The sequence below is a fragment of the Lonchura striata genome, chromosome 4 (assembly GCF_050655825.1).
Source record: "Lonchura striata isolate lonStrDom1 chromosome 4, ASM5065582v1, whole genome shotgun sequence".
NCBI classification, from domain to species: Eukaryota; Metazoa; Chordata; class Aves; order Passeriformes; family Estrildidae; genus Lonchura; species Lonchura striata.
Window position 1 is genome coordinate 35156539 of NC_140706.1, and position 139082 is coordinate 35295620.

Below are 139082 nucleotides of genomic sequence, written 5' to 3' on the forward strand. Positions count from 1 at the left end.
AATAAGACTGCCTGCTCAGGGGAGGAGCGTTCTAAACATGTATTTTTCAAAGCTATTTTGCCCCTCCTGCATAGAGCTGTCAGTGTAGTGCTTCATGATTTTGATTGCAAATGGAAACCCAGGCTACTTGAACTCCTGTCTCCAGAACCTCATTTAAAAAATACTATCTGAAATATATCTTTAGCGTTTTCAGTTCAGCCTCTTCCCATGAAGTAAATCACTTGCCAGGGAATACCTTGTTTGTACATATTTCTCCATAAACCATCAGTATTTAGGCAGCAATGCAGCTAAGAGAACACTCAGCCGCCAGCTATACTAGTACCTGACGTGTGAGACAAGAGCAAGTAAATGCCATTAGGTTCCACAAAAGCACATTCTTTTTGAAAATGATTTGAGAATTGTCACAACAAAATACAGTAGCCATTTGACTTTTGGAAAGGCTTTTTACTTTTAATAGACATCAGTTGAGGAATTTGCCTCCTTAAACTCTGAACCAACACCCTGTCTCAGTGGCTCAGGAACAAAAGCCAAGCTATTACAGAATCAAGTACTCATCTGTGCCGGCCTTTTCCTCAGATAAAAAAAAGGTCTTCAAGAATTTGAACTCTGTGGTAGCTTCTTCTTCATCCCACTAAAATTCTTACCTCAAACATAATTTCTCTTCACAGGGAAAGGCTAGTAAAGCATCAAACATTACACTTGAAAGCTACTGTTTCAATGTCTTGAAATTCTGCTACTGTCTGCTGGGAGGATTATACCATTTTTTAGGACAGAAAGTAGCTTTCGCCCTGATGCTCTTTGACAGTGGATCCTTGTCTTTGCAGTTAAAGCTTCTCTTTAATAGGCAGACATTATATTCATTGGAAGAGTACAGCCAAAGGAATGCAGGGAAGTGGCTGAATGCCAGGCCACAAGAAATGCTTCAGTAAACAATTCAAGAATATAATTTATGAAAAACCAACCACTTATTCGGCAATTACTAAAACAAATCCACAACTTTGCCCAATTATCTCTAAAAATATTTTGGTTTCCTTCTCTATGACAGTTTTAAGTTCTATGTAACAGTTTTTAGAGCCATATATAGAATTTTTATGAAAGCACAGAAAAAATAGTGCATGTTTCAATGTGCTGATTATACTACACTGTGGAAAACAGCACAAGTTCAGAGAACGGAAATTCATGCAAATATGCTGGATACAAATGACAAATGCTCCTACAACATTCATGTAAAAAAAAAGATTAGTTTTTGCACTTAAAATTTTGTTTGCACAGACAAAGCACCTTTTGGGAATTATTTTCAAGACCTTTTTGATTAATACACCAACACAAACAATGTATTAAATAGTCACTTAGGGATAATTTACAAATATTAAAGACCCCTTTTTAAAAGCAAGTTAGTTCCCTCAAAATCAATCAGGGAACTAGGTGAAGTCAAAACAAAGGAGGATACTCTGCTCCACTATTCTGCCTGTTTTCTTTTGTAAGGGTTTTCATAATGCAGTTCTCACCATATTTCCTATTACCTTTTTTCTGATTTACAGTATTAAAACCTGAGTTTTAGTTTCCTCTTTTTCCAAGTACCCAGTACATCCAGGCCATTCCCTGTCTGGCAATGAATTCCCTTGTCATGCTTTGTTTGAAGATACACATGTAAATTAGGGACTGTGCCAGGAAGGCGTTAACAGCACATGTTCCTGGGTATCTCCTGGGTATCTCCTGGATGGCCTGAATGCACAGTCAATCACTACAAACCATTGTATTGCCTCGAGGTGATCCTGGTACCCTGCTCATTCCCTCCTCCCAACCCCAACAGCAGTCCCAGCTGTAGCTGAGGGAAGGAGCACACACAGGGCGATGTGCAGCCACAGAGAGGCAGCTTTTTCCACAGAGATGCCACCTGAAGCTGCTGCATGCTCCCTTCATGGTCCTTCTTGGATCATGCACTCAGCAAGCCTTGCAGGTAGACTCACTGACACTCAAGTTGGTAAATCTGCCTCAATTACTCTACCTTACCATGGGGAAATCCTCTGTTATGGGAAGGTTTACCCACACTGTTTAGGCAACATCTATCCTATTCCTTGCTGTGGAAGGTCCCCTCTGGTATCAGTTGTCTCAGCCCCTTCGAACAAGAACGTTCATTCTTCCTGATGAACAGATCCCAATAAAAAAACAGATTCCATTTCAGAAAGCCTTTCTTTACCTAAAGCTTTTACTTTCTTTACTGACTTAACCTTATGTCTTATGCTTAAAAAATAAGACTCATAGTGATTAGATTTCTTTTTATTCTTCCAGTTTGCTGCATTGCAAGCAGTTATTAAAATGATTTGTAATACAGAACTGAATGTGGGCTATATCAGTGGCACTCAAGATTTGAGGCTGACTGACAGATAATGAACTATCAGTTTTCCAAGTAGCTGCTGGCAGTCCTAGAAAGGACCAAGCTTAGCCTACTGTAACATACTGCACATGGATTTAAAAAAATACCCTAAAATGGAACAGCTGTTTCCTTCACACTTCCAGAAACCAACTCCAGAAGATATATATGAGTTCTACATAAAATAAATAACTATCACAGTACTTAGAAAGTCCAAACACAGGAAGACTATCTTCTGGTTTAAAAATATTTATTTAAAAGAAAAGGAGATCTATACTTAAATGGCCAGGAAAAAAAATCCTCAGTTTCCCCCTCAAAACCATTACTCTGCAAAATTTACCTTTCCCTTAAGTTTCAGCTTCAATGTTTTACTTAAAAAAAAAAAAAACCAAAACCAATAAAACCCTAACAACTGAATTTTCATTTCCTTTTCCTATGCTACTATCCTGAGGAAATTAAGTTCCATTCAGTGAAAAGTTGCACAGGATGCAAGAAGAAACTGCCATAAAATGTATCCACAATATACAAGTATAAAAATATTTTGCTTATGATTCAGTATTATAATTTAATAACTTTTTGTTGTTTCATAGGTATCTGGGAAAGGTACAGACACATGTCCTGATCCTGTTACAAGAGGTAGAATGCCAGCATTTGGTACAACATTCCAGGAGAGAGTCAAGGTGATATTCCTGTTTCCCCTGCAAAAGCAACAAAGACTATCAGGACAAACACTCAAGCAATTTAATTAACAGTTACTAGTATTAAATACATTAGGTTACAGATTGTTTATCTGGTCCAGAAACAAAAAGCTGTTTAATTTTAGGTAGTTACTGCCTACTTTTTGTGTACTTGACTCCTTTGGAGTTGAGTGCATCACAGAACCAATTTTAGACAGGCTGAAGGCAGAAACCCAGAAACATGTTGCTCATAATAGCAGTGCAACTTCCAGTCTAGAGAATACATATATCTTATCCCAAGGCCATCTTCTAACAGAGTATCTGACAGAATATAGGTACCTTACCACACCAATGAACACATGTATTAAATGCAAAGAATATAAGTAAATCAAGATACCATAAATACCAGTAATGAAACAAATATTTACTTACTTGAGACCATTTCCATCATCAAAGAAAAAGTACTTTGACTTCATGTCTTTTAAGGACAGCCTTGGGTTATCTCCTCTCAACATGATCTTGTCCCAGAGGACCACCTGATTTAGGGCCTAAAATCACAATTGTAATTAAGTCAGCAAGGTACCTTACCAGATCACATTCAGACACTGGGCCTTCATTGCACCATTCATCTAAAACCCCTGAAGTACATGCTTGCAATACATACCTAATTTAACAAAATAATGCTTCATAATGGGGTAATGTAACACTACTACAAAGTGAACTGTGGCACAGAATAAATGGAAACAACAAGGAACATCTTAAAACACAAGAAAGACATTTAAAAAAAAAGTCATATGCTTTAGAAGAATTACAAAGCATAAAGGTGTTTCCTTTTGAACTGCAAAGGTAATAGTTTTAAAGCAGTATTTAGACTTTGTGTCAAATAAACTGAGTTATCATGACTCTGCTTACGTCCTTACCATTTTTCCAACTTTAATGGAAATCCCTACGTGAATTGCAAGCATAACCCCCCAAAAAATTATTAACAGTTGAAAAAGTTAGATCCCAAGTTCTTACGTTACTGGAATTTACACTTTAAAGTGTAAAGTTCTTTTAAGTAGATGCTAAACAATCTTAGTAATTTATAGAACAATTTAGAAAAATACTGCTCAGTATTTGTAAGAAGTGTTGATTTACGTGGAAGAAAAATCTAAAATATGGAACAATATAATAGAAACACTGCAACTCTAAAAACTATTCTAGTACAAACACAATATCCACCATCTTGTTTAATATAACTAAAGTACTTAAAAAAAAGCAAGTTAAAAAAGAAAGAACAGTTTTGTACAGCAAGTTAAGAAAACCCCCAAGCTTTCACCATATCCTTGCAATGTGACCACAGAAGCTTTAACTAGACTTCAGTGGTACCATGGCAGCATGGTGTTGCATTAATTTTTTTAAAGGCTGTGCCACATAGCTTTTATCAGATCAGTAAAAAGATTTTTCAGCTATCCCAAAGGGAAGGTTCAATCGCAACCACTTTAAAACAGCAAGGCAACTTATTTGAGAAGTATAACAAGGTAATGTAAATGAATTATGGGGCTACAGTAACTGGTAGGGTCAACTGTGATCTATGAACAAAACACACACCACATCAGGCCAGCCCAGAAGCCACTCTCTCTTGTTTCTAACAGTGGTCAACTGCAGAAATTTAGAAAAAAAAAGGAAAACGGATAGAAAAGGTAAAAAAACTCATTTACACTACACTATTGTAAGTATACTGGAACACAAAGCATGTTATTTTTCTCCCACTTATATCGGGCATATATCAAGTTAGGTTTTATGCAGGTGAACTTCCCAGCCTACAGTTGAACTGTCAAAAAACAATCATGAAGGCCAGTAAAACCAGTGCAGGCTAGTAGGAAATGCGGGTGTCTTTAACTCTTCTCAGCAGAACTACAGAATGTTTAAAAATAGCTGCAATACTAAAAATGGGTAATTGCTTCAAACCTCTTTTTAATACTTACATTGTTTTTCGTTGAATATTCTGCAGACAAATATAGAAACAACTGTTTAACATTCCAATCAAATATACTCTGCAGATGTATGCAAGTTAAGAAAAATACCATACTGTACTTACATATCCTTGTTTTATTTTTACTAGATCTAAGTGGTCTATGCTCATTACAGTGAGCTCTTACCTTTTGACATACCTCATCTTACTCATAAATCAGAGCACTGCCAGCAGCTTGAACACATACTTAAATCATAATAAAGTGAAAGATTCTTAGGTAGGTATTTATTTTTACTATTTATGAAATTTAGCTGCTATTTCTCTTCCAATAATTTAAGAGTTCTTTGTTTGACACTGTAAACTAGTAACCAGAATTCTCTGCTAGACAATCTATAATAAAACCTTTAAGAAAAAAATCAGAACAGAATTCTACCCTAAATATCCTCAAGGCAATTTTTTATACTGTAAGAGAACCTTTGTATCCAAATGCAATAATGTTAAACAATATATAAATACAAAATTGGTGAAGTGTAGGATATTCAAAGAGCCTATATGGGAAATATTCCATATTGGAAGGGACTCAAAAAATTAGCAAATTTGATTGCCTGCTAAAAACAACAAAAGCTCATTAGACTTGAACAAAACTCTGCTCAGATTTTTGATCAACAATAAAGAAGTGGTGACTGCCATTTGAGACAGTATCATAATGCTGGGATTCTAAACAATTGTCTGTTTATTTAACAGTAACATGTGACTGCTAAGGAAAAAATTTTTTAATTCTATTCTCACAATAGAGATTAGCTGTAATCTTTTATTTCCTAGTCCTCTTTTGTATTCTATTTGGCATTATCTCAAAGAATAATTCCCTAACCAGCCTCAAAATCTCTTTTTTCTTCTTCCACTCATCCCAAGACAAATATGTTTTTAAGCTACTAATTCAAAGAGCAAGAAAGGAAAGACTGAAATATTTAACTGCTGTCACTGCAAGAATTGTTACAAAAATTTTACTTGAACATTTTTTGTCATCTGGCTCAAAATATCAAACAAGATTCTGAAGCTTTCCTTGATAGGATTCCTTACCACTTGCAAAAGTTAGCAATTAATTAAAGAAGCTTAAAGGAGTTTGTGAAAACTGTATGCTTCCCTTTCCTTTGCCTAGTTTCTTTTTCTGTCATTTTATTTAACTTCTCTCAGGACTAAAAACTTCTTTCTGGTAGTCAAGACAGTCCACATACCTGTATCACTTCACAAATTTTGAACAAAAAACCCTACCAGACTTTTGCAGCTCTAAATATTGCACGCTTTATTTATGCCAGGCATGAGAGATTGTCAGAATCATTAAACAAATAAACAAAACAAAAAAAAAAAAGGCTGTTACTAGTACAAGTCATTCAAATGTGGAATCTTTATGCCCACATATTGCAGACTAATCCTTGGGTAAGAACATTTGTTTTAGAGGTCCTGTCCTGCCTTGCTCTGCTTCTCTCTATATATAATGTGTACAGGTTTATGCATCTATTTTATAATTTCAGTCTCCGATTTTAATACGTATAAGCATTTCAGAAGTAAAACTAAGACTTAAGAGCTTACTTCTCCTGCTGCCAGTTGATATAAAAAATCCTCTTATTCCCATGCAGACTTGCAAAAATATGATTAGCTGTTTATCCAACATTTGTATCACGAGTTGTATTTTGTGTGGTCTGTTCACACAACACAGTTCTTCAAAAGAGTGAAACCAAGACACAGAAGTGATCAGTGTCTTGCCTAACAGTGATAAAAACCAGCAGACAGGGAAAAATCCCAGGATTCTCAGACCAGCTGCAAAACATGGTTTAGTGTAATCACCTGAACATGCCACCTATTATTTGGTACTGACTTCTGCAGAAAAATTCTTTCAAGAGCCCAAATCCAGACTAGCAGGGAAGCAAAGAAATACAAAAGAAAAACTGCGAAACTGCAACAGCAATTGAGAAAGCGGCCAAAAACCAGTGTGATACATCTTTTGTATGCTTCCCAAAGAATTTCATACTAGTCAATACTAAAGGTTAGAGTGTTTAACATCTAAGCAAGTAAAGGATTACAATACCTTTTTTAATTTTAGAAACTGACAGGTACTTATATGCAACTATTATATAGTCAGGACTCTGAAAGCCTCACAAGAAAGTGAGTTTGAAAGGTGCAGTTCCTTAGATTAGGTATGACATTCAAAACAGTATGCTATATAAACCCTACCATTAATTCACTCCTCAAACCACTGATACAAACTTTGTTTAGAAGTAGTAATGTCTAGATGTTAAACTGCACTCCCCATTATTAGATACAGTGCACTTCACAATAGAGCCTGATTTTAACAACAGGCATTAAACAACCTGTAATCTACTGGAGACCAAACAGCTGGGTTAAGTTCTATTTCACTGCCACAGCTATGCAAAATACTATTTTTAGCTGCTTTAAAATTTTATTTTAAGACAAATAGCTAGTTTTCCCCAAGTCCTGAATATCTGAAGATTATAAAGTAACAAAAATAGCATCAAAGTGTTCTTATACCAAAACGTTTGCAAACCATTTTTTCCATTAAGGATATCTGCCGTAATATCAAATGTGACGAATCCCAGATCACTTCTTTCTCTAGGTCCAGTGAAATCTTCTACATTTTTTCTAAGAGAAAACAAAACACAACACAATATTATCCTTTCTCATTATTTGTATCTTACACACTACATAAATTATGGTTCTTATTAGATATATTCCTTATTTGCTTTATATACTTCTGGCTAAAACGTAATCAACGTTACAAACTAATACCTACCTTCCAGGAATTATGGTGCCCCGGTTTTAAGTGTGGGGCCTAGCCACCACAGTGTCTAAGACATTTAAGTAGCCTATTGACTTTTTCCTTTTAACAAAAATCTGTATCTAAACTGGACTATATTTCATTTTAGTAAAATATGTTTTAGCATCCCCATATATGTAAAATTGGTTGGGACACCATCAGCATAGCAGTCTGCTGGCAACCATGTTTAATATTATTTCTTAACTGTCCTTGAAAAAACAAAGCCTCTTGTGCTCCAACTATTCCAATACAACAGTTTACATGCACAGTTCACACAAATTTCAAGATTTATTCCTGTGATGTATTTAAATAACAGCATGAAGAAAATAGTTATTTGCCTCTACATTCTGGAAAATTGTATCATTTTAGAAGGCTTTATTATAAACCTACATTTGGAACAGTATCTCACATTGTCACACTAAACCACAACAGAAAGAGCAACTGAAAAATAACAGACATACAGCAGATATTTCCATATGTATTCATAAAGTTTATCAATTTACCAAAGTTACTATCTACAAAGAGAGATACCATAAGCAATTAGCTTGGCCATCAACTATGAACCTTAACTCCTCATTGAACAAATTTTAAAATTAATTATGAACTTCATAGTTATATTTATTCCATATAATTATTTGGAAATTATTCAATTAAAACATTATTTCATTAAAACCAAGTTTAGTAATCTCAAAGAAAAAAAAAATTACATGTGAAGAAAACACTTTTGGAAATAGTAGTAAAGAAAAACACCACAAAATCTTCACAATTTAAGCTTTGATATAAATTTCCATCTCTTTGCATATTTTTAAGTAGTAAACCTTATCAAGCACTTGACTTCACCTTTTAACCACTGTCAGTCAGAGGGAGTAGTAGGCCTTAAGCCTGGGGTCTCCATAACTTCTCAGACATTCCAGAGAAGCAGATTAGGTACAGCATCTCCCAAAAACACCAGATCTGTGCATCACAGAAGGGACTGGCAATACAGATTTCACCCAAATCAGGCATTAGTATGCTGCCCTATATATGCTGAGCTCACCCTAACACTCAAAGACTTGCTTTAATGCCAAGTTTATGCTTTTGCAATCCTCAGTGTAGCATGAATACATGTTTTGTTTTTTTTTTTTTTGGTATGGTATTAAACCAGTCTGAAAGGTGATGGCACTCCCTTTATTTGCATTCATGTCTCCTTTCAAGTCCTGCTATTAGGCATCCACTGGTGCCACTTACTTTGGGGTGGTTCCAAAACTCCACAGACTCATCACCAAGTCACAGAACGGCCTGGACCGGAAGGGACCTTAAAGATCAAGTTCCAACCTCCCTGACATGGTCAGGGACACCTTTCACTAGATCAAGTTGTGCAGAGCTCCATCCAACCTGGCACTAAACACTTCCAAAAGTGTGCTGCTTTAGCTCGCTAATCTGAGCCAAAACTAACCGAAAAAAAAAAAAAAAAAAAAAAAAAACCCAAAACAACCATGAGCTGAGGTAAAGCAGCTCAGTGCAGTGTCCTACGAGCCAGATTCTCCCGTGGAGCTCTGGTAAAGAACCACGTGGCAGAAACGGGAGCAAAGACCTCCAGGCACAGGTGGCTGTAACAGCTGCTCAAATGCTTGTGAAACTACTGCCCTCCACATCACACATGGGGAAGTTCTCTGAGAGGAAGTCTCCTTTCAGAGAAAAAACCCCACCCCCAATCAACACCAAAACTGGGGAAAAAGGTCCCCCCAGCACAAGTTTGCATCAGCCCATTTTATCTGTGTAGGCAATACGTTTTGATGTGGTATTGTGTCCTACACCTGGGGCATTTCGCAGAGAGGAAGCCATCCCACTTTGGGGCCGTAGGACAGAAAGTATGCTAGGCTATCAATAGAGAACCCAAAGAGAACTGCTAATTAAAAGGACAATGTACTACGATCGCATGGATGTCCGTAGGATGAACTCCTCGTTCCTGTAGGTGCCTGTCTCGGCACAGCTGCGGGCAGCCGCCGGCTCGACTCCGCCCGGCCGCGCCGTCGTGGGGCTCCGGCATTGGCCCGCCCGCAGCGCAGGAGGCCGGGCCCGAGCCCGCGCGGAGCCCGCCCGCCGCCCCGGCCCGCCGCCCCGGCCCCTCCGCGGCCCGGCCCGCACCCTGCGCTGCCCCAGCGGCCCGGCCCCGCCATTCCCTCCCCTCTGCCCGCCGCACTCACAGCGTGACCCGGGAGACGGCGATGCGGACGGGCACGCTGCGCTCCTTGAAGGCGGTGGTGATGAAGCAGCCAAAGGTGAGCGCCGCCATCACGCTCAGCGAGAAGGCGAAGAGCGAGTTGGCCCGGGACAGCACGGTGTTCATCTCCCCGCTGGGCCCGGCCGGGGCTGCGGCCGCTGCTCGGGCGGGGCGGGCGCGGCAGGAAGCGGGCGGGGGGGCGCGCGACCGCCGCGGGGGCGTGGCCGGGCCCGGCTGGGCGGGCTGGCGCGAGGCCACGCCCCTCCCGCCCTCCCGCCCCGCCCTCAGCGCGCCGGGGTTGTCCTTCTGCTGGATTTTTGCATTCGCGTAGTAAAGCGCAAATAAGGTTTAGGCGGCGGCTTGTATTTTCCCTTGGTGTCTGAGTCGTGCTTTCGCTGGTGGTGTTATTTGCCAGTCCCTCCCTTGTTTCCTTTAGGAGGTTCCTCTTCACGTGCTCATTATGTCAACCTCCTTGCCTGGAAATTTCCTTTAACAGCTGGGCTTGTTCCTGGAATCCTTTTCTTTGGTGTGCTGATCTCACACCGTTGGCTCACACTTTCACCTTACCCCACCAATTTGGTTGTAATTTCAATTTAAATTGGTACCAGCAAAGATCAGTTTATGTAGTGAGGTGATTCCTAACTCCTCCTGGGGCTCCTCTTTGGTGCCCATTCCTGCTTCCCGGTTGTGAAAAATGCGTATTTTATGACTGCCTCTTCACACTTAGTTTATGTATTATGGAGGGTTATTTTGTAATACTGTATTAATCCTTTTTAAGTAGCGTGTTAAATAGAGTTTTAGGTTACAACATCACGTTAAAATGTGATGTACGATGTTTTTTACTAGCTCAAGAAAGGGATAAGATGATCAAGAAAGTCTTTGCACAGAGATAACAGCAACAGGAAATCTAAAGTTACTGCCTCCTTATCAGAAAAGGCAAGCATTCTTCCACCTTCTCTCCATCTTTATGGAACCACTAGGATTAAGGGGAAGAAGTTGACACAAACCAGAAAAATTCTTAATTTGCAAGGAATTTATGTATCATGTATGAGATATATGAATATGCAACAGGCTATTGCTTTTAAGGGTTATTCCTTTGTTCACAAGGCATGTTTTTGGTAGCTTAGTGCCCAGAAACATCCGGACATCCATAATTCTCTGCTTTTTATTGTCTCGTAGTGTCCTAATCCTCATTGTCTAAATTTTTACTATTCTAATTTTATTGCTATTTTTATAACTGTTTTATTATTAATAAACTTTTAAAATTTTCAAAAACAAGTGATTGGCGTTTTTCCACGCCGGACCTGCAGCATTATCCATGTGAGAACCCAGGGGACTGAGAGCTTTTACAATGCTTTGGGGCGGATCTTTTTTGGTGTTCCCAACCGCTGTATTTGTCTGCATTAACTATACCAGGCTCGATTAAGGGGGATTTGTCGGGGCTGCCAACAGATGTCAGCAGTGTTATGTTTAATTTTCTCTTCCCAGCTCTAAGATTCCAGTGCTGCAAATACTGGGAGTAGGAGCAGGAGCTCAGCTGCAGGAGTCTGAAAGGGTGGAAAGCCTCATGGTGACTGAAGGGATAGGCAGGAGAAGATGGGGAATGTCAGGCCATTCTGTGTTCTGTAATGATGGTACTCTTTCCTTTCCCCCCTGTAGCCAAGAGCCAGGTCTATGAGTCAGGGAAGAAAAGTCTTTGCAGATAAAGGTAGGAAATGGAAAAGGAGAAGGATCATAATGAGGTTTTTTGTTTGCCCCCAGACTGAGTACCTGCAGCACATGTCTGTTTAGCCTGTAGGATGTGATGCTGAAGACATTCCTTTGGGAACCTGTGTTTCACTGTGCAGTTGGTTTCTGTGTGCCTGTGCATTTGCCACATTGAAATCAGTCACACACCCAAAGAGGGTAGGCTGTTTTCTAGTTTGCATTTCCTAATTCTTGGCCTTTCTGCTATTTCATAAGAGTTTCAGCAGCACAGACTTTCTTGTGTAAAGATTTTTGTTGGCTTGTTATTATATTATGCTATTCCAAATATTAATTATTGTCATGTTTATGGTCTGGAACTTGTTACTGAAACCTAGGATTATTTTTACTGAAAAGTGGGTACTTTTCCCCAAAATAGTTGAAGACTTAGAAGCATTAATGGAACTTTTACTGTAAGCTGGGGAACCAAATAATTTCAGAAGTTATGTCTGCTGCTTTCAAAAGGATAGTTCAAATGTGAACACTGTCTTTTCTCATATCTACCAAAAAAAAAAGGCTTAGTTGCCTTTGTTCTTGCTTTTTGTTCATGGAGTTGCTATTTAGAATTTTTCATACTAAACAACTGTTTAATAAAAAAAAATGGTTCTTGAGCAGAACTTACAGTAATTAAGTAGTGAAATTTTCAAAGCAGTAGTTAGGCACCAGCAAAAGACCAAAATCAAATGGCTTCACCAAATTAATGTTTTTTTAAGACATTGAATAAATATGGCTATTGCTTGTGGAGGTTTGGCTTTATTTTAGTAGAAACCTTAAATGAATGTCACATAAAAGCACAGTAAACAGGGGAAGATAGATGGTATAATTTATTCAGGGACTGATCTATTACTGTTTCAGAATAAAGAAACCTATAGCTTTTTAATGACTGAAATCTTGCAAAATCAAAATACGAAAATATCTTGAAATCAGGCAGTTGTGTTAGAAGAAAGGGAGACAATTATTCACAATAGCTGTTTGCTCATAAGTTCTAGATTGTTCTTTGAAAGATATAAAATCTGATATTTCGTGAAGAATAGTGACATAATATTAATGTCAAAAGTCGCTGACAGCTAAATAAGTTGTGTTACTGGGAATTGAGCAAATAGTATAATTATGGAAACAAATTTAAAGGAACTTGGGGAAGCTGAAAGGTTTGGGAGACCATTTCCGAGATGCAGTGGAATGGTATTCATTACACCCAAGCAGCATCCTTAAGCCCAGACCAGACCAGGCATGTCAGTGTTCAGTCTGGCTATTACTTCAAGAAATGTAATATTTTTCATTACAAACTCGTTGAAAAAAATGCAGAGATAGGCTTGGCAGCAGGCCTGAAATGTAGAATTTGCCATCCTTCTCCAGTCCTCACCCTAAAATTATCTGACTTTGAAAGTGAGTTTTTGTGCACTCTTTGATCTATTAAATATGTGTTCTTTTTTTTTATAGTGACGGCACTTCAACAGGATTGATCCTTGTCAACAGCTGCTGATTAGTAGTCTTTTGAGAGAGAGTAGCTTGCTTTCTTTGGTTGATGTGTTTCTACTCTGATCTTCAAGTTACCGAGCGATTCCTTTCATCATCTGTAAACAAAATAGCAAGTGTTGACACTGACCATCAGCAGAGATTGCTATGAGTTCTTTGTTTCCCACTGAAGTAGTATTGGTTCTAACATGGAACACACAGAAGGAAGCTTTGAGGTGTATGTTGTGACTTTCAAGTGAAAGGGAGGTGTTAACTTCAGCCCAGCACCTTTAGCCTTCTTGGGGCTTAATTTTCCCACTAATTTTACAGGTGAAAGTTTAGGTGCCTGTGGCATCTTTGGCACCTGAACAGATGAGGACCTGCTTTTTTATTTTTGATCTAGGGACATGTATGTACTTCCTTATTTTTTTTTTTTTTTACCATGAATTCTATTTGTCCTTTATTAATTGTTGAAAAGTTAATTATTTAAGACACCATAGTAGCACACAGCCTCTTAGGCAGCTCTGGGTAGGAAGATAAAGATTAAAATAAATGTGGCCATGATCAGCTGTCTCTTGCAACAGCCCCCTTTCAGTTCACACCTCTTCTGGATGGCTCATTTTTACAGCTGGTGTGGAAAGGCTGTGACTAAGAGAAGAGGCTTTTTGGACTGCATTTGATTCTAATGTTCTCCTCACCTCCATTTTTTATACTTTGGATCTACACTGTATGCAAAATAAGAAGATAAGCAAGAAGAAATTTTCACTTGTCTTTGTAGTATTATTGTGAATCCTTTAGCAAGAAAATCTCAGGGAATTTTTAATTTCTGATTTCAGAATTAAGTTGATATTATACAACATTGTCTCATTTAGTGGCATAATATATAGCAAAATTAAAGCTGCATCACAAAGAGAACCAAATATTCTTGGCTCCAAAGTCAGTATGTCTTGGAGCCTAACATAAATTAATTTTTGGCTTCTGTGAGGTTTGCCCATTTCATGGCCTATAAAGCCAGGTTAGGTAAATTCATTCAAACGTTTCTGATTTAGCTTAGCCTTTCTCACTTCATTGTGCTTTCCATTCTGGGCTAGAAGCCTGAGTGCTACTGCTCCACCTCAGCTGGGTTTTAACCTCATTCACTCAGCCAGTTGCAAGTCTTCATCACAAGGTATTTTTATGTCTCTTGTAAAAGCACCCAGCAGACCCTTGTCGTGCCTCAGCTTGAAGAAAAAGATATTTTACTAGCTCTGTCATGGTGATATCATTTAGCTGATACCAATTTTAGTGGATGGAAAAAGCCTTTCTGTTATGAGCACTAGCCATGGGAGTCAGCATATAATGACATAAGCTTACAGAATAAACTTTAAACTCTCATCCCTACTATTGATTGTGTAATTTCCTTTTATTAACAACATTCTAAGGTACCAAAATATGCTTTACACGGAAAGAAGAAAAATTAAACCACTTGACCACTTCTACTTAGTCAAGAAGAAAACCTGACAACGTTTGAAGAAAGGGGGAATAAAAGTAAATGGATGACTTCACTGTTTTGAGAAACAAAAATTATTTTTCGAAAAAAAAAGTTAAACAGCTAAAGAAAAATTTAAAGACAGCCTGTAATGTAGAATAAAATTAACAATTTTAAAAGGAATTCAAATTGATGACAAAAGAGTCACAGCTCAAATACTGTTTTTATTTAGAGGCATGTATTTAATAAGAACCTGTGACATTTTTGCTGTTAGTTGAAGAAAAGATTAGCTATTAAAAACTGCAAAAATAGCAGGTTTAGTTACACGAATTTAGGTTAATAAGGTGGTTGCACTGCCTACTAGAGAAAGAGCAAAGTTAGTTTGTCAAGCTAGTTGAAATACCAAAAGCATTGGTTCTGTGGTACCACAATTGGAAGAGGTTGAGTTAATCGCCACAGAGTTCTGTAGACATGGTTAGCAATGAAAGAAGTCACTTGGACCCAAGAAAGGAAGTATACAAAGGGAAAGAGGTGCGAAATTAGGAGATTCTTCCCAAGATCCACTGATACACCTGTATCAGTACTTAAGGCCATCAAAAATTCTGCCTAGGTAGCCTTACAAAGGGGCAGCCAGTATGTGCTTTTCAACATTGCTCTCCCCTCATAGTTTGCTACGACTTTTTCCAGGGGGTCATTTGCCTTGTTCCAGAATGGGTTATAGGGGATGGGTGTGAATGTTATTTTCAATGTAAAATCCAACAGGTTGGTTTTAACTTATCAACAGTTGAAATTGCCAGATTTTGAACTGAGGAGTGTACCAATACACACATTCCTTCCTGTTGATTTTTAGCAAGCGAGAGAGAGGGGCAGGAACCTTTAGCTGAAGAATGGAATGGGCAGCTGGAGGTGGTAGCTTTTTAAGCTTCTGGGGGGCAAGATGTGCTAGAGTTCATCTGTCAGCAGGCTGTGTGTGCCTGAGGTCTGACACGTTTCTGGGTTTAGTAATGCCTCTAAGTACACACATGACTTATTTTGGAATCTTCTGTAATACTCTTAATAGTTGAGTTATGTTAGATATCCAAAGAGGACTGCAACAAATACTGTAAATAAACTTACTATGTTTCTAGCAAAACTCAGATTGAATTCGGTTGTAAACTTGTTGGTCATACCTACTTCCCTTCTGGGCAGAACTTTGCTGTCAGTGATTAGATGGAGTTGTTAAGCAGAACAAGCATGTTCATGTGATAATGTGACAGCAGAACTGGCTGATACCAGACTTGTAGCTGAAGGGGAATCTATCCCCATTATGAGAAGCAGCTATCCAGTGGTGCATAACAAAGGGGTACAGATTTAACATTACTGGTTTTTTTTCAAGAACTGAGAAAGAAAACTAGAATTTCATAATCACTTAAGTAGCTGAATTACTTTTGATGCTTTTAAATACTGTTATATGGAGAATGTCTGTTATGTGCAGAGGTACTGATTGATATTTAATCCCTGACCAGTAATTCCATTCTCTGGAAATCCAGACATACAAGTCTGTATGCTAGAACTATTTTCTAAGATAGGAGTAGTATTTTCAACTACTAGAAAAGGCAAAACACCTTGATGAAACAATTTTGAACTCATTAAGAATTGGTAGAATAAACAATCTTTTAATGTACTCAAATAATTTTGTTTGTATAGAGCCTAAACTGTGTCAGACCAACCATTTTAGTACATTGTATGAAAAAAGTGCCACCATACCACCCAAAGGCATACATTTGAACTTTCTAGAGCAGCTCAAGAACTATGGAAATAATGTGCTACACCAAAATGTAGAGAGAAAGTATATGTGTAACAAAACCTTTATAAATTTAGTGCATTAAAGCTCTTTTAAAGGAACTGTTGTGCTTCATTATTAGAGAAGGCAAATGGTGTCTAAATATGCAACTGTTAAGTAGAATGGGTGTCAAAAGCCAGAGCTCAACTATGAAGAGAAGCATTTCATTTTTCCCTTTTGTGCCACTAAAGATGTCATTGCACTGCATTTTGAAACAGACTTTTGATTCAAGTCTTTAGTTCGGCTATCAGACTATTAGCAGGGATTATGAGAACTGCAGAAATCAGAATGAAACATAACTTTGGTTGTGAGTTGTAGCTTCATGTTGTATGGTTTGTGTAGATCCTGGGTAGACATGGCATTCAGGAAGAAATCTGTAAAAAGGAGATATGAGCCTTTCATTTCTGTGGTTTAGAGTGTTGTATCTGTTGTAATTGGCAACAGAGCTCTCAGGTTTTTGTGCTGATAGAATGGCTTTGTCATGATGCTTCAAGTACTTCTGTAGAATTCTTAAGGATAGCAATGGGATGCAGTGAAAAAGCAATTCAGATCTAAACCAGGTTTCTTCTTTTCTGGATTAAAAAGTTTGTGTTCTCTCATTTTTTGTCTTTTCATTCCCCCAAAACAGTTTGTACTTCAGCTGCCTCTTCTCTTCATATTTTATGAAGAGTAGTATTTGGGTTGTACTATTGGGCTTGAGTTTCTGTTTGGAAAAGGACACAGCAGCTGCTTGATGTTTCCAGTCACTCCAGCTTCTGAACTTCTTGTAACTCTCAGGTAAATATGACTTGTTTGGGTTTATTTTCTGTGCCTAAGTATAAATGCATAATATCCTTAACTTAAGAATAATATTAATGAGAAGAACATTTAAGACTTTTTGAAGATTGTTTCATGGTATGTATGCCTTTTTTTTCTCCAATCCAATGATAAGGTAACATTTTGAATAATGACAAAATAAATTTTAAAATACTTTATTTGAGTCTAGATTTCTCCAGTTCAAACGCTTTGATTGTAAAATAGTAGAAAAAATGCTGAACATAGATTAAGGAGGAAATGACATAACATTCAGTAGCTTTAGATAGGTAGGTAAAACTTTGAGGGTTAGCATCTCATACACTCATTAAAATACAAGTCAGCTGGTTACTAAGCAGGGAATTTTTCATGCTGAGTTAGACGTTTCCTTTTCAGTAGCTCATGCTTCTCTTCTTTTGAGTCCTTTATGAAGCATTTTATGCTTACATCAGAAAGTCAGTACTAAAACATGACTTCTTACTGGTATTTTATTTTAAAATCTTTGTTTCAAGGGCATTACTTTACAAATTTCTCCTGGTAGGCTTCCTGTAATGTATAAAATAATCAATTCTTCAAAGTACCTAAAAGTTCCTGTTTCTCTGCTTGTTATCTTAAAATCTTCTGTTATACCTGTTATTGGACAGAAGTTTTAGAACCAGGATGACTATCAACTCCTTGCTTATATTGAGCTGTCTCTTACATGTAGAGGAAGACATGCTGGTGAAGTGTCATGCAAATAATTCCTTGTACTGTATTTCATGTATTTCATGTTTATCTCATTTTTAAAATAAACATTTTGACTTTCAGAGTTTTATATGCATCGCCAATATACAGGAGAAAACTGTTAAGACTAACTGTAATAGAATTTGTGCTGTGAATATAATTACACTTTTACATCTTGTATCATTTAGTTTAAATATATTACTTTAAAAATATAGTTAGAAGGAAGTGTGATTTCCAAACGTAACAACACAGGACATGGTACAAAGAAATCATATTTCTAAGGGTTTTATAATCTTTGGTGCTAAAAAAATGCCTTCAAAGACCAAATATTCTTTCAGTTGTGTTAATTTTACTATGTATCTTACTTACTGAAAATAAAACACACCAGTCTTCTAAAGCATAGATGAAAAATTGGCAGAATAAAGTAGTTTATGAATGTGGTTGTGCAATTAATCATAGAGAATAGGGCATAAATTTTGTGGGGTTTTTTTTGTCTTTTTTTCTGTTGTTTTTTCCCTTTTTTTTGTTTTGTTTTGTTTTTGTTTTTGTTTTGTTTTTTATTTTGTTTTGTTTTCCCAAAAATTTCTTTGTTTGGTTGAGGGTAAATTGTACACTAGATTTTGGACATTTTGAATTAGCACAAACAGGTGCCACTGCTAAATACTTTCTTTCTGCACTTGGCTGCTACACAGTAAAGCATTAAAGGCCAGGCTACTTTGTCTGAGCTCTGGAGTTGGGAATGAACCACTTTATAGTCATTAGAAAAAGCAGTATTTCTATCTTGATTATACAGGTTATGTTCTTGAGAAATGATAGCTGACTAAGCTACATTAAAAGGGAACTCTAAGACCATAAATTCCAGCATTTGAAGTTTCTTATGTGGTTTTAAAATTAAAATAGTTAATTGTTAGAAGTGGGGAAGCATACCAGAGGAAACATTACATTTGTTCTTGTTTTGTTTGCTGGAAATGTACTAGTTTGTCAAGGTGAGGGTATCCTTGTCTGGCACAGTATTACTATCTTCTTAAACAAAATAAAAATACAAATATTGTTAATGTGCAATGTAGGTTGTTGCCATTTTCTTGTGTGCTATGATAAAACTCTAAATGTTAAAATAGTTTTACAGCCCGTCTCTTCTGTTGACATTAAGTAAATGAACAGTCAAGATTTCATTTTATTTAGTTTTTTAATCTGAATTTTGTATTAAAATACAAATTATTAAATAATTGGTTATTCTTTTCACCAGGATATCTGAATATTTTTTTAACAGCAATGAAGTTGTCTTCAGAATACTCTCCATTTTACTAGTGAGGAAATACGGCCAAGAAATTTCTTTCCCAAAAGTCAAAACTACATGGGAAGTGCAAATATCCAGATTAAGCCACTGCTCTTGTCAAGTGTTTTGATATTGTTATAGTGTTGTACATTTATTACGTATGGTGCATTTCCATTTGGAAGCTCACATTATTCTGAAGTGCTGCGAGATCTGACTTCAGTTAATTCACACTGCCATGCAGTAGAAAATGTGGGACACTTACATCCCACTTTTTTACAGTCTTTAATGTCATCACGTTGACTGCCAGATCCTTCATTTGTTTACCTATACTTCTGTTTTCTGATTTCCATTACAACAGCTGTGGCTTTCTTTTTCTGGTTGTTCCAGTCTGCTTGGGCTTCCTCTCAGCTATTCCGTGTTCAGATCTCAGCATGCACATTGTTGGTTCTCCCAAAATGCCCTGTGGGCGTTAACGTCTAAGCAGTTGCTCAGTTTTCATGACTGGCTGCCTCATAGCATGGCTTTGCCAGCAAGCTATAATGGTAATTTCTGTAGCACTTTAGAACCCTTGGATTAGGATAGACTTGGTTCTGTGCAGTTGAGAGCGTTTCCAGCTAAGCTGGAACATGAGAGTTACAGAGCTCTAAAAAAAGAGGAAATATTATAAGACTAATTTTGCCAGCTTATGATGAGTATGTGTGAGCTGGAATTCTCAAAACTCATGATTTCATGTAGTAGTTCATCCTTATGTAGTTTATTACTGATAAGGGAAATTTTTGAAAGGACACAAGGCACACTTTGATACAGGAGTAACCTTCCTGTTCAATTTTCATTTTGTTCCTAAATTCAGCTTTACAAATTCGTGAGGTTATTTGAAACATCATTTACAAGATACGAAATGCATATTAGCCTTATTATTGTAGCTTTTAATTTAATTTTTTGAACCTAAGCAGAAAATATTAACTTGAAGAAAACTATCTATCAGTTGGGAAATTTATTTTTTGATTTATCTACTGCAGTTATAGGAAGTAGCAGAAACAGTATTGTAAGGATAAGATGAATTCTGAGCACTGTCAACTCCTGCCATTATTTACAGTAATTGCTATTTGGAGTTTTGCCTCTACAAAGAATGATTATTTTGTTCGTTTACAAAATGTGGGAGAAGTCCAGATGAGAAAGCAGGTACTAGATGGAACAATATAAAAAAAGGGAAAAAAGGTCAGGTAAAACACTGTAAGGAAGAAAAAGCTTTCTGTAACATAATTATGGCTTTTCTTCTTGGTAAACTTGTGAAACAGGTCCACCAGATGTCTGGGGAATTCTGTGGATTGGTCAAGTTAAGCTTAGTAATACTAGTACAAATATGGAAGAAGTAAGGAATTCCAATACTGGGTGTGTTACTAAGGAAAATGTGTGTTACCATTTCTATTAATGATTGAAACAGAACCTGGCAGTGGTAGCTCAGAACATAATGCCTTTTATACTTGTGGAAAACATGACACCTCAATTCAGTGTCAGATAACAATGTGCCAAATATAAAAAGGGATTTTCATCTGGCATTTTAAGTACTTATTCCAGCTTCTAAGAATGGTATGAGGAAAGCAGTTCCTATTCTGGCTGGATGAGAAAATGTCTATAAATGAAATTCAGTAAAAAATTGCATTTTTTTTACCAACTTATATTGTTTGCAGTGTAAACTAGTTTTTAATTGCCATTTCTGGCTATGGTTGACTTTTAAATGGATTAAATTTTTTCAAAGAAAAATACCTGATTCCTGTTTCTCTCAAGATAAGCACAATTCACTTCCTGTCTCTTAAAAATCTTGATATTTATTTCCAAGAACATTTCCATTTATCATTGGCTTTTCTTAATTTATATAGGCTTGTTTGAATTTAGTTTCCAGAAAACATTATAAACTTCTTACTCCAATAAATTACTCTGAGAGTCAGATCATAAGAGGTGCCTTATGGTTTCCACTTTCCTTTCAGAAATGGTTTTGTATTATAGTGCTTAATGTCTGCTATTCTGTTTATTGAAGTCAGGGTGATCTGTGGACTCAGTGACATTTGGATCATACCCTTTTATCCTGAACGACAGCAGCCAACATTCTAAAATGTTTTTGGTTTTTTTTCCTAATCACCAAACAAGAGACTCCAGGGTAGAATAGGAAGGTTTAGGATTACTTTGAGTAGAGCATTTAAAGTTATAATTCAAGACACTGTTTTTTAATTCAGAAGAAAGTATAAAAGTTTAGATCAGGACCCTTCTGCTGCCATGATTCTTTAGGATTATAGTTCACTTAGAAATCTGGTTCTGTCATGTAGCTCCTCAGTTTGTATCATGTTGCAACTCAGCAATTTACTGAGCAATTACTCACACTAATGGAACAACTTGTGAGTGACTGCTGATGACTGTGAGTAATAGGTTTGTGGTCTAAAAGCAAATTACTTCTTAAAAATTGGAGGAATTTAGATTCCACTCTTTAAAACTTGCCAACAAATAAAGCTGGCCATGTCATAGGTTTAAAATAATATGATGCAGCACAATGAAATGCATATCATAACTATTAAAAATTTTCTGTATTGAAATTTACCATTTCATTTGAATTAATTAAATTTTAGCTCCTTCAGGTCTTATGCATAAAAATATCCAAATGTTTGATTCATATCACCTGCTCTGAATACTCTCCTTTTGTATACTGCTAAAGTCTTTGTATACTGAGTACTTTCATTCAGCCTGAGCAAAATAATGAAAGACTGTCAAAGCTGGTATATATTAAATCTCTGTTTATTTATTAATGTGTACTTTAATTATTTACTGATATTATTCTAGTTTTTAAATAAAAGAATATTAATCTGACATAAAATGAAATATCAGAAAAGAGCAATTGTACTTAAGCAGCAGGAGAACATATATTAGCAAAAACAGATTATCTGAGTTATATGGTTTAGTACATGCAACAGACCTTTTAAATGGAACAAGTACAATCCAGGATCTTGGAACCTGCTGCCCCACATGAATATCACCGGGCTAGCAAGAGTGGTAGTGAACTCAGTACTATGTACAGTATAAATAATCGTCATATTTTGAGCAGCAGGCATCATGACCAGCTGATATTTTCTTTCCTCGGGACCAGTTGTTCCCAGGAGTGCATGGCTGGAGCCATATGATATTATCAACACATTTGAGAGCCTGACCCAAACACTGACAGAGATTTTGCTGCAGCAATGACTGTCATAGAAGAAAGTCGCCCGTTTGCACAGCAGTTATCCAATGTCTACTTTACTATACTTTCACTTTTTTGTTTTAAACTTTTTGTGAAGATCAGCCTTGCTATTCTTAGTCATTTCTACATTGTGAAAGGAAACCGTAAGGAAGCAGCAAGGATAGCTGCTGAATTTTATGGAGTTCCTCAAGGACAAGGTATATTTGTACATACTCTGTTATCACTACTGTTTGGGGATTTTGTTTTTCAGGTAATTATTTATCTGCTAGCCTCATTTATATTCAGTTTTTCAAATGAGATATGTGAGTGAGGGTTTTTTTCTGTATTTGCTGCTGTGTTTTTAATAATAAAAATTGTCTGTAGGAGTGTTGTTAGATTATGTGAGCTTTTTTTGGGTTTTTTTAAAATTAATATTAAGTTCAGAATAAAACTGAAATATCACAGCCAGTTTTCTGTTAGGAGAGAAGCCTATATTTAGAGAGGCTGTGTATAAATAAGGTTGCCGAATACTCCCAATCTGGGACTATTTTCCTAATTGCTCCTAATTCCCCAGACTGCCATGCATAGTTGAAATTTTCCATGTTTGGCATATGATTATTTTGCACCACTCTAGTGAAACTAGTCCAAATATTTCTGAAAATTATGTCTTCATTGAGGTAAAATTTTCATATAGTAATGTTTTTGAGAAGATACAGTCTTCATGTACTTTGAATAAGACGTCTCTTGGCACATAGCAGGAACCTTAGTAACACTTTGTTGGGGCCAACTTTTGGGCATGTGTGTGGAGACCCTTCAAATTTTACTGGGTTGAAATCTTCTGTTCACACAAGTAGAACTTCAGCAGAACTGTTGTCCCAAGCTCATTTGTAGTGAGGTACCATTTTCATTCAATTCTAGTTTTTCATTACAGAACACTCTTCTAAATTGTGGCATGTTGGTACATGACTGAGCCCTGATTTTGCTCAGCTTGGGATCTCTGCTATCACGCTTGTCTTTATGGTTGTTCCTTGTATTCTGGGATGGCATCAAGCTGAATTAGGCAATGGAACAGGAAGACTTGTCTTGCCTCTTACTGCCTTTACCACACATCCCTAGGTACCACAAATGTGAAGACATAGCCCAAGTTGAATGTAAACAGAGAAACTATAGAAATGAGACAGAAACAGTTTCAAACTCAAAAGATTTTTCAGTCTTCAGTGTTGGGACTAAAGCTAGACATTTTGTGTAGGGGTGTTAAAATTTGCAATCCAGAAAGAAAGGCTTAAATCCTAAAGTAGGAATTAGCTTATTTGCAGAAGATTTACTTCAGATTGATTTGTTTCATGTATTTTCTGCACAAGCTCTGAAACTCAGGCTTTTTACATCTGAGCCTGTTAATGACACCACTTGAACTTCTATGCATGTGTGTGTTTATGTGCAGGCATGAATGTGTGGGAGGGTGTGGGTATGTGTGTATATATTCACTACAGTAGGATAGGAAGAGCACAGACAGGAGTACTTGCAGAGAATGGGGAAGGTCTTACTTGAAATCAGGAATTTTTTGCCAGAAGCTGCTTGCTAGCTCTAAGGCAGCTCTTTATGGGGAGACTGACACATGAGCTGGGCACAGAAGGAAAGATACTTGGGAGGAGCTGGAGGGAAAGGAATAACATGCATCAGGTTGGAGAGTAAAATACTGGTTATGGTGTTACCTGCTGCTGAACCCAGGAATCTGTAATTCAATCATTTGTCCAAAGTCTCATCTCATACCTAAAGAAATGTATTGTTAAGCATTCTAGTAGATGGCCAAAGCAAAAGATAAAAATCTACTACTCTTGCGGGTTACTGTTTCGGTCAGGTAGCAGAGGTTTTTATTGATTTAAAGGATCAAACATTGGTATATTTTCTAGTTTTCTGCTTGTTTTATTAAAAGAAAATGGCTAATGCAACTATTTTGTGCTTAAGTTGTACTTTTTACAGTCCAACATCAGTGTGCCTTCATTTTTCTCTGTCCAGCTTGCAGTTGTTGGTTCTGGATTTGTAACAGTTGTAAGCACATGTTCAGCTAGTGTTACAGAATCTACTATTAATCCATTTGTTGTGACTAACAGCAGCATCCTTGCTCTTTGGGATGCAAATAATTCTCCTCAGAATCATTATTTTATCTTATCTTTTCTATACTTTAGTTCTATGTCTGTGGAAAGAGGCATGCTAGTGTCTGAACTTGTGGGATTTGATTTTTTTTGTGTTGGTCAAACGCAGGGATGCCTCAGAAGAGTTCATGTAATACATGTAACAAAATATCCTGTTAAAAGTGATATCTAAAATAATGTACAATAAGGAACATGAAGCATGAAACTGCTTGAAACATTACATTGTATAATTAAATACTGAGTATCCTCCTAATTAATGATCCATTCTGTGTTTTTTCTCAAGTAGAAGAGAAATCTTGGCAGAAAAAAAACATCACAAAGAACCACCAAGATAGATAATTAGCTTAGCATCTATCATTAGCTAAATGAAGTTATAGTGTTTCAATAAGTAATTCAAATTAGAGGAAATGTTTCTTTTTTATTTTCTAGTTTTAACCTGATTACATACTCTCAAAATTCTGTTAGGAATGGTATTTTTGGTTTGCTTTTAATAACAAAACATTACTTATGCTGTTATAATGGCTTGGCTAGGACAGAGTGCTATAATTTTGAAGAAAAAAGAATCTTTGGAAATAATGTGCTACTAGGCACAGGCATTATTTCATACTTTCTAAATTGACCCCTTGAGTTAAAATAAATCTTCCTTTTATGAAGTCTGTGTAATTAAGGGTGTTTCAGGTACAGAGGTAGTTTTTAGTGGAACTCCTTTTGTCAAACTGAAGGTATAGAAGTCAGTTCGGGAGTTGAGACTCAGGGATCATGTATTCAAAGGCTGACTTGCTTTATTTTGTCACTTTTTCTTTATTGAATACCAGGAGACAGCTTCGCCTGTGCCATCTGCTTTGTGTGGTCTTGTTGCTAAATGTTAGTGGTGAAACGGGTCATACTTTGTTCCTTAATATTTCAGGAATATTTTCAGTTTCAATAGCAATTGAATAGCAATTTAGGCAATTCAATAGCAATTTACACTCCATTTATCCTTTGGATCTCAAGTGTATATGAACAGCTGGATAATGTCACAATCATTAATTGGAAATTATTATACTGTTTATGTGACATTGAAATACAGGAACTAGATCAGTGTTCAGCATCAGCTAAGACCAAAAAAAGTGCATATAAAAGCTCTACTAATTATAAAACACATTCATTTGTTTAAGGAAATAAAACATCTGGGTAAAACTTTTCTGATGTATAGCTCAAAGATACCTTCAGAGGTAAATCGAATGCTCTAGGATCATCATACATGAGTTATCTGGGAAATGTTTGGCTAACCTGTTTTTTAAATGCTTAGTGAGTTCTGCAGCATCCTTATGCAACCAATTGCAGGTTTTCTGTTCTCATCACTAAATTGCTTCCCACTTCCCCCAAGGCTGACCTAAATCTTTATTTCTGCAAAATAAATACTTGAAAAATTATTGTTTCTCTCTGTGTATGAGAAGTAATCAATTTAAGAAGTATTATAATGCATTTTCCTACTTCTGCTGTTTTTTTATTTTCTCTAATAAAGTAAAAAGGATATAACTTAGTCTGTCCTCGTAATTCTGATGTCCTAGCACCTGGAGTTACTGCAGTTGCTCTCCCTTGGACTTGTGCCAGTTCATATATAGTTTACAGACATCTTTACTGATGTCTAATTTCCTGTGTTAAACAGAGGGCTCCAGCTGAGACTATGAGTGTAACTGGGGGAACTATTAGTTGTATACAAGTGGAACATTTATGTCATGTGCCATGTATATGGCACCCTATGTAATACCTCCTGGAATGATGCTGCCCCCTCAGCAGTAAAATATTATAGATAGAGTCTGTAGCCTGTAAACCGCATGTTAAAACAAAGTCACTGTATTGTGCATTTGCTTTTTCCTCTCTAAGTATAGTACTTTGTACTGGCCTTCAGCTAATTTAATGCTGTCTTGGTATCAGACAATTTGTCTTTTTTACGTGTCTGTTTTGAATTGCTTCCCTCTGAGCAGTTGTAGTATCTACAGTTTAGCGTCATCTACTGCCTGCATAAAAATAAATACATTATTCTACCATTCACAGTATTAAAAGCCTGAATAGCACCAAATGCGGGACAGAACTTTGCAGTCTTTTATATTTGCTTAAAGTGAATTGAAAACCTGTGTCCTAATGCGCTATTAGAGTTGAATTATTTTTTTTCAGTGAAGTCAGTGGTATTACTACCATAAAAAAATTAAATGAAAAAGGGATCCATTCTATTATAAAGGTGCCATGTGTTGAGTTATTTTTAACTTTGGCACTAATTTTGTAAACACGTACTCATATACACTTGCCCCATTGACTTGAAAGGGACTGATAAGTTGTTTGGAGCCCAGTCCTGTCCAATCAGGGACTAGACCTGTGCTGGAAATAGGTTGTGGTGCCTAGTGTTTCTTTATTTATTGTGTTGAAATGAACATTTACATATTCATTGCATTTGAAACTTTGCACAAGTCAACATTTTATTAATTTCTTTCTTAATGGGTAAAGACGTAGCAAGTATATGCTTGCTCCATTTTAAAATTCTGTGCCCTACAAATTGATACACAAGAATAAACTAACTTGAGAATTAACTTTGGGTATATTTAGCTCCTTAGCAAACTATGTGTAATGACAGTGATCTGCACAGTAACATTTCTTCTCTCATGATATTTCTAGATCTGTGAAGAGTTAATAACTCAGCCTTTTGTACAGCTGTTGCTGGATGAAGACTGGAGGATCAAAAGCAGCTTTTTGACTCTTCCTACTATACCAACTAACTAGTCATATAATGGAAGTGCTCTGTGTATAGGAGCACTGGCTTGGAGCTTCAGATGAGTTTTGCAGTTTAGTTGCTTTATGATGAGGTAGTAGTGCTGTGGTATGAGGTGATTTCAAAGTTTGTGGATCAAATCTAAAAAATTAATCAATTATCAGATGTTTTGGGTCTGTAAGATATAAACTCTACAAATACTGGTAAGAAGTTTGTTTGTGTGAAAGAGCCTATTATAAGGCAGAAGGTCTATTTTATCAAAAGCAAACCTGATACTCACTAATTGTCAAAATTAGCCTCAGCAGAAAGTGATAGAGAGGAACCTTATGAAAAAAATAAATTTGTGGAGGTTAATGTAGCATAAACAACAAACTAGTCATGTACATGTACAGATACCTGGGTCTGATAGACAAGCTAAGTACTTCTGAGAATGGAAAATTATTTGTCTTAAAGATCATATTTTTAAATGATGTCACCTCTCTTCACAAAAATTTGTATGAAATTTGTATGAACTTTATCTATACGTGCATAAGTTAAAGTTACTGGAAAGCAGAAATTATGTTTATAGGATGCTTCTTAAGATACATACTGGTTTTGCAGATCAGGTGAGGTGAATATGCCCTGGTTTCTTCTAAGCTTAAGAAAGGCTACTCTTGGATAACCGTAGCAAATTCTAAGCTACCCATTTTTGCTGTATCTGCCTTGGTCAGGCATGGTAGGAAAGCTCAGTACACTAGTTAGGCTAAATTAAACCATTTACAGGATTGTGGTAGCTCAATCTACTGGAGTCTCCATCTTCTTCCAGAGACTGGTAAACACTATGAAGTTTTCTCTTCCCTTTTTTCCTTATACAGTGAGAACTTCTTTAGTCCCGAGAAACTGGTCCTTAAAATACAGCTTGTAAATAGGCAATAATGCCATGTTTCACTGCCAGAGATCTACTGTTTGGAAGGCTTGTAGTGAATGATTAGAGCAAAGTTTTCATATTTATTTTTTCCTAACAAGTTGCAATTGATAATGCCACTCAGCAACAGTTGTTAGGTAGGGAAGATAGGCATGAGGCATTTTCTCAACTTGCATTCCACAGAGATCACAGTTCTATTAATAAAAGCTATACAAGACCTCTCTTAGCTTCCTGGATACAATGGAGATTCATTTAGCAATGATAGGAATATTGTATGGCATACCTATTCACCATACCACTTGGTGTAAGGCACCACTTTTAGCACTTGTTTTTCACTTGCAGCACATAAGCTAATGGTGTAAAAATGTTTAAGATAGTGTGAATATTCTTTTTTGAAAGTTTAGAGGGGGGAGCTTTTCTGATGGACTCATCACTTTCTCTTGTATGCCAAATAGCTTTCCCTACTATGACAAATGACTGCAATTAAATTGGCATGGCCAGAGCCCTGACCTATTTGCAGCAAAAAAAAGCAAGAAAATCTGTTAGCAAGCATGTTATTTTTAATTCAATTTTTTTCATTTTTTACATCCCTCATCTTAAAGAAAATTTCTGAGACCACAAAAACATCTAGTGAATATGTATGGAGCCTCTCTGCATGCTTGCCTCCCTAAAAGAAACTAACATATCCTGTCATGTGGATTTGTTTGTGGGTTTTTTTACTCTTCTATGTATGTCAGGACCTCCTTGAGGTCCACCAGGTGCATTTTTTGGTTGGTTTAATTCAGGTATGCCTCCTTGAAATGTATTTTTTTCTGAATATGGACCTTAACTTGTTACCAACCTATGTCCCATTTGCTTGCTTGGAGTGTACACTCAAACTCACATGGAAGTGCCCTTCATCAATTTGCTTCTGTATTCTTCTATGTGAAATTAATAATAAGCTTATGAAATAATATAAGTACAAAATTAACATTATGAACTCTGATGTATCTTAAAACCTGGGGTTTTAAAGATGCATAGCAATAAGCCTGAAAGGCAATCCTAAAGCAATCTGTCTGCAAGGCTTTGAGAAGAACTGGTGTTAAAGGAGAATATCCAGAAAATGGCAGTATTGGCTTGGGGCAAGCTCAGTTGTACCATTTGCACTGGTCTTTCTTACATTGGTGGGGCATAAGGCAAGAGGGGAAGACCAAAATAGCATAGCTCCCTGAAGGTGATGTTCCTTCCTTCAGCCACTGGATTTTTATGGCCAGGGTTTTGCTATTCACATTCCGCTCTTGTAGGGGATGTTCTCAAACATTTGCAATGCAGGCAAACAGCGAGTGAACTTCTGCCAGTTAGGGAATGATGGCTTGGGGGGAATTGCATAGCATGCCTAAGTACTGAGCTCTGCTCATGACTGCAGCAATGCTGGCTGGCGGGCCATAAATCCTTTGTGGCATGCTGCATCTGTTGCACCAGTGGATGTTATTCTCTGCCATGTCTGGAGTCTTTCTGGCAATAGATATTCTCTGTCTCTTTATGGCTGTCCTTTCACTGTAATTGACTCAAGATTCTCTCTGGGCTGTCTTTATCACTATGCTGACTACTGGTTTCATGCCTATGTCTGTCTTTCTGTCAATATCTCAACCTCAAGCCTGCTTGGTAACTGATTTGGTTAGGTTCTGCCCCATTACTTATGTGATTTAGTTTAGTTTGCATTTTAGCAAGTATTCTATGTTACTGCATGAAGAGTCTGACAGGTACTCACTGCAAACAAGCCAATAAATGTAATAAATGTGTCATTTTTCTGTATTTGACTTCTGCGAGGCCTGAGACAAAGTCTTTGTCATATTAGAAGTTTAAATCTTTCTTCAACCTTCAATTATGATTCCCAGCAACCAAGAACATGAGGTGTAACAATTGTAGAAATCTCAGAAGAGGTAGGGAAATTGCTAGCCAGGCAGCCATGCTGTTGCTAGCATCATCATCATCATCATCATCATCATCATCATCATCATCATCATCATCGTCTTCTTCTTCTTCTTCTTCTTCTTCTTCTTCTTCTACTACTACTACTACTACTACTAGTACTGATTTGGATTTCCAGTTAAGAGACAGTGATGAGATTGTATTAAGAGTTTGTAATAGACTTTCTTAGTGCTTATAAAGATATAATGAAATGTCACTTTTATGCTTAAGTAACTAGTGACCATTAAAGCATTATGTACCTATCTGCTGGTATGTCTCAAGGGGACTGGTTGGTGACCTGGATAATGCCTAAGCTTCTGGTTGCCTGCTAATGATTTATACTTGCTGTGAAGTATGGCTTGATGCAAGAATCTATTTAACAAAAAAATAAAAATTTGTTCCAGGCCTTCCCCTGTTCTGCTCCTAGAGCTTTATCCCTGTACTTTTTGCATTTATGTTCCTTGGCATTGAGCTGGCACTGTAGAATGTAACAGTGACCACCACTGTGGCCTTGTAGGATGCTGTTTTTGTCAGAAACCACAGTTCCTAAGTCCTTCCTAAAAGTTGCTTCATCTTGGTATCTCCTACAGGGAGGACTATTCAAGATTTCTTCTGGTTTGTTTTTGGCAATGTCAAATATCAGTCCACTGCTGGGGTTTTGGCAGTGAGCCACAGGGAGCCCGTCTTTCATTTCAGCTTCATGGGTGCAGGTGCGGATCACATGAGCAGGAAGAATCAGTTTCTAGTCCTGTTCCAGAATTTAGTGTGGCACGTTCCATGCAGTCACTGTGACCCCATAATAATCCTGGTCATGAAAATGGAGTAACCTGAAAGTACAGAACAGTTTGGGAAGCAAGGTGGGTCATCAGTTTGCTGTTTTGAGATGGTTGCACACAAAATACTGATCTGTGACTTTTGAGAATGGTGCAATTTTGTGCAATTTTTCCCAAGATAAATTATTGTTACAGGAGTTTGGACTGTGTTGCATTGGACTGCATCATGTGTTGAGAGGTCAAGGGGGTTTGGGGTATTGTTGGTTTTTTTAACACATTTTTTGTGTATTACCACAATTGCATCTCTGCTGCCTTAAAAATAATCCTGAAAATAGAATGAGTTCCCTGCTGAAAGGGAGGAACAAAAATTTACTTCTATTTTCATTCCCAGCTGTTAAGAACTGTTGCCTCTTTAAACTCAGAGCTATGTGCTGACATGGAATGTTGAAACTTTACTCATATTGCCTTTTACAAATATCTGGAATCAAAAGATTTTGAGAGTTTCCTTCAGCACTTCTACCTCTGGGTTATAAATTTGAACAGAACTATTTATTAATGAAATTTAACATACTTCTTTATTTAAAGTTTGTATACTAATTTAGACCAGAATTCCAAACCCATCAGTAAAGTCCTCTGGTTTCCTTACTCTCAGACTCTAGCATCTGCCCCTTCCCCTGGCTACTTTTTTGAAGGTAACTGCATTGCTTCCATGAGTAATTGTAATCTAAATGCTATCCCAAATTGCTTTTTTGCCAAGTCAGGAAAAATAATGGTCAACTGTATTTTTTACATGCTTGGACATCTACTTAGACTTCTGTTAAAGGTTTTCTGTCAGAGTTTGGAAGTGTTTGAATGTCTTCTATAGAGAAAAATCTGAAGAACATAATCTCAGGACTAATCCTAAGTGGTTTTGTATGTTTTGAATGTTAATAGTTTTATTATCTAAAGAAGTTGAAGGATACTAATTTTTATTTTGTAGCTAGTGTAGTTCAGGGCATAGATGTTTGATGTGAGAAAGATCATATAGCAATTCCATGCCAGAGGTGTAAGTGAAATAGCATGGTCTTCAGCCTTACTCCATGGTTTTAACCATGTTCATTCCCTCATCTCAAGTATGAGCCATGTTCATTCCCTCATCTCAAGTATTTTTTTAAATATCATTTCAGATGACTTTTGATGCTGGTTTAGCTGCTTTTTTTTTTTTTTTTTTTTTAATCTTGTATTGGCGAACTGTTTAATAAGACTTTTTAATGTTTTTTGCCTGGAGGTTGAATGGTTTGGCTTAGCAGAATTTAGTGAAAAGTTCCTTCTAGAGTCCTGAACCAGTCCTTATCCAGTTCAGGATAAGCTTTACCTTCTTTAAGGTACAAAAATGCATATTTTTTAATGTCTTCTAGAGTATTCAAAGTAATTCAATGAGTGGGAAGTATCTATGGAACATAACTGTATAATAGAGCTACTTTTCCTATAAGCCATGCTTTGGAGGTGGAGGGTTTTGGGGGTGCATGGGGAGCTCCTTGCTTCCTGTGCAGGTGTCTGCACAAGAGAGCAGGTGATGCTGGCTCCTGTGGGGCTCTGCCTCTTTGAAGCCATGGCAGCTGTCTGTACCTGCTGGTTTCCTTGCTCCTGCCAGCCACACCTCATAGACAAGAGAGAAGAGAGGCTGGAATCCATGTGGGAAGCTTTTGTATGAACTCCTTCCAGGTTTGTACCACTCCTGTAGAAAGATGCAGATTCATTCTCAGCTGACAACCTCACCCACAAAACTCCCACAAAAAAATGTAGATTTTTTCCTTGCCAGACCACTGCCAATTCCTGCTCTGTAGTCCCAGATGCTTTGCTTGATCCTGATCCTCATCACCTTCTCCTGAGAGCCATGGAATTCCATTCCAAATGGAAATTTAAAATTGAGATGAGCCTCAGAGCCATGGCAAGCACAAAATCTGTCAGGAGAATAATGCTGGTATCTTCCTGCACAGGCACATGTGTAGACATCCCTACTATGCTCTCCTGTTAATTCATCTTCAAATATCTATTTACTTGGAAGAATCCATAATTCTAGTATTAAAGGGATATATTTATAATCACTTTAATGATTATAAATGTCCCATTTATAATGAGCCCTTTTGTGAAAGCTCTGTTTCAGACTTACATGCAGAGATTGAATATGTTGAAGTGTTTATTTCAGGCTGGGAGATATTCTGATTTGTTCAGCTAGATAAAACCCAAGGAAAACAGTTGTCTGAAAGCAGCCTAATGTCTGTGAGAGTGCTGTTTTGTTCTATCTTGTGAGAAGAGCAGTAGCCCACCTGCTACTGTTCTGTAAAGGCTGTAGCACTATTCTAAGTAAAACAGCTCTTATGTGCTATAATTTCAAGGTGAAATTTGCAGCTGCTTCTTCTTCTCCTCACCCTATCTACCTATAATCTTCCCTCTATTTTTCTCCTAAAGAAAATCGAGGGATATAGAAAGTTTAATTAAATATCTGAACATTATTTCAGAATTTTAGGGATTAAGTTTTGTCAGGTACCTGAGAAGAGTAGTATTAGTGAAACTCACTAATGTGGATTTACTCATTAAAATTTACAAGTGGCTAGTTTATATATCTGTAGAATCTGTATGAGAATGTATGTAGAAGAATATATATAGAATATATGAAGAATATATGTAGAATCTGTAGAAGATCATAATGAGGAAATACTACAAGGAAATGCCAAGGAGGTTAAGGCGACATTTTAACATGTTATTATTATAGAGAAATCACTGTCTTTTACTATGATGCAATTTTATCATGGATTGCTTCTCTCTGCAGATTTCTGTTATAAGTATCAGCCTGATACATAGTAATGAACACAAAATTCTAACACTCTTTGGTTGATTATTATTTTAAAAAAATATTGATCTGTGCTTCTTCTGGCAAGACTACAACCTTTCATAATGGGATCAGACTTTCAAAATAATTATTTTTTTTAGTCAAAAAATGCTTTTATTCAGAACTTAGTTTCTGTGGACATTTATAGGAAAACTTGCCCCCATTAAAAAAAAAACAAAAAAAAAAAAAAAAAAAAAACCAAAAAAAAAAAAAAAAAAAAAAACCAAGAAACATACCATAGAAAACCAGGAGTGGTTAATAGTTTCATGGATTCTCCTAAATTCTAAAATCACTCTTTACTGCACATTAGATATGAGTAAAACCTGATACAGTAATAATTGTTGTTGCTATTATTGAAAGAATTCCATTCTGATAAAATAATTTTTGTTTTCTGTTTTAGACTGCTTGGTATTCAAGTAGCAAAACATTCGAATACTTATGCTTTAAGAATCTGTTTATTTTTTGTGTTAAATGATTAAAAAATTAACACCTTCTTTCCTTTTAAATCATGTAAATAGTTAAGACTCATGCTGTAGCTAAGCTGATTCTTTCTCTGTTTTAAAAATAGAAAATGCTGGAGCAGTCCTTCCCTTCCCCCACTCTGTAGTCACTAGTCCAAGCTAGCAAATGTTACTGAATGGATTTCAGTGTTGTAGCCATTCTACAGTAAGTACAGCAAGAGCCTTTGTGAAAAAGCGAAAGGAGGCAAAAAGGTAGCGGAGATCATTTGTGGATGTTCGTCAGAGCAGAGTACCTGCACCCATGACAGACAGGCTTTCCTCGAGAACCAGATCATGGCAACAAACACTGCTGTGCACAGGAGCCAGGATCTCCCCAAAAGACGCCTAGAAAGTGTAGGGGAGTGCCCTGCAAAACGGAAAGCTAGCTGGGGTATTCTGACCAGCCAAGGTTAGTATAGCAGCCATTTCAGAGACCGGCTACTGAAATATGCTAAGCTGACCCAATTTATGATGGTCTAGCTATAAAACTGATTTCTTTTTAATTTTTAATTTTTTTTCCCTAGCTGTAATGTAAATGCATGCTTTTGTTAGTGGAACTTTATTGTCTTGCATGGGTTAACACAAGGGTACTGAGGCTATTTTCGTTCTTTCTGCTCTCTTATCAGCTGATCTAAAATACCATTTCTTGTTTATCTGCCCTATTTGTTTTATGCAAGTGTTTGAGGCTTGACTTACCCTGACTTTTGCTGTCCTTTCACGAGGTAACTGGATACTAAAGGTTAATTGTTTACTATGGGGAACCAGAGAATGAAAGGAGGGGGAGGAGTAAACTTGACATATAACTTTATGCATAAGGAGTCTTTGAGAGCTGAAATAGGAGGCAATAGAGGAACACGTCTGTATATCAGACAGAATTATTGTCCTGTACTAATACACTAAAGACAAGGTATAATTGCAAGGCTTTGCATGGAGAAGTACCTAGGAGGTATTTAAATTGCTGAACATTGACATTTTCAACAATGAGGAATAAACTCTGTTAGAAGTGTTTAGGACTCCTATTGCCTGTGCCATATTTTCTTGTAATTTTTTTTTCCATAGTCCAAATGTGTAAAAGGGAGCTTTGAATAATTTCAAGAGTCTTAACAGGAATTTTTTGAACGAGTGATCATAATACCATTTAATATTGATGATAACATAAGGTTTAGAGTGAAACAAAAAAGAAATTAAGGAAGTCAAGCTTGAAATTCATGATAATATGATATAAAATAAAAAAATGTAAATGTTAAAATACTCAATGGAAGTAGTAAGTGACAGGAGTGAGTTCATATGTTGTACATAAAGGAACTGTGAATTTTTCATGCAAAATATAGCTATATGTTAGCTATATTCTTAAAATATATTTTTATTCTTAAAATACCTTCGATGATTTCCAGTACTGACAGTTTTATAACTCAGCAATATTCAAGAATTTAAGCACCAGTTGCCTTATCTTCCAAGTAACCATTTGAATGCAATGATACTGTATGATTGCATTTATTCATCAGCTTTAATACACAGAGCATCTTTTATCCTCATGTTTTTCACTGTTTTGCCCAAGATTACATGACCTAAAGAAACTTTTATTTATGGTCATTTCAGCTCTTTAAGTCAGTATTTTCCAAAAAAACTTGGACTATATCCATCAGCTGAAAATAAATTTCACAAGAGTTTATCAGTGTTGGTACTAGCCACTCCATTATATGATTGAAGGTTAGGCTCTCCTGCTACTCTTGCAAAGAAATGGCCACAATTATTCTACTTTTGAAATTCTCAGAATCTGAGTAAAATATGGGAACTAAAATTTTCTGTAGAATCCATCTTAACAGGGTCTAGCTACTTAAACCTCTTTGTGATTGCTGTGCTGGGAATATACATTTATTGATAGACATCCTGAAGTACTGAGAGACTTCCGTTGCATTTGAGCCTTCTGATTGTTGCAGTGCACTTGAATAACAAGTATATCTTTTATCAAGTCCGAAGGATGCTTTTTTTCTTTCCTCTCTATTTCATCTGTGCAGGTATCCAAACCTTGGCTCTACAGGCACCTTTGCAGAGCAAAGGGAGAGAAAGTCATACTGCAGTGCAGTCTGTAATTAAATGGGCAGATTGGAAAATGGACTGAAAGTGATGCAGAGGGTGGTATATATTGTAAGATTGGATGAAAGGGTGAAAGGATAGAGTCAAAATGGGAAAAGGCCTTTAGCCTACTGGCTTGAGGGGCTACAACCCCAAAATCTTGTGGATGTGACAGAAATTACACACTGGGCCCAGATTTGCTGTACAATTGCTCACTGTTTACAAGGTTTAGGATTTAACCCTGTGCTGCATTCACTCTCAGACAGGCTGGGAAAATACAGAGGATTCTCAGCACAGTTTGGGAAAAATTGTTTGTACTCTGGATTAAGGCTGAGACTGTGTTTGAGGAGCAAAATGATTCCAGACTTTAATCTTTAGAATCTGAACTCAGCTCAGAATGTCCATATGCCTTTTCTGTCACCTTCTAGTTGGGAAGGGGACAGAAAAACCCTTACTTTGTTTCAGTGACATGTCCAAGGAAATAATAACAGCCGAATAATATTACCAACTGCTCTTCCTACTCCAGGCATATCTGATGAGGATCTAATAGATTACTGAATTTGGAGACTTATGTGATGTTACATATTGGCATTCTAGGTAGGGCACACAGATTTTGCAAGCTACTTTAGGTTAGAAAAATATCCAGACAGTTGTTGATGCTTCAAGAAGATGGAAAAAACAACCTGTGCCTGAGCAATGGCCATGGAGCTGTGGCTGTGCTTTCAGGTGACACGAGAAGGGGCCTGGCACTCTCCTTCCCACATGTGCAAGGCTGAGTGCAGAGCCAGCAGCGATCGCTGCTGCTCCCACCATTGCCATTGCCAGCATCTTCACACAGCATAATGTTCCTTCTGCTGGGAACCAAGCAAGCTGTGTATGGAATTGAAATTCTAGGCTTTTTTATTGAGTTCAGTGGCTCGTGTTTCTGTGGGAAAAGTATGCAAAAGTGCATTGCCAAACTCACAAAATGTTATCTGTGCCACACTGATTTGACCACTCAGTGCATTATACCCCAGTATTTGACAGCACAGCCACATGCTGTGCTCTTCCACAAAGCCCCAGCCTCTTTAGATGTGCAACAAGAATGATGATCTGAGAATGCATTAGTTTTATACTCAGGAAAAAACATACCCTATGTTCTACTGTTCTATGCAAAGGTTAGAAGGCATGTTATGAATGGTAGGGAGAAAGGGTTAATGTTTGAATGCCCCTAAAAGTAAATTCCATTCTTGTCTTTGCTTTGGAACCTTTGTGTTTTAAGACCAATCATCTGATGTAAAAGTTTTTTGGCTGATCATGGTTATTATTATCTAAAGCTGAAATTTCAGAAGCTTAGAGCTCTCACAACCATAATTAAACTGTGCTTTTAGTTTGAGAACTCAGTAAAAAAACAAGCTGTTAGAATGATTTTATAATTCAAGCATCAAAACTCTGTCTTTAAGTTCCTCAGTCATAAAATAGTACAAATGGATGATGTTCTGATATAGATTCAGCAGGGGAGTTGAAGTATTCTTTTATTATTGGCACAATACTGTCAAAAAGGCAGTAGAAAATTAACAATGTTACAGTGAGTTTATAGTTTGGATGACATGTCTTAAAGAGATCCTGCTAGATATGGAGATAAAAATATTTTTGAATACTAACTAACTCACTGAATACAACACTGGAATGGCAGAACTAATGTGCAGTCATGTGGTGCAGGTGCATTAGAGACAGAACTGTGTGGGAAAGTAAATTTGCTTTGTATGGTTTTTAGGAGTAGGAAATTGTTACAATTTACACTTGAAGCCCCCAAATTGTGAAAGTCTACATTATGATAAACATTGGAAAGTATAATGGTATGAACCAAGCAAGTTTTCCTTGTTTGTATGCATATATATATACATACACACATTTAGTTATATAGTTATAGAATTTTCAGATTATTTGAAATATTGAAATGAGAAATGTAAATGCCACTTGAATGACATCTTCTCTTTAGACATATTTTAATAATCTCTAGACTAAGTTTTGATTCTCTTGGGGTTCTTCAGTGTTGACTGTTTAAACTTAATTTATTACAAAAATAGTGGCTTCAGTTTTTCTGGCCATATCTAATCATGATAGTTAAGCATCATAGATACATTTCTTAAAGTTTAAATCCTTCGTTGAAGATTTTTTTCAATAGTTTTCCACATCAATATCAATCAAGTAGTTGACATGCTTCTTTATCCTACAAGGGATTTAGACAAATGATTATAGTGACACAAAAAAAAATCCATTAGAACCAAATTAGATATACAAAATATCAGTCACTGTCAGCAACTGTAGTGGAGTGATTCTGTTGATCTTGGGACTCTGGTGTTGCAGGGTTTTTCTCTTTAGTTATTGATCCTGTCTGTTGCTTCAGTTGCCAGAAGCTGAAGCACTCAGAATGCGTCTTAAGAAATAAAAAGTAGCAGTGCTTGTCTTAATACATAGCTTTTTTTGGTTTTTAGAAATAAATATTATATACAGTGGTTTCCAAATACTCTGTTTCTCATCTCCCACCAATGAGCTGTGTCAGGCTTCTGTATTCAGTTCCTCTCTGATGATAGTGCTTCTTCTGACGACTGGGACTCAATTAGCCATGGAGCAGTCATTTTTTGAAGTGCTGAGCCCTGGTATAAATACTCTCCCAATGAAGTCAGTGAGAAGAACTTTGTTCATGACAGTCCTTATTTTGAAAATCTAACCTTTAATGTACTTTTTATACTGAGTTGAGGGTTGTTGTTTTATTGGCTTTTTAGGGTTTCTTTTGAGACTTCACATATTTTTAGAAATAAATACAAAAGGAAAGACATGACTGGAGGTAAAGTCTGTTGTGAAAATATTTTTACTTAGTATTTTACTACTATGATTATAATTGCAGGAATGACTTATAGATAATTGCAGGTAGCTGTAAAGGAGTGAAGTCTGTAGGAAAAGAACATTAATGAATTAGAAATGAATTAAAGTCAGAATTGAAAATCCCTATTTTTGGATGTTTTCACTGCTGAGAATAGCTATCAATGCCCCAATTCAACAACCAAAGAATATTTTAGAACATAATTGAAGGAATAATGAACTAGTAAGAGAAAAACACAGTTCAGGTACAACTCAAACAGCATTTGAAACATGATCAGAATATCTTTGCTTTACTTTTCTAGATGTATTTTGAGTAAGTATTAAAATAACATAAGGACATTTGGCAGTGCTTCCCTTAAAATCTATGTACTGATACCAATTTTTGAGGACACAAAACTGTAAGTCTCTGCACAAGGTTAAAAAAGAATGAGTTTTTCTTGCCATTCATTCATGTCAAGGTTTTCTTGATTTCACTGTGAGTTTCTCTTGTGTTGAAATTCCAATTAATCTGTCTTGGAAAGCCAATGCACAGATAGTAGCACTTTGAGAAGCTGTTATGTTAAAGGAAGAAATGTGAAAAACAGACAAAAAAGGACAGCAGTCCTTTACCTTAAGAAACAGACAACTTGTATACACTCATATATTCAAAGCTGTGTTTACTGAAGGCTGAAAGTTCGTATTACAGGGAGCTGCTGATCTTCCAAACATATCCAGAGTGTTTTAGGAACAGGTCCAACTAGCAAGAGCAGGTTTTTTTTATTATTATTATTATTATTATTTTAATTTTTTTTATTTTCCAGATTGAAAGAAATGAGTAGGATTTATAATTGCAATTGGCTGGAAGTGCCATGGGGAGATGGAGATTTAGGTACTGTATAATAATTTGTAAATTTTTTTTTAACTTCACCCGTTAATGCAGTGAATATATTTATTCTTTCTTGTTAATGCCTACAAAGCAATGATGCTTTGGAATAGTTTGCCCTTCGGGTAAACTATACATCAGAGAACTTGGAACTAATGTGGTTTCTGTTTATAGTTAGTTATACTTTATATTCAGCATTGTCAGAGACAGCAGGGAATTAATGCATTATCAATTTTGGAATCGACTATTTTTGCTAATACTGCTATTACAAACAAAATGGATGAAAGTGTTTATATTTTTGCTAATGACTTCTAAGTGAGAGACTTGTAGTATTGTAATTTGTAGATTAGCAGAAGGCAGTAATCTAGGCAAAGAATTTATGAACACCTTTGATGTTTCTTTATGGTAAATATTCATGTTGAACATATTCTTGTCGCTGCAGTATTTAATGATGAATTATTATGTATAACAAAAAATCAGTTGGAATGTGAATTTTCTTTTTTCCAGAGCTTGGTCAGCTCAAAATAGTTCTGCAGCGTTTTGCTTGTAGATTTTATTTGTAGTAAAGATGATACAAGCTTTTTGCATTTTATGGATTTATCGAAAACAGCTGGCTGCTGAATGTCTCTGCCTGAAGATAGGGATATGAGGTGGGTCTAGGTGCAAACCAGAGCTTATAACAGGATCTGGCATAATTTGATTATCAAATGTCACTGGAGTAATTAATAGATATTTGTCTGATCAATCCAAGATGGAAGGAGGTAAAGGAAATAAAGGTGGAAAATTGTTGCTTTCAGATCCTACCTGCATCTTTGTTGTGTTTATACATGGCTACAAAAATGTCTGAAATGTAAATGTATTGAATGAGTATGAAAACTTCATAACTCTTTTATTTTTATAAGATGTTTTTCCATATAATCAGTTCTTTTTTTTTTTTTCTTTCCATTGAGTAGGATAAACGGTAGAGAAAGATATGTTCTCATCTATAGAGACAGAGGGACAAAATTACCAAAAGCAACCTCTAAATACAGATTTTAAATTTGAGGATTTTTTTGCAGCAGCCAGCGGGAGAACTTAATGGATCTAATTCATTTGAATTAGAACAACTTGAGTGCTCATTCAGGTACTACTGCAGAAGAAGTAAAACATTGATTGAAATACTCATAGTGATTACCCACATCCAAACCACAGTACCATGTCTATCTGAGCTTATTGGTATGACAAAGAAAATACTGATGATTTTTCAAAATTTAGTCACTTGAAGGTTTCTGAGCTCAAGGTTTTTTAATGTATAATAGCCTTATAATCCACATCACTTTGTGTGTGGGGTTTTAAAAGTTTTTTGTTTGTTTGTTTGTTTTGTGTGATTTTGTTTGTTTTTTGTGGGTTTTTTATTTGTGTTTTTTTAATTGGGTTTGGTTTGGTTTTTTCTTTTTTTTTAACTCAGACTATCAATAAGACTTTCAAAACATTACATTAAATAAACCTGCAGTAAAAAGTAAAGGGAATATTGTGTGTGCATGTGAAACTGGATCTTGCCAATAGCCCATCTACTGCCATAGATGAAAGAGTTCAAGAAGCTTCACACATACAGGATACTCTGACATGGTAGAAAATTTACTGCATTTTTAAAATCAGGTTTATAAAACCTTACTGTCATATGTTTAAACTTCTGTGATCAGCTTTATGTAGTCTTATGACAATTTAAATAGTCATCCGTGCTTTTATTTTGCTAAGTATTTGATCTCAGTAATATTCAGTAGTGCTGAGTCACAAAGTGCAGTGTGTTCTCCAAGATGCTGTGATACGTCTGTGTAAGTTTAGTCTCATTCACTAACACCAGTAGGAAAATGTAGGTTTTATTTACATTTTCCTATTGTGCACTATTTCATGGGTTTTTAACTAGGCCCTGATTTCAGATTGAATAGCCTTAATCTTGTCATCATTCTTGATGTGATTTGAGAGGGTTGTTTATAGTAAACAAAAGTGTACTTTCTGAAACAGGCTAGTGGACAGAAGGAGTCCAATAGGAAAGAGAAACAGGGTCTATTTCTGGGGTGTAGTTATCTTAGAGCTTAGCCTGATGACTGCCAGCGATTGAGCAACAGCCTTTGCATTTCAGACTCACTGCCTGGCCAGGGAATGCAGTGGCTGGCTCTGCAGGCACTCCCTGTCCATGGCAGAGTCAAACCTGCACGCCTGAAGAATCATCTGCCAATGTTTCCTAGTCATCATGCCAGGCTAATTCTCTCTACGTGTCATCAGGAATTTTGGGCAGCTTGATGTAACTCACACAAGGGATTGTATCAGTAGTTTACAGTTCTAGTGATTTTGTTCTTAAAGGAATAAATACTGATAATTCATAATACATTTTGAAAATGTTTTTTCCTTGCACAGCCTCTCAAAACTGCATTTTCAAAATTCCTGCCATAAATTGGTATCAGTTCTGCCTGCAGCCACGGCTGGCTAGAAGGGACCTGTCAGTGTGCAGTCTTGTACAGGAAGGGGCAGGTCCTTCAGCAAGAGCTTCAGGATGTCTCTGGAAGCTGGGCTGGGAGTTAGGGAGGCTTATGTGTGTGAACACAGGGTTGATGTTGAATAATTTTTTTTTCACCTGTCTCTTTTGGGGAAGATAAATGAAAATAAAGGCCAAACCTTTACAGTAAACATATCAAATTATTTTGAAGCCTAATATTTTATAGGATGAGAACTTAGGCTTTATATCTTCTTTATACTATAGAAATGTTTTTTACTGTGATTCTCACTGTATTTTTCTCCTTGCACTTGTGTAGTAGCTTCAAATTAATCTCACCATACATAGATTCCCACATTGCTTTTCATATACACCAGCTCCTTTGTGACTTCTTCAGGCAGCTTTACATCTGGTTTAAATTCAAATGATGACTATATTCCAGCTACAAAGCTTTATTATGTGTATTAAAAATAAACAATGCAAAAATATAAATGGAATATGACCATTGATTAATATATTAAATCACATTATTGATATAAATATCTCAATATTTTGTTCTGTGGACCACAATTATTTATTAGAGATGTTTACAATTAATAATAGAGCACTTTTTTACTGTTTAGGAACTGATCATTTACGTTTCTAAAGACGAGAAATTAATTTCATAGGATACTTGACTTCATTCTGTTCATCAGATTTTCTGCTTTGCTCTGTGCATTCCAAACCCTTTCTAATTCATATGGCTTATTCAATAAATGTTGTTCTTATATAGGTTCTTGGGCAGATCGCTCACCTCTGCATGAGGCAGCCAGTCAAGGACGTCTTCTTTCTCTGAAGACTTTATTGTCACAGGTGAAGCCTCTGTTTTTACATTTGCTTTCATTTTTAATGTTAGTTAATTTCTCAGCAGAGATTATCAATGCAGATTTAGTATGCTTTGTTTTGCTTTTTTCACTTGAATTTTTCAAAGCAATACATATTTAGGAATTTTTCATATTATAAGATACAAGCTAGTATTTAAAATATTTCAATATTTCCTCTGCATGTTTTAACTCCTGTTTTCCCCCTAGGAAAAAAACCAAAACAATCAAACCAAAATTGTTTCTAAATTTATGTCAGTCTTCCCCTCTTGCATGATATAATTAAATATAAAGCAGTTTCACTGCTTTAAGCCTTGGGTAAATAGAACTAGTCAGGAAGATACTAGTTAACAGGAAGAATCACTGAAAGATTCTGGGTTTTGCACTGTTGTCATTTAAAAAAAATTTGCTAATATCAAAGGGAGAGACTGTAAATGCTAAATTTTAATATTACAATATTGTCCTATTAGCTATTTCAATATTGAAAAATTATACTACAGAATACATTTGATGAAAGCAGGTAGATACAATTGTTAGTTCTTAAGAATCATACAACATCTACTGCAAAACATTTAGAGGGCATGGTGATTTTATCAATCTAGTAAATGTTTTCTTTGCTAAAATTCATAGCTTTGGGTATTTCAGACCTTAACTCACAGGTTGGTAGAATCATAGAAGAGTTTAGACTCAGGTATTTGTGGGGTTTTAAAGATTACCAAGATTGGAGATGCACCACCCTTTCTCTCATCTGTTTCAGGGTTTCACTGTCCCCCAGTTAATTTTCTTTCCACATAGCTACTTGTAATTTGCCATGTTCTGACTTGGATCTGTTGCCTTTTGCCCTGTCACTGTGCATTTAAACAGTCTGCATATTTTATGCCTATTTCTAATGAAAAAAAAAAAAAACCCTCACTGAGAATTAATTTATTGCAAGTTGAGTTCTAAGCCTATTTAGAGTATTGTAAACTATTCATTTGAACAGTAGTGTGAGGAAATTACTCTTTATAGGTTTTGGATGATCTTTAAATACCATTCATATCTATTTTAGGGGTACAATGTAGACACACTAACAATTGACCAAGTAACTCCACTCCATGAAGCTTGCCTGGGAGACCATGTAGGATGTGCAAGAATCCTCCTTGAAGCAGGAGCAAATGTAAGGCTTTTGTTTTCTTTTATTTTATATGAACTCCAATTCTAACCTTGGCTTAACTGAGAAGGATATATTCCTTGATTTTAATGTAATTTGTCTCTACTTACCCTATTGGCTGTGCTCATCTCATGTAATTACAGCTGCCATCGGAATGATATCCAATGAGAGTGATGGGCAGCCACTGAGACAGTAATGAGTTGGTGGGAATCTGTTAGCAGTATTCATTCTGATATTTCTCTTCAAAAGTATGGAATGCATTCCTCTGTTTTACTGGGTTCCTTTTGCTTTGAGTGGCTTTCAGGAGACTGTTCTTTTAATCTTCAGAATGTCTGTTGTCACACTGCACCTGCGTGCTCTTAAAATTCTTTGGTATGAGTAGAAAAAAGCACAGTCTCTTTTCTGTGCCACTGACAGAGGCTGTCTTATCTTTTATCCCAAAAAGAAAATGGGACTTTACAGACCACTTCTAGTGCAATGTCTGCTGACATCAGAGTTCAAGTGTATAGCTTCCCAGGTCTCTGATCTTTGTAATGGAAATATTTATTGTTCTTAAATTCAGTTTTCAGAACCACGTGGAATACGTCTGTGTTATTACAGAAAAAGAAAAAAAAGATACATAGATATTTCCAAAGCAAATTTCTCCCTACTTCAACTAGCACAAGGATTCTAAAGATACAAAACTATAGTAAAAAAAATTAATTTTCCCTCCTGGTTTATTTTTAGTATTTTTAATTGTTTTGGTGGGTTTGGATCATGCATGGAAGAAGATGGGCCAGAGTCCTGGAAGGAGCCTTCTCCTCATACCTGTGTTCCTTCCTTTAGCATTATTAGTCCTCACAAAGTTGCCTGCTTTGTCTCCTTACTCTATCGCACTGGAAATATTCAGCTGAAGCATGAGGTGGTGAGGTTGGTATTAAAACAGTGAGCCTATGCTATTAGCTTTGTCTCCATCCTGTGAAACATCACTTGAACCTGGAGACTAAAACTGCAGAAGAAAATGGCAAATAATGCCAGAGCTGTGGAGAGAAGATCCCTTTATCTTGTTAGTACACAAAGCGTAAATTTTCTCTATCAGTGAAACAAGCTCAGTGCAATGACTTTTGAAAATTATTTACTGCCTAGATGTCAATATATGCTCTTTAGTATTCCAGGTGTATTTATCCAACACAGTTTAACAAGAATAATAGTAAACTAATTCCAAATGAGAAGCATGGTAACAGGAAGAGTTTCACTCGGACTGGTCAGTTAACTTATTTTAACTAATACTTTGGTTTTTTTTTTTGTATTTTATGCAATTTCTAACTATTTCCTGTTTAAAAATCTACCTTTTTTTTTTTTTTCAATTATTTTTGTAAATAGATTTTATATATTCTAGGTAAATGCTACAACAATTGATGGAGTGACACCTTTATTTAATGCCTGTTCGAGAGGCAGTGCAGCATGTGCTGAGCTCCTGTTACAGTATGGTGCCAAAGCTCAGTGGGAGTCTTGTCTGCCATCACCAACACATGAAGCAGCCAGCAGAGGTAAGAAATTAGCTCCTCAATAAACATGGAGCAGTTGAGCAATGTCTGAGTAAGAGGGTTACAAAATATGTGTGGTTTTGTCCATGAGACATCCTACTGAAGTTGAGCAAACTGTCATGCTTTGTACTGACAGGTCACAGTGAATGTCTGGAGGTACTGATATCCTGGGGTATAGATGTTGACCAAGATCTTCCTCATTTAGGAACACCTCTGTATGTAGCTTGTGTTTCACAGCAGATCCATTGCATTCGAAAGCTTCTTTATGCAGGTATGTCATGATTTAAATAAAAATATTACTGGTTGGTAAAAGCATATTGTATTCACCTTTGAAGTCAGCTGGAACCCTTGCTTGCAGGGTTCTACTTCAAAGTTTACGCTGATTCATATTTTCTTATAACTTACTATTTTTTCATTTTTTGGTGCCATAGTAAACAGAAGAGGAAAAAGAAGCAAGACCAGTAAGAATGAATGTTCAAAATTTTCAGCACATAGTGCAGCCTTGTACATATTAATTTTCTGTAGGAAAAACAAGGATAGAAAATGAACTTTGAGAAATTTCAAATAGTAATCATTGAGATTTCAGTTGAACTATTTTAGCAATGAAGTCCCACTTGCTTTCGTTTTTCAGCAAGTTCTGATCTTTGTACAAAGCATAGAGGCTGAGTTGCAGAGGGAAGGGGTAAGGTAAAAGGCATCTGATCCTAAATTTCATATTATTTATTTAATCAATGGGTAAGAGATGTTGAAGGCTGGGTCTGTTTCAGCACAAGTCCAGGGACACAATTGGCATAGCTGAAAGACAATTTGCTATTTTTCAGGTATTTAAATACAGGGCTTTTGCATCCTGCAGAACAAGGAATTTAAATGTATATATGAATAATTCAGCCTTGCTATCATTGCATCAGAATAGATTTTCTAGTTGATTGCATGCTATATTTAGAACAGGTAGTTAAAGTATTTCTCCTTGAGTCCATTTCCTCGAATGATTAATTATCCTATGTCATGATTTTTTATGGTTAAGAACAGCAAAAGTATAATTAGCATATTTTGGGATTCAAATACTACCATACAGTAAAAAACAGTAACAGAAATGCATATTCTACATTTGTTGGTGCCCTGAAGTAGAAAGGGGTGTATAAATTGAGAATATAAGTAACTACTTATGTAATTTTTTTTTTTCATGTTTTATCAGTCTGTAAGAATGTATTAGAAGTTGAAAAGCAGATAGACAATGAAATAAGCAAGAGAATGCAGAAGAACACTCCAATTGTTAAAATTAAGAACAGGGAATTATTCAGATTTCGGATGCAATTGCTATATACCTGTGACATTATTATTTTATTCAAATGTACATTTAAAATGCAAAAAGTTTTGATTAAGGGAGTAAAGTTGGTACAGAAGGCAATTTTTGGTCTCACAAGGTCAGTAGAAGTCTGAAGAAGGCTGGGTTTTAGATGAACCAACACCCTCCCTGTGTAAGGGAGATTATTTTATACTAGCTAGTTTAGTGTAACTCTTGTAAAGATTTTTTTTCTTGAATATGAATGGATTATTGCAAATTAATTTAGTTAATTTTAATTTAAAACATGTTAAAAATTACCTATGGATACAAAAGTATACTAATTAGAACCCATGGATTGGGAGAATTAATGGTTTGGTTTTTTTTTTTTTCCCTGTTAGCTTTCTTGACTGTGTATCTCACCTTAATTAAAATTAAAACTAAATTATAGATTAATAAATAAAGGTTGTATGGGATAGGAGCTTTGCCAGCTTCGACATGTGAAAAATTATAATGCATTGAAGATTACTTTTTGAGTTGGTGTACTCACAAAAATATACATACAAAACTTCAGTTTAGTGATATTTTTTTAAGACTTAAATAAGGAAAGTATATTTTCTATGTAGTGCAAATTTTCTTCAATGTGTACAAAAAGTGTTTTTTATGATTAGGCAACAGTGATGGTTACCTGATATCTTTTTGTCTGGTTGTACTTAGATAATAAAACCTAGGATAAAAAAACAAAACCCAAACAAAACACTGATGTGATTAGTTATAGTTCTATGCAATAAAGTAATAATAAAGCGGCTAAATGCACTGTGGCATTCTAGGGCAGTGGTGGTTTTTCTTTGTTTTGTAGCCTCATCTTTCTTACTCAATGACAAATTTAATTAATCTCTCCTTATGTCTCTTTATGTGCATCCACCCACCAGGTGCCAATGTGCAGAAGGGAAAGCATTTGCAAACTCCACTCCATGCTGCTGCCCAGCATTCTAGTACAGAGATTGTAAATTTACTACTTGAATTTGGGGCAGACATAAATGCCAAAAATTCAGATTTTGAGAGGCCTGTTGATTTAGCTGCCCCAAGCAGTTTAGTAGAAAGACTGCTGCTCTTCCACGAAGGTAAGTTTTAGATGTTTATATTTGAAACTGCAACTTGTATTATTAAAAAAACCAAACCTGCCTAGAAAAACCCCCAACTTAACAGTCCAAACAACCCATATTATAGAAGGCAACACTGTGCTGCTATATGAAATGAATATATGAGCATTCAAGTAATTTCCTTTCTAAGGAATATTTAGCCTCAGCAATACTCAGCAATATTTAGCCTCAGGCCAGAACCCATTGACCAAGCAGCATCAGAATTTATATAGGCTGAAAAATTATCATCATATGTTCATTGGGCATTTACTAAAGTAGACATTAAAGCTACATTTTTATTGTTTTTTACAGACCTTGTTAAAAGAAACAGAGTATTTAAATTTCAGGTTAAATATATATTTAATTTTGGTCAGATGTCATGATATTTTTAAATATGTATTTTATGTGGATATAAAGCAAATTATTATGATTGTGGGCAAAAAGCATAAGAAGTTTAATTTTCTAAATTTTCTTTACCAAGTTTTAAAAACCTGAGAAACACGAGATTAAAGAGGCTATAGTTCCTCAAACTTCTTAAAGGTCTATCTGCTTTGGAGAGAGAGAATATTCCAAAGGGAACTGGACTTATTCAGACTGAACTATGTATAATGTAAAAATAAGCCACAAGAGGATGAAACTATTTCAATAACCATGGGCATCTCTTTAGAGGTGAACTGACAACACTGATTCATTTTTTCCTCCAAAAAAACACCCTGTAGTCTGAATGCTACTAACAAAATCCCACTAAAACCACTATGTTTTCATAAATTTACCAAGACTAGTAGTGTTTTTAAGTTAGAGCAAAGAAAAAAAAAAAATACATGCATGAAAAAGATACAGGTTTATTGTCCAAAGAAAATAGCATTTTGAAGGAGTGGGGGGGCAGAGTGACAAAGATTATGATTGCAGTGATGCATTGGTAGTGCAGCTGGCAGTGCTGTAGCAGGTATGTAACTTGTGCTGTGAATAAACCCAAAACAACAAGTCCCCAATTTTAAAGTTATTGATATCAGATATTTTCTGGAAGCTGGTTCTTAATTTAAAAAACTGATCTTGTCTTGTTTTCTTTAGTATTTCCTTAATTATTATTAAGGTTTAAGCAGCCCCAGTCTTTATCTTTGAGAGCAGAAAGGCAATGAAGGAAAGGGAATGAAGAAAAAGGTCAATTTTGCAAAATGTGAACTTTTTTCCCTTTTTTTTTTTTTAGAAATCACATTTTTATACAAGACTGTTGTAAAACAAAGTGCTGGCTTTAATAATTGTACAATTAAACTCCTTTCTTTATTGTTTGCAGCCACACCATCTTCTCTTTGTCAGCTCTGCCGACTACGTATCCGAAATTACATAGGAAGAGCAAGACTGCATCTTGTTCCACAACTCCAGTTGCCAACAATACTTAAGAATTTCTTACAGTACAGATAACATAGTAATTAATTGTTAAAAACTCAAATATAGTGAGTACATTTTTTTTCCCTCTGTTTATTGTATGTTTTATCTAAAGAACTGCTGGGCGGAAAAAAAAAGCCTTTTGCATATTGCTTAAAAAAATTGTATCTTTGACACCTGGTGTTGGTAATGTAATAGTAATTGAGAGCCATTCAGCAACTAGTGCCAAGGTGCTAATCCAGCTGAATTGAATAAGTGTGCTGATACTCTGGGACATGATTGTATAACTTTATCTTAACCCTTTATAGCTTTAGTGCTGTTAACTTTAATTTTGTTTATGTTTTTAAAATCTGTTTGACACATCTGAACCACAAAGACTTTCTTTATTATTTGTTAAGTTTGTCCATTTGGAGTCAATATTTTATGTATTTTCAAATTTCTGTTGTTCATGTACCTAAAAATACTTGGTAATGGGTGCACTATATGCATTGATAAAAATAAAACAATTAGACATCAATTCTTTTTCTTTTTCATTATATAGAAAATTCATTAATCACAGTGAGAAACTTACTTTACTTTTCCTCACTGCCTGTGCTGTGAATTGTAATTAAACTGATGTGAACTTAACCTCAGTTTTTTATAGCATTCTGTTTACTGGTACAATTAGTAACTTATTTCTCAAAAAGCCTTAATGCGGAGATACTTTTGATATCCTCTTATAAAACAGAATTATATAGGCATTTACCTTATCTTTTCACAACAGTGCTGTATCACAAGCATGAAATGGGCATATTAAATAATTTTTTGCCTCAGAGAAAGGCAAGTTTTAATGTGTAGTGTCTGTGAGGTTTCGGAAAGCATATAGTGGAGATGTGGATACTGAATCTTCAAACTGAGTTCAGCAGCTGAATACAAGGTTTCAAAAATGTCTGTTTTCTGTATCAAGATGGGTACAGCTCATGAAAAGACATTACTTCACTTACTACCTGTTTTGTAAACATTTACCCACTTCAAAAATCCTATTGTAAATTCCCAGAATACTCCAGCAAGCATTTCTGTGAAAAGCTATTGTTCAACTCTAGCCAGAGATAGAATGGTGACACCCCTAAGAGGCATTAGAAAATCCTAAGGCTTTGCTTATGCCCTTGAATTTTTGATGATTGTGATCTGAATAGATTAAAATGCAGCACTCCTCCTTTTGCTGTTCTCATTTGCTGTTCCTTTGAAAACAGATTACTTTCTCAGTGACTGATACTCAGTTCCTGCAAACCAAAGCATGAAAACTTGCCATTTGTCCTTGGTGATTCACCCTTTTCCATTCCTTTTCAGTGACTCCTTTCAGTATTTATGTTTCTACTGGAAAGATGATAAGTGAGGAACTAACTATAGAGGAAGATTTCACAAAGAGGAATGCTTACCCAGTTGCTAAATAATATGCTCCTAATAAAAAATGTAGCTGTCTTGACACTGTTAAATAACCTTACTTTGTTCTGTTCCCTGCAAAAACTCTAGTTAGGGACCTTTTCTGGAGTCCTTGTAAAGAAAAGTCAAATGCAAATATGAGGTGCTGCTTAAGAGTTCATTATATTCTGAATCTGTACTGGAGTGAGTGTAGTGGTTATTTTCATCCAGAAAGTAGCAATTTGTGGTCTTAGGTACAACACCATTGCTGTCTATTACTCTGATAAACAAGCCAAATTTGAACTGCCAAGCCAACCACAGCACTGTAGAACTTCTCCACATAGAATGAGCTCATTTAGAACCTTACCTTCAGGTGTACACATGACTTTTCAAGTTTGATTCAGACAAAGTGGCATATCAGTTTGGAGCAAACATGGCTATTCTGCAAAACACCTGTTCAGAACACAACTAAATAAAGTTAAAAATTCTGCTGAGAGTCACACCAGAATCCAAGCCACCTCATTGCAAATAGGTGTGTTCATGCTCTTGTGGCATTTGCAATATCCATTCCTACCATTCTCCCTGATCCCTGCCACCATCTAAAGAGAAAACAAGACCATCTTTGTAGTTTACAGGTATTTGCTACTTTTTTTTTTTTTTTTTTTTTTTTGGTATACTTATACAGAATAGGAGACGAGTCAGAAGAAACTGGCTTGTGGTAATACCATTACATTGATCTCAGGCAAGAGGTACTTTTCAAAACAAACTTCCATTTTTTGCTAACAGATAATTGTGTGAAAATTGAGTTTATTTTGGCAAGGTGAGCCGAGTTAGTGGTGTTAGTGCTTGGTAAAATCCCTTACAAAAATGATCCCTTGTTTAGCCAGACATGACAGATTTGTTACTGTTCTCATGCTGTCAGGGCCCTATTCCTGTGGCTTTGATGGGTTGAATTCTTAGTATGAAATAAATGTTATATGTTGAAATATTAGGAACCAGAATCTGAAGCAAACAGTGACCCAGGTCAAAGCACTGTTTAATTGCCCTATTATAATAAAGATTTTACTAAATGAACTGTTATACCAATTAAAAAGTGTTCTAAGGCATTTTCAGGAAAAAAAAAATAGTAGTGTAATATGTCAATTCTGGAAAGAAATCCAACAGTGAAATCCTGTAGGCTTGCTGAAAGTATTCCAGAGATCCCCAGGAGGTACTCCACTGGCAGGTGAGAAAGCACGTGGAGTACAAGGTTCTCCCTGTGCTCCTCCTGGGCCTGTCCTGGCCCTGTGGGGATGCTCGGCTCTGGCCATGGCCAGTGCAGAATTACTGACCCAGCCTGGCTGGAGCCCTGCACAGGGTGGAACCAACAGGGCATCATTCCAGCCCACAACATGGGTTTAAAGTGCCAAATCTCCTACCTCAGACTGCAGCTGCCAGTGAAGCTGTCTCTGAGGCTTATAAACATGTCAGTACTGTTGGACAGATTATTCCCATAGAACAATGGATTTGGTTTTGCAGGGATGTTGAAAGCACTAGCTGTGTAGCTTCATGTGTTTTTTCATTTAAATGAAAATATGACTTTTACAGAGGAGTCAAACAGTCTTTTGAAGACAAAGTATTCTTTAATATTAAGGGGGAGATACCTGTATTTGACTTGCTGTACTAGACAACAAAGCTACATATTAGCAAACTGAAATTAAAAATGATGAACCAGTGTACAGTTGCAACCACAGCTGTAACAGCAGACACAATCACAACCTTTTCTGCATATTCCTCTTACTCCCCACTGTACAAACAACTTCAAGGAAAATGCAACTCGTTATTCACAATGACTGTTACCTGATGGATCCCAAATATGAAAAATGCCCTTTGACTTAATTTTTGTATTTTAGTAAGGAAAGAATTCTTAATCCTGTAATTTAGAGGGAATAGATTTTCCCGAAATTCCATGTTAAGGCACAATTTATGTGCAACACATTGATGCAGTTATACTACATATTTAAGATATTTTAACTGTGAAATATTAGTAAAAATCATTATGATACAACAAAAAATTTTAAGTACAGTAGAATGGTAGTTGAGTCAATGCTTCAGATCTCAATCCTCAGTCACAGGGCTGCACGTTCAGTTCTCATGTTTGCTCTCCACCTCTGTATCAACAACTTTTACATACGAGGTTGTACAATTTATGGGCTAAAAGACAGATAGTCTTTCATTTGACAGAAGCAAGATCAGACACTGACTGATGGAAAATTCTATCAAAAACTAAGAATTTTAACTTCTGAAACGAAATGCTTCTCCAAACTCCATGGAGTAAACAAAGGAAAAACATTTTCAAAGAATACCTGCAGGAAGTAAAAGATTCTGTTCAGCACCCAAATACATACAAAAATGGGGTTTTTAGGGTACAAAACAGTTGTGTTCCCTCTACCCAATATATTTTTACACCAGAAGCCCTGTAATAATACTCTAGAATATTTCCAGAGGGAAATTTTACTATTTTGAAGAGGGAGGGGAAAAAAACCAACCCAGGATTTTATTTTATTTCTAATTTCCATCCCACCTTTCCAGCATGGTGGCATTGTTGTTTCTATAGTTAAATAAGGGCAAGGTTTACCTATACATTGAGGCTTTTTCTGATAGGATCTGCTAGAGACCTGACACAATTTCCAGTTTTACAACAGTTGCTATAGAAATAATTCTACGAATTTTTAAATGCAACCTCTTTATATTTAATGTAACTATCAGGAAACTAAATAAATTTTAAAATTTATTTTAAAGCAACAGCAAAAAATGTAAGAACAGATAAAGTAGCTTTCTGCTTATGTGCTGTCAGTTAAGCTAATAAATAGTATTGTAACCATTGCATCTTTTCTACAGATGAGCAATTCTGATTATAAGAATAATTAATAAGAATAATAAGTATAATATTTTACTTATAATTAAATTCCATATTATACACAGCTTTAAATTTTAAATATTTTTAGTATTCTATTGCCATATTTTCCATATAAGCGCGGATTTAGTAAATAAAAATATATATGCACAAGTACTTACTTCTGGTCTGTCATATTATATGCATGTTTAGAACTAATACAAAATGTAAAGAGAAAAAAAGCTTTTAAAATGTGCATAGCATATTTAAATTACTTCAATAAATATGCTGTTTATTCTATACAAAGCCTTTGTTAAAAAAGCAGAAAAATTTATAAAGAGTTTTAGTCTCTGGTGAAAGTATAATGGGGAATGTTGTCAAATATGATCCTATTAGAAAATATAATTTTGTAATCTGGATAATCTAAATAAATAAATGTTTAAAAATATAATCTAAACAAAACATAGTCTAAATAAAACATAAGTAACCTTCTATTTGAACTGCTATTAAAACACAATTACAAGTGGATGGAAAAAAACACCTACTCTTTAAATTTTACTTTTGGTATAGAACCCTGTGTGTAAAAATTAGTTCAAATCAAAAAGGGGGACAGTGTGATACAGCCAAAATATTCCAGTCATTCTAAAAAAAGGTTGGAGTTGCTGTCAATAAAGTCATTTTATGATTATATATTTGGAAGAAGGCTTATGGGTTTCACAGTTTGCCATCAATATTTTGTCCTATGTAGACAGTTGCTTACTTTACAAAGCATCTATTCACAAAGAGCTGACAAAAAAAATTGTCTGATGACAATATTATTACTAAAAAAAATTACATGGCTATATATTAAATTAGGACTTTTTCTTTGGATTATCAAATAACTTTTTTCTTTGGATTCTCAACAAACATTTGTATAGAAATCCTTTTGTTCTCATTTTAAAATTTTCAAAGTTCAAGTAATTGACTTTCAGGAGGAATCAACTACTGCCTCTCTGTCCTTTGACAATCAAGGTTAAATCAGCATTAACTCCCAGAGTGTTATTTTAAGCACTATAAAGTACAGAGGAAACACCTAATCAAAATGGGTTAAGTCGTATTCCTGTTCCTAATGGTGAAAAAGGATTCACTTTGGCCCACATCAAAGCATCATTCAGTGAAATTGCAGATTTTCCATCTTCAAGGAAGAACACAGGACCCTGTAAAGTAAAAAAGTTTGGGAAGGGAGAGAAAAGGAAATTATACATGGATTGTGTAAAGGCCACAACAAATAGTACATTTTATCTCAGAAGAACATAAAAATCTTGTTTAGATCTATCCACTATATTTTTTCCCACTCACTTAAAACTCTGATAACAGCTACATATTATGAATTGAGGGCACTTATGTTCCCAAACCTCTCAGCCCAAATTTTCATAATATTTTTATTTTTAGTTTGATGTGTTTTATTATTTTATATATGCTTGTCAATAACTCCAGAGTTAAATTTAGTTTGAATTAGAAACTGAGCTGCCAGGCATCTTTCTTCGGAATACTGTCCATATTTCATCATAGCTGTCATTATTTCTGCTGATCGTGCCTTTTCCTATCTACAAAAAAAACCCCTCGATATAATGTCTCCATGAATTACTTGAAAACAAAGAATCTACATACAGTCTACAGAATTATTTAAAATATTCACTATGAAAAGGACAAAGTACTCGTTCATGTGATGGAAAAAGAGCTATTTGCTAATTTATTATTTTGACAAAATCTGCTCTCAAAGCTGCAGTTCAATTTCAGTGCTTTCTTAAAAATTTATGCTCTCCAAACTTGCTATGTAAAACTTGTAAACCCACACAAGTAGGCTTCCCTGCTTTAGTATTAACTGATTTTGGTTGTTGAGCTGATCTGCATGCCTAAAGCCATGACTCCTAATGTATGCTAATCCAGAAATAAGGATCCTGCAGATGACAAGCTGGTGACACCATATTCGCTATTCTTGTTGAATGCACTGTAACATTGGCAGCTTTACATGGCTGTTAGCAAATGTTGAGAGTACAACCACAGACAGAGACCACTGATCTAATCTGGAAGTGTTGAGAGCAAGTTTTTTTAGATTGATGGTGAGCAGTTGAGAATTTTGTTTACCTCAAAAATCTCACTAGCATTTTGTAAACTCCATTTTTTTTCAGAAACTATCCATCTTTCTTAGTCCCTAAACCATCCTGATACTCTTTGGGCTGACATCTTACTCTGGACAGCATCACCTAGGAAAGTAAATTCACACTGAAGTGTTGTCTGGAGTCAGGAGTAGTGTTTTCAGAATCTTTCCATTTTCTCTTTATTAAAATAACAAGATATGCTAAAGAGGAGTTATGAGGACTAATGAGTATTAGTCATAAAACTCAATGTAAATGATGAATACATATATTTGAATATTTTGTCCTCCAATATCTGGATTTAATTAGCCATGAATTCCACGTTTTATAATATGCATTTCCGTAGAGATAAAAATCAAAATCAGAAGAATATTAGTACGTGGTTGAAGACAAATAATTTCCTGACTTATTCAAGCTGTGGTGAGGGAGTAGCCAATAAGATGCATGCACTTTAGACACAACATTTGGCAAAGGAAACCTTTCACATGTAAATTAAAACATTTTGGATTTGGGAAATGACAACTATTTGACATACAACAATTCTTTATAGACCCTTTCTTATATAGCAGATGTCACTGCCTGTCACCTTTAACTCTGCTCCTGTGATAACAGGGAAAACCTTTTTCCAGCCAAATGGTGGGAGGGACCTTTGATTTATGGCAACCTCACAAGTAGTCAGTGCTATCAGCAAGAAAGAACACTTCAGCTCTCTGAAACCATACCTGGATCTTTAGCCCTGTCAAACAAGAGGTATGAACATCTGAATGACTAGGAAGATTTGATCCAGTGACACAGTCTGGCCCAACCATTCCTTTCAGAGGCTCCCCCTGAATTCGCGAGACAAGTACTGAATACAGCGCTCTCTGTGATTCAGAGGGCGGGGTGCATGGCAACTCATCCATAGGCCTAGGAACATAAAAAATATTTGGTTTTCAGCTTGGCTTCCTAATTTGTGTTAGAACTTAAGACCTGCAAAGCAGTGACATTCAGACTTTACAAAGGGAATAAATTTACAACTAAACAGTTAAATACTGCTAGTCTTACTCATGGTAATTTTATATTTTTCCACCTACTTGTTTGATTGTGTGCAAGCTCTCCATGCATCTAATTCCTCAGAAAGCTGTTCAATTTTCAAAGGTACAGATACTTCCCGTCTTTTTAAAAGCTGACTGAAAAGGAATGCAAGTAATTAAAGTCCTAATTAATCCTAATAATGACTATTTTCTTAGAAGCAAAACATGATAGACAGTAGTAAAATAAAATTATTTCCGATTGGATATGAAATAACTATGGAAATAAATTCATCCTTCACAATATACACTATATTAAATGTAAGTAATACTCATACAAGTTACAGAAGTATAGCTTTAGATTTAAATTTTATTTTAATTATCCCTATTTACACCTTATTTAATTTGCTGTATTTTTTTTAACTTGAGGCCACTTTATTATGTGTTTTTATTTCTTACTATTGCCAGCTTTACTAAAATTAAGGATCCATTTTGCCTGCATGTACCACATATGGTAAAAATGCAATTAGAGAAACATGGTTCAACACATACATTGGGTGGTCAGCCTTGTTTCACTTGCAGAAAGTAGTTTCAAAGCTTTGCAGTGGAAGCATTTTTTATTTTTCAAAATATAATATAGGGGGCAGTTACTACCTGACCTAATTCTGCCATCTTTCATTTGTGTTGGTATATCTTAAAAATGTCCTTCTTAAGCATGTAAATTGTTCACCTTAAGCAGGTGTCCAGTTTAAGATGGGCCAGAAACTAAAAATCTGTGATTCTTGAAGATATTGGGCAATCAAAGAATGAAACTTTGAGCGGTATTGTTCTGTGGTTCTTTACATAATAAGTAATTGAAAATCTTACAGCCAAAAGTATCACAGAGTCACAAAGACTGCTTGTTACTAGTCTAATAATAACCATATCAGAATTGCCCTTCTGTAAAAGCTGTATTTAATCTTGTTATTTCATTAGTTCAGAAAAGGAAAAAACAAACCAACAACAAACAAATGCTCCTTTTCCCTTTTCCCAATCCTCTCACCAAGTTTCAGACATGAGGATAGCTACGAGGAAAGACATGTTTTAATGATGGGATGTGAAGAAGTGGGCTCAATGTATGGCATATGTCACAATAAGGATTGAGACTACTCAGAGTTAATGAAAACACAGTATTACCTTGTATACTCATACAGTGCAGGTACAATGCTATTGTACTGTCTTCTGATAGCAAGTAAAGCACCAATGTAACCACACAAAATCAGCAACTCATTCCGAAATCTAAAAATGAACAAGTATCAATCGTGAAAAACAGCAAGCATTGGAAAAACATTAAACAAGCTCATATTCATGCTATAATTTTAAAACCTAATTTATCCATCCACCTTTGTGTAAATTTTTTTGCTAATTTGCTAAGCATAATTGCTAATTATGCTTACTTTCTGTGTCACAGACTTGTTAAAACAGACTCCATCTGCTTCATATTGATCTCTATTATTAAATTTTATATGGCATATACAACACAATTTTTAAGCACAATCAAATAGAGTTACACAAACAACATCACTCAGATGTTTTAATGTGCATGGAACTTTAAATGTAAATAAAACTGCCCCAAGTATTAGTGTAGATTTCAGTTTCACCAAGTTTCCCCAACTTTTTTCTCCTTTTTGTTCTTCACACATATAATTGTGTAGGCACCTAGGCCTAGCTGCAAACATCCATCATAAAGGTGAACCAGAGCTATCCAACTATTTTAGAGTTAATTCTGAGAGTGGCAGCCCAATGTTCCTTAATACTTTGACATAAAAGCCCACATGATTTGTGATACCACTTCAGCAAACTGAAACCAGAGCTGATCAAAGTGAAGTCTTCACATAAGACCAATATTGATTCACACATTGTAAATACTCCACAGAGAATATTTTTTTTTTTCTTGCTAAACTTTCGTAGTTTTGGAGAGTCCACATTCTATTCTCCAGACTGGACCAAGCATGCTCACTGGATTTTTTTTTGTGTCCCTCTTCTGTTAAACAAAAAAAAATTACACTAACAGTGTGCACCTATATATATATACAATTGGAAAGATTCCTTTAAGAAAAGTCCCACTTTTCTAAGTCAGGAAAATATACTCACTCACTACACTTAGGCAACATTAACTGTTCAGTCCGTATGTAACTTAAAAGATCAAGATATGGAAAGACTGAATCTAAACTCCAATCTGAGCCACACAGTTGTTCTGTTGAAAAATAAACAGAAAAATATCTCATGTGGAAAGTTATACAGATGACTTTTGCTTTAAAATTGTTCTTCATCCAACCACCTACCTTTCACATACTGAATGCCAACAGGGAGAGCCTTTTCAGGTTCTGTGCTTAACAGATAGTACTTTATTGTTTCAAATACATCCCCATCTGCCTGCATTGTCTCTGCCACTCGCATACATTCTTCCACATCAGGAAGATTACACTAGAAAACAAATATTTTGCCAGAAAAATTACGGAAATGTTCAAACACTTCTCTAAGATGCTGAGAAATACTGATGTTTGCACTCAACAATAAGAAAAAATTCCCTCTGAAGTAGTCCTTGAAAGACATACCTGCATATAATGCACATTAATAAAGTAATCTAGACCAGAGCACCAGTGGAAAAGGCTCTGTAACTTTAATTTAAACAGTGGCAATTTTCATTACTAATGTTTTTGTGACATTTTTACTACTGTTTAATAAATGTGCAGTCTGAGTTGCACCCTAAGGGAGTAAAATCAAAGCAGACCCTTCTGCTGCAGAAGAGGAAAGGGGGCATTTATGGACATTACAGGAATAGGACATAAAACAATTCAGACTACAGAAAGCTGATCTGCCAAAACATGATTAGGCTGCACATCTAGTAGGTTATAAATCATACTGACAGGTAATTATGAAGATCATAAGCTACTTCAGAAAGTACCATGTGTCAGGGAAAGAGTGCACCAAGGACAGAAATGAAGAACCAAATTTATTGTACAATACTGAAAATAAAGTCAACAAAGACTAATAGAGGAGAAAAGAATACATTACATATAAGACAGTAGAGACAATTTCATCCTAGGGTTTTATATTTCCTTATGTTTTTTTGAAATTAGTAAATACATCAATACAAAACCTTATTAGATTCAGGTAAATTCTTTCACATTGTACCTTTTCATGCAGGTCATTTATTTCTGCTATGCATCCAGGATAAAAAGCACATAGTTTTACTAACTGCAGTTTATTATCAGGGATCATCATAAGAAGATCAACTGCTAAATCCCTGCGCAAACAAAAGATTACATATTGTTACTCTTGATGGTTTGTAATAGAATGAAACACTTTTACACTCTTTATAAAAGAAGAGTTTACTGAAAAAATACTTGCAGAAGCAAGCTCAGTCTCTAAAATATTTTTGTTCAATAAATGAGGCTTAATTATTCACCTTATTGGGAAAGTCATTCACTACTTTTCTACTGCTTTCATTGGTTGAATTAAACAGCTGTGCAATTCTTAAGCCTCAAAGCCATCTCAAAGTGAAACGGAAGAATATGTGAGCAGGGATGGGAAAGGAAAGTAGGAACCCTCCAACTTGAGAAAAGAAAAGATGATAATGTAGTTCTGTGTCATGAAACCATCCTCAAAATTCCAGGCGTCTAAGCTTCATGACATCAATATAGGACGTTTCTTGGTCATCCAGAATGGCTTGGTGCTCATGTGACATTGAAATAGAGAGATTATATGGGAAAAAAAATGTGATACCTATTTTCATCCTTCTCAAAGGAAAACTATTTTAACAAACTGACATTTCTCACATTTTCCTAAACTTTTTACCATTTGTTACCCTATCCTTCATACAAGAAACAACTGAAGGCAATGCATAATATTAGGAAATTATTTGGATATTGTTCTATTTAAGTTTTCATGACTGGTTATTCTGTGACTTCTCTATTCATGCAGACATCATTTCTCCTGTGAACCTCAAAACAGACTTGCCCCTCTGTAAGGCAAAAAATCCTACTGATTTCCTCTGGATTTTCAGAATGTGGGCCTTTGCTTAAAAATGTTCAAGTAAGCTATTATCCAGTATTTACAACTGCTTTCTATCTCACTTTCAAGTATTAATCACAATGAAAATTTAGGACACTTAGAGAAATTTGAAAAGCTTGTGACTTTATTAAGGGAAAAATAAGCTTAAACATTCTCCAAAAAAGCAAAATACCTGTATCCAAGTGATGGGAAGCTAAAAGGAAGACATTGAAACAGTATTGAATAAAATTTTGTATTATTTTACAAAGAAAATATCTGATAGAAAATAATTAAACTACAGCAGCAAATCTAAGGGTCAGGCAACTGACTTCAACAGCAACAACAAAAGACAGCTTTCTCTTTTATGCCTTTTGACAAGATAAAGAATCTCATGCCCAAAGGTCTTTAGAAAATCTGTGATATTATTAATGTGCAATAGCCACTTCTCCAAGTTACAGAAGCATTCTTTCAGAATCTAGGATATTTCACAAGTTCTTAAGCTATTTTCAAGATCAGTCACTCATATGTCCTAAACTTCATAAACAATTTAAACATTTTTAAGTGATGAGAAATTGTCTTGTCAAAAAACTGAAATCCTATGTTCATTTGAAAAAAAGTAATTCAAATAAGATAATGGCCTACAAATTGTGCTAGCTTAAATTATTTTTAAGAATCTGGGATTTTTAAGAAACTGGAATGATTTTGAAGAATCAAACTGAAAACACTAACTATAAAGATGAAAATGAGGTAGCTGAGTTTACATATGCAGAGCTCAGTATCTTAGGTAAAATACGACTAGCTTTTTGAATAATAGAAAGTTGCTTTTGACAGTATTTAGGTGTTAAATACAAATAAAAATGTGTCCTTAAACACTCACATATTTTCTCAAGTCTCTAGATTTGGGAAAGTACATGAATGTTTAGTTTTAAATTAGTTTTTGTTGATTTTATATTTTAGACCATTTCTAAAAACAACCAACTAAAACCCAAGCAACATTCCACTAGTAATTGATTTCTTTATTAACCCATCAAAATCCTTCTGGTATTTCTTTTACTGTCTACAATTAAGTGCCTTGCTACAGTGAAATGTTTCCAATTGATGGATATCCCTAAGGATAACAACCAGTAACAATAAAAAGGGAGCCCTTCAAATATCAGAGACCCTTGAACTCCAGCTTCCCTATACATGATCTTATGAGTGCAGTTAACCAAGGGGATTATGCTGTGTGAAAATCTCTTTATTACAAAACAAAGAGATTCATGAATCTCTTGATTTTTTCCTACAGAACATAAAAAATATGCTGCAATGGCTGAAAACCAGAATCCAGGATTGCAAGGTGTTCAGTACAGCATGTGAAACCCATTGAAAAATCTAGATGTGTATTTGGACAATATGCAGTATACCATTTAAAATTATTATCACTTATAGACTTTATCACCATGTAGACTTCAGTGTACACATGCTGTAAGTTTACAGAACCTTTATGGACATAAACATGAATGCCATACCATTATAAGCTCTAATTCCAGCCCTGAGATCAGAACAAGCTTTTGTTATAGAGTTGGAAAAAATATACACTGTTTTTTTAACTCCACATCCAATGCTTCCTATTGGAGGCTACATAAAAATCACCCTTAACAATGAAAGAGCTTCAGACACCTTAAAAGCTGCAGATGGAGTTGCCAAAACAACTCTATTAAGACTGGTGCAATGCAGACATACAAAACCACTGCAAAATGAAAGCAGCAAGTAACCAGTTTCTTATTTTATCTTTTTTTCTACAATGCTTCATTGTTTAATGAAAGCTAAATATTCTGTAGAGAGGAGTTCCACTATGTTTCTCCCAGGCTACCTCTAGATACATTAGGAAATACTAACTGTAGAGAAAAAAATGATCTTTAACTGTTTAATCGCACATTTTCTGTGAAATGTTAATTACAAACTAGTTATACAGCTGCCAAATACATCTTAGAAAGGTTTTCTGCTTTTTCATTGTTATGATAAAAAACAAGAAGTTGTACTCTTCAAAGTAAAACCACTACAATGAGGAACAGAAAATTTACCACAAAAGGTTTACCCTATATGCAAGAGAGAAGTTACTTCTGCAGAATTAAATAGAAATCCTGTTTCACACTTAAATCTTTGCAGGAGTCTTGTTTTCCTAACCACATTAGAAGATAATTCCTAAGACAAATAGTTTTAAATTTTTCAATCAAGTACTTAAAAATCACTTCACATATCCTTGAGCTCTCCCTTTTGACTTTTTGACTCAATTCTAGCCTTACTTTTTTTGAAGCAATTCTTTTTACTCAGTACAAACTAGGACTTGATAAGCTACCTATTGCCCAGGTAGCTAGGGTTTTTTCAGTGGGTTTCATACTCTGACAATGACTCCTCTCTCATTTACAATGCATACAGAATATATTTTGAAATTAAAACAGAACATTTGCATGCCTTGTATTTCAAAGGTCTAATATAGCAAGTCTTATTCAAGCAGCAGTTTTTATTCTCCCTTTCTATGGTGCTTTGATCTCTACAAAGGTTTCACAATGAAACACCTTGATTGCTTTGTCAGGGAGAAAATCTTAAAAATCTTCTTCGGATTAAGAAATTCTTACCATGTTATTACTGCCATACATTTTCTTGCTAGTAATTCTAGGGCATAATGTGTTGCTTGGGCTGCACTTTCTCCCAAGACAGTACCCACACTGATTGCCAGCTCCAGTTCATTTCCACGAATCAGGTTTGCCATCGCAAGCTTGCTCAATGAGAAAATAATATTATTAAAGGACATAAGCAGTTTTGGACATTCATCACGCTGAGCATATGACATTCACTTATGACATGTTTTACAGAAGGACAAAATATGCAATAGTTAATTATATATATTTTGGGTCTCTTGAATGAGTAAATAATTATGCACCATGTGGTTTCCTTTAGCAGAATCTTCCTTTATTCAACTGAAGAGCTCACACAAATACAACAACTAAAATGCATGCTAGGAATTCAATTTAATCTTAAGGACACTAGCATTCAGAGTGTGTATTTTCCCCTCTCAATGAAAGGAGACTCAAAAACCCCAGAAAACAGGAAAGATTGTCCTGTTCTTACTCTCTCTGAGCATAACTACTGATAGCCACAGCAGAATGTCAAACCCTATGAAACTACTACACAACAACTTCAAACATGCCTATTTAGAAATATAGGAATTAACTGATTCTCAGTTTGTCTCAGAATAGCTCATTGGGATGGAATTGTATTTATTTGAGGGGACAGAGGAGGAAAAACATGTTAATTCAGCAATACCAAAATCCAGATAAAATGAGGAAAATAAAAAATTTGTAAAACTACAAGCTAATAAAAAACATAATAAAATGTTTCCTTTTTTTGTTTGTTTCTATTTTTCTACTGAGGGGTGGGTTTTTTTTTTTCCTATTTACTTGTTAATTTAGACTGCAAATTCTTAAAGGTGGATGATTGCATCTTCTTTAGCCCAGTAACTTCCAGTTCTGAATGGGTATTTTGGGTCATCATAAACAGTAGCACTTAGATGTACATATCTAAGATACTTAAGTATCTTATATTTGTCTAATATAGCAAGATACTGCAAATAAAATTCAGCAGCAACATGCTATCTTCTGTGCACGAGAGAAACCTTGAATTTAATAGCATCAAGGGAGTTCTGCTACTACCTTTAATATTATAACTACCTAACCCTCCATAAATATAAAAAAATCAAATACCAAATACCATTTTAGAATGTGATACATACAGTTTAAAACATGTGTAGAGATGTAGAAAGGAAGTAAATGTTGTCTTCTTCATCATTAAAGAAAAAAAAACTTACCTCTATATTTTCAACAGCTAGATGACAACATGCTGCAAGCACTGCATGGCCATCCTGGAAATACCAATCTGCCAGTTCTTTACTGACCTTTTGCAGGAGACTGCAAGAACAAAAAATTAATTCTGCAAGGTCACTTCAAGGTTGGAGTGCCTTGGGTCTTAATTTATGTAAAATTCACCACATTTGCTTCTGTACTCTAGAAGTTGCTATATTTGGCTCGTGGATAATGATACTAGTAGGTTGAAAAATGCAATCTGTTTGAGCTTCATCCACTAGTTATGTGGGTGCATACTGAGGTGGGTCAGTTCCCCAAAGTTTACATTAGGAGGAAATGTCTCTTCAGATTGACAGAAGAAAAATCAAGTATTTGGATATCTAATCTGTACCTGTAAACTTGACACAAGTACTTCTCTAATTGCTCAAAAACTGCTCATGTAAATGAAGTAACTACACAGCCTCCAAACTGGTTTTTTTACTACAATTATAACCTGATAATGTAATTCAGGTTTTTGAGTGCTGTTCCAGACAATAGGTGCATATTTGGGGTTTTTTATGAGCACAGACAATGAGAATCATTGTATCATAAAATGGCTTGTGTTGGAAGAGACCTTTTGAGATCATTCTGTTCCAAGCCTTAAGATCATTCTGTGCCTTCCCCTAGATTCAGTTACTCAGAGCCACATCCAGCCTGACCTTGAACATTTCCAGAGATGGGGCAGCCACAGCTTCTCTGGGCAACCTGTTCCAATGCCTCACAGTAAAGAATTTTTTCCTAATATCTAATCTAAACCTACTCTCTTAGTTTGATTTTATTACATTATCAGAACCTTTCCTGGTGACAAACAGCAAAGTTTCCAGAGGAGATTATGTGTTATACCAGGGGATCACAGATACTTGTTAATCTAAACCTTACTCATCAGAAGTTCTCAGTTAATATGCTATATATTTTAGTGCACAGGAATGCATCTTACATACTGAACAAGTGAAAATGACATTTATAATTATAATGCACACATATGAAAAATCCATTTTGTGTCAGGGGGCACAATAGGGTAATTAGTGTAGCATCAAGTAATTAGTAACTCTACTAACTAAGTACTAGAAGATGCAATATTTTGTTGAACTCTACATTGCTGATGCCAAATTAAACCACCATACTTTATCACCCTTAAAAACTTTACACTCTGCAGTAAAATGACGTTTATAGTTATAAACTAGAACAACTTACTCATTATAATCATCTGTATTGTTTCCATCAGAATTTGAAGTTCCACTTGTTGTGGAGAGTGGTAACATCTGTATATTTCCTTCACAAGCTGCCTGGAAGTGAATAAAATATAGATTAATTAATGCAGAATTCAATCTGAAGATAAAATGAAATTTTAAAATAACAATAAAAATAATCTAAGATATATAAAAAACTTTCTAATTCCCAGTTATAGAAAAGAAAATGTTTGAATGTTTAAACTAAGGAACTTATTTATAGTTACTACATCATATTATAGTTAAGATTTAGCTAGCTAGTTTTATCTAGCCATACAAGAATTCTACTGAAGCAAAAGACTTCTTCTTTTCTATGCATTTGTGTCAGATCCTTCAGCATTTGGATATAAAGGATGGTGAAGGCTACAACCTTGATTTTTACACCCCAAAGAGCAAGCAGCTCTGAGGGAAAGATGAAGTCCACAGATGCTTCTCAGCAGGTATACCAGCAAAACTGGAAAGATTTGGCATATAGTGGCTTAAGGTGAACTTTTCTTTGTATCTGACAATAATTTATTTCTAACATTAAATACAAAGACATCAGTGTGGTTTAAAATGAAATCAGCTGACAAAGTGGTGGTTGGTCAAGGTTTGAACTCACTGATCTCAGAGATCTTTTCCAACCCAATTGAGTCTGTGATTTTTTTAAAAATTCTTTCACATGCTTTAAGATATAGCTGGGATAACAGCCTTAAACCTCAGGGCTCAGTTACAAGGGAAGGTAAACTCTGGCACTTTGTTGCTCATTATTATCTTATTAAACCTTTGAGACAAAGACTATTCTATGAATTGTAGTAGCTCTGCAATACCTCTCTTACATGAAAAATTAAGGTCTTTATGGAGCTTTAACTTGTTTTAAAGTTCAAACACTGTAGTTAAAAAAAATCTAAGCATGTGTCAAAATTACATTCTGTACATTATTCAGCTAGTTAGCTAAAATATAAAGATGATTTCTCAGTAGAAATTCAAGAGAAATCAAATCCTACATGAATTTGATGTTAAGGGCAATAGCAGCTATTGAAAATCAGGTTCCATTTCAATTGAAATTGAACACATCAGTTTCATTAGGGTCATTTGATTGCAGTTTAGAAGAATCAGGCTTTAAATATGTAAACATGAGATTACTCCTTCTTATGATTTCTGCATAAAAACTGGTCAATACCACATGGAAGTAAAGACTACACCATCATTATTCAGCTATTTTGCCTTTTAAATATGAATGTCATATTCTGAATTATAAACTAAGAGCTAAATACATCTCCCACACTGGTATATATATATATGTAATAATACCTGTGCAACAAGTAGAGCCTCTTTAAGCTGACCTCTTGAAGTAAAGAAAGAAACCAGTTTCTTCACATCTCCAACAGCTATACAGTATGGGATGACATCATCATTTTCTTCCTGAATTAACTGATCAGCTCTCCTATTTAAACAAATGAATAAATAAACAAGAAAGAATCATATATATGAACAGTCACCAAATTTAACTACATGGTAAAGCTGAATAAAGTTCACTGAAACCCATCTGCCTTTCCAGACTTACAAACTGTGAAAACTGCCCCTAAAGAGTTTATAAAGTTGCAATTTATGTTCAACCCTTTGATTCTTGTACACAAAGTTATTGTTGAAACAATAAAACTAAAAACAATAAATCCACAGTTCTATCCCAAAGCTTACTGAACAAAAAGTAACATCACTAGAACGCTGTAACAAATATATCTGGTAATAGTATCCATCCTTCCTACTTGTCTGTGTCCTTTTGTGAACTGAAGCTACAATTTGCCATCATTTTCTAATTAACTTACCTTTGCATTAACTTCCTCCAATATTTCATAGACACTCCAGGTGCAACTGAGAGAGCTTTGTCCCACTAGAAGAAAGTAGTAATACAATTAACTTGATAATTTTCATTTGAAAAGCGCCATATTTTAGACTAGTGTAACTTTTCTTCCATTAAAAATATATTTGTCAAGAGTTAAATAAGGAATGAGTTATGCTTTACACTGCATATATTAAAAATAAGTGGAACAAGATTTTTTGGGGACTTGTGACCCATTCATTGCCTCCCCATCTTTGCTAGGGTAGCTGGTTTTCAGAAACCTTTATATATTTTTATTCTTCAATAGTGTTCTGATATTTTACCTCTCCAAGTTCTACCATTAGCTCACAATATCGCTGAATTTGTCCTAATCTTAAATGTATTTCTGCAGCTTCTTTGAGTCTTTCCTCTTTGCTTGGTGCACCAATACCACCTCCAAATTTAGACATCTTTACTGTTGTCAGTTCTTGTGCCTTGGACTGAGGGAAAAAAAAAAAGATTAAGAAGTTTTCTGTAATGAAAAAAAGTTTCCTTAAGAACGAACTATTGCTAAATATTACAGCAGAAGATAAAGGTTACAATTTAAGAAAAAATCCTTTAGCAAAAAGGCTAATTGAAAGAGATTTCAATGAGATTACAGTGAATTATATGTTGTTAAAGTAAATGTGTTAGTGTTTTATTGTTCATATATGTTTTCATTTATTATCTTCCTATAATACATTAATTTTTAATTCTCATATATAATAGTAATTCATCCAGATGTCCCTCTTAAAAATCTTGATATTATGAAACTTAAAAAAATAAAAATTGTGAACATAAACCACACAGAGCTGAAAACTGTACATATTACTGTTATAATAATGTCCACACAAAGGAATAACAACAACAGTAGGCTTAACTATTAGACAGCAAGCTCTGTGATCTGATCTGTCATGCCCCATTGACCTTATAGCCAAAAAATTATTTATATTCCCAACTTCTGCAATTTTTATATTAGTTGGGAAGATAAGACTAAATTTCTTCATCTGGCAGAGTCTGAGAAACAGGTGGCAACAGAATTATATGTACAGGAAAAAAAAAAAAACCAACAAAGGGAAATTTTCATTTCAAGAATTCTCAGATGAATTCTATCATCACGATTATGGCATTTGGTTATTCATGACTTTGCAGTACCATACATAGAAGATGAAGAATGAATTTTGAACATCCTTCATCAAAGTAAACTGCCACATAGACCAATGGCAGCTACCAAGAATCTGGTTTTTTTTTAATACTGTATTAATTATTTTTTCTCAGCACCTGTATATTTTTATTATTTTCATGCTAAAGTCTGCAATGCATCCTCTCTGTTTACTAAAACCAGAAAAAACAGAGTTGGTCTACATCCTTATTTCATCCTGAAATGTATAGGTGCTGCAGTGCCATTATTTAGTTTCCTAAGGAAAAAAGAGTATTAGCAGTCCTTAACAAGCAGTCAGCATTACCCTACTCCTTACTTTCTCTTAGAGCTTTCAAACAAGATTGTGTCAGCAACGGGAAAAAATGCTTTTAATTAATGTAAACACTTAATCCAGGTACACAGAATGACCAGCAATTACTATAGCTACTCTAGGTCACTGGACTTATAAATGCATGAAATAATTTTGCAGGGCTAAACAGGCTGCTGGCGATGCACACATCAATATTTAATGTCTTCCCAGGCTAACTGGCTGAGAAAACTGTTTTTTTGGACACATGGACACACAAACAGAGCTTCATAGGATTAGCAGAGCAGCTGCTATTATGACAGTTAATAACACTAATAAACTTTAATCGCTTGAGAGTCAAAAGGAACATAGGACACTCTAAGACAGCCTGTGATTTTACAAAAGAGACAGCATGTAACAGCAAACAACAGGTGATACCTGGCAAGTATTAGCCCTGGGGCTGGCAAGTGCATTCCCTGATTCATACCAGTAGATCATCTTTCCTCTATTTACAATCTAGTCATTAGAGTACGGGATTCTTTAGTACTCCTAAGAACTTCCTGACAGACTAATGAATCTTCATATTTTACACAAACTGTGTATCTGGTTGCATATTCATAAATACAGCTACTAATAAATTTATAGCCTAGCACTTGATTTTCCTTTTCTCATCCAAGTCACTCTTAAGCTGCATGTCTGTATTAAGGACAGTTTCTTGCCATTCCTTCTTCCAGAGAGCTAAAGAACATATTTCTGCTGACTCTCCCTCATTTTCAGACATTAATTCCTCTATCTGTGCATCTGAACACGCATCTAAACACTTAATGTTTATACAAACAAATAATTTGACTTTACTGAATATAAAAATACAGTGTATATAATAGGCAAGGCAAATTGCTTCATAGGTGAAACTGTAATGATAATTACTTGCAATTGTTTTTGTTTTGAAAAATGCTTTTCTAGTTAATAACGGTAGCCTAGAATTTTAACACTGAGTATGGATGAACTCACACACTCAGCTAGATACTATTGTAAGACTAGCATTGCAGGGAAGAACTAGTATTACACAAATATCTTTGTATATGAAGCTGTGACCTTTTGTAAAGCATTGAATGTTATTTTAAATTGTAAAATACTACATGGACTAGCAACCATTTTCACATACTGTTTGTGCTTCACTTACCAGTCTAAATCTAACGAGGTGTTTCATATGCATAATTCCTTTGCAGTAGTTTTGTGGAAGCAAACTGTCATCCTGTCCCTTTATTACAGCAACCAAATCCCATAAATTTTTGCTGCCTGCTGGAGGCTAAAATTGTTAGGAAAGAAGAGTTTTATTACAGATATGTTCGAGAGAAACTTGAACTTATAAAGATATTGAAAGTCAACTCCAAGAAATACAATTTCAGACAATTTCAATATTAGAACCTTTATTATGAAAACATGAGTTAGTTCCAGAGACTACAAGTCCTTCAGTCTTCATGAAGGCTGTAAAGATACAGTGAGATCCATGAACCTGCTTGGTTATGTGCGGACATAGCTGAGGGCTCACAGCTGAGCCATTAGTTTTCCCTTTGGCTCTCAAATAAATCCAAGCTATCTTGTGTCTACTGCTGGCACAAACCAACAGTCAGCTGCTGCCATGCAGGAGCTGACCCAGGACTTGTTTACTACCTTCTATAAAACAAAGGCATGGGCCAGGTAGAAAAGGGCTTCAAGGCTTTACTGTCACAACCTGGTATATGCACAAAATAAATTTTTTTAAATAAATTTTAAGCATTTCTATTGGCCTAGTCTTTGAATCAACCCTTCTTTAGAAACAGGACAACAGTTTAACACTGAATGAAGTCTAGAAGAGAGTGAGAATTCAAAAGCTTAAAAAAAAATCATTAAACCTTTGACCTAAAGAAGCTTTTCTAAGAACAAAAGGATCACAAGTTTAGAAGTCCAATTATTTTTGAGTTGGTAAAAAGCATAAAATCCTAGTAGGGAAACCTCACCCCCCACCCCAAAAAAAAAAAAAAAAAAAAGAGACTACTCTCTTTTTTCTGTCCACTAAAATTCTTATTAGACTTCTCATAGTTTAGCACAATCCCTAATTTCTGGACTCAAAAAGCACTGACTATACCTGATCAAAAAAGCTTTTGTTCTTGGAAAATTATAGTATTCTTAAAATAGTTTTACTGTCAAATCAGAAATCAAAATTTATAACTTCTGTAAAACTAGGAATTCCATAAATATATTTTAACAAAAGAGAAAATGCCTAAGTTTGAAATTGAGAAATATTGTTTCATCATTTCTAAATTATACACTTCAATGTAGCTAGAACTCAAACTAAATATTTTGGATTAACTAGGTCGTTTTAGATCAGTGTTTTAATTTAAATTATACACTTCAATGTAGCTAGAACTCAAACTAAATATTTTGGATTAACTAGGTCGTTTTAGATCAGTGTTTTAATTTAAATTACAAGTGTTTGACACAAGTTCCAGTAGTAGTAGAACCTGTAGTTCCAAGTAATTTTGTCCTTGTTGTACCTCAATTGCAGCTCCTATTCAGGCAAGAACTCACAGGACACCATCTTTTTTAACTCATTTGTACTGACAGGCTGCAGCAATTTATAGAAAATATTACTGGATGGAGAAAAGTCAATAGATGGATACTGAGGCACAGGTTATCTGGATCTACAGTTCCTAAAGCATAAAGAGCCGTTTGGGCACAGCACTGGGGCAGTTCAAAACTTATCAGTAATGAGGGTGTTCTTTTAAAAACTCTAATGCAGCTTGATTAAACACATAATTTCATTTTCTTCAACAGCAAATTGCTATCAAATTAGCCTTTCCCATAGAAAATAATGTTATTTCACTAATTTAACTTTGCAAAAAGCTGGTTTCTTTTTTGCAGTGCTAAATTAGTGAAATTTGTTTTTCACAACTGACAAACAGTTAAATCATGGACACTTTTATATGCTGACCTGTTAAGAAATAAACTTATTTCTGCCTATTTTCTAAGCTCCCTTCAAGAAAGAGAGAAAAAAATGGTAGAGAAAACAAAAATCTAAATTTTGGAGATTGACTTCAGAAAAGAAAGGCATGCACATTGACAACATCCCTAATTTGCAGAATACTTACTGAAAAAAATTCTGAAAACCACCTTAGTTTTTTTCCTTGAGGACTTCCTGACAATTTTTCCAATTCTTGTTTAATATCCCTGGAAACTTTACCACACAGCAAAGGAGGAGCTCCAGACTCCACAGCACGATCTAATACACACAAAAATTTATATATGAAATTAAAATAAAAGGGAATAGGAATATTAACGTAAAGAAAATTAAAACAATGGCTTATACAATTTCTTACCTGTATTGCCGATAATATCATCCCAACATCTGTCTGTTAAGATATTTATTTGTAGAGGGTTTATAAGAGGTGTCAATGACCAGAGTCTCACAGTGGAATCTCGAGAGCAAGATGCCATAGTAAATGGACGACTAGGATGACACGTTAATCCTAGTAGAGGGGATATTTAAAAATGTAGTCAAATAAGTTTATCTAATAACCTGTTTAATTAAATTACTTAATAAATTTCAAAACATATTAGAATGCATTTCAATACAGAAATAAAACAAAATTTGAAAGATATTACCATATACATCTGCACCATGATCATAAACTGTGTCTAAACATGTTCCATCTCTTGTGTCCCAGACTCGAATTGTATAGTCCCAGCTGCCAGATATTAGAAGATAAGGAATTTCAGGATTCCACATCAGTCCCCGTACTGGAGCAGTATGTCCGCTAAGAACATTTATACAAGCATCTTGTGTATAATCCCATATCCGAACGGTACTGAAACAGGATAAAAGAGAACAATCTACATCAGATCACCAATTGAAATATAATTGTCTCTCTACTTCAGCAATAATTTAAGCTTCAAATTTATCAGACTATTTATTTGTATCACAACAGGGCTCAAAGAGTTGTAGTGAAAGGGGCTAAATCTGGCTGGTGACTGTGAGCAGCAATGCTCTTCAGGGTTCAATTGTAGGGCCAGTCCTGTTCAATGTATTTTATTGTCAAGAAGTTTGCTAACAAGTTGTCTCCTGTCATGAATTACTACACTATAAACTAATAGATTTTGCTTCAAGCACAAACCTCTAATGAATGATAATGAGAAAGCAGTAGAAGCCAATACTTCAAACATTACAAAATATCTCTTACAAAAATATCCTATATACTCTGCAGGGAAGTGGCTTAGAATCATAGAAAAATGTTTCCTCCAGCTTACCATGAACTGATGTGTTCTCCTTCAAAAGCAATGGCACCAAACCAAAAAACAGAAGTATCCATACTCATTAATATTCTCTGCAGATTCTACTTAAGTATACTTTTGAAAAGTATCAAATAAGAGCAGGTCTTGTACTTGTCTCTTCAGATGTAATGCAGTATCCTCCTTGCAGTAACAGTGTCAGGCATTGACCCTACTTTTGTGAAAGCATATGGAAACTTGCACTACCACAGCAGTTGTGACAATTTAGATAATGATCCTGCTGCCCAAATACTACATAAAGCTAAAAGCAAAGCTAAAACCTAGATCTGAATAAGGCAGAGATTTAGATTATTACATATTGGCAACACCATTACAAGTAAAGATGCAAGTTTCTCCAACAGTCCTGCTTGAGGTTTAAGTTTTCTAATTGTTCAGAAATACTCACCCATCATCAGAGCCACTGCAGAGGATTCCTTCTCTGAGAGGAGACCACCGTACATGAAACACCTTTGCAGTATGTCCAGTAAAAACTTTCAGTGGTTGATCAGAGCTGGTTGCCAAGTAGTAAACACGAACATTTTTATCCTCACAACCAGTAGCTATCATATCTCTGCAAAACAAAAGCAGCAAAATCCTTGGTCACAGAGATGATGAATACTTTTTTAAATTAAAAAAAAATATTATGTGCAATTTGCAAATTTTTTTAATAGCAAATTTTTGCTTTTCTTTAATCTCTTCAAGAGATAGCTATCAATAATCCAATTAAAAAAACTAAATCAGAAAAAACCTGATAAAGATCCATTAGTTGCCATTGCCATGGGGAATACGTTTGCACTCATCTGACTATGCACCCAATACACAACTATTTTTAAATTGAATTACTGTATAATTGGTTTTTTGTTTGGTTTTTTTTACAAAAAGCTCTCATGACATTATTAGGAATTATCTACAAAATGTACAATAATCACAATGTATTTAGTTGTTTGCTACATTTTTACCTTAGCAGTCATTACAAGGACACCCCTTACAAGTCATTACAATCTACACTCCTCTTTCCTGGTATTGAATGTCTGCTTTTTGTCTGCTCTTTTTCTCCCCATTATATATTCAGCTAGGAATTTTTCTTTTCTCTCATCAATATAAAACGATCCTCCTTTGAAAGTTAAGAAAGTTCATGGTGGTCAATGAAATATACTACTGGGAAGAGACAGCTGTTATAGGTATATCCTGCTTTGGAAGAGATAATTTCAGTGTTTTACTATCACAGCAAATATCACATTCTAGCTATCTTTGTGATACTTTACTGGCAATCAATTAAAATACTAAACATTGTCAATCCTTTGTGTTAATTTTTACTTACTTGTTGTTTTGACTCCAGTCACAGCCAAACACTGCAGCTGGATGTTTGTACTTGTGAAGAACATTGCCATCAATGGTTCGAATAATACTGAAAAGAATTATAATGTGATATTATAAGGAAAAATACATTCTGGATATTCTATCCAAAATAAGTTTTATTCTGTGCAAATAAACCAGGGAGAAAAAAAAATATACACAAAGAATAAGAGAAACAGCCAAAAAATTATCAGCCCCTCAATGACAACATTTAACTGGATGTTGATTGTACAACATCTAACTAGACATCAGTATCTATGTTCCTTCAGAGGGGCTTTAAAGATGTTCACTGTGGTACATCTTTCTTATATCCTCATAGTCCAGAATCAAAGTTGTAGTCATGGCTTTAAGGTACAAATAGATCTTTATGAATTAAAAAGAAAGTTGATAGTTTTCTAAAATTACTGCACATTATGTTCGAACTGGAATGACACAGTAGCAGAAGAAACAAATGAAGAAGGATTTTTAAAATGTACTAAAACACAATATATGCAAAATTGCTTTCAATGGACATTCATGCATTTTTAAAAATTAGGTATTATACTCCTGTGATAGTGCACTTGTAGTACTAAAATAGCACTTTTCAGTCATTGAAACAACAAACTAAAAAAAAAAATTTAAAACTAAGACAAGTAAAGTTGGATGGCTTTTGAAAAGTGTCCTCTACAGATAAGAAACCTAGAAGGATATTCTTGTCCGAATAAAAATCAGTATTTAGTTTCACTATCAGTGTGTCTTAGACACTATTCCTTTTGAAAACATTTCCTTTATTTTTTTTAATCATAAAAATCATACCCTAACAAGTACAGCAGAGTAATATAATTTCTGTCCAGTAAGAAAAGTTTGTAAACTAATTACTGAGAGTACTGTCAAAATTTATTTTGACACCTGAGAAGTGCATTTAGCAATTTTTTTTTCTTCCAGTAACACTCACCAAAATCCATCACTGCTGCAGGTTGCTATTCTTTTGGAATCTTTATGACTCCAGGCAATGCAGAAGATTCCATTCTTTCCATGCTTCAAAAAATGCAAAATACCTATCAATAAGAAATAATTCACCCCTTTTTCTCTCATCTATTGACTCATCTTTTTTACTTTATTCTCCTGCGGGCTTCAGCCCTCTTCTCCCAGTACAGTATACTGTACAAAACCACGTTATTATGAGTACCCAATATAAGCTGGATGTTTGTGAGTCCAAGTCCAAAACACTGGGACTATGAAGATAAATACTAAAACTGCTACAGCCTCCAGGATCTAAGAGAAGCTGAAGAATGAGCAATCCATAACTATATCAACCTGAAGCTTAAATAAACAACACTGTTTATTTAAGAGGGACCTTTGGGCCTTGGGACAACTGCTCAAGGGATATGAAGCATGAGTTGTGTTCTCTTCTGTCCTGCCAGTTGACGGGAATGATGTGGCAAGAAACAGGAAGATCATGTAGATGAACAACTGGACCTGATGCTGGTGTTACCAGCACAGTTTTGGGAGTTTTGATCACGGGTCAGTTTATACAACACCAAGCCTGCTGGCAACAAATGGGGTCCAGCTGTCTCCAAAGAGAAAAAGGACCTTAGTTCAGCAGTTCATATTGTTTACTGCAAGAGTTTTAAACTAGTTTGGAAAGAGGCCAGGGCCAGGCTTGCCAGAGAGAATGTGTAGGAATGGAGAGAACAATAGAAATCACTCTAGTAGCATTAGGAATCTTAAGAGGCAGTACCTGGAGCAAGCACAAGCAGCCAAAGACATAATCACTAGATAGGACTATGGGACATCCCTTTGCACCTCCACTGGTATGTGGACAGAGTCAAATACTTCTATTAGGTGCCTGTACCCCAAAACATGCAATATGGGGAACAAACTGGATGAACTAGAGATCTGTGTATAGTCACAGGCCTTTGCACTGTGATTACAGAGACACAGTGGGATAGCTCTCATTACTGGAAAGTTGCTACAAAAGGCTACATAATGTTTATGAAAGACAGGCCAGGAAGTCACATAGGTGGAATTTCCCCCTGGGTGAGGAAACACGTGAGATGTATCAAGCTCTGTCTTGGGGAGAATAATGGGCAAGTCAAAAGCTTATGGTTTGGATAAAAGACACTGTTGTAGGTGTTTGCTATAGACTGCCTGATAGCTAAAATTAAGTGGATGAAGCTTTCTACAGCCAGCTAGAAGCACCCCAAAGGCACAGGCACTAGTTCTTGTGGGGCACTTTAACTACCCTCACACCTGCTGGAGAGTCAACACAATGAAGCATAAACAGGCCAAGAGGTTCCTGGAAAATGTTAATGACAACTTCCTGCCACAAGGACTGTTGTGCTGCTTGAGTCTCACACTCACAAACAGGGAAAGCCTGGCTTTTGTGGGAGATATGAAGGTTGGAGGCAACCTTGGCTGCTGTGATCATTGAGACTGTGGAGTTCAGTATTAGGCAAGCTGGAAGCAGGACAGAGACTAAGATACTTCAGCAGAGCTAACTTTAGTCTCTTCAGGGATTTTCTTTGAACAGTGCCATGGGAACACACCTTGTGGGGAAAAAGGGTGCAAGAGAACCAGCTGATATTTAAGGATCACTTCCTTCAGGCTCAAGACCAATGCACCCCGATGAGCAAGAAATTGGGGAAAGTGATCTTCATGGATGACCAAGGAACTTCTGTCATTATTTAAGTGCAGGTAGGAAAAGCACAGGAGATAGAAGCAGGGTCAGGCCACTTGGAATTAGTACCGAGAGGTTGGAGAATAAGTAGAAACGAGATAAGGAAGACAAAGGGAATGAGATCTGGCCAAGGATATCAAGGACAATAAGTAGTGCTTCTTCATCTCCATTAATAACAAAAGGAAAACCAAGGATAATGTAGACCCATTACTACATGGAGGGGGGACCCTGGTAGCAGAGGATGCAGAAAAGGCAGAGTTATTGAACACCTTCTTTACAACAGTCTTCACTGACAGAACCAGCTCTCAGGAATCTCTGACTCAAGTGACCAGCATAGAAGAATGATGGAAGGAAGACTTTCCCTTGATCAAGACCAACTTGGTTAGAGAACACACAAACTTGACATCCACAGGTCCATGGGCCCTGTCAGGATGAATTCACAAATGCTGGAAGAGTATCACCATAGTGAGTCTGCTCATGGTCATCTTTGAAAAGCTGTGGCAATCAGAAGAGGTGTCTGAGGTGAGCACTGTAAGAAGGCAAATGTCACTCCTGTCTTCAAAAAGAAAGAGGAAGACCAAGGGAACTAATAGCCAATTAGCCTCACCTCAATGGATGATGAGGGGAGAGCAGTGCATATTGCCCACCTTGACTTCAGCAAGAGTTTCAACACTGCCTCTCATGAAAACCTCATAGTCAAACTCAGGAAGTGTGGCCTGGGTGAGTGGACAGTGAAGTGGATTGAGAACTAGCTGAACAGCAGATCCCAGAGGGTTGTAATCAGTGGCACAGGGTCTATTTGGAGGCCAATCACCAGTGGTGGCCCTCAAGATTCAATATTGGTCACAGAATTGTTTAGTTCATTCATCAATGACTTGATGAAGGGGCAGATGTTTCCTCAGCAAGTTGACTGATGACACAAAGCTGGGAGGAGAGGCCGATACCCCAGAGTGCTGTGCAGTCCTTCAGAGGGACCTTGGCAGGTTGAAGAGATGAGCAGAGAGAAACCAGCTGAAATTCAGCAAAGGCAAATGCAGGGTCCTGCACCTGGGAAAGAATAAACTCATATACCAGCACAGGCTGGGGTTGATCCGCTGGAAAGCAGCTCTGTGGAGAAGGACCTGGGGATCCTGGTGGACACCAAGCTGTCCATGAGCCAGCAGTGTGACCGTGTGGCCAAGAGGCCAGCGGTGTCCTGGGGTGCATTAGGAAGAGCATTGCAGCAGGGCAACAGAGGTGATCCTGCACCTTAACTCTGGTGAGTCCTCAAGTGGACTGCTGTGTCCAGTTCTGGGCTCCTCAAGACAAGAGAGACATGGAGCTTCTGGAGAGGGCAATAAAGATGATTAAGGAATTGGAGATCTCTCTTACAAGGAAAGGCTGAGAGAGCTGGGCCTATTCAGTCTTGAGAAGTCACAACTGAGAGGGGACCTCATCAATGTCTGTCAGTATCTGATGGGAGGGTGCCAAGAGGATGGAGCCAGGCTCTGCTCAATGGTACCAAGCAAGAGGCAATGGGCAGAAGCTGATGCACAGGAAGTTCCAACTGAACATGAAGAAGAACTTCTCTATTGTGTGACCAAGCACTGTAACAGATTGTCCTGAGAGGCTGGGGAGTTTCCCTCTCTGGAGATATTCCAGAACCATCTGGATGCAATCCTGTGTAAAGTGTTCTAGGATGACCCTGCCTGAGCAGGGAGGTTGGACCAGATGACTCCCTGTTGTCCCTTCCAACGTTAATGATTCAGTGATTCTGAATACAGGTTAGTTACTTGTTGGAATAATGAAGTATATGGGCATGAAAAATTGTGGTTTGAGAAAACTTAATTGGGATGCGTATCAGCACCAGTATTACAGAAAAGATATTTAGTAGCACAAATGCTAATATCAATATTAGAATGCCAGAACTCTTGAAGGTAGGTATATTTGTTTTCTGCTCATGCCTCTCCTTACTCCTCCACCTCTCTTCTTAAAGAGCATCCCCTGTACATTGATGCAGATTCTATACTTAATTGATTATGTCTGTATAATCTGAAGATCACAGCTATATACTGGGAAGACATAAAATAGTGTAAAATGCTACATCATATTATTACACAACTCCTTCTGCCAATAAAATTTATGCTACTATTTCAGGACTTAAAAATGCCTGTATAAATTTCAGGCAATACAAGGCAAGCCACTAAATGAGTCATACTGCTTAATGTGCTGCAAAATTGAGCATTATTGATCTAGACTTCAGGTACTGAAAGTTTTTTCTGGCCCTTATGTTTGAAAATACAGTTTTCATTTTGATGCTGAGTCTGTATGTCCATATATGCTTACACAGTTAAGGAATCAGCAATGTTTTTTCCATGTATCCCTACAAGACCAATTTTATGATAATGGAGTCCATCTGATGCTTCACTACTCTCATATCACAAATCCAGTCTGAGGAAGTAAAAATACTTCTGCCACACATGTAAACTGGCACCATCAAAACTCCATAGAACTTTATACTATAGCACCTTTTAAAAAGATATGTACTTTGGCCATCTCTATTTATGGACACTAGAGGGAATGACTAACTTACATTTCACATAGACAAAAAAAGTAATAATCTCATCTTACCTCACTGAATCTGGTTATCAGTTTTCCTTTTTGTATATCCCAGATAAAGCCACCATTTCTGGAAGTTCCACCTGCTATGCAGTTCAAATTTCCTTTAAAGAGAGATGTTTGTAAAATATTACAAAAATTATAAAATCACAATATTGTTTGACAGTGGTTCTACTTTAAATTGAAGAAATGTAATATGAACATAAAACATCAATGGTACATGAACATGAGTTTTCCATAGTTTAAGGCCAGCATTTGCTACGATGTCAAAAACATCAATTTCAGTGAAAGCCTGACCTTTTTTCTACATTCCTATTTCGAGGATGGTCAAATAAAAATTGTATTCCTGTAAAAAGTGTGTTAATGCCTGCTAAAAGTCTTGCATGTAAGAAATTAATGATCATGATGCATATGACTCAAACTGAAAGAGAGGTAGCCTTAGTGTTTCAGCTTAAAGTTGTAGCAACTGGAGCATTTTCCTTTAAAGTTCCCTACATATAAAGCCAAATCATAAAAATGAGAGAGAACACCTCACAGTATTTTGTTTCCTTAATCTTGCACCACTGCTGCACCTAAGATTATCAAGAATGTATCTGAATCTGTAACCACACTCTACAGGGTGGAAAATCTGAGTACAAAACTCTACAGTGAGAAACAGAAAATTCAGTTCAGGTCTAATCCAAAATCCACCAAATTCTCACCACGGTGACTCTGTATCTTAATATAGCTATGCTTTTCATTAAATAGCAGATTTATAGGAAAGTTTTGACTGTTATTTTATTTCAAGCTTCACAGGCAGAAAATACAATCTATGCAGGAGGAGTCTAGCAAGGTTAAATGCATAAAATTATAATAAACAAAGGTAGGAGGAGAATGATGGGGCAGAAAAAATAAAAAGGAGTAATAACTTTTTTCAAAGGTCTTCTGAGACCAAACAAATGGTGGCATGCATTAGATTATATATTAAGAACAAAGTACAAGGCAGATAGGAACTGTTTGGGAGTAAAGTGCAAGAAGCACCAAACGTTCTGGCTGGGAGGGAGAGGAGCTTTTGGACAGGGTGCTAACGAACAAAGTTAAAGCACGTACTTCCAAATGACTTTGTTTTTTTTAAAAACAAACAAACAAACAAACAAAACAAAAAAAAAAAAAACCAAAAAAAACCCACCAAAAATCCCCAAAAACCAAAAGCAAAAAACCTACACCCCACCTGCAGAAAAAAAACAAAAAAACATTCAATACAACTACAAGATACAACTACAAATTGAATTTAAACTTCAAAATTAAATAACCAATCATAAGAACTGTATTTCATACTGCCATGATTTCCATATAGCAAGACAAATTATTTGTGAAGATGTAAGGTGAAAGAGACTCTCTGAAATTAAAAAGGTCAAATTTATTTCACATATGCAGATTACATTAAGCTTCCCACCACAATATCTTTCTTCCGTCAGCTATTATTTCTTAAGAGTTTAAAAGTGCAGGTGAAAACAGACTGATGAATTATTTAGATTTTTTAAAATACATCTGCTGTCCAATGAAATAAAACACAACAGGGAAGTCGACTTAATGTCAACTATTGACATCTATCTGAAGTGTATTTTCAGGTATACCAAAGAGGACTAAAGAACAACTTTGTAAACAAAATTTCCCAGTGAGTCCAGTGATTTGTCTAAGAAAAAGTAGATGTTTTGCAGAAGAGACACTTCCTATTTCTAATAAGGTAAAAGCAGAGTTCTTCAGTGATTAGACTTCTATACAAAGATGGAAGAAAAAGAGCTAAATCCATATGTTCTACTATTTCAGCATAAAATATAATCTGAATTCCTTTAAGGAGCTGCTTCTCATGCAAAGTAAGACATTTTGACATTTGCATAATGCCATGTTAGAAATGTTCTGGAGTTTTTCCTCCCTCCATTCTGAGTAAGAAATACTGGGAGCATTACTCAGAAGGGTAAGCTTAAACAAGGTCTGAAGCATTGAATTCTGCTGGTTTCACAGATAATTAAGTTTTGTTTAAACCTTAGAAGATGCCTTTCTCTATAAAACTAATACTTTTATATGACAAATTCTGCAGCTAATGCTAATTCAAAGAACAATTAGACACACAGCAGAATATTCTTACCTGGACCCCAAGAAATGGAATAAATAACCCCCTCATTACCAGGAGATGTATAAACCGCTGATAAAGTATTTATGTCCCAAACTTTTATTGTGCCATCAAATGAAGCTGTAGCAAGAAGATCAGGGTTATCAGGTTTGAATTTGCAATCAAAGATGGTCTCAACATGTCCCTTAAATGAAACAAATATTTAATCCATTTTTATTACATTTGATTTTCTTCATAAGTCCAACTCTAGATCAAACTCTAAAATACATTGTATTTAATTTAATTGTCAGGTCAATTAAGAGTTCCAAAACCCCTTTATATTTAGGCTTATCAGTCAAAATTAAAAGGCATAAAATAACTTGGACTTAACATGTTCTTTCATAGATTATTATTAAAATAAAAAATATTATTTCCTGAAACCACAGGGTACACAATGCCAGGATCTTGTTAGCATTTCCTGTTGAAACTATGCTGCTAAAAATTGAGTTAAAAAACTATGCCAAAAAAAAAAAAAAAACCCAAAAAAAACAAGAACAAAGAAACAAACAAACAAACAAAAAACCCTTAATTTTTTAAAACAGGAACAGTTTTTTCCTTTTGGTAAAAAGTACCTGACTGAAAAAACAAAGCTCTATATGTTGAAAATATTCTACAAGTTGTGTAGTACCCCACTGAATATTCTGCCTTTCTAGATACAGTCTATGCTCTATTGCAGTTTAAACGTCAATCTATTAGAGTTTTAATGTATCAATTAGGTGTTTTCCAAGACATGCATTTGTAGAATTTAAGTTGATAAATACATGAAACACAAATATTATGTAAGAATTCTTTTAAAGCCTCAGTTGCTTTATATGACCATACCCAATAAAAATGGAAACAGAAAACCAACCAGCAGCCTCTATTCAAATGCATATGGGAGTACAGCTGAAAATTATTTGGGTTTTGTTTGTTTGGGTTTTTTTCAGTGAAAAGGGAACTTGGAAAGCAAAAAAGAGACATATGCTAAAGAACTTCAATAATACAAAGCCTGGTGAAGAAAAGGGTCATCTAATATATGTTAAACTTATTTCTGAATTTCAGCTTCGAAGAAAATTTAATAAATCAGTCTGTGTAATGTTAAACTGAGTGTATTCACCATATAGCTCTCTGATTTGACTCAAACTTTTATTCTGAATTATAGAAAACCCATCAGAGAAAATTTCTGAGAAGGCCATCAAACTAAAATTTCAGTCACAAAAATTAAAAAATCTAAAAACAAGTCTGTAAATCTTTATTTCTGTTTAAAAAAACCTGTCAGAATACTTCCAACAGAATTCCAATAAAAGATTGCTGTAAACTTCAGAACTGTCATTTTGTTTCCTAGAAATCTGGGCTCTTTCTAACAATAGAAACTGCTCTACAGTACTGCAAAGATTTCATTCTCCAGTTTTTTGCTGTTAGAAGAAAGTGCATAAGCCAAATAAACTCTCTATTCAAAGACAGATATGAACCATACCAAATCTCTCAGGAAATCCCACTTTTTGGCTCCCATGTCATAAAGCCCCACTCCACCATCCATGAAGCAACAGACGGTATGACCAGGAGGAAGAGAAAATGCTTGGTTTTGGGTTAAAGTTGGAGGAGGAACAGCCTCACTTGTTGAAGATGTATGGTGATTTTTAGTAGGATACTGTGATGAACATGCTTAATAATATAAAGCAAAAGACAAAGAGAGAAGATTATTTCTTATTTCAGTAATAAGTGAAATTATACAGAGTAAAATGCTTGTATTCTAATGAGATTTAAAACAAAAGAAATGGAGAATTCCTGTATGAAGCCTGGCCTACTAAAGAAAGACCTTAAAAAGTACTTGACCCTTTATGCATTTGTCTAATCCACTACCAGCAGAAGGTACTTTAATTAAGAACTAAATAGCTGACCAATGCTACAGAGATTGATCTGGACTCATAAATTAGATTTTCTTAAGTTGCATCACAATGAATAACAATCAAAATTGCACTTACACTTTTTTTTTGGAGGAGAACTTAGCACATGCAAGCCATGGAAACCAGTTTGCTTCAATTTAACATTATCTATAGGTGTTGTACGTGAAACATTCCAAACACGTAACACACCAACCTGAGAATCTGAGGTTTAAGAAAACAAAACACAGAGGTATGTGGTTTGAGGACTGATTTATACAAAAATACAGCAATTAATTGAACTTCAAGTCCTAGGAATAATTTTATAAGCAGGCACCATTAACTCCATAGAATCATAGAATAGTTAGGACTGGAGGGAACCTCTGGAGATCATCTAGTGTAACATCCATGGCATGCTATTTATCCTCCATTCACCATCATGGCCATATCACTAATAGCAACAATTATTATTAACATTAGCTATTTACACACAGATAAATTCTACCTCTCTTTTTATAAAATATTTGGCCAGTCTTAATTTCTTTATTCATTAGTTCAACCTGAGCCATAATGTCTATGGTGTTGAAAAGAGGCAGGAATTAAGATTCTTTTCTTCTTTTAATTTTTTGTCTTTGAAGTGACATCAATTAGTACAATGTATTTTTATCCCCATTCCCAAAGGAATTATATATGTTTTGCTAAAGCATGTGTGAGGAAAATATTATTTAGCATAAAAAATTGTAGAAACTTGCATATTTATGTAGCTAATATTTTTAAAACATGAAAAAACTGCTAAGCATAGTTTTATTATTTTCTGGTCTTGTGTTATGGTCTTTTTTATGTACAACTAATGTATGCTTCTACTTGTAAAAATATTATGAAACAGAAAAATCAAACTTGGAGTATCAATTTTTGAAGACCTGTATTTTTTTATGTCCTGTATTTGTTATCTTTGTATAAACTAGGAAATAAAAGACTTACCTCCAGTTATAAACATTCCAGGTGCACTAGAAACCCAGGCTAAACACTGAACAGATGCTGCTGCACTAGGAAAACTAAAAGTTGTGATACAGGACAGAGATTCAGAATCAACTAGTCGAATACCATTATGTAAATTAGCAACAAGAAGGTAATCAGTTGACAAAGGGTCCCACTCCAGAGCTGTAACTGGATCCTCTTCATCTGTTCCTTCAAGAGACTCTGGTCTTAAGATGTGTTTCTGATTTTTAGAACCTTTAAAGTGCACAAGAAAACAGGTTATTTAAAAATTAAATCAAATACATACTTTCAATATTTACAAGGTTGGCAAACAAAATTTTTTCCTCTCTCCCTGAAATTTTCACTAGCCTGCTTTCTTGTTTGCAACAGTGATATTAATGAAGCTATCTTGGAAATATTTGACTTAGAGTATTACTTTTTCTATCAGATTCGACTTTATGTTTAATACAACAGAAAACAGAAACAGCTATCAGATTTATAAACATAATTTTATAGGAAAGTATGTTAAATCATGTATGTTGTTCTAAGAATTTCTCTGAGTAAGGGTCTGCAGCACAGCATAAAATACAAGTCATTTGAGTGTAAGTAAATCTTCACACCACAGCATATACAGGCAAAATAAAGGCAACAAGAACTAGAAAAACACTGTGGCAGTAAAGACTTATTCTGAAGAACTGCCTTTTGACTTTTTTTCTTCTTTAAAACTGTGTGTACAGGTATGAAGTGTTTATAGATTTTGTAGCCAAAACAGACAATTAAGTATCTAGTCTGACACCCACAAAAAAGATGGTGTTTTACTTGATGATCCGTAGTATCAAAACCCGCATTTTTTTGAATATCATATTTATCTCCCACTTTTTATTTTTACAAAGAGATGAATCTCAGTTGTATAAGACAGAGTGCAGTGCAAATGAAATAGATCTGCATTTTGGAAGTTGTGATCTTATAACAAAAATTAAAAAATACTGCTTTTCTAGAAATAAGGAACTGACACCTTCAATTATTTGTCTTCAATCTAATTTTCAATTTTAGTACTGGTTCATAAACATTACATTCAAGGCAACTTTATAAAATCAGGCACCAGAAATGGGAGAAATAATTTAAGGCTGCACAACAAGTAACATCATAAGCCAATTTTTTGATTCCATTTTTTTCACTCTTCTGAAGCACTGGGAATAAAAGCAATTTCTTTAATTTGACAAAAATTTGAGAACTCCTGCTTTTTTTAAACCATGTCCCCTGCTTACATTACAGGTCACCTTTTTGTTTTACTGCAAATCAACACTGAAATGAAAAACAAGAACAGACAACAAAGCAGTATTGTAATTTTTCAGTTAGCTAGACAAGAGCTAAAGCAAAAAGTCCTCGAGTGACTGAAGCCATCCATTGTCAAACACTTCAGCCCTAAAAAAGCACAACCACCTGGTGAGAGAGTATAAGAGAGTATCTATCTAGCAGCCATCAGTTTTACCTCTGTTTCAAAAAAAGAGTCTAAAAGCAAACCTCATGAAAACCCAAATTTTGTTTTCTTTTAAAAGAAGACATGAACAGTATGAATCATGCAACTGAGTCACAGGTCATATAAGTAAGCTGTGCTTATTTTGGGAACAAACGAAAGGGAAAACATTTGGCTCCATATGACTGCATTGAACATCCCTAAGAATTGTGTATTAAACTTATATTCCCACATATATTTTCTCTACACTAAATGTTCTGATACATTAATCATAGTCTAGAGTTAATAAGAAAGAAAATACAGCCATGGGAGAGAAAACTAAGTAGGTAACAACAATTAAAACAAACATTGTGTAGTCCGCTACTTATGCAGAAGATTTTGATGCAGCTGCATATAAACTTTTAAATTTTATTTCTCTGTTGGAAATGAAGAATCTTATGCATGCTGAGAAAAGGAAACAACTTATATATTTTTTAAAATTTTAAAATTATTTAAATAAAGATATATAATATTACAACAATAAAGAAAATTATCCTAATTACAGAGAAAGGCAGCATTCCTGTGATAGTCAGATCTAAATTTTGAGTTGATGCAAATAGTTTTATCCCCAACACTAATATATAATTTTCCTTAAACAATTTTTTTACAGCAACTTGAATTGTGGTCCACACAAAACTGCCACTGCCTAGATTTTTTACCCTATATTCTGTTTTCATTTGCAGAACATAATTCTGATATTCTAAATATTTTTCCTATTATTTCTGCTTTCACATTGAAATCATTTGAGACAGACTTCATGAAAAGTATCAGTCTGATAAATACTTAGATGTTATCATATAAAAATTGATTTCCTTTTCCCAATGTCAGTGCTAATTCAGTCAGCAAGAGGCAAGGGAATCTGTTCTCTGTGACATCCTGTGTGACAGTTTAGTAGAGTAAATTGAAGGAAAACAAATTTTGAATGGCTGTTGGGAAACAACTCTATGTAAAATTAACACATTATTTAAAGAACAGTATTTCTCACAAAATTGAAAATCAGTTTTTATTTAAGGAAGAAACAGTCAGGAAAAAATTCAAATAGTCAACCTAATACAGATATCTGTCTTTGAAGAAAACTGTGAAAACAAGTGAAATTTTACCTTCAAATGAGCTTATCAACATGACACCTTCTTAGAAGAGAACTGGACTATTTATAAAGTATGCACAAATGTGTGTGGTGGATTTCAGGCAAAAAGAGATAAATATTTTCCCATCTATCCTTTGATAGTACAGAACACCATGAAGATAATATTAAGTATGACATGAAATTCTACCTATAAAATTGCAGAGGATTCTAGAATATGAAACAGAGGACTCAAGAACAAATGCAAAAGTAGGAAAGTAAACAAGTCTCCAAGTCTTTCCATTCAGAGAAATACACTTGCAGGAAAATATAGTTCAGTAGAAGATCATGGCTGTGACCATTTGCAAAAAAAAGTGTTTACTGCAGTTGTGAAAAAAAATGCAGACTTATCTTGGTCACACAAGGCAGGAGACAAAGAAAATGCTCTGAATTCTTTATGTAAGAAAACATATTTTTGTGATATAGAAGGAATATGAATATTATGAATCAAGAACAAATGTTATGTATGTACCTACGTCATGGAATCTAATTTTAAAAAGTGAAGAATTACATGCATATGGAGAAACAAGCGATATATATATATAAAACTACATATTTTTTCATATGAGTTTTTACCTGGTTGAAAAATAGATAGGCTTCCATCAGTATGTCCAAATACTACCTTTCCTTTTTTCTTTGGATGCCATCTAAACAGACTGATATCTGACAAGAAACTATGCGCTTCCCTATGCACAGTTACCCCGCTGTCAGGTCCTGAGATAGTCCAAATGTACAGTGGACCTCTGTGGGACACAAATGCAACTGCATCACCTGCACTCCAGCACCAGCCAAGGGATGCAGGAATTCCTGAAACATACAGGTAAACTTTATAAGAACCAGGACACAAAATTCAGTGTAGTATTCCTTGACCCAGTATCAGCAATTGTCTTGAAAAAACAATAGAAATAATTTTTCTACATAGAAATTGCTAGATTGAAACTTAGGGAAGTGTGTGAACATCTTACAGTGTAAAAGTAAACTAGACTTTCAGAGGCAGGAAGTAAAATAATTTCTTAAATGACTTTTATGCTACTTTGATGGGCCATATTTCATGATATATAAACTCCATCAGTGCCAAAGAGAATCACATATTTGAAAGAGGATAAGCCTGATCCTGCAAACAATACTTTCATTCATTCAGAATTTCATTCACTACTATATTTTGCTGTAAGTTATTTACTACTAAGATAGTAATAAATAATAAAATACTGAGAATTTCAAAATGCCTATTTTATCAAAATACAATGAAATTTAGAGGTAAATATAAGAGAAGCAGATATTTGTGAAATATTTGAAAGCTAGTTCTGTAGTAAAAGGAAACTCTTGATGGCTTTCTTCTGGATAGATGATAGTTTTAATTCTGTTGTCTAATACCTAACCATAGGCAGTTCCATTTAACAGTTTTGATCTTAATGTCTCCAACCCTCATAATCCTTATAACTTAATAATGTGTGCCTGAAGGAATAAATGACAGTAAGACAAATTCCTCAAGCTGAAAACTTAAAACTGTATTCAGACGCTTTTATATGGCAGTGTAAAAGGGACTAAAAGAGAAAGCAATAGAAGGTTTAAACATATTATCTTAATTTAGTTTCTAAAAATATTAAAATAGTAGTAACATTTATTCACGTGTAGTCATTGGTTAAAGTAGATTTTTAAACAAGCCATGTATTGAAAAATAAGGACCAGCATTTCTATTTATGCATAAGCTGATACACTATTTATTTTGGAATAGATTAAATCACTGTGGAGTTTTCTTTTGCATGATTTGCAAGATATAAAAGATTTCCAGAGGTATCCCTAAATGCTCTGGAGAGAACAGAGTAGGGAGTCCCAAAATAGCTTATTAGATCCTGAGATTCTAACTGTTCTTGGTTTGCAACCACTTTTCAAGAATGAAAATGCAGGAGTCAAGGACACTTGATGAGATTGTAAGAACAAAAATACAGGTCCTGGTTTTGACTAAATGGAATAAATCAGAACTGGGCATGGAAATATAACTATAACACAGATGTTTAACCCCTTAGATTTGTAATACAATCTCCAGCAATTTCAAGGCCTGAGACAAAATTCAGGTAGCCAAGGATTAGAGTATTTAAAAAAAAAGCTGTTGATAAAATTCACTGATGATTTATATTTGAATCTGTTAAAGGTTACCTTCTATTTGCATTCACTTAGCTAAAGTCGTTGCAAAATTTATTATTTTAAAATTCAATTGTTTATAATGAAAATAATGTTGGGTTTAGGATTTTTTTTCTCTCCTGCTCCATAAGAAATCACTAGCAATGTTAGTTCTTGAACTGGTTAAGTTCTTCAGAGAAAAAGAATAATGTTTTTATCAAATACAAGATGGTTGAAGGCAATTTACTCAAACACACTATCATTATTTTCTAGAATGAACTGCAACAAATCTGACAAGAATACTGTCAGATTGTGTTGGGCAATTATTATTGTGTTAGGCAATTGTTAAACGCCAACCTACCAACTACAGAGTTTACAAGTATTTGTCATACCCATGGATCAAGCTGTATGGATAAAACATATCTCCATGTCTAAAATACCTTTTGTATTGTCCAGCTTGGCCACAACTTTCTGTTCATTCACATTCCAAATGATCACTAAACTATCTGCACTGGCACTTGCAAACACGTCAGGGTTGTGGGGACACCAAGATATGGCTGTGATTGTCTTCTTGTGCTCAGACATAATGGCATGGAGCTTGAATTCATTGTATCGGTGATCCAGCTAAACAAATAGTAAAATCCATTTTAGAAATACATTTTTTGAAAAATTCCTTTATATAACTCTGGGTTGAAGAATACTTCATATAACAGCATTAGACTTATGGATTAATTTATAGTGTGTTTAACTATTGCCAGTACCTCACATCTCAATAAAATAAATTCTCATACATTTCACTTGGAAAGAAAGGTTGCCTGATATCCAAAGAACAGTTGTATGTCTCTCTTCCTGCCACTTATAAATTATTATATTTCATTTAGAAGTGTACTCAAACAATGCTAAAATGCTTTATTTATAGGCATGGTAACAATCATTTAGTAATCTCCAAGGGAGTAAACAGGAAAGAATATAAAAATGAGTTTGAAATCCTTCTAATTTTTAAAATTACTTAGTACAGTTAAAAACATATATTAAAAAAATGCCCAAACATGATACATTTTAATCCTACTACCTGTATAACTCTTAAAATTAAAGTAAGTACATCCTTTATTTCCTCACATGTCTCAATCGGAAAACTCTATGTCACAGCATTTCTGGTTTTTAGTTAGGTGTTGATGTACAACTGCAAACTTCAGAGGATCACAGTGCTGAGGTGTTTGTGGTCCAAATTAAATAAAGGTGAGTCACTGAATGCACAACTTTGAACCATTTTAATCCACCGTGCAAAAGACTGTTTTATACTACAGCTTCAAATGTAATTGTGGAATTCATTTCTCCCTCAGAAGCCAATCTTCTATCACTGAACTTCACTCATCTCAAATGTTTGCTGCACTGTAAGCCTGTCTTCTAAAAATAATTCTTGGCACATAGAACTTCAAGGGTATCTCAGCAGCAACCATATTTGCAAAAGCATTGCAGAAACATTTGTGGAAAGTGATTCAAAGTGACATCAACAACAATGTAAAAGTGTAACTAATCTGATAAACAAGAGTAATCTTACCTGATAAATATAAACAGCAAGGGTAGCACAGTAGGCAAATCTGTCCCCACTAGCAGCACATATATCCTTGTTCCATGGCTGACATCCAGCAGCTAAAAGTCCCACTTGTTTCACATGTGACATTTTTGCCTTTAAAACAGAAATTCATTAGACTCCAAGATGACAGAATATTAAAGAATCGACTAATACATTTTTGTTCCCATAAATTATTTATAAATGTCTACTTTAAAAATATGACTTGCCTGAGACACAAATGAATGTATCCAATATAAATACCAGCAGATGTTCAGAGGCTTCAGTGCCACACAAGAAAGGGTGCCTCATACCATACACAACAATCCAGTTGGAAGAAAAGGGGGGTGGGAGATCCCACCCATAAAAACTTGAATAGTTCTTGATTTGTGCTAGCTGAAACTGTTCATCATGTCTATTTTCTTCTGTGGTCTGGTTCAATACTTTCTCTATTACAGTTTAATGCCTCCTCTGCTCTCCCATTCATCTCCAACTGACAGCCAGAAAAACCATATCCTAACAGTTTTAAGTAAAACTGACATGTAGAATGGTCTTCAAAACACTTGCATAGAACAACTCTTTATCATATTATCCTCCTTACTATCATCCTTTCTGGAGAAGCTTTCTAAATTTTAATAATTACTATTAAACAAAAAACATTGAAGTGAGCTGTGAAAAATCAAAAGCAAAGCTTAGGGTAACATTACTGAACAGCAAACTATGCTTTCTCTGTCCAGAACGAGTCTCACAGTACCAGCTGTGCTCAGAGTGAGAAAACTTGACTTCAACATAAAAATGGAAGAAATGCTTTGCTAGCCCTCATTTCATTCCGGATAATGTCAACATATTACCTAGTAACAGAATATCTCAGGGTCACATTTATGCTGTGGACAGATTAACAGACTGAGGGACATTAGGTGGAAAAATATTACATGGAATATGGAGGATGACATCTGGCATCTTTAGGTCAAAGAGCTAAGACTATAACCTTGAAAGAGAAGGAGAGCTAAGTTTACGAACTGTTAGGTACCATTTCATGCTGCAAAAAGGAAAGGGAATTAATGAGAAATAAGACTTCAAAAGCAATCAAGCATTCTGAGGGAGCAACTGTTGATAAAGGACAAGGGTTGGTTATTCAATGCATTGCTGGGTAACAGTTTAGCACAGATATGTTGCTGTAGCCCATTCTTGACCTACTTGATGTGAAATGTATAGAGGGGGAAATATTATTCTGGATGACAGTAGCATTAAGGCACACAGAGAACAACTTTATACAGGTGTTGCAGTATTGATCTACAGTACCCAAAGGAACCTATTGGTCACTATCAACTAAAAACTGGTTGCCTAAATACTATCAAAATTTTATTTTAGTGCATTTATATTAGGGATAAAAAAAGTTGAATTATTAATTTTATTTTTAATTTTTCTCCTCTGTTTGGTGTATCTGCTTGGCAGGTAAACAGTAATGAATAATTATAGGTAGCAAATTCCATAACATCATGTTTCTCTCACTTTGGAAAGTGTGAAAGAAAAAGAAAATAATTGAGAGTGACTTATTTTGGGGGCTTCTTTAGCAGAAGATCAGGATCAGTTGAATGTTTGAGACTGATCATCTCAAAGATATCACTGACCTTAGTTAAAGTACTTAAGCATTCTGAGTACCAAACAACTGAAGGAAATGAAATGTTCACATGTAACCTTTGAAAATTTCAGTATAAGAGACTGCAATAGCAGAACAGAAATATACAGAAAATCAAGTTACAAGACATAGTTTTGTTGCAGACTAGAGCTTTGGCTATTAGATTTCCTTTCTGTCAATAATATTTATTTTTCTGACTTCTGCAGCAAATTAGAGATTCCAGAGAGAACATTTCTACAAATTACATAATCTTGCAGCTTCCTTGCAATCCATCCCCTGTTCTAAATGATACGAGTTCCTTGGAGACAAATTTATCTAATTATTTAAAGAATCAACATCATCAAGTGGCAAAAATAGCCTGTAAATTTCTACTGTTCTTTTACTGTTCAGTAAAATTACGAATTCCAGAGGTCCTTTCCATGCAATTAAAGTGTAAATCGTATATGCAGAGAAATAATTTGATTTGGGACATTCAGAACAGACTTCTTCTAGTTCCCATGAAAAAATAACTGGCACCATTAACAACCACTTTTACTGAAATTAAAGTCCTCCAGGTGATTAGATAACTATTTTAGGAAAGCACAGAATACCTGGAACTAGACATTTTGGGTTTTGCTCTTGATTCCAGGGAAAACAATGGTTAAAACTCTAGGTGTGCCAGCAAACTGATAAGGAACTGGGAAAAAAAAAAGCCATGGTGAAGGAGAGAATTAGCTGTAATATTTATCATAGGTTTCGTCTGCAGGTTTACCACCTGAAAACCATCATGTGAGATTGATAAAAAGTCAACAACTATATAGAACTGAAGAATACACAAGCCTTTACTTCATAATAATAAAATATTTTTCTCACTTAGTACAGATACTCTTCCTTACATTTTCATATGGGAGCTAAGAATTCTTGCTTTGATGAAGTTTTAATCTGTAAGAAAAAATTATTTAAGTCTTGTTTAATTTTCAGTTTGATTACATGGAAAATTAATTGTAAAGCTAGGATCTCTTACAGATGCTAAAACAGAATTCTACAGATTTTTCTTTCAGAGTAACAACAGATTTGTTGGATTCTGCAGTAATCTCTATAAAAATGCTGCTAATAGATGAAATTTTTCTATTTTAGATGAAAAATATTGCTTTGTAATATAGCATTATTTCACTGAGTTAAGAATTCATGCTTAATAAGTATTCTTAAACTTCTGACTAGATTTTTCCTATTTAAGTATATGTAAAAAAGTTACATAAATAAAATATACTGAGCTTTCTTACAGAAAAGAATTTGCATTTTATTAATATTTTTTTAAAACTTGTTATAATTTCCTGCTCTTTGTAATGATATACCATTTTACAAGAGGAAGCATTTGCCTTTAAATTCAGTATCTAGAAGAAGAAATGACAGTTGTATGGAATACTGACTTGCTCGCTCATAGGTATAATGTCTTAAAGCAATTTATTGCACATCTTTTCAAACATTATAGATTTCTGCTAAGCATAATTAACAGAGTAAGCAGAGTATAAAAGAGAAAGATGTATTCATCAGAACAGCCTGAGTAAAGTGACAAAAAAATAGAAATGCATCATAACTGAAAATATGTATGATTTCCCACATGGTGCATTTTTATACAATGGAGATTTTTTTATACATTGTAAAAAGTTTTTTTTTTTGTTTTTTTTTTTTTTTAAATAAGGGATGTACAAGTAATAATATTTGACTCTTAAGTATACAGTGAAAAAAAACCCTGTGCATGTAAAAAACGTATACTATACTGGGAAAGCTAGCAGTGTGTGCTCGCAGTTTCCAAGGAGATGAAAGAAAGAGGGAGGACAACAAAACCCTTTCATTTCAATTGGCAGAAGTAGCAACATTCTAGGTCCTTCCTTGTTGCTTAATATAGGGAAAAAACCCAACAACCAACCACATTAAACAGAAATTTGGTATATCATAAATATTATTTAAAAATAACAACTGAATTGACTAGATACATACCATGCCTTTATATCAATAACTTAAAGATAAATGCCTAATAATCCCTACCTTAGCATAGGTATAATTTTTTACAAAGCACTTTAGAATTTCCATGTTCATTCCAATACCCTGCTGGTCCCAAAAATGGAAAATACTGCTCTCATTGTAGAATGAAATCACTTTTCCTGACATATGGAGGAACTAAACCTTGATGTTCACAGAATAATGCAGTTACTACAGGATGCAGGAGAAAAGACTGAGTGTTGTGTCACACCACACACAAAACTGCAGTGCCAGTAGCCTGGCAACTACAGCTCTTTAACAGGCACCATTTTAATTTTAATGTAACTTCTTTTTCTCTGCTTCAGCTACTGACTGTATTTCATTGCTCGCTGTATTTCCCAATTGCACTATGATAAAGAATAATAATAGCTCTTTAAACCCATCACTTAACACTTTCATTATCAATACAGTTTGCTTGAATGTTATCAGTATCTATAAATGTCTAACCATCAAGCACAAACAACAACAGCTGCTCACATGTGCTTTGATTGTGGTCCATATGGTGCATGACCTATCCAAATATGCAATATGGCATGCATACAAAAGTGGATATAGAGTAGCCTTATATCAATCAATATGCTTCTGTGTATACAAAGTGTAGTTTCTTAACAGCTACAAGCAGTAAAGTGCTAGTGTCCTCTGTTATTTTCCATTAGGTTTGTCTCTTTTCTTATGTGGAAAGTTTGCTGTCACTCCTGTATGTTTGGTATATAAAACTGTTATATCTCATCCAGACTACTGTCCCAAGGCACCAATATTTTTGTCAGCAAATTAATGATAACATAATAATTAGTAAGCTCTTCAGTGATATAAAGATATTATATCATATTATTTCTCCTTAAAAACATTGGGTATATTTACCCATCTTTGGGAGGAAAGCCACTGGAGATGAAAATGTCACCTGTGAAACACAGTTTCAAATTCATTACCCTATCCAGTGGGACCGGTTAAAAGCACCAGATAATGGACAATCATTTTATCTTGCTAAAAGCATGAAGGTCTTTCAAACTTATGAAGAAATGTTGGCACATCTGCAAGACAGAGCAAAAAATGACTTCTGACTGATAATGTCTGCCTCAACAGCACTTAGGCACACGTAAAAACACAAACATAATTAGCACTGGTGTTTTTCCAGTGTAGCTGGGAAACACCAAGCACATTATAGCCATGTTAGGAAATAAAATTCTCATTAATTCTTCCTGACCCATGAAACAAGGGTAATTGGAATATTCTGGTATATATGGAAATACTCTGATATATATACAGCTTCAAAGCCAATAGATAACTTACAATATGAAAATTTTGACAAAACAAAGAAAAGTTCTGCCTGCTTTGGAATACTTCAAAATGCTAACCAATTTGCAGTTTTGATGTGGCTTACTAAGCTGCAGTTATTAATGCAGGTCTCTGAATAGTCTGAGGCACACTCTACTCAAGCAACTGCTTCTGGGCAAAAGATGAAGGAAGCCTGCCTATATTAGTAGCGACAGTCACAATGTAGAACAATGTAGAATAATTATGTAGGTTTCCACATGTACTTGTCTACAGAAGTGAAGTTCTTCATACTTTCCAGGAGAATTCTACTAAGGTAGCCTACTACTTATTAAAGTGCCAGGCTAGTTGCTGGCTTACCATTAAGCAGTATAGACAGTTTGCAAAAACTGGAAAAGTTTTTTCTAATTTTGTATACAATTCATGACACACAGGCCGTGTATAGCTCCCAGATAACCAAAAAGCTAACCATAGTCAGGAAGAGGGTGCCTTGGACAAGGCTTTGAATTTCAACAAGATTCCTCAAAAATACCTGAAGCTTTGGCTAGACTCTTGCAACCAGAATTTGCAGGTGACATTTCCTAACCTATGACAACGTAGCAAGCATTCAAAATGTGCATTCACTTATCCAGACACTGACCAGGAAAATAATATGATAAAAAAAGATAATTTGAAATGAACAAATGTTCTACTAGTGTTCACAGCCATTTTAGATCTCCACAATAAATTTGGACTCAAATCACTACCAGAACTGATTTAACCACAGGATCTCTGGCTCCACAAGGCAGAAGTTTTGAACCTTTCCTTAAAGTTTGAAACTTGAAATCACAGCCTGAGACTGTTTTTCAGAAACCAACACTCAAACCCCAAATATATTAATCCAAGATAGATACTTTGCTTAGAAAACATAAGGCAATAACATTTTAAAAATTGTAACATTGTAACAAAATCACAAAGTAGTGATTTTGACTGTCTTGACTATACTACTTGTACATTTAACTAGAATACCCTTTATTGTGCCACCTTAACAAGATAATCTAAAAAGCCATACTAGCCATACACTTCTGCAAGCATGGAGAAATACTGATATTTTTTAACAATAAATCACCAGCAATGTTAGACTACACACCTAATCAATATGAAACCATCTAGCAGTGATAACAAAGCAATTATCTGTGGAGTACTGCTTAATCATAGTTTGCAGATAATGTGTGCAATACATAGAGGCAGATATATATAGTACCATGTGTGATCACAGTATGAAGCATCTAAGAGTCTGCATAAGATTCTACTCTCATCTTCCAATCCAGAGCTACAACAATCACCAGAAGATTGCTTTTCTGCTGGCAAATTGCCAAGACTGTTCTGATTTCAGATAAAGTTATCTCTTGACACATCTCACATCTGAATCCCTGATGACAGCTATTAAAAGGTGATTCTACATCTAAGTATCCATATCATGAGTGACATGTAAAATGAGAACAGTGGAACAGTATTAATACCTGGCAGTTTTTTTATACTTATGAGCATATAGCTGGCATTATCAAGTAATACACAATAATAAAATGAAAGCAGCTGCTCTCACTAGCATCTCCTGCATTCTAATTCATTAGCTGACCATATACTCTGAAAACAAGAAAAAGAAATCACAGAAATACAAGGTACCATAAATGAGCTTAATAAACCGAAAGAAATGTGACTTATATTCATTTCCCACCAAAAATCTATGAAAGCAGCTGTAGACATGCAGATAATAAATGCTAAAAATAAATCCAAGTTATCTTGCAAATGTTGCTATAGTAACAACTCCTCCTCAGAAAAATGTTAATAAAAACATAAAGCTATCTAAGATACAACTTGGAAATGACCCTAGGTGAATTCAACCACTCCCAAATATTTTTGGTTTACCCTATTACTAACTGTAACTATTTATTTTACTTCATGCACAGTATATTAATTCCTTCTAATACAACAAAATGAAATGTTTGCTTTCCATCTCATTGCATATTAAAAAATTACTACCTGTTAAATTATGCAACCTAAGAAATGCAAGTAGGTGGTTGTTACACTTCCAGTACCTATTATCCAGCTAGCAACATTAATTTTCAAAGAACTCATTTTGGATATGCTTTATTTATGATTCAAGACCTCACTAAAACTACTAAAAATCTCTTCCTATGCCACTAGAGAAATACTACTTTTGATACTATCAATATAATAATAAAGAGCAGTTTAAAGAAGAAAAATATAAAAATAGTAAAAGAGAAAAATATTACTTTAAACAATTCTTACTCTTTCTTGTCCTTCATACCAATCATCTTCATCAAACCAGTGGGAAATATAAGTCATCCAAGCCATGAAAGTTGAAAAAAAAATACAGAACCTGAAGACATGTAAATACAATAAATCCTGTGCTAAAATTTACTCAACACCACAACAAGCTACTCAAAGATCAGATCTGAAGTCTATGGTATGATTTGAGATTAATAAGTTTTAAATTCATAAATATGTAATCTGAAATACTTTTAACAGCAATTTAGATGTTCTACCTATTGAATTTTCTAATGGAAAACAGAATCCAATACTAAAGCAATTATTAGCGTATATATTCCAGTATTTAAAATTGAAGAGGTTAGTGCTTCAAGATTGATTTTGCTGTGCTTCTGAGCTCCGAAAATGAGGTGCTGTTTGAGTCATTCTTATCTGTCTCCTAAAAATTTACTTTCATTTTTAAAAATGTACTATCTACAAAATGCAGTTCAGTGCACAAAAGCTTGTACTGAAATGTAAAATACCCTCAGAATCATGGGGAATGATTTGTTTTGGTTATGTAGGGAGTGGCTTCAATTGGCACAGTAGGAGGGGCCAAAATTATCACAAATACCAAGCATTGGTTTAACTTTTTTTTTTAAAGAGGAAAAAAAAATCTGCTACTCCATTGTTCACAGCCAGCAGAGCCTAAAGGGCTCAGCTGCAGCCATCGGTGTTAGCTGAAAAATGTAAAAAGCTTAATTTAATTAATTCATCGGAATGGATCTGCTTCTTTTCCTCAGAAGAGTTTCACATATCTGACAGCATTTATCCCTTCTGCAGGTAGCATCCTTTTCTGGTATGCTTCTAAGTTTCACAGTCGATTTCACAGTGCATTATGCCAGTAAAAATGAAAGGTAAAAAGGAATAAAAGCTGTACTACCACATTTCAGTACTGCAACAATATATTTCTTCAGCTGTGCTGTTTAGAAGACATAATACAAATCTTCCTAACTGCATGGTTACAGCAACTATCAGATCCTCAACAGAGATTGTGCAGACCTAAAAAAACCCCAGTTTCTTAAGATAGCTAGGATCCAGACAATCTCTGTCTTCCTATACTGACTTAACAAGCTGTTTCCCACAGTTTGTAATATAATAAATGTAAAAACTAAACAGGGAAGTCTATTGTTTAATCAAGAAATAAACAAAGCAAAGTAGGAAAAGTAGCTCGAACTACTAACTGGTCAACATTACTTATCATTTCCACAGAGCAATTCTGTGTCATTATCTGTCCTACCCCAAAATATGTCATTTCCATTAAGGGTACTGTATAGGCAGGTGACATTCTCCAGGGGAATAAAGAAAAACAGCAATATTTTTGGTTCACAACCTCTTACTCAGAAATTCTGACAACCAAGGAGAAAAAAAGAAAACAAACTAAAAATACAAACCACATGCACAGAACCATAAATATTTAAATCAAGACATCCAGTAATAGGAAGTAGCATTCCAAGATTATCAGTTTTTTTGTAGTTATGCAGTCATCCATGTAAATTGATACAGACACAAGAATATATAGAACTTTCTACAATATTGTTGAAATTTTTCAAATTACTTGCCCTTTGAGATTTCAGCTCAAACATTACTTATACAAAGTGCACAGAATTGCATGGTCTCATAAATTGTATGAGAAATATAGCACTAATTCAGTCACCTCAAATGACAGTGCTGAAGAAATCTCTGACCATAACCATGGTCTATGAGCAAACAAGAAAAACATTACTGATGTACCACTTCTGTGAACAAAAATTTTTCAAATTGTTAAAACATATCCACATTATTACTGCTTGTTACACATGAAAATCATGGTTTCAAGTAAATTAATACTTGCCCATTAAGGAAAGTCTTTGCTTTCTGGGTTTATCTGTCTTTTTTATAAGGGCACATAGTATCGCTAAGAATATTGATCAATGAATTACAAGTAGTTCAATAGTATCAAACTTGTTTCTCTTTTATGCCTGTAGCTGTACTTTCCACCATCTATAGAAAATTGTTTCTTTTTTATGCCTGTGTATTGGTTTTGCACCCTCTGGTTTTTGGTAGTTAGGGGGCCACAGAGGCAGCTCCTGTGAGAAGCTGCTGGAAGCTTCCATCATGCCTGGCAGAGCCAATCCCTGATGGCTCTGAAGATGGACATGCTGCTGGCCAAGGCTTGGTCAAAAAAAGGGGTTGATAACACGTCTGTGATAACATATTTATGAAGGAAATCAAAACAGAGTGCTCATTTTTTATTAGTCAGACAAGAGGAGGAGGTGAGAACATGTGAGGGAAACAACAGAGACACCAAGGTCAGTGGAGAAGGAGGGGAGGAGCTGCTCCAGGCACCGCAGCCGAGGTTCCTCTGCAGGCTGTGGTGAGACCACGGTGAAGCAGCTGTGCCCCTGCAGCCCCTGCGGATCCACGGGGGATGCAGAGATCCACCCACAGCCCGTGGGGGGCTGCTCACACTGGAGTGGGTGGATGCCTGGAGGAGGCTGTGATCCAGTGGTGATCTGGTGGAGAGAGGGTTCCTGTGGACAGGCTGGAGCAGCCTGTCCTTGGAGCTCTGCACCCTGCGGAAGAGTGGCGCACATCACGGCAGCTTTAGGACGCCTGTGTGCCCGTGGGAGGGACTCACACTGCAGCAGTTTTTGGAGAACTCCTGTTCGTGAGAGTGGACCCAGGCTGGAGAGGTTCATGGAGAACTCTCTCCTGTGGGAGAGGCCCCATGGTGTAGCAGGGGGAGGACTCCTCTCCCTGTGCAGGGGAAGAAAACCTCGGGTGATGAACTGACCAAACCTCCATGCCCTGTCTCCTTGCACTGTTGGTGTGAAGGAGGAAGGGGCTGGGGTAAGAAAGGATGTTTTTAAGGGCTTATTTTACTTCTCATTATCCTTCTCTGATTTAGTTAGCAATAAATTAACTTTGTACCTTTATGTTGAGCCTGTTTTGCTCTTGGACTTTTTTTTTTCCTCTCAATCCTTATTTCAACTCATGAACAGTTCATTAATTTTTCTCTCCTCTGCCCAGCTGTGGCAGGGGAGTGTGAGCAAGTGGTTTTTGTGGGTGCCTGAAGTTTGGCCAGTGTCAAACTACAACAGCCTGTAGCTGCTCTACCATCTATGTGATCTGAGTTTTCTAGTCTCAATACCAACCTGTCAGAACAATGAGTCTCTCAAGACAGACAAAGACTGTGACTCACATTTAGTTTCAGCATCATCAGGGAAGTATGGGCTAAAATGGATATGGATACCGTTATCTTCCTTTCAATAAACTGGTAAATATCTTAAACTCAAAAGTATAGAAGGAATTAAAATCTTCTCAGGATAGCAGATGGGAACTTAAACTGCTTAAAAATATCTGTTACAATTACCTGTAAATAAATTAAGAAGTTTGGTGTTAAATTATACATGAGAAAATAATAAGAAAGACTGCAAATGTATTATGAGGTAATTATATGTTTTTGCCTATTTCCTCATTCATCTCCAAGTGCTGAGAAAACTTTTATACTACAGTGAGCTGGTTTTGGCTAGGATAGAGCTAATTATCTTCCCAGTGGCTGGTTTGGGGATGTGTTTTGGGTTTGTGCTGAACAGAATTGACAACACAGAGATTATAATTAATATAGATTACACAGAGCCAAGCCATTTTCTGGGAGTGCATGTGAAGCTGTAAGGAAATTCAGGCTGGGACAGCTCACCCCAATTGACCAAAGGGATATTCCAGGCCAAACTACAGCATGCCAAGTACATAAAGTGAGGGGAAGGAGGAGCAGGAGGAAACATTCAGAGTGATGGTGTTTGTCTTCCCAAGTAACCACAGATGAGGCCCTGCTCTCCTGGAGATGGCAGAGCACCTACGTGCCCATGCAAAGCAGTGAAAGAAATCCTTGTTTCACTTTGCTTGTGTAATTGGTTTTTCATTTCCCTATTAAACTGTCTTTATCTTAACCCACAAGTTCTCTGGCTTTTACCCTGCAGATACTCTCCCCAGTCCTGCTGGTGAGGGAGTGAGAGAGTAGCTGAGTAGGTGAGTGGAGCTTGGCTGTTAGTTGGGGTTAAACCATGACATACAGGTATAACAAAATGTGGATTTATAGGATAAATAAAATGATGTGTACTAAATATTATAATAAAAATATGAAAAACCTCAAAGTATTTGATCCCTTAAATAGTTGTTTTATAAGTAACTTAGTATGCTCTTAACCTAAAGTCCAGTTGTTACGTCTAGTTAAGTGGTCTTTGATCTCAGTTTAAGGACAGCAAAATGTACTATAATAGATCAGACCAAAAGCGACATCTTCAATACATATACAGTCTTATATATAATATAATGCCCAATAAATTTGTTTACAACATTCTAGAAGGAATAAAAGAAGACAAAACATCCTATTAATTTGATGCAGAAACAATTGTTTAATTCTTGAGCTGACACAAGAAAATGGCATGAAACTGTGTCAGGATATGTTCAGGTAAGACATTATGAAAAGGTTCTTCACTGAGAGGATGGTCAGACACTGGGACAGATTCCTCCTGAAGCTTTCATGACACAAAACCATTCAGATTTCACTGAGCATCTGGACAATGTTCTTAGTCATGTGGTTTAGTGAGGAGTGGGATGTTGGACTCAATGATTCTTATAGAGCCCTTCAAACCATAGAATCATAGGCTATGATTCTATGATCAAACTTGAGCTGCAGACATTTCACAATCCTCCCTTTGGACCTAAGTACTATAATTTTAGATCACTTCATATTGAATAGGCCTAAATACACAAAACATAAAATAGTCAGAAGGAAAAGGTGGAAGGGATGTTGAAAATAATAATGCTTTAGCATATGAACATCACAATGTGTTGTTCAAGTTCAGCACTACAATGCTCAAGAATTACAAGAAACAAAATACAACCAACCACCCTACCGCTCAAAAGAAAATCATTAAAAAAGAAAAACAATTTAAAAAAACACAAAAAAACAGCGGTTATCTTCTCTTTATATTTAATATGAAAGTTGATCTTCTGGACATTCCAGTGCTGATATCTGTTTATTATGAAAGCAAGCTATTTACTGTCTTGCCTTTTACAAAAGACATGACCTTAAGAATCTGGAAGAATATGCTGGAGAGTATAATGTCTTCAATCTCTACACATTAAAAAAACCGTACCTTAATACAACATGCATGCAAAATTTACATAAAAAACATAGGATAAAAGATGACATTTGAAAATAATGTCCTATATTGTGTCAAAATGAGCAAACTGATGCTATCCTCCCATGTTATCTGGCAATATCAGAAGTCAGCAATGCACTTTAGTTATGGATAAAGATTTTCAGAAACTGATGAGAGGTAAGAAACCTCTATTTTGATCTTCCACTATTACTGCCAAATTTGCTGTTAATTAATAATTTGAAGTTGATATACTGTACCAACAATGTACAACCAACCATGAACTTTTTTTTTCAAACACATCTTTAACCACTGTTTCTGTTTCTGCTTAACTATTATATACAGAAATATTTAGACATTTAACTTCTATAAAAAGTCATGTTTGATATAATCTTGCCATAAATCAGTAGCATTATATATGTTTCAAAATTAAGAATTATTTTCAATTAATTTAATTTTTACCTCAGAATTTTTTATTTTTGCTGTACTCAATTCTATGAGAAAACTTCCTGCCAATCCATATAGATATAATTTCATAATATGTCCCATCATAACTCTAAAAATTATCTGTCTTAACTACTGAACACAAGATTAACATGCTGGGACTTTGCATTGAAGACAGAAAACTCATTACAAGAATAACAAAAATGCACAACAAATAACCCAAGAACAAAATACTTTAAAATTTAATTTAATTACAAAAGTATATAAATTAATTACTTCATAATTAATATGCCATCATGCAAATTCATTACACTAACATCTACAGTAGTCAGTTAAATCCTCACGTTTTATTTCTTAACTAGCACTTTAAGAATCTTTACACTGAGAACACAAAGCATGTAATGATGCCAAGTATTCTAAAATAAATCCTAAAATACAATGTTTAGAGTAAAGCTGTGCAAGAACCAATCATATGATAATGACACAGCAAATCTATACCTCAGCAACTTATATCATACAAGGTCAGACAACAATTAGATTTCCCTAGACTTCCCCAAATCCTAGCAAGCCACTAATGGCACAAACATAGCATGGCTCTAAATAGTTGTCCTTTTTTGATTTTTTCCCTAACTTGCTCTTTCCCAACAAGCTGTATGGATTTATCAGGACAGGAGAACATACAGAACAACCAGGCCACCTCACAGTGATTAGAGTAAGCTGCTAGTAACAGATGTGCAACACTGTCATCACCACCAGATTTACATTGGGCTGAGACTTTCACACAACCTTCTCACAAGCTACTTTTAAGATTGAGCTTTATCAGTTCACAAGAGGAGATTAAGCTTTAGCTACCAACAATAGCAGTGGATTGGACTTGATCATGTATCTTCTCAAGGATGTTCTATAATGGATTTTAAAAATAAATTCCATGAGACTTTATAGTTTTTTTCCAAGAAAATATATTAACATCTCTTAAGAAAAAGAAGTTTATATATATTTATAGTACCACTTTTACTATGGCTTAGCAGATGTCATTCTAATTCTGTGAAGAATATATAAAAAATGACAAAGATAAATATCTCCAATAGTGTCCTTGGCCAAAAAAGACAAAAAGAACACATGGTATATTTACAGAGAAAAATTACAATCTTATTCATAAAACTATATTGAAATACTTGTCTCAGTTCCATAACCACTACTTGTATAAAATTTGAATGTAGTCAATGTTAAAGTGCCCCAGTTATGATTTAACCTGGCAGATAGCTAACTCCACATGGCCACTTGATGATTTTTTTCGTCTGTCAGCAAACAGTTCATATGCCAAGAAATATATTGCATGTATTTTTTAGCATCATGATCGCAAGATTTTATCTATGTCTAGCTAAATAATTTAATTGTAACATATTCTTCAGAGACATATTAGATTCTAATAAATTTCAATTATAATAGTGCAAGTCCCCATCTGGAATTATAATGCACATATTATAAATATTTTCATTACTATAGTTGGCTGATTTAGATGTTAAGATAAATATAAACTAAATAATAATTACTATAAAGTAAATTTCTAAGGCAGATATAATAACATAAACACCCCCTCATGTACCAAAAATTTCTCTATGAAGAAAAGAATGTCAGCATCTGTAGCCCAAAAAAGACCACAAAGAAAATAAACTGAAAGTAGGAAAATAATTTAATTAAATAAAATAAATTCTTTCAAGCTGTGAAACATGAAGTAATATTTAAAATCAACTGTATTTGTTAATGGATTTGCTGAGATAAGAAAGGTTGAACAGCCAAAGTAGGGATGACATCCAGCTGTATATCAACTTAGTAATTTTCCAAATTTGAACTAGTTAAAGTTGAATGTAGGCAATAAAAAATTTATTTTATTTTAAAAAAAAGGTTAATTCTTTAAAAGTTTATCTCCAATACAATGTACTAAAACATAAGATATTCTGCCCTAGGAATTTTTTTCAGAGCAGTCAGTTTAACTGGTTTGTTCAGACACTTCAGAGCCACTTGTGCCCAAATATCCATAAAGACAAAAGAAACCTCAAAAAGCAAACATCACAACAAACCCCAAAATAAGAAACTCTTTAACTGCAGAAAGACTTCCCTTGATTCTCTGGGAAACCAGAACGGGATACAACTACATACCCCGATGACAGCCAGAAGTTAGGTATAAAAGAACAGGATAAAGAATAAACGGCCCCAGTGGATACAGTCAAGGTGTGCTTATAGGATGCAATAGGGGAAAAGATTACCATAAAAGCTTCTATCTTTCTCCAGTGCCCATAGTACAGCTCAGCTGCTACCATAAATAATGGTTAGCCTGAGTGATAGGATGTCATCAAATCGCCTGTACCCTACAGGGGAATTTACAGTTCTTGTAGCCACTTTCTGTAATTCAAATATTATATTGATATTTACTTCTCCTCTTGTGCTGCCTATATTTTGCTTTATAAAACAAATAATGTCAGTCACACAACATCACCACCAGGTCTTGGTGATGTACTCTTACTGGTCACATCAACTTTAATTCACAGACTTCAAGAAGAGGAAATACTGCTTTCCCTAAGTGATAATCTCCTATTACCACTGTTAAAAATAAAATACTGAAGTAAATGGACCATTAGGACTCACCAAGGACCTTCTTACATTTTTCTTGCTATGTGGGATTTTTCCTCATAGTAGATGACCAAATGACAAGTTTATCATGTGTTACAGGTCCTTTAAGTAGCCAGGCTATTCAAAGAGTCCAAGATTTGGTATAATAGAACATAGAGAATGTTGAAATTGAGGAGGACTGTAGATATCTTATCAGGGAGAATAATTAATAAGTGAATTAAAAAAAATCAGTAAGTAAAACTTACTGATATTTTAAAATTTTTGCATTATCTATATTCTTCCATGCATACTCCATATTACCTTTGCAAGTTCTTTATACCACCATGTCTCCATATGGGTTACAACAATTTTTCAAAGATGACTACAGTCTTAGCTGAAGCTTTTGAACAGTTTTGAAATGCAAAATATAAATAATGATATCACAAAGTCATCTAGACTGATTTGTGCAAGGCACTTATTCTCTAACAGAAATCTTAAAATGTCTCAATAACTTATACAGTTGTGCCTGTAATTAGGAAAGAAACATCACAACAGAGCTGTATTTTCCCTACTTTAGGACTACAAAAAATTAGGAAGTGCAAGGATTAGAACCTTGAACTTATTTTAAAAAGTGGGAAATATGCCTTACCAGAAATTACTGTACTAAAGTTTGAAGAACTTTTTACTGTTACGTGTTTCTTACCAGAATTCTTCCCGTTATACTCTTATGAATAGCAAGTAGCTGCATAATATCATGGCAAAATTTTTAAACAAGTTACAAAACCAGAAGGTTCAATACTCCTATAAAAACCCTCTAAAATTAGTTAGAAATAAATACAATGAACCTCCCAGCCCACTACATTTTTGAAAGTCTAAGTGCGTGGCAAACAGAAAGAGACTCTTGAATCAACAGGGTTTAGTACTCAAAGAGGACATTGCCAAGTATTTATTTTCTATATCGTTCCATTGTTAAGCCCATTATTAAAAACAGTATGGTCTTTCTCGAGTCTAAAATCCAGGATTAGGTTTGTCACTGCAGCATTACAAGTAATTAAAGATCTCTCACAGACTTTGATTTCATACCTGCCATCTTCAAGCCTTCCCAAACAGTTTCTCAAATTTTTACATGACAATGTCTATGTACAGCAACATCTATTAAGATATTAGAAGAATTTACTGTACAGAATAAAAAGCCCTTAAACTTATTTCTTCATTTGCAGAGTCTGCTCTCTTAAATTCACTTTCATAAGCTTTGCTTACTTTCCTTGTAGTTTGCTATTGAACTTGAATGATTTTTTTTTTTTTTTTTTTTCACTCTCGAAGCTTGATTTTGCTTCCCCCTCCCACCCTCGTCCCAGCTGGGAAAAGCATTTATAGTATAAACAAGCCCAAAGCTCTCCCTCCCTGCGGAGGGCAAGCGTTTGCTTTCTTCTTTTAGAGATTGCTGCCTCCGCCTTTACTCGATGTTAAGTTCGCGTTTCCGCACAACCACTGTAAAGAGACGCACACAGAGTAGGACAGTCCCCAAAACAGTGCAAAATCCCGACAATACCGTCAGACGGATTCCGGATGCTGCGGGCGGTGTCTGCAGCCCCCAGAGCTCCCCGGGGCCGCCGCGTCCGCGGAGCGCGGGTGGGCGCAGGGCGGCGCGGCCGAGCCCCGCGCAACCTCCCGGGCCGCGCCGCACCCGCGGGGCAAGGAACGCCACGCTGCGCCGCAGCTCCCCCGCACCGCCCTGCCCGCCCGGCTCGACGGGGCAGCGGGGGCTCCGCGGGGGCAGCCCCCGGCCCTGCCGGCCCTGCCGGCGCTGCCGGCCCGCCCCCCTCACCTGTCCGCCCGCAGCGCCCGCAGCCGGGCAGCGCCGTCTCCGGGCAACGCGCGCGCCCGCCCCCGCCGCGTTACCGGGCAACGCGCCGGCCGCGCGCGCGCCCCGGCGCGGCGGCTCGGAGCGGGGCGCGCGGGCCGGGCGGGACAGCGGCCTGCGCCCCCCCGCAGGCGCCGTGTGCGGCCCTGCGCCGGGCCACTGCCGTGGGCTGGGTGGCCTTGGCGGCTCACCCGTCTCCTCCGACATAAGTGATGCTGTCGCCGTGGGACTGCTCGTGTGGGTCCCGGCTGCGGCGGCGGCTGGGCAGAGGAGGTTTCAGGGCGCGAAGCCGCACTTCCCGTTGCTGTGAGGGCACCAGGAGCCAGCGCCGAGCGGGAAGGGCGGGCTTGGCGCCCCCCGAGGATCTCCGGGGGGTGCTGGTCCGTCCCCAGACGCCCCAGTTATCAAGCCAAGCACTTTAAAGTGACATGAAATTGACTCCGTTTGATAAAGTGACATGAATATTGACTCATTTAGCTGTAGCTGCACCTAGTTCGCAGAGACCGTGGCTCCATGCTGAGGGGCTGAAAGGAACTGCAGACTCACGCACTAACCCCATCAAACAGGAGTCACAAAACGCGTTCCACCTGATCCCAATACACCTGGGGTTATCACGTACATATGTAGGTTTAAGAGTCACAGACACTTGTTGGGCAACATCCACTTGTTTTTCTCTTCTACTTATTCTCTCCTCCAACGGTTTGTGCAGCCGGATGGTGGCTTGCAGTGTGGAACTTGTTTGAAAACCAAGTATTTTTCCTCAAATTATATTTCAGAAAGAAGAATTTCCTGGTCCAACTCAGTTTATCACCATTGCTGTGTTTATGTCAAAGTTATGCAAACAGTAGGAAGGTACCCAATAGAGTGTGAAACTACAGTCCTGAAGACACTTCTTGATTTCTTTCAATAAAGCTGACACAATCCACTATACCTGACATGTATGCACACACGAATAAGAAAAAAAGTCTTGTTACCCTGTTCTCTGCAAAAAAGCAACATGTTGTTTGAGAAGATTTGTTGAACTGTGTAATTCCTGACAGACTCTTCTTTAGCAGAAGGAACGGAAAAGAGATGCATAAGGAATCACTTTGTCTATGATTTACTGGGCAGAAAATTTACAATAAACACCACCTGCCAGTGAAACATTAATTTTCTTCCTTCCTTAGAGGACTATGCTATGTTGTAGTAGATCCTAAAGGATCTTGAAGATTATAGCAACCATACTTGGTCATAGTCCCAAGCACTATCTATTTTCCATATCCAACAACAGTCAGTACAAGTGGGTGCAGACAGAGACTGGAACAAAATGGCCTTAAGGAACCTTCAAGAAAAGGTTCTGGCAGAGGTAAATGCAAAAAATATAAGGAAAATAAATGTATTCTTTCACTCTTAATATTGTATCTTTTGGCAATAATAAACTATGAGATTCTTATACTAAATGTTGCATTCAAGGTCATGGTTATGTACCCCATACATTTATCCATCATCCTAAACTTTTGATCACCAAAACATCTCACGAGACTGAACAATGTTTTTAAAGTTAGCATTTTCATTTGTTATTTTTAAAACATCCGTCTGGAAATCCATGTGCTCACATTTAATAATAGATAGCAAATAGTTTCCTGTTCAGTTTTTTTTCTGTTCATGCTTTCCTAGCTATTTTCAGTCAAACCTTCCACCACCTGAAGAGAGCTAGCCAACTTTCACTCTTAGATAAGATCTAACTGATAAATGCAAATTACTACACATTTTGCCTTTATCTTTTAAACTAGTTAAACCTCCTTAGTTTGGCCTAGAATTGCCTAGAGCTTATTCCTAGAAAAGTGTCAAAGGACTGATTCACAGGATCATAATATAGTAAAAGAGGATGATTTATATTAGAAGGACCTTCTGAGACAATCTAGTCAAACCTCCTGTTCAAAGCAGGGTGAGCTATGAGGACAGGACAGATTGCTCATGATTTTATTTTGGCAGTTCTCTACTGAACTTACTCCCTTCTGTTGATGCCTTTCTTGTGTTGGGGGCCCAAAACTGGAAGCAGTAGGACAGATGTGGCCTAAGAAATGCCTAATAGAGAGAAAGAAGTTAAAGATGCAAAACACAAAACAGTGTTAATACTTTCTCTTTTACATGCTAAGGCTAGAAACCATTTCCTTATATAGAACTAATCCCATTTGAGTGCATAAAGTAATTTTCTCTGGATTCTGAGATTATATTTAGCACTGCAATCTCTGTTATGTTGTGTTTTATTTTAGTTACTCAGAAAATATATATAATCTTTACTGTTAGGAGTCTTGATTAACAGAGGCATACCTAATAACTCTTTTATGCAAGGTGTCTAGTTCTACCACACTACTAAGAATAAATCCTACTTTTTCTAGCTTCTCTGTGACTTACAGCTCAAGAAGTAAAGGTATCAAGGTAAAATACAGTAGTTTATTGTCATCCATGTCCACCATACACAGTCTTATCTACAGCATTAGTTATAGTTACTGGAGCCTTATGTTTTTGCAGAATTTTTTCTAGTTATTATTCTTACCAGAGCTCTGTATTTTCACCTGAACTCCTGTTATTTACATTTACCTCAATTATGAATATTCAATAAAATCAGTAGGAATATACATTTAAATAAAAATGCATTTTCAATTTCCATCATATGCAGACTCAACAAATACTTAGAATTTTGGTAACTTTCCTTTTATTCCTATGATATGAGTGACCTCTGGTGGGAATGTGTAAATATTGTTTTAATTCCTCACTAAGATTTTTTTTTCCCACTAGTGGTCCTATTCGTTTGCTGCCTGGCAGGAAACATACGCCTTTCTACCTCATGTTAACTGAGGTAGAAATTATATCCAGAAAATGATTTAATGGGGTCTCAGGCTGGTGGTTATCTTCTCCCATTTTTTCTAAAAAGTCCTTAATGAAAGGTGTCAAAATAAGAAAATACTTGAAAGAAGCTTAATTCATTGTCTTCAAGCAATTTTTTAATTAGGTGCATACAGTCTCTGCTGTGACTAAAATCAGTAATATTTCATAAACTATTTTTAGCAGAGGAATTGCCACCTTGGCAGTGATGTTGATGTTTGCTGGTAGTTAAAGCATTGAGATTGCCTAGAATTAATTTCAGGAAAAGAAATGCAATGAGTCCAACATTTGCAAATGAGATCAGGCCAAATCAGAAAGTCCCTCTTTTCCTTAGTGACTTGCATAATGTAGACTTTGAACAGACACTGCAGGAGGTGAGGAAGAAGAAGGTGACACACCCTTCCTGGCTGATGATTAGTGGTAGTATTCAAAAAGCAAAAACCAGAAACCAGTTCACTACTCTCAACAGGCTGGCAGACAGGCTCTGGTTACCAAATCTAGCATTTGGGTGATATTTGCTTTGAAGTGCTGGACCAGTACATCATTACTGTTTTTTCTCACAGGAGTCCTACAAGATCTTCCACAGTTTCATACTGTGGGGGTGCTCAGTAGCTCAGTTTCCTAGAAACTAGAGTTTAGGATAAAAGTAGTTGTTTGCTTTAATCTATGGAATGTATTGATCGAATAATTACTGACTAAAATGGGAATTTTAAACACCTAAATTTAAACCATCTCCAGAGTTTTAGCAGCAGCAGATGTTTAGGCTAGGTAACACCTCTGACCTGGAGTGATACTCACCATAAGACCCTTGCATATTGCAGAGCTACTGGCCAAGATAACATGGAACCTGGGAAGGCTCAAGTCTATGCTGTGTTGTGCCACACATCCCACCAGGCTTTCAAGCCTGTGGCTGTAGAACACTATCAACCAGCCCATTTTGACAGAGAAAACTGCAAGCCTGCTCCCATTGGCACCTGATGGCTTTGCCATTAGTGCCACAAGTGCATTAGGAAGTTTTCCTGTGGATATCTTTCCTGTTTGGGAGTAGAAATGATGAATATAGTTATATATATGTAAAAAAAATCCTGTAGTAGCTCAAGTGACCAACATGGGGTAGCCTTTTCTATAGACAGGCTCTGCATGTTGTGTTGCACACTGACCAGGGGCCTGTTCAATGATGCACAGTTTTGAACTCTAAGCATCTAAAGGAAGGTAGGATTACCTGCATTATTCTCTATTTCTTTACACTTTTATTTATTATAAAGAGCATTTTTACTTATACTTTGCAGCGTTTAAGTGCCTTTCTAAATGGGAGCATAATGGACAAGTATCTCATAATGCAAAACACCTCTTTTTCTGACTTTTTTTTTCCAGAAATACTGATGAGATTTCTAGTCTACAGAGAAGAGGAAAAAAAAGTAACCTAGAGGCAAGTATTTTAGAATCATAAAAGTGTTGAGGCTTCTCTGCTTCCCTTCTTCAGGTTCCTTCAGGTTTTGTACAGTTCCAATTGGCTTGGCAGAAATCCTTTGACATAGACAATGCAAGGATCTGGCAAATATAATTATATGTAACTCCTTTTATTATAGATCAGAATAGATAAATTTGATGCACTGAAATTCAGGTTCCCTGAGAACTTTATGCTCTTACATATCTGTATTAGAACAAGGTCTTGGCAGCAGTACATACAAGCCTGTTTGTTAAAGGCAGTAGCTACTAATGTAATGGCATGTGTTCAGGCCCTACAGCAGTAGCTTACGTCAATGTATGTGTCTCTACAACCAAGATCTATGATTAAACCATTGAGATTCTACTTGAAATCATTATTTCCTTGTTACAATATCTTCTGTAGTGGCCCACTATAACCTTTTCAAAGAATAACAGAATCATCAGCGTTGGAAGAGAACTTCAAGATCATTGAGTCAAATCATCAATTTTGTGTCATTAAATATCAAGTGCAAAACTCTAAAATTATAAACCAAATAATTAACTTTTTTAGCTCTGCTAGATATTATAGGATGTACTCAATGGACCCTTTGATGTAGAAGTACAGTGTGTTCTCCCTCTTGATTGCTTCCTTCTTCTCCTGCATATCCTTCTTCAGAGATAAGGAAGAAAGGGAGAGAGAAGGATGGGTATAAATTGTTTAATCTTTCAACCCAACTAACATCACCTCTTATTTCACAGGTAGCAATCATATTTTGTCTCAAATGCTTTACTTCATGCACTTCTAATTAAACTTTCCCATCTCACATTTAGCCTGTGAAAACATCTCACATTAAATCCTGTGAACGAGGTTGCTTTTTCTTCTGAATATTTTGACACTCTTTTGAACTAATAGATTACATATGAGAAGCTACTGTTTTATAGCAACTAGGAAATATTTTGGTTTTTAGTTTTAGATAACTGCAAAAGCTGAGGTAATATCAGGACTTTAATGATGGACAAGTTTTTAATCATTATTAGTAAGTCTTCTGGTAGAAAGGAAGAAGTAGTACAACTGCTTCAGTAGTAACTATAGTTCAAAAGCAACAATAGATGCCAGCTGTATCATAATTTTGTGTTGTTTCAAATATGTTGTTACTCATGCTGCAAGTTCTTAACACTTCCAATGAACTTTGATATTGTGACACCCAGATCTGCCAGCAGAGGAACCAGATCTATCATCAGACACAGAGACTGAAATCACCCCTTTGGCTAGGAAAGTCTGTCACTCTCAAACAGCAGTGGCTGGATCCAGATGAGGTGGGATTAGGTGATTTCAAGTACATTGCTGTGTCCAATGCCAGCAGGTGTGTGGGCCATGGAGCTCCCTGGGGCATGCCACAGAACAAGAATGTGTGGTAGAACTGTGTGCTGTGGTCAGGGGCCATGCAATGATGCTGTGGGATGACACTACAAAGCACATAGCATGCATGGGCCAGACATCACTTCAGTAGGCGGAGACTGGAAATCGGTTGAAGTCAGGGTTTTCTGGTTTTGCTGAAACTTCACTGTTCATTTTCAGTACATTAAATTGTATAACTACAATCTGATTTCTTCCCTCATGGGTTTATGAAATATTTTCTTTAGATTTCTTAGCATATCCTCCCCCATTCTGTTCTGCCTCCTTCTTACTTTCTTCAGTCCCTCATCTTCACCTTTTATCCTTGAGAAGCCTTTCAGTGACCAGGTGCATAGTTAATTTGCTTCTTAGCCCTCTTCTTACTGTGCTTTTCAGAGTGTTTAAATCTACCTCAATGTAGCCTCTCCTTAGCAGGAGTTCTCTGCTTTTCTTTTATCTTTTTCTACCATTATCTCTTGATTATAAGTAAAATCTGACAGCTTAAATAAAGGATGGTAATATAGTCAATACATAGTAAAATTATGTCAGGCTATGACAGTTCTGCTGAAGAATTAAAAAGTTAGAGTTCACACACTTATTTTTCTATAGAAAGACATTATGAACATTAATCCTTCATTTGCAAAAAATGGAAGATTAAAGAACAATTCTACTTATTTAGGTTTCCTTTCAATCTTTTTTTCCTTGTCCTTCCCTCCTGCTTGCTCCCTGATGCTATTCAAATTCTTCAGTTCTCATTGAATAAAGTAGGATATTATGTTTCTTGTCGAGTGCTTTCATGCAGGTATAATTTCTTAATGCTTTCTTATTCATCTCTGGAGGCTAAATCAGTCATTAGCAAGAAAGCAACACAGCAGATGAAACTGGAACAGGACCAAATTCCAGAACTGAGATCTTGTTGCTTTCAAATTTGGAGCATCATGGCATCTACATAAAATAAGGATAACACTATAACCACTTTCATAGAAGCAATGCATTTTTTAGAGAACTTTATAGTAATAAGATCCGAGAGTAATGAATCTCACATTTCATGAAATGTGAACTTCAAATAGAAGTTTTGTCCCTGATTTCAATGGGGGCAAGGTTGTGCTTGGACATACTTAAAACAGAAAGATAAGGTCTGTTTTCAGCATACTTTCAACATGATAGAATTTACTGAAACATCAAACATAGTGCTAGGAAAGTACAGCAGAGCAATTATAGTAGATAAATGTATTGTATGATTCATAAAATATAGTGTAACACTAAAAAAGGGTCAAACACATTTTTTTTAGTCTGCCACACTTGTTAAATAATGGCAAATATATGATTGACCTGCCTAAATGAACTAAACATAAGAGTAATGTACCTTTCAACAAAATAGCTAACTTTTTCCTTTCATAATGCTGAACATTTCATAATCCAGTGTCAGTGGATACATCAGTACATTCAATAGAAGCAAAATTTAGTACTTATTCTGTACCAGATCATTTACAAACTTATGATTATAATATGTCCCCTTTGCTGCATAACTGAAGCTTAAAAGCAGGTAGAGTATTCTAATTTCCCCTTTTATCTTGAAGTAGTTAAGGATATTTTTCAATTCCTTGCTGTTTTTACTCTTCCTCCTACCCACCCCCCTTTTTCACTTTCTTCTTTATGTTCTTATTCTGTACTATTCTTACCTGTAGATCTCGAAAAAAAAAAAAAAGTATTTTCCTCTCTGACTGCAAACCCTGTGACTTTCAGAGCACTTGTGCCTTGTAACCATCTCAATGCTTTTGCCTTGTTGCTGAGACACCCCATCTCCTGACCCTGCAAGCTCTGCTTGTGGAACTTGACAGTTTCATTCAAGACTGCTGAGAAATACAGCAAATAGCATTTGTGGATGGAGATGTGATTTTTCAGGAGTATTTGACTAGGGGATCTGGAAGAGTAGTTATCTTCTTTGTAGAAGAATCAACCCACCACAGAGAGTGGTGGGCTGGTTTTCAGGGTTTTGCTTGTTCGTTTTCTGCGCTTTTTTTGTTGTTGTTTGGCTATGTTTGGTTTTGGCCTCGGGTGGTTTTTCTAATGCGGGGGAGAGATGGTCTATAAATTGTTCATGTTACCTGCACGGCAGGACGTTGTGCTTTTTTCTGAGAAGTGGTGCTTGTGTAAAACACGGGGGAGTGGTAATATTGCTAAGTGCCTCACCAGCTCTGCACCTCATTCAGGCTTGTTTATTTATTGCACAACAGAAAGGTAATTCCTATTTGGTTTGCAGCGTATGCCAGTGACACCACCGATTTGGCTCTGCTGAATAGCCTGAGCTGATGGCTGTCCAATGCGAGGTGTTTCTTTAAGGCTCTCTTTACAGTCTGGTCACGTTCTGATCCAAAAATTTTCAGACCAGCTATTTAAAAGAATTATCAAAAAAAAAAAAAAAAAAGAAAAGAGAGAAAAGAAAAGAAACCCTCAAAATGAAAAAACAAAACAAAACAAAAAACCAAACCAAACCAAGCAAGCGCAGGGTGAAAAGCTGGCGGAACGTCTCCCCGCTGCGCCGTGGGCGCTGGCGGAGCGGAGCCGCTGCAGCGGTGACATCATGCAGCAGCGCTGCCGGGCGCGCCGCGCCCTGCAGGGGGCGCCGCTCGGTCCCCGCCGGCGGCGAGCGCTGTCCCCCGCAGCGCCCGGGCTGCGGGGCACGGCCGGCAGCCGGCGGGTGGGAATTATCTCTGTTCCAGGGAAAAACAAAAGAGCGCCCCACCCACACCACCCCCCGCCAAAAAAAAAAAAAAAAAAAAAAAAAAAAAAAAAAAAAAAAAGCAGGGATTACGTCATTTGTTTTTTCAGTGAGTGGAAATCCTTTTTCCTCCAGGAGGGGAGACTGCTTTTCCCTCAGCTTCCTGCAGGTGGAGAGCTGGAGGATAATTTAAGGTTTGATGCAGTCGAAAGTAGAAGATAACGCAGTTCCTAATCTCAGACAGGAATTTCTTGAAGTTAGAACTGTCGATCTTGATTCAAGTCGCTGCCCCATCATAAAAACAGACTTTTTAATTTTTTTTTTCTAATTGATTAGAGCTGTTTCGGTTCACAGGGGAATGCAGTTCGAATGAAAAACAGTGCTTCCATTGGGCAAAGCCTAAGCTTCTATCAGCTTCTCAGAGAAGTTCCCCTCCTCTGTTAGAAAACCTTGCCGCATAAACCCAATACAGCTGCCAAAACAAATAGTCCTGGAAGGTGATTGTTTCTGTCTTTATAAGCACATGAAACAGTCCGGTGGCTGCTTCAGAGCTGGGTAGACAGTGGCTCAACAAAGTTGCAGTAATCAGTTTTCTGGTAAAGAAAATAAAATATACTGCCAGTAAGGAGGGTAAAGGGAGCATGCTGAAGAAGGCTTGTTCCAAAATGTTGATTATGAAATATGCAATATTTTGGTGATCTTTGAAAAGAAGAATGCTCTCGAGTGTCAAAAAATCTCAAACCCTTCTTGTAATATCATCCTGAGTAATTTTGTGTTTTGTGAGAATCCTGTTGCTAGTAGTGAAGTCGATTAGGGCATTGTCAGATGTGCTTTGATACTGTATGAGAAAGCTAGTGCAATCATTGAAATTATTTGCATGGGGAAAAAGAGGATGATAATAGCATAAATGAATGAACGGGCTGATATTGGTATAAGAAAAATACTGATAATACTGAAAATACTTTGCTGATGACTTGTGTGTTGAGAACTTCTGACTTTTATTAACAAAAAAGATAAAATTTCACAGGTATCCTAGGTAGACATGATTTCTTTATCCTGAATTCTAGTTCATTTTACTGAAGCTTTTTTTGTTTGCTTTTCTCCCCCCAAATCACTTAGATTCATTGACAGAATCCCTGTATTCTGAGAGGAAAAAATTTTCAGCTGAATTTTAAAACTGTATTTTAATAACATAGTGAAGATAGTAATTTGAGATTCTTCCTCATCTTTCAGTGTAAAAGTTGTATAGGTCATGGGACATGGCTAGTCAGGATATTTTTGTAGGTATGGATTTTTGCATTCTCTTCCAGTTGTGAAAATACAGTTGCAAAACTAAATCCAGTTAATGTTGGTAACCTTTTTTCCTCAAAGTTCCAAAGAAATTATTATCTGTCTCTACTGATGAAGGTGTGACTTGAAAGGCAGCAAAAATTGGTGAATATAATCACCATGCAGGACACAGACAGTGAATTTAAAGATGAGTATAATGACAGTTTTCCTCACCCAAGTGATGCTAGTATGATGAGTATTGATGAGATCCTGTCGCTGGTTCTACGAGATTTTCTTCCTTTAGAAGATATTAAAGCCTGTGCAGTAGAGGAGATACAATAGTAGAAGAATATTTTGAAGCAAAAACTCTATGCAGAAGTAGCAGGAGGAAAAAAGTCTCTGTCCTTCAGTATCGCTCTTCATATTTTGTTTAGTGAATATTTGCACTGGTGTTAGAAGCAACAGGAGGAGTAGCCCAGAAAAATTTAACTGAGAATTATGAAATTGAACTTATTTAACTGAGAATTATGAAATTGAACTTATTAGACCAAGTATAAGATTTATCTGGTTTTGTATTATGTGGGAAATGAGGGGAAAAGGTTTTAGTTTCATCTATAGGATTTTTTTCATTTCAAAGCATGACACTGATCAACAATTAAATACTTTCTGACCAGGTCAATGTCAGATCATTCGTACCAGGAAACTGCTTAAGTCTGTCTGAAAGTACTGATATGAAGCATGATATCTGAAATATTTATTCATCCTTTGCCATAGCCCAGAGAATGGCTTGGACCAGATCCTCTTCCACAGTCATCTTCTGAGAAAAGTGTACTTTTTGAACAGTCCTCTTATATTAGTGGCTCAATAATGTACCAAATATTGGCACTGAGTGTCATAAATTGTCCCTGTCTGAAGGCAGATATACAATTTGCTTGCATGTAATATAGCTAATATGCCTACTGTTTTTCCATTTAAAGATTTGAAAATCTTAAGGTACTATCTTTGGGCCTCTGGTCACTAGCCTCCCAGATCTCTGTGCCTCCTGGGAAAGTCTGGTGGAGAGGAATGCTTACTGTGTGAGAGGAAGACTGAGTTAAGGGTTCATATAAGCAAACTGAGACTGCTGGATGTGCATCCAATATTGCTATTTCTTATTTTTCTTTCAAGATTATGGTGATTATGAGGTATCTTCATTAACTAGAGAAAGCTATGCCCACTTTCAAAAGGGAAAGGAAAGATATCCAAAGAGCTGTACACAGCACAGTCTCATCTCAGTTCCTGGGAAGATTATGAAATAAATCTTTTTGGAAGCCATTATTAGGCACAGCAAGGCAAATAATGTGATTCATAACAGCCATCATGGCTTTACTGAGGACAAACCATGTCTGACTAACCTGATTACATTTTGTAATGAGGCACCTGTCACTGTAGATGAGGGTAAAAGAGGTAAACACTTTTGTTTACCTTGACTAAACCAAGTATTTTGATATGATTCCTTAAAGCATTAGGGACAAGTGGCTAGAACATGGGTGGAAAAGCAGCTCCACTGTATGTCTCAAAGAACAGAGGTGTACAGCATGATGTCTAAGGAGTGGCTCCACTTTAGAGGCTGATACTGGTACAAATATTGCTTAACATTTTCATTGTTGACCTGGATGATGGCAGGGAAAGTGCCCTTTTGTTTGTGAATGACAGCAAAATGGGTGGCAAAGCGAGACAGCCTATATACCAGGCTATACACAGGGATAACAATCAAAAGGACCTCAGCTAACCTGACTATAAGGAACCTGGTAAAATTTGGTAAGAACAAACATACCTGGGCTGTCATAACCCCATGCAGCAGCATGGGCTGGTGAGTGACTTACCACGAATCAGCTCTTTCATAAAAGACCCAAGGCTGAGTGAGAATTTAAACATGAGTCAGCACGGTATCACAAAGGCTGTCTGCCTGCTTGGTGGTCACAGTAGGTGTAACCTGCATAGCAAGGGAAGTGATTCTTCTCCCTCATTCAGTACTCAAGATTGCATCAGGTGAGCACGGCTCAGAGATGCGTCCATCCTTCCCCCACACCCATCAGGAGATTGCTAAACTGGAACATGTTCAGCAGATGGCTGTCGGAATAGTCAAGAGGATAGGGCACCATGGAGATTTTCAGTGGTTGAAAACATGGAGTTCTCATTTCAAAAAGGGATAACTATATACAATTATTTAATACAGAATGGATCTTTAAAACTGGTGTGCTTTTAACACCTAAGATTGTGTGGGTAGAGAAGTTCTGGAGTGAAAAAATCGAATACCTAGGAAGTAGTTTGGAAAGAATACTGTTCTTTCTAATCATACAAAGGTTAAAATAAAGTAAGAAAGTAGTATTGACCCTTAGTATTCCAATTTGCTTTATGAGAAAGATTAAAAATAAACAGAGTAAAGAAATTTTATGATTGGCTTCTTCACTATTCTCCTTTTACACTTATTCTAGTCTGCTTTGGTTTCCATAGCTACTAGTTTAATCATGATGCACAGAGCTATTTCTAATTACAGTATATGCCAGCATAAAATTAATTCTTTGAGTATCTCAAGCAAAAAAACCAGCTTGCAGCTTGTTCTTTGACATTTTATTATCGCAAATCCTGAGGTAGCACACTAGCACATCACATTCAGTCTGTTCAATTTTATTAAAAATAAAGAAGTCTTTAAATATATACCTGCTTAGATCTGTGTCAAGGGAGACAGGTTACAAAAGGACTGTATTATACCCAAGTCTGATGCATTAATTTCAAATTATATAGCACTTGTAAATGATCAGCGGTTATTATAGAAAAAACTTGTCATACTGAACATCCAATGTCATCTAGTCATGTTCTCTGTCTTTTGTCAATGTGAAGTTTCTGCGACATCTTTAAATTCCTCTTAGGCAAATAAATGTTTTTTCCTTCCAAAATAAAGAGAATGAATTAGATATATCTTCTGTCTTGAAGAACTTGCAAGGACTCAGGTTCTACAGCTGAGTACAGGTGAACCAGACATACAGTTCAGTGAGAAGTTCAAGTGCCATGATTACAGACTAAGTAAAAAATTAATTTTCCTTCGAATTCAGCAAAAGTCTTTCTGTGAGTAAAGAATGCAAATTAAGATCTCAATATATTTCTAAATAAAACCTAGAATTTTAAACTTCTAAAATGATACACTGACTTTGCTTGATTTATGAGTTTTAACAATGTTTAATTAGTTGGAAAAACTTATGTGCATATTTCCCTTCAAGAGAATTTGGATCATGGAATGCTATAACCAGTGCTCTCTGATTTTGCTCTCTTTGCTTCTCTCATTTGCTTCTTCCATAAACATCCTTGCTATAGTGAACTCTGTGTTTTTATATAATGTACATTATATATTTGTATCAGAAAATTTTGCCAAACTTTATTGATTCAATCACTTCTAGATGAGTTTTCACATGTACATCAAAAGATGCTTTACTCATTGTAAGATAATCATTAGTGTCTCATCATTTGAAAAACTATCTATAGATTGAGGGGTTTAATTAGGTTTTTTTAATGTTAAATCCATCTTACTTATTCTTTAGCCTTCATCTTCAAGCTTTCTAAGTTTTTTTATGTAGAATTTTACCTGCATGAGATGTCTGGTCTACTAGACCTTAAAGGTATCTTTTAATATTTTATATATATGCTTTTTTCAGGTACCTTAATTCTGGACTTGCATTGCACCAATTAGAATATGATTTTACTGAAAAATGTATGACAATTTCACTTTCCCATCTGTAAAGTTTTTTGTTTTTTTTTTTTTTTTTTTCTTGAGGATAAATACTAGTTTAGTTAAAATACCATTCTGTGAGTACTTTGTAAAAACTTGTCTGTTCCACCAGTACTGGTAGAACTCCCAATTTAAATTTACCTGGCAAAAAAAGAAACAAAGTTTGAAAAACCAAAACAACCAACCAACCAACAAAACCAAATAAATAACCAAAGTAGACTTGCTAAGTTTGATGCAGAATGCTTGGAATGTTTCTTTTTATGCTCTCTTAGCTGTTAGGCATGCTCATCCTGTTGTGATTAAAAAGTGCTGTCTGAGTAAGTTAGAAAGAGTAATCAATAGAAGTTGGCCTGTAGCACAGCACACTCAAACAAAATCCAATCTAAAACCCCTCACTATTCATTATATTCTATATTCCCATGAACACTCTTTTAATGTTGATAGGCATATATTTGTTTATGGGGCTGTACTGATAATAAAAAATAGTTTATATAATTGGAATTCACTGTGAAATTCCTTGTAGAGTTTCCAAAAGGATTTTGGATGCTTGCTTCAAAATATATTGACATATTCAAGTATATTGGTGTGTTATTTGAGCAGAATGACTTGCCATCATTTATTATTGGCAGATGGAATTGATAGCTCTGTGTTATAGATTATGGTCAACTCAAACCGTGTTCTGTCTTGATTCTTCAAGCCTAATGGATACAGCATAGAGTAGTGCTTGCATCCATTTGTTTTAAATGTCTTGAAAATTCACTTTTTTATTTCTCTTTTTGAATGATCTTATAGCTGTTCTAGTATGTTTAAATAACCAAATAATTGCTAAATATTTTTCTGGTAAATTGATGAGGGAGAAAAATAACATAGAAGATACGCAAAAACCAATGGATCATATGATAATGTATTTTCATTTTTCATTATATTTAATGATAGAGGAAGTGTGAATTGATCCCACAAAATTAAAGAAGTTAGTGTTAGACAGTTCAGAGTGGAAATAATGTGACTTGCTTTGATGGTAGCTGAATACAATGAACCTTGCTAGATTCAAGGTGGCAGCTTCTCTCTGTTTGCAGGCAGTCTCTAGCCAGGCTACTTCCCAGTGGGCACACACATATACAGACACAGCCACACCTATTGCAGGGACAGCCAGCCATTGCAGACACCTGCAAAAACACACAGAGCATTCAAAAACATGAACAATATGAACCAGAAAAACCTAATGACCAGTAGCTTTTCTACATGTGTCACGTCTCTTTTATTCTCTGACTTGTCTCCATTTTGCTGGTCTTATTTATTCATCTTGATCCCCCCTCATCTCCATCCTTGTCTTCCCCAAATCAACTATTTTTATGTAATTACTTCTACCCAATGGGTCGCCACTGTACCTAGGCACCACTGGCTTTGCACTCTCTATTTTGTAAAATCAGTCCATTTTTTAAATCTATCTGGGCAAACAATTCGTACTGTTTTGTCTAAAATGGTGTATGCTCTTGTTATTGTTGCTAGTTGGAGGAAATAGGCAGTTGCCTTAACAATGGAAACAAACTGATAACAACAGGATTGTTTATGTTCTAGTTCATGTTTTATCAGCCCTTTAAGTGAAACATTGGTTAAAAATTTATTCTAAAGGCTTTAAAAATATTCTATGTGACTCATTTAGGGTTTGGGGCTTTGTTCTCAACGTAAACTGCAGTAGCGTAAATTTTTTTAATATATAATGGCTTTGAAATACAGTGTATTCTTTATAAGCAAAAAAATTTACTGTTTAAAAAGCATGAAATGCAGATGTTTAAAATTATGCAAAGTGGTTATTTTGACTCAATGAGTGTTCCGATGGATGATGATGCAGACATTTTAATTTCATAAATGGTTGCTTTTCAGAATCACTGTTAATGGAACTGAAAAATATCAGTATTTCTCTATTTTAGCCTTGAGCAGTACACAAGGTCTAGTTTGAGAAGCAGTTAAGGAAAGAGTTCTATGAGGAGTTATATACATATTAATAGTAACATATTTCTATTCAAAATCTTCATAGAAATACTCCACCCATTCAGTTTAGTAGTGGTTACGTAGGGTTTTGAAGTGGGAATTAGAAGGGCCAATAAATAGCTAATCTACTTGTAGATAGAAGAGAACATTTACATGTGAACAGAAATAAGGTGAGCATTCCTAAGCAAGTTCCTTTTGAAAGTAAAAGGATAGTATTTTTGAAAGTGAAAAGCCTAAACACATGAAAGAGGAAAAGCTCAGACAGAATATTGCAGTTCTATGTTTAATTCAAATGAAAAGAATTTGAGTTTTACTATGTGCACAATGTCCCCCCTCTCTCCCAAGTTATTTAAGTCATAGGGATGACACCAGGAGGGAATTCATAGATCACTAAAGTATAACATTTGAACTAGGCAATAATGGAGCTTACAGCTGGCAATGGCACACTTGAGAGTTTCTAGGTAAGAATTAACGGACAAACAAGCAATGAGGATGTCATTGTGGGAGTTGATTATAGACCACTTAGCCAGGATGATGACACCAAGGAGTTACTCTTAAATGAACTGAGACACCTCCAAATCAACTGCCCTTGTCGTTATGGAAGACTTCAACTAGCCAGAATTTAACTGGGAGCATCACACAGCTGGCACAAACAGGTCTGGAAGATTCCTAAGGCATTTGGATGATAACTTATGGTCCAGGTACCAAGGGAGCAAACTAGGAAAAATGCCCTCATTGATTTGTTGATGTTAACAGAGTGAGTCAGATGAGTGAAATGGAGATTGATGTCTGTCTTGTCCACAGTGACCACAAAGCAATCAAGTTTAAAAGCTCTGTTGACAGAAGGAAAAGTGCCAGTGTCAACAAAACTTCAGTACTGGATATGAGAGCAGACTTGAGGCTTCTCAGGGAACTAGGAAGTGAGGTTCCCTAGGAAAGTGTTTCTGAAGATACTGAGATCCATTAGTGCTGTTCAGTTTATAAGCACTGCCTACTAAAAGTGTGGGATCTGGCAATTCCAAACTGTCAGGAGTCAAGCAGGTGAGATGCAGAAGGCCAGCTTGGCTGACTAGAATCTTATTCTGGAGATAAGGCAAAAAAGGAAATATGGACAGTGGAAGCAAATGCAGGTGACATGTAAGGCCCACAAACTTACTGCTTGACAGTCTAGGGAGAAAATTTGTGTGGCCACAGCTCAACTGGAGTTGAAGTTGGCAAGAATTATGGAGGACAATAAAAAAAAGTTTTAAAAATATATTAATGTCAAAAGGCAGTGCAGAAATTCCATCAATGCATCATAGGGATATTGACAAGGCAGAGGTGTTTAATGCTTTCTTTGACTCTTCAACATCATTCCTAGGCTATGGGCATCCCAGCATCCTGAGCAGGAGGATCATGGCTGTGAGACTGATAAACTCCCAGTTGACCCTGAACTTGTGTGGGATTTGCTGCTCCAGCTGGATCCCTGCAAATCTATGGGGCCTGATAGGATTCATCTGAGAATACTCAAAGAGCTGGCTGATGTCATTACAAGGCCTCTCTGAATGATTTTTGAATGGTCTTGGGAATCTGGAGAGGTCCCAGTTCACTTCAAACGAGAGACAGTTGTCCCAGTTTACAAGAAGGGGAAAAAAAATGACCCTGGTTATTTCAGGCCTGTCAGACTCATTTCAATGACTGGTAAAATTACAGAGAACATTATTCTGGGAGGTATTGGAAATCACCTAAAAGACAACACAGTCATTGGTTACAGCCAACATGGCTTCTTTAAAGTCTTGTTTTCCAAACCTGATTTACTTTTATGAAAATGTAACCCATGCAGCCGACCAAAGGAAGCCTGCTGTTGTGATCTTTTAGTATTCCACTAAAGCTTTCTGTACAGTCTCTCATAGTATCCCTCTGAACAAAATTATTAATCTGGGTAAACACATCATCTGATGAGTGAGCAACTGTCTCATGGGCTGGGCACAAAGAGGGTTGCTGTGATGTGATAACACCAGGTCAGTGACCAGTTGCTGCAGGGCTCCACTATAGGGCCAGTGCTTTTCAACATCTGTATAAACAATTTGGATGAAGGACTTGAAGGAATACGAAGTAAATTTTCAGATTATAGTAAATTTGGAGGAGTTGTTGACTCCCGCAAAGGCAGGAAGGCCCTAAAGAGGACCTGGATAAAATAGAGGGCTGGAAAAGCACCAATTATATGAAGTTTAACAAGGGCAAGTGCTGGATTCTGCACCTGGGAAGGGGCAACCCTGGATATACAGATTAACTTGAGAACAAGAGGCTGGAGAGCAGCACTACAGAATGAGATCTGGGGGTCCTGATCAATGACAAGTTGAGTCTACCCTGGCTGCCAGGTGTCCTCGGGGACATCAGGGATAGCATCAGCAGCCAGGCAAGGAAGGGGGCTGTCCTGCTCTGCTCTCCACCGGGGGGGCCTCGTCTTGAGTCCTGACTGCAGTTTTGGGTACCACAAGATAAGAAAGATATGAAGCTATTAGAATGTCCAAAGAAGGGCAACAGAAATTATGAAAGGTCTTGAGGGGAAAAAAAAAGAGAAGCAGCTAAGATCACTTGGTCTCTTCAGCCTGGAAAAGAGGAGATTGAGGGAAGACCTCATTGTCATCTATAGCTTCCTCACAATAGGAAGCGGCAAGGCAGCTTCTCATCTCTTCTCCCTCATGATAAGTGACCCTAAGGAATGGTATGAAGATGTATCAGAAAAGGTTTAGACTGGGTATTAAGAAAAGTTTTCTCCCCTAGAGACTGGTCAGACACTGAAACAGGCTTCCTGGGGAAGTGGTCTCAGCACCAAACTTGACAGAGTTTGAGAAGTGTTTAGACATTATCAGGCACATAGCAGTGTTCTTAGGGCTGTCCTCTGCCGGGTCAGGACCTGGACTTTGATGTTCCTTGTGGGTCCCTTCTAGCTCAGGATATTTTATGATATAATAAGACACAGCCATAACACACAGAGCTAAAATGTTGCAGTCATTGCTAGCTCCATTGTTTCTTAATCTACAGGAGCAAGATTCCATTCAGTGAGGAACAAACCTAAAGCATTGCATCAAATAACATCTAATAGGTCTTTAATAATGAAGATAGTAATTGACTGTGATAATCATAGAATTAGTCTGAGACTGCTGAAACCTGAAATTGTTTAACTGGTAACTCTGGTGTTCAATCTGCAACTGAAGCCAGCCTTGGTGGTATTAGGTAAGTGGCAGATAGCAAAGGAGTATTTGGGGTTTTTTTTCTTTAAAAGAAGGTATAAAGGCTCCCAGAAATTTTTCAGAGTGCTACAGGTTACATTTTTTTGAAAATTCATGCTATAGTGAGGTACAGTCTTGATTTTACTTCTAGAGGAGTCTATTAATAAACCCTTTTTTGAAAGGTGAGTATTGGGCTATTAAGATGTTTTGGTTTGATCCACTAAGACTATTTTGAGTAGGTTTGTGTTTTATTATCTAGATTAAATTTTGGCTATTTTTTTCTGTTCAAGGGTGGAAAGGTATTTTAAAGATTGAAAGAGACAATAAAATTTAGACTAGCAAAGGATATGTTTAATTTTCCATAAAATGTCTCCACTAACATCTAGTGAATTCATATTTTGCATAGTTCTCAACATGTGTATTTTATAGTATTTCAGGAAGTTCCTTATAGCCTGTATATTGAGCTTAGTAGCAGTTGTGAAAGAATTTAAAAATTTGTAAGGAAGAAAATTAATTGCCAATTTTGGTTGTTAAATACTTGAAGTAGCAAAAAGAGATTGAGGTTCCAAACTGTCATTTTACTATCCACTGGATTGTAAGAGAAATGTAAAAAAAACCCCTTTGGATTAACTTGGCCATAGAAAGTGTAAGAGAGGATCATTTTGTACAGGATATCTAAAAGCATAGCAGCTGAGACACTGATCTTGGGGAAAAGTCAGAAGAAAGAGATCAAAATACAGTCTGAGTAGTTGATAGGGTTTGGGATATGGCTGGGGTATCTGTTTTTTTCTAAACATCAGTTGGATGTTCAGAAATTAATCCTCAGGAATGAGGAATGTCCCACCCAGAGAATGGTACAATTTGGTGATGGGGATGCATAATTACAACAATATTTAAATTGCCTCAGGCAGAAAAGGAATATTAATTTGCATCTTCCATTTCAAAGGTGAGTGTTCTTGGATTGTACTGTGGTCTAAAATATGTTTTCTTTTTTCTAAATCTGCATTTTACAATAGAATTTTTAACTCCTAATTATTGAAAGAGAAGAAGTTGGTGTTTACCCTCCTTCTGATACTTACTTTACTGAAGGTATGCCAGAAAAGGGATAGGTTTTTATATATTCTTCATTTCTTAGTCTTCCTCTTGATTAATCCTAGACATCCTTCTGACTGGTGAACATGATATTATTTTAAACTTTGAAATATCAAGCTTTGTTCCTGGAGTCCTCTCATAGGATTCTAACTTTCAGACTTGTGATCAAACAGATAAAATTAAGGTAACTTATAGATGCCTGAATAATTTCTTATATCTAATTCTTATCAAAGTATTGAAAGGATCTGAAAGCATACATGAAAATTTAACTGCACACTGATCTCAAATCAGCAGGAGGTAGGAGACATGGGAGTTACTTGTGTAAATAGATTTTCTTATTCTAGTGCTGTTTCCTGGGAAAGTATTCAAGCCTCAAAGAAAGAACTATTTAATAAGAATCCTTGCTATTGCCAGGATAGAAGGCAATAGGAAGGACACACACTTCCATGAATTAACTGACTAACTAGGCCAATTTCTCCTTTTCTTGTTATTTTTTAATACACTCTTTTCATCAGATCTTTTTTAGATATTATGATATGATATTATAATATGATATTGATCAATCATCACCTTACTCTATTACATACATCAGCTCTAGATGGATGTATTGAGCCTCACCCAACTGTTAGTGATTTTAATTACTGTTGTGTCCCTTGCTTGGGTTGACAAATGTGTAATTTTCTTCTGACTCGTTTCTGCACAGAGCATATAGGGACCATCATGCTGAACACGTCCCCAGTCATGTTACTGAAAAGTCTGATGCATGATTTATCTTGAATCATACCCTGTATTTTTCTGGAAAAAACAAGATATATTTGCAACAGCCAGGAGCATAGCAAACTTCACTGGTTTTCTAAACAGACATTGCAGTAAGCTCTTTAAAAGAGTAGAAAAGTTAAAGCTTAGCCAAGCTTGTGCCAAGAGATTTCGACTGCATTCCCAGTGCTCTTTTCTGTCTTTTTACTTTATATGCAGGAACAACTTAGCCTCCTTGCTTGTTTCACACACATTTTTTTTTTGCTGGGTATGATTGTGGTTTTGACTTTGTAATCCAGATATTGCTTATGTATTAGGTAATCTGTGAGTTTGAGCCACAGAAGATGCAAAATACAGTCATATGGTGCAAAGCCTGCCTTGAGCTACTGAGGAGTTTTTTATTTCCCAGACCTCTGGAGAAAAGCAGGTCCTCATATTCACTGTTTCTGTAGGCAAGTACTGGATTGCTACCTGGCTTAACCTGGGATTCTCTCCAGAGAGTCTAATTCTGACATGTCTTAGGCAAGGAGTTTAGGTATTTAAACAGGAGAATATTCTGTAGCTACTACTATAAATATGTAACATTAAAACAAAGTCTGCAGCAACAGTGCTCAGGTAACTTTAGAAATATTTTGTATAGATGCCTTCTGGTTTTTTCATTTTATTTAAAAGGCTAACAAAATTTGTAGAATCTTAAATGCTATGTTCTTTGAAAATTAATATTCCTGTCACTACAACAGTATTTCAAACAGAAAACAATCATACTGCCAAGTGACAGTGAATGCAACAGTTGCTTTTGGAACTGAATAGAGTTCTTTTGATGTGGTTTATACTGTAAAACATCTAAAAATGTTATGTACTTTTCCACACTATAGAAGTAGTAGTGAGAGTGTGTCAAAATATACATCTTTAATGTAAGTGGTGTCTTTACTTGAAAATTTTACTTTGTATGCCCCAGAGTGTAAAGATTACTTTTTTTTTCCCCTAGTGAAATTCAGTAAGTGTTGAGTTGGATTTGTATTTATAATAGAAAATTTATTTCAGAAACTCTGTGGCTCGAAAGAATAAGCATGTTAATTTTAACTAGTCACAGTCAGATAAGTTTGTTCGAAAAGTAAAATAGAAATTTTTGTTTATTACTGTACTATTTGCTCCCTTCCAGACAAACTAGAATAATTTTGTTCCTGCCTATTTTGAAATTACCATTACCATTGCATTTTGAATCCTAAGAAAACCTATAAAGATTTCCTCTAAAATTCATTCATCCACTGTTTGAAAATACAGATATATATTTTTGCTATTTTAAGGAAGGATGATGACATGGATTTAGCATATGGTATTCATTTATATTATGGTATCTGTATATGTGTATGCTATGGCTTTGTCTGTATTTGTTTGCAAATATGCAACAGCTTATTTTCTTTTTAAATATATAGCTGGAAAAATTCTTTGAACAGGTAGGCTGACATAGGTACTAGCAAATGTTTTTTTTTTTTTTTTTGTGTATGTGCAAACTGCAAGATCATTATGGTTGGTATTTATATCTGATCCACACTGGCAAAATATTTTAGTTAGCTGTTAAATTTGTTACAGTATTTCTTTCCATCTCTGCATTGCCTGTTAGAACTGTTAACAGGAGAATGCTGCATGTTCAGATATTTCTATTTCACTCTCCAATGGATATCTGAAATTAAAAGGTATTCCAACAGCAGTCATATATTCAATATCAGTCCTGTTCAATACTTTTAAGACAAGAGGATTAAGTGCATCCTCAGTAACTTCACAAGTTGCATCGGTGGGTTGAGACCAGTTGTACAAGGTTCACCTGTATCCCAGGTGCTGGGTCCTGTACTTGGGTTACAATAACCCCCTGCAGCACTACAGGCTTGGGAATGAGTGCCTGGAAAGCTGTCTGGCAGAAAAGGACCTGGAAGTGTTGGTCAATGAGAGCAGAATTTATTTGTCAGGTATGTGGAATCTGGAATTTTATTTGGTCTCCCACAGAGTAATAACAGATGATAGTTTTTCTTGTATCTTTGTCTTTAGTCTAAGTTTCAGTTATTTATATGTTCTGGTAAGTTGTTTGTGCCCATTATGATTTTTTTCAGGTATAGAACCTGAAATAAATAAATCCAGTTCTTACTAATCTTAGTACTATATTTATACTTTGAATTTTCTTGGGGATCATCTGAGAGTTGGACAACTTTGTCAGAAGTCCAACTGGACACAAGTGTCAAATGCCCACATTTCAAAATTTGGTGGCATATACTGGCCTGAGAGTCTGTTGCTAGAAAATGCCACTTTCAGGCTATGTCCTGTTCTTTTGTCATTACCAACTCTATGTGATAAAGACAGCTTAAAATAGGCGCTATTTTAATTTTATCCTATGTTTCCTTGATGCAAGAGTCTTATGGAGAAGGTACTGTGTGCTGCCTGGCAGTCACTAGTGGTAAGCAGGTAAAGGGTAGCAGGAAAAATATCACAATATGCTGGGAATTCTCAGTACAGGCATTCTCATGGTTTTGACAATACTTGTATATCAATCTCATTAATTTTCTCATAATTCCAAATGCAAAGAGCTACCAGAGCAAAAGAGTGAAATTGTATTCTACTTTAGATATCTTATATATATAAATATTGATTAAAAATCATAAGCAAAACCCAGGCTATCTCCTAAGAGAAGGTGCTTTTTAACATATAGTAGGCTAACATTTTGCCTCCATAGCTTGACTAGAGTTCTAGCATCTGTATCTCTGGCCCAAAGGCCTTACCCTTTCCAGGAATAGTCTTTGGCCTCTACCTGCTTTTATGTAGCTGGATTAAGATGAAACAGATGTCTGGTTGCAAAAGAGAATATAAAACTGCATAGAAATATTCTAAATGATCTACTGCTTCTTGTCTTGTTTAACATGAGGTCATTTTGTGTTTTTTTTTTCCTGTCCAAATCCTTTCTGAAGACAAAAATGTTCTGTGGGTTGTAAAACTCTTAATTCCCCACCCTTAATGGCCTGATGAAAGACTGAATAATCCTCATGCAAGTTAGAACATTAGCATGAAGTCCACAGAGGCAGAAGGAAACCAGAAAAGCCTAAAAAAGAAAGATCAACAGCTTCTGATTAAACATGTTATTTTAATTCTGTCTTGATTTAGTGGATGAGTTAAAATCGGTGGATTTTGAATAAAATCTCTTCTACGCAGTAGATGTAGCATGTGTCTGATGCAAGTTGATATTCAGACTAGAGGTTTATCATCCTGGGAAGCTGTTTACTAGTTTGGGGTGACCCAGCTTTTTTTGATCCTTAAGGGATAGAATTCTTACTTTTAATGAGCTTGAAGATCTTTGTGCTTAATTGATTAGTTAGGTTTTTAAAGCAGTAGTGCATGAATTTCTTAGCTTGAAAATTATTTCTGCCTGGGGTTCACAGTGTTTTTCAGTTTAACCATGGAGGATGCAGAACTCTGTAGTCCGATAGTGTTTTCCTTTTTTCACTTTTCCTCTGATTATCATCCTTTGTTTTAACCCGGGTATCCTGATCTGTTTTTGTTCTAAAATATTATTCAGATAGATTATTTGCATGCTAGATTATCAGTTAAAAAGAGGAGTCAGAGGATGACTGATGAGCCCACTGCTACACTGAATAGAGTAAAAGATGTCTACTACATAATAATACTTATTCCTGTTTATCAGGTAGTGTGCTTGGCATCTCATCTTCTAAGACCTGTGCATCTCCTGATAAACTCACCTGAGAATAATTTGAAATCTGCGGTGTTCCACATTCTTGGTATTTTGTTTTGAAGACTGTACTACTTTCTTCAGTAGTTTTTGTTAGACAGGCTTCTACTCTTCCATGGGAAATGGAAAATATGGCAAAATAAGCAACTTTCATTGTGGCCGATTTCACTTGGTTTTGGGGTTTAGCTGGGTCTCAAATTTGAGTTCTGTATTTGAAATTGAAGACAGTAAATACTGATCTTTTGTTCCATAGTTCAGGGAATAAAGTAAAATGGTTAGGGCTTATCTGACTTTCTCAAAATCAATCATGACTAGCCCTACTGAAATCAATGTGGATACAGTAGTATAAAATCAGTGTTGAGTGTGTGTCAAATTAAAGTTAACAGTTTTTAGAACTGAGAACAGTCAATGTCATTACTAAAGCCTAGTATTTTATTTTATCTGTTACTATCACATGGAGCATCACTGCAGTCTCCACAAAGACTTCCATAGGACCTCTATGCATGGCTAAATTCTAACTAAATAATTTTGAGAAGGAGTTGACAGAGGACCTTGTTCATAAGCCCTATTCCACCTACTTAAACCAAAGCTATAAATAACCCACCTGCTCTCTGTCTGCCTGCTGGCATATTTGCTGACTTAGCCTTTCTTTTTTTAAACTGGCATTTCTTGTGATATGTGAACAATTTAGATAAGACTTTTTTAAAAGTAGTTTTTGATAGCTAACATTTTAACTGTTTCAGACTTCCATGACAGTGAAAATTTGATAAAATTTCTCTCAAACAGCAGGTAAGAGGTGGTGCTGCTTCAAAATAGTTTTGCTTAGAAATAAGAACTCTCATCTAACTGCTGTTTCCAGAAAGACCATCTCAAAGTGGACTAAAACTCTCTTGAGACAAGTTCAAAATCAAGTTTTAATACTTTATTTATCTATTTTTTTGTGATCTTAGAAATTACAAAGCCAAGTTTTCAGAAAGCTCATTGAGGGCCTGGATTGGTAGATTAAATGCCAACCTTTCAAGGAGTCCCAAGGAAGAGATGAAAGAATTTCTTTTGCACTTGTGAGACTTTTATAGCTTCATTGATCTAAAATCTCTATGGAATATAATTCTCCTGTTTAGGAGAGAAAAAGTAGTCACTTTTTCAGAGCCTATTGCCAATTTCCTAGCTGCAAAATATTTATTCTACTTGAAGATCTGCTAGATGTTCTGAACAAGGTAGTTTGAAGATTTTAAATGCTAAAATAACTAATTATTAATTGGGATTTAATTTTTGGAAATCTATCAAGAGTTCTATGGTTTTCAGAGAGAACAATGAAGGTCAACCCATACTGACTCAATTTATGTGTAATAGCTGATATTGTGGTACATGTGTACTATTCAGAAAGAATTAAAAACTAACTCAAGGAACATGTGATTGTTCCAGCATCTCTTGTAACCTCTAGGCTTAGTATGTGTGTCCTTGCTTTTCACTTCCATAAATCCTTCATTTCTCCATGTATTATATCTAAATGCTTCTTAATACCAATATCTTAAAGCATTGAGGAAGTATAATGAAGCAAGGGAGATTAATTACTTCAGTCTGATGAGAAGGTTATTCTTAAAGACAAGGAACAAAATGTCATTTCTGAATTTTCAATCACTTTTTCTGTCACAATATTTTCATGGTGAAAATATATATTAGATGCTCCATGAAAAAGTAGTGGTTCTAAGGACCTTGGAAAATGTAATCAGGCTCTTTCACTTTTAATATTGTGATCAAGTAGCTGTTTTTATTTCCAAATGAATTTGATGACTGTGTTTTAAATAATGAAGTATCCTCTGGTGAGGCAGAGCAAGAGATGCTTGTGAATATCAGTAAAACTCCTGGGATGTTAGAAGACAGGGACTATAATCCCCCAAAATGGAAGGACAAGAGGATTTTATTTCAGTTACTAAATGGAAGCTCCTGCCCAAAGATGTGTTAAATTGCAATATATACTTTGGAGATAGGAGTGCTTTCTGGTATATAATTCTTTCAGGCATATCTGTATATTCAGTTGCTATAGGAACAAGACTTTAGATAGAGTTAAGTAGAAAATAAACTGAGAAGTTAATGTACAGCTCTTTCTGATGAAAGAGATGTCCTTTAATCCTCACATCTTGATGCCATCTGGACTATACTTCAATATTATTTTACTATGCCAGTTAAGTTTCTTCTAAAATATTCTTTTGATCATGCCTTAGCAATAAATGCTGAGTACAGTAAACTGAGTGAAGGAACTGTTACTCTGCAGGGGGCGGGTAATTCACAACTAAAAGTAGAAGGCTTAATAACAGAACTCAATTTCCTTTTACATGTGTTGCATACATGCCTGTAAAATCCCTATGCATACATGAAACTTGCATAAAACTTCAAATAAAAATTCTGGAAATATCTATATCAAATTATATTTAGTCTTCTGGTGGAAACAGGTGCTTGCCCATTGTCTTCAATGTTAATGACTCTTTCCTTTGGCATCAATGGCTCTAGTTTGTATTCAAATATATAGGCTGATGCTGAGAAATGTGGGTCTAGTCATGAAGAGTAAGATTTGAGATGACATATCTAAATGTTTAAAATAGAGGAGAAATAGTCAAATTAAAACTCTTCATCAGTGGAAGCTGTATGGTGAGGATAAGGATAGATTTAATGAACTGAGAATTAGACAGGTTTTAGAAAAGCATAGTGAAAACTGAGAATTGAAATGCACCAAAATATTTCTTTTGTCACAAAGAAATTTTCTGGGTAATATCGACTGCTAGAAAAGCTTTAGATGCTTCTAAACACCATTGTCCCTGTTCTCATTTATGGATGTCTAATAGTGACCTGAAACTCAGTAACTTCAAGGAAGATTCTGTGCTCTCTGCTGGATCCCTATTGCCTCCTTGCAGTCTCTCTTTCTTTTTTTAATCTTTTCCTTTTATTTTTTTTTTTAATCAGAGACAATCCTGTCTATAGTTCTTTGAATAATTTTCTTTTATATTTTGTGGGAAGAAAACTTGCATAACAAGTGCATATATAGCAACCGAGAATTTTATTACCTGACTTATTTTCAATATGAATTATTAACAGTCAGATTTATTTCTGTGTGGCACTGTCTCTTCAGGTCTGACTGAATACCTGCTGCTCATGGAGCACTCATAAATTTTAAAAAAGTCAATTTCTTGTTTAAGAATTTATTTCAGATCTTACCTATAATACTTGCTTAATATTATGTTGATGTTGTGCTATGATAACTTACATTGAATATAATAATGCAATAGAAAATATTATTCTGAGTGGGTCCCAGAGGAGTAAAGATGTTTAGTTGGTTGGTTGTTTTGTGTTTGTTTTTTTTTTTTTTAATAATCCACAAAATCCAGGATTTATAAGAATAAAATTGGAATTATTACCTTATTAAATATAGGAAACTCAAAATTATTATGTCATGGAGAGAAGAAATAAAAGAGGACAATTGTAAAATTCTGCCCACAGTGCTCTAGCATGTGGGGTCTTACTAAAATTAGTTCAGTGGCTTTCTGCTCTACAGGGAAGTCTGTGGACTCCTATGTGTGGTGTTTGTTCTCCGAGACTTGGTTGCCTGTTTCACACGCTGCTCTGCACTAATTTTATTCTCATTGCTTGAAATGCAGCTTGAAGCTCTTCAGTGCCACTCTTACTTCCTTCTTTGTGTGCTGCCTACTTCAAAGTATCTCCACCATAAGCATGCTCAGCTTCTCCTTGGGAAAGATCAGCCTTCCCCTGCCATCCATCCATTTTTTAAGTTTTTATTTTCCCCAAGGGGTCTTACCTTAGATAGTCTACTAAAGTCATATAGCATAAGAGAAGAACAAACCAATAAAGCACTATCTGTATATTATTTTAATTTCAGTATTTTTTAAGACCATTGTATCATTCATATCAGTAAACAGAATTACAACCTTTTGCTTCAGTTCCTTAGGGACTTTACTGTAGCATAATAAAACAACTAACATGAAAAACCTTTTAGCTATAATGAAACTCAAGAAATTGTTTAAACTTTTATGAAGTAAGTGGATCTCAAACTGAAATAATCTGAATGGGTATTCTAGCTACATCTGGTTATGTAATAAAGGCATCAGACCAGTGATATTTCCCCCTGGTATTAGAATGGTTATATTAGTGGGAATTTTAGTTTATAAGAGCTATCTTTCCTATATTTAATTTCAAGTGTGTTCTGCTATTTCTCATCTCATTTGCTTCACTGATTCATTATACTTTTCACCCTTTTCTTTGAACCCTTCTTTTACAGAAGAGAGCTTTACAGAAGGGTTTGCTTGAAGCTGTTATGGAGGAGATTTGACTTATTTGGAGATGTTTCTTGCTCCTTGTTTTATTCACTTTTTCCACAAGTCTGGATTCTGCAGACACTGTTTCTTTCTATCCTGCTGACTTCTTATCACATAGTCCCCACTTAGTCCTCAGTTATTCGGTCCACTTTGTTTACACAGGCTATTCAAGCAGCTGTTACTCAGCCAAACTGTGAAGTAAGCATTAGACCTTAATTGTTGCATGTTGGTCACTGCTAAAGTCAGTCCAGTCTTTTTCTGACTGGGGATGAGATTTGCAATTTAAAGATTTAATTAAAGTATGAGTTTCAATGGCAGTCTGCGCTGACCTGGTTAATATTTAATGCTTTGTTTTTTCCTTTCTTTTATGGATTTCATTAAATTTTCTTAATGTAAGTGTGGGTAATAACTTTTTTAGTCATAGGGGATGATCCTCAGAAGACACTTTTTTTTGTATCCTTTTATTCGTGGTAATAGTAATACGGAACACTAAGCAATCCTCTTCTGTGTTCCAGTGCTTTTGCATGGATCTTTCCTAAATCTAACTTCTTCAAATGTGAAATTCCCCTGTAAAAGGTGCTTTCTTTTGTTACACATTTAGTCTGGACAGAAGACTAGTGGGGGAGAAGAATAGTGCCAGTCTGGATTGACATAGCTAAGTACTGTAACTGGAACAAAACTGAGCAGCTGCTCCTTGGTAGATCTGTGTTACTGAGGACATAAGGCACCGTGATAAACACCCAGGTCTGTACACCCCATGGTGCACAAGGGCAAACTAAGTGATCTCTAAATTCCTGAAAATAGCTTTACCTTTTGTACAAGCTTGAATCTGGCAAGCTGAAAATGTGTACCTGCACTCTGACCTAAAACTCAGACATAGTCTGTGTGGATGTCACAGGAGTTAAATCTACAGATTCCAAAGATTTCACAGCATATTCTGGGTTGGAAGGACCCACAAGCATTGTCAAGTCCAACTCTTAAGTGAATTGTCTGTAAAAAGAAATGGATTGCACAGTATATGAGAGATAAGCAAATATTGTACATCTAAAGAAATAAAA

General features: G+C 35.8%; 3 protein-coding genes across 13 annotated transcripts; 1 reads left to right on the forward strand and 2 right to left on the reverse strand.

The window, feature by feature from the left end:
* Window positions 1-423: 423 nt before the first annotated feature.
* On the reverse strand, window positions 424-10220 carry SPCS3 (signal peptidase complex subunit 3). Its single transcript, XM_085578832.1, has 5 exons — window positions 10025-10220; window positions 7590-7663; window positions 5019-5095; window positions 3484-3599; window positions 424-3072 (listed from the first exon to the last, which is right to left on the reverse strand). Exons 1-5 carry the CDS (start codon window positions 10165-10167, stop codon window positions 2940-2942), a joined length of 543 nt encoding a protein of 180 aa, XP_085434958.1. The 5' UTR covers window positions 10168-10220; the 3' UTR covers window positions 424-2939.
* On the forward strand, window positions 9960-50680 carry ASB5 (ankyrin repeat and SOCS box containing 5). 7 transcript variants are annotated; one of them, XM_021549840.4, is made up of 9 exons: window positions 9960-10099; window positions 17158-17306; window positions 40168-40235; window positions 43475-43554; window positions 44611-44718; window positions 46091-46241; window positions 46375-46509; window positions 48453-48644; window positions 49957-50680. In XM_021549840.4, the coding sequence occupies exons 2-9, from the start codon at window positions 17263-17265 to the stop codon at window positions 50082-50084; spliced, it is 906 nt and encodes a 301-aa protein (XP_021405515.1). In that variant the 5' UTR covers window positions 9960-10099; window positions 17158-17262; the 3' UTR covers window positions 50085-50680. The 7 variants fall into 7 exon arrangements, with proteins under 7 accessions (XP_021405515.1, XP_085434957.1, XP_021405283.1 ...); XM_085578831.1 differs by lacking the exon at window positions 17158-17306 and having other exon boundaries at window positions 10051-10099; XM_085578829.1 differs by lacking the exons at window positions 9960-10099; window positions 17158-17306 and adding an exon at window positions 22581-22796.
* Window positions 50681-53048: 2368 nt separating this feature from the next.
* On the reverse strand, window positions 53049-109518 carry WDR17 (WD repeat domain 17). Of its 5 annotated transcripts, none has more exons than XM_021550329.3 (30): window positions 109424-109518; window positions 92140-92268; window positions 91019-91202; window positions 89034-89264; window positions 85822-86073; window positions 84943-85065; window positions 84435-84622; window positions 82955-83123; window positions 80839-80930; window positions 76504-76586; window positions 75535-75621; window positions 74620-74784; window positions 73551-73753; window positions 73265-73414; window positions 73037-73167; window positions 71089-71214; window positions 68763-68918; window positions 68426-68490; window positions 67911-68043; window positions 66583-66674; window positions 65355-65454; window positions 64126-64265; window positions 61701-61721; window positions 60650-60761; window positions 59797-59938; window positions 59606-59708; window positions 58649-58750; window positions 57536-57631; window positions 57185-57368; window positions 53049-55520 (listed from the first exon to the last, which is right to left on the reverse strand). In XM_021550329.3, exons 2-30 carry the CDS (start codon window positions 92260-92262, stop codon window positions 55401-55403), a joined length of 3873 nt encoding a protein of 1290 aa, XP_021406004.2. In that variant the 5' UTR covers window positions 92263-92268; window positions 109424-109518; the 3' UTR covers window positions 53049-55400. The 5 variants fall into 5 exon arrangements, with proteins under 5 accessions (XP_021406004.2, XP_021406072.2, XP_021405838.2 ...); XM_021550397.3 differs by lacking the exon at window positions 109424-109518 and adding an exon at window positions 109148-109297; XM_021550163.3 differs by lacking the exon at window positions 109424-109518 and adding an exon at window positions 99377-109257.
* Window positions 109519-139082: the final 29564 nt, after the last annotated feature.

Bases quoted from the DNA above. Each gene is read 5' to 3' on its own strand.
- SPCS3 (XM_085578832.1), bottom strand. From the start codon at position 10,167: ATGAACACCGTGCTGTCCCGGGCCAACTCGCTCTTCGCCTTCTCGCTG. The intron at 5,096-7,589 runs ATATCCTTAATG...TAACTTGCATAC, and splicing joins CACATTTGATATTACGGCAG to ATCTGCAGAGTATATTTGAT. The intron at 3,600-5,018 runs GTAAGTATTAAA...TTGTGATTTTAG, and splicing joins AATATTCAACGAAAAACAAT to GCCCTAAATCAGGTGGTCCT.
- ASB5 (XM_021549608.4), top strand. From the start codon at position 22,548: ATGACTGTCATAGAAGAAAGTCGCCCGTTTGCACAGCAGTTATCCAAT. The intron at 22,744-43,474 runs GTATATTTGTAC...GTTCTTATATAG, and splicing joins TGGAGTTCCTCAAGGACAAG to GTTCTTGGGCAGATCGCTCA. The intron at 46,242-46,374 runs GTAAGAAATTAG...TTGTACTGACAG, and splicing joins ACATGAAGCAGCCAGCAGAG to GTCACAGTGAATGTCTGGAG.
- WDR17 (XM_021550163.3), bottom strand. From the start codon at position 99,442: ATGGCTTGGATGACTTATATTTCCCACTGGTTTGATGAAGATGATTGG. The intron at 76,587-80,838 runs GTAAGATGAGAT...CATTTTTTGAAG, and splicing joins TGATAACCAGATTCAGTGAG to CATGGAAAGAATGGAATCTT. The intron at 57,369-57,535 runs GTAGGTGGAAAA...TTATGTTCCTAG, and splicing joins GCTTGCACACAATCAAACAA to GCCTATGGATGAGTTGCCAT.